Below are 139316 nucleotides of genomic sequence, written 5' to 3' on the forward strand. Positions count from 1 at the left end.
TTGCAAGTTTCCCCGTTCCCCTTTTCATCTCCAACATACTCTTCTTTTCTTCTTCAGAAATTCCTTGAAAAGGTTTAGAAGTCTTCCCTTTAATCTCTCACCTTTATTATATATAGCTTTTTTTTCTTATTATTTTTTTCCACAATATTCTATGAAGTTCTCGCATTCCTGTGTGGAGACTTAATGCATCAAGGTCCTAGTGAAAAGTTTTCCCTTTTGAACTAGCACATTAAGGTCAAGTACACACCTATTTGTTTAAAGAATTATTTAAATCACAGAAACAGTGACATATGTGTTGAGATGTGGAAATGTATGATGGTTTGCCAGTATGTCTAGATGTGTCTATGTCTTTGGCGATGTAGCTGAGGGTTCATATTGTTGTCGTTGTTTTCAAGGTGCAGCTGTTCCTGCATAATTTGTGTGTTAAATGTCATTTCTTTTTATGTGTATGTATATTGGCTGATTAAAATTTACAGATGTACAGATCTATTCTTGTCACAGCTGCTCAGGTTTCTCAGTGAATGTAACATCATGTTGTCATCTGAGCATAATGCAGGTTCACTCCCGTTCTAGATCATTAAATTTTGACACCATCGATTGATATGATTTTGTATCATTTTCTGCATATCATTCATTGCTACTTATGACATTGGTTTATGTGAAGAAAAATCTGATGAATACATTATATGACTCCCCAACTTCCCAGTAGATATGATGGTGATGATAATAAAAATGCAGTGGTGAATTCAGTCACGTCATAAATCATTTATGTAATTCAAAATTTGAGGCAAAACTCCACCTCACATTATGTCTAGCACCACAGGTAGAGTGAATTAAGAAAAAAGGAAGAAAAAGTAGTAAATCGGAGCTTGGGGGAAGTAGTAGATCAGGGGGAAAAATATTGTGGCAAACATATGGTCTTGTGATTTTGATATTTCATATATTTGCATTTTTCATAAGTTTATGCCTCTGCCTCAAAAGGGCGATAGACTGTAACATCATTATTAACCCATTGTGAGGTTTGAGTATCTGGAAAATGCGTGTTAAAGCAAAATCAGCCCATCCTCAATGGGTTAAAGGTGAGCCATTTTACCAACATCTAAAAAACACACTAATCGCCTGATGAAAATTAATAATTATGTGTTCCTGCCAGTGACTTTGGAAACTGTGGACAGTGTGTCCAACACTGGGCTTTTCTGTGCCAACTGGTACTCAAAGCACACAAACAAAGGGATGGGTATCACACTCAGAACATTGTGTAGTCTTGCTGGTATAGTACTCGACACCATGGCGTCCACTTTGAGCAACTCAAAGTGCAATTTCACACCGATTTTGTGTTGATTGTACTCAATATTCCAAGCCAGTTCAGAGTGAGCTCATGGGCACATTGGTGCGAATATTGAACCTTTCCTTTTCTCTCACTTGGGTAGGCCTGGGGTACTTCACTCGTTTTCAGAGCGATATAAGTGTAAGCTTTGTGTAACAATTTATGGGATTTATCAATTCTGTTCAAATAAAAAATGAACTTGCTCAGACCAGATGACCAGAATGATCTGTCAATTGACACTTGGGGAAAGCATCCATTTCATTATTTTGCATTGAATGTATGAACAATCTTTTTCTATTGATATTGCCACATACCACTTTTGCTGTCAGGTGGATGTGCTGACAATCATATTAAGGATGATATGAATAATCATTACATTACAGATGCCTATCATGTCAAATTTAAAAACCAACATGCCTGTTGGTACGAATGACCTTTTTTTTTCTGCTCATGTGCAGAGTGGAACTGCGAACTGGTTTTATAGAGTGAAATGGAAGTGTCAGACTGGTAGGAATTCCTTTAATATTGGACCTACAGCATGAGAGAGTTATGAACGGCTTCATGTTTTGTATCAGTCAGGAGTCCCTGAAGGGGTGTAGTAATGCGTCTGACTGTGTAGTTGGACTATTTGTAATTCGTATCAATTATATGGATGTGTATTTTTTTTTCTCAACCTAAATTTGTTCCTTCTTTGTCTTTTTTGTTGTTGTTTTACTGCCATGGATCAGTTTTAAAGTGCAGAAATTGTGGGGAAAAGCTGTTTTTTGTTTGTTTGTTTGTTTGTTTGTTTCCTCATTGTTACAGAGAATTTATTGTAACATTCTCACTGTCAATGGAAAGTGAATTGTATATGTTTTAAATTAGAAGGATATATTGATAGATAATTATGTACTCACATGGCACAAAGAGATTTTTGTATGGACTGAATGTATGTTGTATTTATTTATCTGTATGTAACTTGCTAATCTAGGAAGGTAAGGCTTTGCACAGTGTACGAAGTATTATGACAAAGTGTTATGGTCATCTTTTCACTGAGTTAGAGCTTGAATATTTTTCTCATTTATATCCTCTCTTTTTCTTCTGATCTTCCTTTTGTCTCTGTCGTCTTTTTCTCTTTCTTCACCTTTTCATCTTTTCTTTCTACTTTGTCTCATATTCAGCCTGCAGTTGGTGCTAAGAAAGTTTCTTCTTCTTTTTTTAAACTTGAACAGACTTTTCCTCAAAAATTACATCATGCAGGAGGGAGATATTTTTTTTTTTTTTTTTCTGATCTGACCAACTTACTTTGATTCGTTGTTTGTTCAGGATATTGGAGTAGAACTGCACACATCTTGTTTAACTGATATATTCTATGTACTATAGAATGTAAGATGACAATTGGTCAAACTAGAAATTCATGACTGGTTTTAGAAATTACATTTCATCATTACATATTTGTATCTAAATTATAGCTACCACCACATGGGGGGGGGGGGGGATGAGGCTTCATTTAGCATTTCACGAGGGAATCTTCAGAGGGAAATAAATATTGATGATCTCCAATGTGCTTATACTGTGTCAACATCATTTCATATACCTGTGCAGTTTTACTATTAAATTGAATCTGAATTATATCAGGGATTGCTAATTTCAGTAGTTTTCTGTCAGTGATTAAGGGGACCTCTGGATGATTTTCAGACTTTTACATTCGAACAACTATATATAAATCAAACTGAGTACAGAGTTGCAGAATTTATAGTGATTGGGATAAGGAATGACAATGTTTTCAAAATTATAACAAATTGCAACGAACAAGGATGATGACATGACAGCCTCACCATAAGAATGCATGAGTTGGGGCTCAAGGAAGCAGAACAAAAGAAGAAGGCATGCATAGATTTTTCACAGGTGAACTTGTCGAGCAAGCGGTATTGTAATGCAATTACACTGTTACATTTCTGAAATATATGAGGCTCTGATGTCATCAGCACTGTTCAGTGTAATTTGTTCAAGATTTTCAATTTATTGGTTTCTCTTTTCAAGGACCACAATAAATTCCACGAATCTGTACATGGACCTGTTGATTTATGTACTACATGATGTGAAATTATGAAAATCATCCGGAATGCCCCTTTAAGCATGCATGTCAGTGTAACTTTGTGAGTAACCATACATTTTTATTTACATTATATGACTTCCTCTTAGTTTCAAGGTTTCAAATCGTAAGATTCAAATACTAAGATGATGTGGTACATCTTGTCTGGCATTTTTGGCCTTTTATAATAATTTTTTTTCTCTCTCTCTCTTTGTGTTTCCTATATAATAATTAATGCAAGGTCAAATATCAAATGATTTGGCATTAGCAGAATATTGCTCTGGTATAATCAATACGCTGCTCCCTGCAATTATTCATGAATCGAAATTCAAATTTGTATTTATTACAATGTGTCGGGCTATTCGTATTTTGTTTTGTTTTGTTTTCAAGTCGTATACAGGCTTGACATGAGCCTATAGATTCTTATAATATGTGACGTGTGCAGATGAAAGTGTGATCCTGAAGAGAGAATAATGAGTGTGATCCTAAAGAGAGAATATTGAGTGTTACATAATTATCCCTTACTGGGGCTGCCGACCGAGATTGGTCGCTCAAGGTCACACACACACGCGCGCGGCGCACATACACACACACATCGGTCAAATATCTTAATTTGTAAGGTCTATCGTGATATTATGGTGCTTGAAAGCAGAAAAAAAAAATCTAAGAAGTAGATCAGTGACAGTGGGGGGGGGGGTTAGATGCACTTAAAAAAAAAAGTTATGAACTGTGTAAAGTTACTAGAGTAAGAAAAATTGGCCACTCAATGTGAGATTGATGTGACATTTATGTTGAGTTGCTCTCCATTCTGTTTAAACACAAAAAGTCACAATTTCCATTTTTGTCACGTGAAAGAAAAAATAAGATCTGTTCTTGGAATACAGTATAATAAGAGTAATCCATTTCTGCATGTCCTAAGCAGATAAGATCTGTCTATGACAATATTTTGAGGAAAAAATGTGAAATTTTGTGTGCAGAACAAAATGGAGACTCGCTGCTCAACACCCACCTCACGCAGAGTTGCCAATTTGCCTCACTCTTTAAACTTCAACAGATCATAACTCTGTGTGTGTGTGTGTTGTGTGTGTGTGTGTGTGTGTGTGTGTGTCTAACTTTTCCCCAAGATTTTCACTGATGTAGTTCTTTGATTTGTCCGTTTTCAAACAAAACAACACAAATCAAAGTATACCTTCCTTCTCATACATGTACTGTGACGGGACCGGCGTGCTGCAAACCATTAATAGCCTTCCTTGCCAGTAATGCTTGCTTTAACGTTTTTTCCACGATAAAAGAAAAATAAATATTTGCACTCACTTGGCTCCCCATGATATGAACTGTAAAAGTAATGGCATGTGCAGCTCTCTTCGTGGAAAAAGAAAATGAGTACATATCAGGGGCCGCGGAAGCGGGGGGGGGGGGGGCTGGGGGGCTGCAGCCCCCCCCCCCCCCCCCACACACACACACACACACACACTTTTGGTTCGTCAAAAAAACAAAAACACAAAAAAAAATCGAAAAAAAAAAATCGAAAAAAAATCACAACACTCATGAATTTCAATCCCAAAGATTCAGCCCTTAGATTCTTCCGTCTAACGGGGGGGGGGGGGGGGGGGGGGTCTTGACCTTGCCCCTCCCCCGGTCCCGCAGCCCCCCCCCCCCCCCCCACACACACACACACTGAAAAACGTTCCGCGGCCCCTGCATATCGCATCTGTGTATAGGATTACAGGTTTAAGGGAAAATGCTATTAGTGACTGCTGATGTGAATTTCCTCAGAATGTTAATATTTCACTGTGCGATGTTAATAAATCTACTCTGGGTGCATCCTGCCACATTTTACCTGGAAGTGGGAGAGGGTATTGATACAGACAAATATCATGCAATGTCAACTTGCTCTTAATTTTCATGTGTTATGCTGTTATCATTAGTTTTTCTTTAATACTTATTCACATGTGGTCCGTTGCACACTATAAGAAAAAGAAAACTGTAACTAACTACATTGCAAAATACGCATTAACGCGTTTGCAGTCAATAATATTATTAATTAGAGATCACATAACTATCGTTATGAACGGATATCTGGAATAAATGATGTTGTTACCGATTCTGAGAATCGAAAAGACTTGAGGAGTTTGTTTGCTTGTTTGTTTGAATGTGTGTGAGTGTGTTTTAGCGTCTTTTTTTTTTTTTAGCTAATTCCAATATCGTGCTTTCAGTTAAAATGTGAACTATCACGAAAAAACCACTCACTATTGTAATTTTCAAACAAGTTGTCAAACCTCTTGATTTATGAATGCAGTTTGTTTGTTTGTTTGTCTTTCATCATTTGCGTTTTTCTCTATGCCTCTACCTGCTTTAAACTCAGTGTGTGACGAACAAGTAAGAGTCTGTTTTCTGCAAGAAAGAATGACGTCCAACGTGTTGCTTACCTTTTGTGAACGTGTGCAGGGCTACCCACATTTTGCTGAGGAATGTCGGGGAAATACCAAAGAAAATTGAGGAAGATTACTTGAATGTTACATATATGTAAATGACCAATATGACACCCACAGCAGAAAGACTTTTATATTCTTTTGTCAAGAGACAAGATATTCAGGTTTCATATTCAGGGAGGTATCCTGCATATCAACTGTCCGTATACGTCCTCACAACTATAAACGCTTTCATACATTCCTCCCCTATCAAGACAGTGATTATTACTTTACTGAAAGTAAAGTGATATCCTATCAGTAAATGAATGTGTATGATTGTGATGTGAATGGTTTGTTGTGTATGGGTTTGCTTAACTGTGCATTAATTGCTGCATGAGCCATAATTATGTGATGATGCACTGCTGCCTCAACCTTTGATCATCATGGATAGTGCATATAGGGCCTACACACGACTTTGTATTTACGAGGACAGGAAGTAGGCCTAGCAGTTGGCTGTTTTACGTCGTGATTTTATCAAAGGCTGTGGGAACGTCGAAAAGTTTCGTGCCAGGGCGGACTCTCTACCCTGGCTTTGGGTCAAATTGTCCGGTCACTAGCATCCTTCTCACACAAGCACAGACTTCGTCTGCATTTACTGTCATTTATTATTTGACAGCGTTCCAACATCTTTTTCTGTAGTTACGTTGCTACAGCTATACATTTTCTAAAGCAACTGTGCAACACTCTGCATAAGCTTTAATAATCAAGGCGAGTTCATACAGCTGTAAAATACCTCCTCCCCAACGGGGTACCCTATTTCAACGGTTGCCTGGACAGGTGACAGGAAAAACATCTCATCTCTATTCTGTGCTCCTCTTGCTGAACATTATCTATAACTGTAATAGTGATGTCTATGTAATAGTGCTATCTATGTAATATCTGCTTCTTGACCCATCATTGCCTGATTGACGAAAACAATGGCTGCCTTGTATAGCCTACGCTTTTGGAAAGGTAAGCACTATTTGGGCACCCGTCCCGCTTCATCATGAATATTCATCATCTACATGTATCCGTAATACGGTCGAAATACATGATTTTTACATTTCCCCGGCAGTGTTTTTACATTTCCCGGCAAAACTGAACATTTTTCCATCTCCCGGCGAGACGTTTTAACATTCTCCGTTGATGCAATTTTTTGGAGATTTTATATTTCCGGCAATACGTTTTTACATTGTATGGCACGTATCCAGCGTTCTGCCATTTACTAGTACAGTATCTTACTGCCTGATGAATATTCATGATGAAGCGGGACGGGTGCCCAAATAGTGCTTACCTTTTGGAAACTGCAGTTCATTATTTGTCATCTCTTGGTCACGCATGAGTCGATAGAGGTCGCTCTGCATCATCACCGTATTATCGTCATTGTGGTGCTGCCCATTCAGTTCCAGACCATTCATGTAACGTTCAGTATTCTAAAATTCACCTAATGACGCGTTAAAACCATACACTAAAAAAAAACAAAAAACAAAAAACAGACATTTGATTGTTTGAACTTTTCAAAAGCCAATGACCTGCGACGAGAGGTTTGACAGTTCTCTTATTTTCCTTTTAGAACAAACTTATCTCTCATATTTGAGAATCCATGGAGCTCTGTTGTGTTTTTATAAAGTAATTTCTTTGAGTAGAATTCGATTCAATAGGACTATCCAATCCTTCTTATGTATATACAGTATCAATTGCACCGTTTCATAAAATACATGCGGATTTAGAATTCCATCACTTTCTAATTTAATGTCATATCTTATTGATTTGATGATTGGATTTTAAAACCACTGTTTAACATGGAGCTGCAGTGATTAAAAAAAGAAAAGAAAAGATGTTCGAATTTTACACTTGATGCATATAGTTCAGTTGTATCATAAAGCACCCTATTGTACCGTGCAAACATTTAGCAAAAGCCGCAGATATAAGGACATATCACTAATTTCAATAAACCGTCACGGTGACGGTTTATTCAAGGCACGGTTTTCAATAAAAGTATTGTTCACATTTCGTATATTATTTAACAATGCATAACATTCATTCATATTGATTATTTTTATCCCTAACTCACATATCACACTTATTTTGAAGCACTAAAGTTGTTTGTTTTGTTTTTTCATCTGTAAAATATGTTAGCAGGGACTTTTAGACTATTTTGTATAAAACTCACAGTGTACATACAAGAAAAAGAGAATGGCCACTTCAAAAATAGCACAATTTGACCATGTAGCACCCACAGTTGTATAAGACTCACCCATAGCACCTTTGAGAGCAATTTTTTGTTGTTGCTTTTTTTTTCTGTTTGGAAATATTCTACATTACTTTTCCTCGTGAGTTAACCAAGCACTTTCAACATTGTGTCCATGTATGCGCTTAGGTGACTATGGTAACGTAACTGCTAAGAGAACGAATTATCTATTTTTCTTTATACCCTATCATTACCCTTGATATTGATGGCCTCAGTTTATATCCTATATAAATCTTGAATAAAATTAATCAAGGCATGTTTGATAATCATTACCCCTCCAGTGTCTTTATTTTATGGGCAGGGATTATTATTACCACTGTTACTTCAAGAAATCTGGCAAAAACTTACATCCTATCAACAACAATATAATCATCATTATCATCATCATCATCAACATCATTATCATCATCATCATCATCATCATCGCCATCACCATCAACATCATCATCATCATCATCATCATCATCATCATCATCATCATCATCAACATCATTATCATCATCATCATCATCATCATCGCCACCACCATCAACATCATCATCATCATCATCATCATCATCATCATCATCATCATCATCATCTCCATCAACATCAACATCAACATCTCCATCACCGCTACCACCACCAACATCATCATCATCTCATTTCAACCACTGTCATCATCATCCTATCATCATCTTAATCGTCATCACCACCATCAGCAGTAGCATCATCATCATCGCAGCAGCAGTAGCAGAAGCAGCAGCAGGAGAATCTCCTCATGGATCATCAGCAGCATCACTACAATCATCATTATAATCATTTCATCCTCATAATCATCATCATCATCATCATCATCATCATCATCATCATCATCATTTTCATTGTATTCATTGTCTTCATCGCTGTTATCGTCATAATTGTAATAATAATTCAACTGTATACTTCAACGCTTTTCATCATACTGAGATTGTTATAACAGAATATTGAATTGATGTTAAAATGATAAATCTTTTTTCTTGTATACATTTTAATTTGTGTATTTAGGTGATAACCTCAGTTGCATCAGTGTGCAGTCGCAACTAACATTACCACTGAAATCGTATTTAAACATTCTATCAATTTCTTACTCAAGATCCGAGTCCGACGAAACATGATAATTATACTATTCTGTATATTTTGAATCTTGTGTCTTGTTGGTTGACTCTTAAAAGTGAAGGTAAAGTACTATACTACGATGTTGATGTCTTTTCTTGAGATGTGAAAGTTGAATTCAGCAACAACAGTACAGCACGTGAAATAACGACACGGACATACTGTTATCGTTTACTTTGAAAGTTCTGTAAGTTATATTGAATTATCGGAAATAATATAGACAATGCACAACATGACAGAAACAACAACAAAAGATCGAAATAAATTCGGTTGTAATGCATCTTTCTGTTCAACCATGAAACTAGACTCATGATTAACCTCTGACCTCTACGAGTTTATCTACTCTGATGTCTAACTACTATGAAAAGGTGGGATTGGTTATATCATACAAATGGAACATTCAGACAGTGATCAATAAAAACTCCCCGAGTCGAAGCAAAGTCCCCTATGTACACACATACATGTACTTGGATTCATAGTTATTTTCATAAATACGTCAATGTCATTATCGTCAGTCGTCACTCCAGCCATTGATAAACTACATGAATAGGCTTGTAACATGGTGTTCGCGTTTTGCTCAGTTCGCGACGAGAGGACGCCACCAACGCTGAGAGATTGAAGGGATTAAGAAGTCGCATCTGAGGGACCATGCGACACAAAATCTACGAACATTAAAATAATTCACTTTTGATCAATCATTGCTATAGACATACCGTGGCAGTTGTTGAGACAAGATAGTGTGAAACTATAGCCTTACTGACATCACGTTCTAGGAGAAAAGTTTGAGTGAAGGCAAGGTGTGAAATTTCAATGACTGTAGCCACACAGATATATCAACATTACACATCTGTTTTCCTGCTAAGACTATGAAATTCCATATGGTAATACGGCAATTTTGGTTCTCCAATATGCAGCACTCATGCATTTAAATAGAACATGACATACAAACGAGGACAATACAACAACTGTATGGATTTCATTCATCACAATTGTTCAAGATATAGCATGTTGAAATTCTTATTTTCCTTAATCTTCTTTCTTTGAGAGGTTACAACCAAATTATTAAAAAAAAAAAAGAGTCACTAAAAGTAAGGTTAAAATGGTTAGGAATGTATGCAAGAACTACAGTTTTAAGCAGAACACCATGTGTTTTTTTTTCACACAAAAACAAATCATTCCGTTATATTTTCAAATATTAGTCAAATTGGGTTAATAAATGGAGTGCAATGCCGACTAGTGATAGGTAAGTCACTTGGTATGCAATGGTTATCAGTTAATGGGATTTCCCCCTACTTTGCCAAAACAAATTTATTGCGACAACCTGAAGTGCTACTTCTTCTGAATGAACAGAACTTATCATTATTCTTTGATTTTAGCTTCACATTGAAAATGGTGTATTGTTACGTCGATTACTTGAGTTAGACATCTCATGCTATAATATTATGTTCCTGTATAAAATGTGCCACCAAGCATGGAATGTAATCATCTCAACAGCATCTAATAGCGTTGATTGAGAGATCTTTGTCTTGTGTCTTGTGTCTTTTGTCTTTTTTTAATTTTTGTTTTGTTTTTATTTTGTTGATAAAGTGGAGAAACACAGTTCTTTCTGTGAAAGTTGCGTTGTATACATCCTTTGCAATACTATATTGATGTGTATCGCAAGAGTCCAAGCCAATGAAAACTTGCCTTGAGAAGGACGGATAAAAGTGGCTGATTTTATGACGTAACACAATGACGTTTGTTACGTATAATAGTGAGCCCAATGTGCCGTATTGCTATAAAATTAAACAAGCCATGCGTGTGCGTGAGTGTTATATAAGGATGCTCAAATAGTTTAAGACCACCTCACACGTTGTTATGTGTGATTGGTGATACTGAACGGATCGATATCTATTGTATCAGTCCGATTTATTTGTTGTTGTTGTTTTTCATGAGCTTTTCCCACTTACCAACAGTATAGCCACGAAGGCGTAATTTATCATATGAGCATAGTACAAAACAGCAAGCAAGGGGAAATCTATATACCACGTATGTAAATAAAAAAAGATTTATGCTTATAGAGGTTTAAAGAAGTTCCAATGAATATTAGTAGAAATAGGCAAGAATGATGAAACATACTCGTGTTTGTGAGCAAATCCACTTCATCATTGGTTTCTCGATTTCCAAGAACAGACTGAGGAAGAATCGATATCACAATAAAGACATTTCACTCCCTCCATGTAAGACATTGACAACTTCAAATCGTCATTATTAGTAGTATGTGATTGAATATCAAATGTCTTTTTTTTTCTATACACACTCGTCTCTTAAGAAGCATCATACATTACATAGTACACTACGATAGCACGGTACACTAATACATCGTACACACAAGCAATACAACATTCAGTACAAAAAGAAAATCGTCAGTATCCGTCTAAATTCTCACCCTCTAATTGTTGAAATAGGTTGAAAAACACAAGAACTGTTAACGTGTCCTTCCAATAGGTTATTTTCGTCCTATTGTGCGGCAAGTTTGCAAATGGCTGTTATTTCATAGCCCAATATCATTTCGCTCTCCCTCCCCACCCCGCGCCTTCCCCCAGTGCAAGACTTTACAGTTTGTTTCACTCAGATATTCATTTCATTCTTTTTTTCACTATACAGTGAATAGTGAAAATAGATCGCCCTTGTTTATTGCTGCGATATACGGAAAATAAGAGAAAGAAAAGAGTACACACTTTTACTGAAGACCATGACGCGCATGCGCGATTTTCCATCGTTACAAAATTTACCTTTCGAGTTCCTGACAGTTCTACATCAAAAGGTGTACCACGGTGACTACGAAGAAGAATCTGAACAGATTCGCAGTTCATCCGTCTCCCCTGACTGGATCCTCCTATCAGTGTTACCAGTAACATCTAAAGCGGCATTGGTTTGCTTCTGTTAATTTTCAGTGCTTGTTTATCTGACGCGTAAAAAAAAAGAAAAAAAAAAAGATATGCATGTTTCTTGTTGGTTTGTTTGTTTGCTCTCATAGTTGTCGTCTCGAGACACTTTATTGAAGTCCACCATTTGCAGGAAACAAAGTCCAGTGGCATACACCAGCTACCTAAATCGTAAGTCATATTCTCAATATAGGTGAAAGAAACAAATTGGCGCTCCGCATGATGGAACTTATTAACGATGTTGTTCTTGAAATTCATCGTTAAAAAAACAACAGTTCAATACTTTGCATGTCTCCGCCTCTTTGTCGTTGGTTTTAGTCGGTGTTTCAGGTTTTATAGTTCTAGCATTGGCCCCAAAGATGTACTAATGCGAGGATATGAATGATTTCTTCCTTTCTTAAAGAACTACATATGGAACATTTTAGTGTTTCTTACTTGAAAAAAAAAAAGAATGCAGACAGGAAAAATGGAATAGGTTTGATAGTTCTAACATTTCATCAGATGTTGGAAATGGTATAATAGGAACCTACAGGAGAAAACAAACAGATATAAATATACATTTACTGCAGAGTGATGTAAGAGGTCAGAGAGATTTATAATTATTTCAGCAATAACTTCCTAATTGAAAATTTGTGCGCTGAGACAAGGCAAGACTGGTTTTTCGACTTTGCGTAGAATGTCACCGCTCGTTCTCTTTGCTTTCTCTGGACACCGTCTGTAAATATTACATGTAAGTCTAAACATACATACACACGCACATACACACTCACAACGCAGTAAAACCCGGTATCTGGCATAGAGCGAACAAAGGATAAACTTAATGATTTCGACCGGTATTTGGCATGGAGCGAACAACATATAAATTAATGATTTCATGTCGAAAATGCCATGACCGATGCTGCCTAAATTCAGAAAGACGGCATGTTGCCACACTAAAATATGCTAATTTGCTCGATGGTCATTCATGTGTGTGTGTATCTTGGGACATAATTGGGTGTGTGAATTTTCCGTGTCGCTTTAGCTCTTTTTGCACCAGTGCCATTTGTAGAGCATTATACCAATGAAATGTTAACAGTTTCGAACACGACAAGGTGCTTTACGGTCGCAGAACATCCTGAGCAATTGAATATCCAATATCCTATATTGAATATTTTATCCTATAGATGACACCTACATAAAAATCATTGTGATTTATGGTCTACAACGCTCTGTAACCAGCATTCTATACGGCTGTCCACTTTGCGAAGCATTCAAGATATCATGCCGAACCCTTTACATTGATGATGTAAACAAAGGGAACGCCCACATTTCACATTCAGCAGAATTCTCTGAGAGTTTGACACTCTCAACGTCAATGTAATCATTAGTCATGATATTTCATTTGTTTTCCAATGAAATAGACGACACGATAGTATCGACCTGATTTCTCTTACCCCCCCCCCACACGCACACACACACACACTAACACCACAAAGATAATTATCAGAAGAACTTTCCTTGGACTATCTTACAGTCAATGTTAAGACCGTATGAGGTATAAAACAAACATGCCGACAGTCACATTTGTTGGTTTTCAGGGAAAGCAAATACGATTACATAAAGCTGCCATAAAAGAGGGCAATAATCTGATTCACAGTAAATGGCATATTTCTTGGCGACTTACATTATGGTCAATTCACAACAATGTAGCCTTGTGGTGACAAATAGGAAACATGGTGACACAGTACAGAGTAACAGCTTAATTATATACAAAATAGGCATGATAGGCGGGCTCAGTTTATAGTGCATGATTAAACATCTCATGTCAGTAAAAAAAAAATAGCAAAGACAAAATAATTTTAAAAAGTAATGATAGGGTGAGGGCCTATAAAACTTTATTTAATCTGTTTAAATGAGACTTGGTTACAATAGTGTGTGAATTTAACAGACAATACTCATACACCTGGTTGCTGAATCATGCAGCTCCGGTTTATCATTACCTATAATTTCTCGATTTGAAGAATGATTTCGTCTTTTGGTGGCATCACACGGCTACAGGAGTGTTTAGGTACCAATGTTTCATGAAGAAAAAGCAGACTACATTAAAACATAATATGCGTGAGTGGAAATAGTCTGTGATTTCGATAATTCAATCTTTGTCAAGCATTTTCTAACCACCCTATACCACATTGTCCATAGAGGTAAAGAGCACGGATGTACCATTCTAATTAAATGTTACACGTATAGATGCTGCCACCAACGGCACGCCGAACGCGGGTTGGTCTATGCACCTCTTCTAAATCGCTGGCGATGATTGATAATATATGCGACGGATCTCATCAAATCTCCACCTTAACCTCGAAAAGAATGAAGAGCGACAGAGGACGAGAACGCTATGGAAACACAAATGTCCCGCGCAACAGTTTGAATGCCACGAAGAAAGGACTGACGAGCCGCCTTTAGACGGACCATGTCAATCAGCTTCCCCCTGTCGCTGCCGAGGCTTTCGGTGTCGCTGGCAGAGACAGCTGCTGCGTTTAGTCGTCGTCACGGCCAGGAACTTTAAAGCTCTGGCAGACCTGCGGCTCAGAACAGGCTCCCGGTCCTCGAGGCCTAGATACAAGTTGCAGCTCAGTACTGTGGATACGCTATGTACAATAAGAAAGAAAAAAAAATGATCCTAAATGATTGGTTGGTACCCTGTACTTTCCTATTGCAGGAACCCATTGATTGCCGTTACGGACCGACTGGAGGTCCCTACGCTTTAAGTGTCGGTTTTTCTGGGGACTACTGGATGCGTGGCCAGTACTGGTGAGAAGGATGAGTGTCAGCGGGGGAGGAGCCCGGCACTTGCACGGGAACGGACATTCCGGGAGAGATCAGGCCTGTCGAGAAGATATGTGTGTAGCGAGGAGGAGGAGGAAGAGGAGGAGGAGGAGGAGGTGGTGGTGGAGGAGGTGGAGGAGGAAGAGGTGGAGGTGAAGGAGGAGGGGAGGAGGGCGAGGGCGAGGGGGATGAGGAGATGGAGGTGGCGGAGGAGGAGGAGGTGGTGGTGAAGGAGGAGGGGAGGAGGGCGAGGGGGAGGAGGAGGAGGAGGAAGAAGAAGAGGAAGAGGTGGAGGAAGAGGAGGAGGAAGAGGAAGAGGTGGCGGTGGAGGAGGAGGGAAGAACAACAAAAATCAGTCTAAGAAAATCTAATGGATGCATATTTTCATTTGAATATTTCTGAACATTACACAACACGAGAAACTGATTTTCCGAAAAAGACGCACAAGCGTATGAATTTCACCAATGCTGTTATACGCTGTTAATGTCAGTCGGGAATAAAGGTTAAGGTCTTGAAAAAGGAAAAGGAATCAAAATGATGCTAATCCAATCTTGAATTCGTGCAGAGGAATAAAAAAAAATGCAGCGCGTCTCTCATTAACACAATACAACCATAAACCTTCAGCCCCTCACAGAACTGATCAAACACTACAGACGTACACACTAATCATTTTTGTTACATTGCTTTACAATGGTAGTTTCTTTCAATCACTACATGTAAAGGCAAAACATTTCCATGGAAAAACATCAACTTTTATCGCCTAATTGGATGAGAAATCGGCAGAGAATGACATCAAGATAATACGTAAACATCATTACTGTAAACAATGAGCTTAACATGTAATATCCCCATGATTGGACAAGAGGAAAATTGAACTGAATTTTTGCGAAGTAGTCGACATTTCGACATTTCGATATTTCCCAGTTGAGTTTTCATGTAGGGCCTACTGTGGTCTAATCCTTACAAGAGATATTACATAATTAATGATATTGGTAGATAATATTAATATAAGACAGATGAAGAGACGTGATTTTTACCATTATTGCAAGCGCTGTTCATATGGGGTTGATGCATGCCGGGATGGCCGGTGTGTCCGTGCGAAGACAGCGAGTGGTGGTGATTCGGTGGAGCCGAGTAGAGCGAGTCGTAGCCGTGGGACGGCTGGTGCAGCAGCCGGGTGTACGAGCTGGTGTCGCGCGACACCGCCTGCATACCGAGGTTGGGCGCCGAGGCCATGGAGAAGCTCGGCATGGGCGGTATGGCGCTGTACGAGTCGGCGGCGGTGCGCGGGACCATGGTCGCCGCGGACGGTTGCGGGATGGGCTGGTACACGCTGACGTTGTTGCTGCTGAAGCCGCCGCTGATCGAGAGGTGGTTGGAAGACTGCGAGTGCACGCTGCCCACCTCCGCCTGCTGTCGCCGCTGGTTTCGCAGTTTCTCTTCCCGTCTCCACTTGGCACGGCGATTCGAAAACCACACCTACAACGAGAATGTCATCGGCAACAATGTCTTGTACATGAATTTTGTTTGTTTGCTTGTCTATTTTTGCTGATCAGATTTCATTGACCAATAAATGAAGGAGCTTGCTTCCAAAAGGCGCTACTTCTACCCTTGTTTAATGGATTTAGCGCCTTTCGGTTGCAAGCTCTTCAAATATAGCGATTGGGATTTATTTCATTGGGAGTAATGCTTGGGGTAGTTTATAGATAATTAGAAGAAGAAGGAGGAGGAGGATGAGGAGGAGGAGGAGGAGGAGGAGGAGAAGATATAATAGACCGAATGCGTGCGCTACACATAAGACAGTTTTGATTGATTGGTTGATTGACTAGTTTTATTTCTGCATTTCTTTTCCAAACGTAAACGTAACACAACGTCAATTGAAATAAAAAGAAAATGAGCGAGTAAAATATTGTTTGATTAAAACAGTTCAAACAGGTAAGCAATTCTTTAAAATTCACAATAATTACTATTATTCCGTGAAAATACAAAATGAAGACGAGTAAGTGTTATTTCATCATGCATATGCAAAACGTAAGAGTCAAATGTATACATGCTGTTCAAAAGACATACTTCAAAAGCAACTCTGAATACAAGTGTAGGCCTATATCGTCGGTCTTATGCCAAAAGGGCCCTAAACCTCTTCCACTTAACACTATAGACTTTGTACACTATTAGTGCCCTTTTGGCATAACAGGGGAAGTTCTTTAAGGCCATTTTGGCATAAGGCCGACGAATATTAGAAATACGGAAGGCCACCATCGTAAGCAAACGTTACAATACTAGAACAAAAAAAAAATGTTTATGCTTTTTTTTTTTTTTCGATTAGAAAGAATTATTGCGATTCGAAAGGGAGAGAAAAACTATCAAGAATTTCCCCATTGTCCACTTGCTGGTTTTCAGCGATCAATGTGACAAGTAGAACATACCTGTATCCTTGCTTCCGGTAGATCGATCTTTTGTGCAAGTCGCTCTCTCGCAAAGACGTCTGGGTAATGTGTTCGCTCGAATTCTGCGGGAGCAATACAGGGGGAAAATTTGATCGATTGAACCCCATCGCATTCCATACATATTAAGATCGAGAGATCGAATCTGGCAGATTCTTACATTCTCACCTTTTTTTTTCTCACTTTACAAAGGGTTAGACGAAGTTTGGTCGTTATGGCAGAAACGTGAACTCTTGTTAGTGAAACGAATATTATTTCGAAGATGATTGATGTAATTATTCATTCCTTTTTTTTTTCATTCAATTCTATTATCATTTCCAAACAATATACATGTGATAACGAACGACATGAAAATAGTATATTCAATGTGTAACATACACATTAAAGAAGCACATCTTGTTTCATAAAAAAAAACACGAAAAATGAAAATCGAGGGGCTGTTCAATGAACGAAGTTGTATGATTCTGCCCCCCCCCCCCCCCCACTTACGGAACATTATTACGATGCATTGTACAAAACAAACAAAATAAAAAAAGAAGTTAAGCAAATCAACCAATGCAAAGATACATTAATTATCATATCACTATGCATTTGTCATTACATTAATTTTATTAACAACATAAAATGGTCGTCATCCCGATGGTCATGAGCATAACAAACTTGACAGTATTAGAGTAGAAGCTCATCTGTATTGGAAATTCAACTGAAATTGGTGTTGAACTTTTGACCCGCTTATCGACCGTCACGTGATCAAGGTGAAGACGGGTCATTCCGCTGATGAAGGCTGTAGCGTTAAGAGCTAAAAATTCCGGAGGTAAATATTGTGTATCGAGATCAAAAGTTTAACACCAATTTCAGAAATTGACATTAATTATGATACATGTAATTTGTACGGAATCCTGAGAGAATCACGGTCTTTCCAAAGCAACTTGTTAGAGACAGTTGCCGCGCAATTGAATATGTATTATGAAACGCCACGTATGCACTAATTTGAAAAGCAGCACTTCATTCGTCAAAGTAAGATTAATTGTGGACTTGGAAGAGAATGTGATTAGTACGATGTTGAGACGGTGATCCTTTGGATCGTATCCACGGATCGCTATATAAGGTTAACACACAATGATATGTAAACAAATATCGATCCACGGATCGCTATATAAGGTTAACACACATTAAGGTGTAAACCTATCTCAATAGCATTCTTTTACTTTGATTGAAACTGATACATCGACCGTTATGTACTATGTTAGTATTTTTTTGTATAAATCCAAGCTGGACATTACGTATTTTCATATTTCGTTATATTCTATGTATTTTCCATCGAGAAATACGAAAATAGAATTGAAATTGAAATTGAAATATCGATGTTGAGTATGACGAGAGAGGAACAGCATACTCGATTCAATACAATTTATCATTCAATTCAAGCTCATTTTCACAAATTCAGTTAAAAACATACAAAGAGACAATCAATTAAAATAATTACAGACCAAAATTATTTCAGGTAAGTACATAATCATAATTGAAAAAGTGCGTGATGGAGATTGGCATAACAATTTGAGTAATAGTAGTGGAAATCAGCAGTAGGCAATCGGCCTTTCGAAGCTGATCCCATTAATAAGTTTACTATGTTTGAAGCTATACTTCATTGTAATAACTATCATAGGTCGCAAATCACATTAAAATCAGATTTGCAGTGAATATGAACAAGGAAAAGAACATCCAAAAGAAAGGAACCCAGACATACCAAAAACAGATATAAAGGAGTGGGACAAATATTATCGTATAACTTACACGGAACCAAGAACAAAAATCTTCTTTACCTCGTTGTAACATTTTTTTTTTTCTCTATGGTCAATACGAATATTTCGTTTGGCGTAAGCGAGAAAAAGACTTTAAATTCATCAAAAAGGGTTAATACTCTGAAGAAGTTGAAGATTGATATTTGACGGTGCGCCTAAGGACAATCGAAAATCAGACCGCTTTATTTTGTAAAAGCATAAACAAACAACTATGAATGTGGTCACTCATTTGGAACAAGTCGATTTTGCTCAAAATGGCATTCAGCTGTTTCGGGTTCTTGTGGTATTATCCATTACTTTTTCAATTTTAAAAAAAAAGTGGAAAAGAAAAAGAAATGCTTTTTCAAAGAGTCCATGAGAGAAAAAAAAAAGTCATTATGAATTGAATTTGACAGATCTGTATAAAAACAAAGTTTTGACCAGTAATAACTTCAGAATTATTTTTGTATGGGAACCTGGGTATATATCACTCTCTCTCTCCTTTTTTTTTTTCTCTCCTTCTCCCTCTCTCCCTATCCCTCCCTCCCCCTCTCTCTCTTTTCTACGTCTTCCTATGTACAGACATTGTATTAATATACAATACAAAATTATACGAATACTCTGTTTTGTGCTCTACAATGGACGTCACAATTATGGACTGAGATTCAAATGGAATTAATCAGTAAATGAATTGAGATGAGTCATATAAGACCCTCTGCCGCTAAAACCCGTTTGTCGTTCCTTACCCCCCCCCCCCCTCCCCTTTTTTTTTCTTTCTTTCTTCACTGCCTCTAAATTACGGGGACCATCCACCAGGGCTAAGTTACAGGGCTGGCTGGCAACTATTATCATGCGAGCGAGTGAGGTAAATCTAATCCTAGGGTTAGCCATTGATCAGCGTTCGATTTACCCACAATGTATCCGTGGTATTCGTTTAAAGTTGATCAGATACAACAAACAATACAATAATGATATCAATAATGATGACGATGATGATGGTGATGATGATGATGATGATGATGATGATGATGATGATGATGATGGCGATAATAATAATGATGCTAATGATGATTTTGATAATGATATCGTCATTATCATCATCGTCAACATCCTCACCATCATTACCACAATCATCATCATCATCATCATCATCATCATCATCATCATCATCACCGGTGCACCATTATCATCATATACTCAGACAACAAAACCACAAAGCGGGCAAACAATGTCGACCCCGTGTGGCTCGCCCCAAGGTGACAGGCAATAAACAGCAAAGGTTTCAACCAGGCACATTGTGACATTAGAAGCAGAAGAAGAAGTTGAAGAAGAAGAAGAGAAAAGAAGAAGAGGAGGAAGACGAAGGACATCACCATCAGCATCATCACCATCGTTTGCACTATAGATTAGAATTATCCCACTCTTCCTATTACGTTTTCTATTAGATTATTACGTGCAATACATTGAGACACACTATTCAGTTTCGCGTATACCCATTGTCATGATTGTACCATAGCTTCACTACTGGAGCTATGTCGATCTGACTGTTACGATGAATAGATTCACCTACAGTCATTCCTTCGCTTAGAAGATAATAACTGTATGTCTCTAATACTGCATTATTTTAGCGGTTTCTTGGTTTAGTATCACCTTACGGACAGTATAAGCTTTGCATGGTGTTACACTGGCCTTCCAGTAAATGAGTAGAAGATCTCCAACATCAGCCCCAATGTCAAACTTCCTTCTCGTCACGTACGTACACATTCATGTCAACGCACGGGTAGTAAGTATGGATGCCAACAAATTTGCATTTGCCGTCCGTCTTTCGCGCCGCGCTCCCTGATTTTACTCAAGAACAGCGAGGCTCGCTGGGGGGACTCGGTGTACCGAGCTATCACCGGCCAATATATCACCCGCGAAGTCAGGCGTAATGAAGGTGTGAGACTACCTCAACAACGAAAAGAGGTGGAGGAGGAGGAGAAGAAGAAGAACAGGAGGATTGACGAGATGGGGAAAGATGTGGGGGGGGGGGGAGGGGTAAGCAAGGAGTGAAGATGTACTGGTCGCACTCTCATATTCCGAAGAGCTGTGGAGGGACCTTGGGTCTTAATTGGATGAGAGTGCGCGCGAAATGCTAACCGCAAGAAGCCGCGGTACCGGACTTGCCTCGTCGCCATGGCAACATGGCCTCCTTACCATCTAAATGTCACACCAAATACCAATGATCTTGACTTTTAAAGACAGAAAAATACTCTCTACTATACAGATAACAATTCCAAAGAAAAAAAGCAGATATAAATACTATTCGTGTTTTCCTGTTTGTTTGTTCTTTAAGAGTCCACACGAATGAAATAACATTCTTTATCTATTATTAACTTAGTCACCACTATGCGCATTATATTTTCTCGTATAAATTCGCGTCATACACTGTGCAAAGTATCCAGCTCAATACAAAAGTACTAGTCAATCATAGGAGCAAAATATCCAACTTGCATGAACACATGTTTTCTCACTGAAAACCAACGCAAAAATATTGCTGCATTTTTGTTATTGGATCATTTAACAACTCGTTAGTGCTGCTCTGACACTTCGCGGATTATTGTGCAGCTTGTAAGCTGTGAAGAGATTAATTTACCAAAAGGATGAATTGGCCAAACTGTGGAGCTAACCTCTTAGCTCAATGGTCAAACTGTTCGAAGCTCGACATTATGCGTATCTGTCATCTCTATTGACAGACAAAGATAGTAGGATTCGTTTTTGGATATCAAACTTCGGCTGTGTATTTTGTTTTGGATTTTCTAACAATTACCTACCTCGACATTGAACCCTGACATTTATTTTGTTCTAATCAGGGAGATTGGTGGGACTCGCGAATTGTACGCAACATCAGGCCTGATGCTTTTCAATATAATTATGAACTTCTATATACGAACTTTGCTCTTTTTGATGCTGTGTTGCCGTGGGAAATGCACAGGCACGGTTGATAAAGAACAGGACTTGACAGCACAAAGAGAAATGATATTTGGTATGACATCCATTATGCAATCCTGTTTTCAAACAATCAAAACACAACATGTCGCATCATCTGCGGAAATCGATCCGGTGCCATTCACCTCAAGATTCCATGACAGTCTACGCATTGAAAGAAACCCTGAGTCGAGGACTGGTAAACAAAACAGTTTTATGCCTTGATGTATTTGGCACACTGGTAAGCTTTGTTGTTGTTGTTGTTGTTGTTTGTTTTTTTTTTTTTTTTCGCTAACATGGCATTGATTAGACGTTGGTTAGACCGCGAGAATCAGAATAATCTGAGGATCACGTGATCGCTGGAAGGGTTTGAAAGAGAGATGCAAGTATGGCGATTGATAGCGACAGAGGCACGAGGGAGCAGGTAATGTCATAGAATCGAAAAGAAGAAGAAGAAGAAGAAGAAGAAGAAGAAGAAGAAGAAGAAGAAGAAGAAGAAGAAGAAGAAAAATCATATATATGATAAAAACAAAGGACAAGAGATGCCTTCCTCGTAATGGTCATACCTAACTAACGCTGACATGACCAATGGATTCACACTTGTGTCTGGTTCACTTGGTGTGTCCATAACCGCCACTGTTTAGGCGTCCACAGCTTTTTCGATTGATTGAATTCATCAATATTCATGAACTTCTTCCGCTGACGCGCATCATGGAAACCTGGAAGTATCCAACAAATTAAGCGCGGGCAAAAAAAAAAAAAAAAAAAAAAAAAAGAATCAACTGGTAGCACAAAACAAAAAGAAAATGAATTTTGTAATAAAGAAAGAGGAAGAAAGGAGCAACGGAAGAGGCGATAGACTGCATTCGACTGATCTGACTGATTAAATTGACGGTGGGGTGTGGGTACAGGAGACTGTCGTGGTGAGCTAGAGGCCAGGACCTTTCGGTGACGGTCGGGGAAAGACTCCCCGCCGAGCGCCCCCGTGGAGTGTACGTTCGTGATCTCTCACGCTGTTTGTCATCCTTATCATGACGTTTGTCTCTGTACGAATAGAATATATTCGTACAGCTTAGAGACAAGCATTATGATAACGATAAAAATTATATTATAATACATATTCGTATAGAGACACACATAATAATCTAACAATATAACAATATTAGTATCGTAATGATTACATATTCAATTATTATAATACTTCATAGAGTAACTTAGAATAAAAACAAAACAAAAAAACAAGAAATCGCAAGTTCACGATGGCGACATAGTCAGATAGCTTCGATCAAAGATTCGTTGATAGTATGTATTATGTCATTTTGGCGGGAAGAGCACCGTAGTGCCCCCTCCCCCCCCCCCCCCGATTGTCTAGATAATAACACTGACAATTATAATTCAGCTATTCTGCTGCTACAATTTCGACTGTCTTATACTTGTATTGTTGGAAGATGAAAAGAAGTGTAAGCATTAACAATTAGCAATAACGATTATTAGGATAAATATCTTACAGGTATACAACTCGACTTCATTTAAAACTGCTTTTTAATTCACTTCTTAAGCTATAAACATTGGTGAAAATTCGAAAAATAGAAAATTATATCACTATCATCATTATCATGAGCAGCTGTATAGGAAGCAAGGATATTTGAGGACAATAAAGATAATGATGATGATGGTGATGATGTTGATGGTGATAATGATGATAATGATGATGATAATAATAACAGCAATGATAATAATAAAACAATAATAATAATAATGATAATGATAATAACAATAATAATAATAATAATAATAATAATAATATGATAAGGAGAAGGAGGAAGAGGAGGAGGAAAAAAAATTGAGATGATGAACTAAGAATAAAAACAGAAGAAAGCGGAAAACAAGTACGTTGGTGCCACGGACACTTTCAGAATATTTCACTAGGAGAACATGCCAATGAGAGAGAAAGAACAAGACGACCAAAACCAAGCAAGAGAAAACAGAAAGAAAGAAAGAAAGAAAGAAAGAAAGAAAGAAAGAAAGAAAGAAAGAAAAAATAACTGAGGTGTCATCCCAAGCCTTCGCCAATAATTGAGCCAATATGATGAGCTTATATGACACGTATTATACAGCGACCTTGGCTTGACCGTGCGTTATATCACGCGTGTACGTGTGCCGATTAGTTTGCGCACGGATGATCCCCACCACGGTATATTTCCTGCGATGATATAGCAGCACCTATGACTAAGTTGTCGCAGCAAATTGTGCCCACTCCGCTGCAAAAGAAGTCCCCCCCCCCCCCCCGCCATCATCCTTACATACCTATAATGAACAGTGTAAATATACATACGCAAGGGCTTATTTATTTCTAAAGGATAACTTACTTTCAACGGTTGAAAAAGCGTAAACTGAGGAATTTAATATTCATATCTATATTACTAAGAGGGGGCAGTTTATGATGGTTTAATTGTCCTCGAATTAGCAATAGTAGTAGATTGAAGCAGTAGAAGTAGAAGTAGAATTAAAAGTAGCAAACTTTATCGTCAGGATAAAATTGATAATGTCTTTATCAATGTGAGTTTTTCACACTGTTTGATAATCAATCAAAAGAACACACAGACTTTGCTGAATATCCGGTATAGTTAATGATTGTGTTAACATCCTAAACGCTGTACATGCAACAGCCATGCACTGTCAGCAGCAAAGGTTTTTTTTAAAGGTTTCGAAAAAGGGGAACGAGTGGGGTTTGTCAATGCAAATAATTACATTCGTTAATCACATTACTATTGGCATACATAGCTGCCTTGCACTTTGTATGGATCCGCCACTCCGTTTGTCCTTCAAGCAGATGTGACTTTAATGTTGTTTCTAGACGTATATTTTTTACAGGACATGTCAATGGTAAGCAGGACATAATGGACAGGTTTCTTCACACATTACTAGCCGCTATCACTATCTTCTAAATTATCAGCATCCTTTCATGTATTTCACATTCCCTGATGAGAGAAAAAGAGCATTTCTACTTTTTTCTCGAAGATTTATGTGGGACTATACTGGGTACTAATTGGGAAGGTTTTGTTTTGCTATATGCGATGATGGACTTATAGGCCCTTCATTAAAATGGTTAGAAATGACGTTTACCCCGTTTTTGCGAGAAAACTCTTTATATATTACCATTACTATTCACATGAATTGTGTGTGTGTTTATGTATATGTGTGTATTTAATTTTGCGTTATGTGTATGCGTGGTGTATGAGTGTACATATTTTAGAACATATTTTGTCTGTACAAAGTAGGTACAAAATAGGTCTATTTATAGGTGTATGCATGTATGTATGTGTATGTATGAATGGATGGATGTTTATAATGTATGTAAGGTTGTGTGTGTATGTATTTGTTAATGTGTGTGTAAGAATCGTATAAATGTATGTACTGTATGCACAGATCTATGATATATAGAAAGAATGATAGACTATTTTTTCACGTCGGACAGAATTCGATCTAACGATTGGTCTCCCGACCCAGCGCCGTCTCGTCGCCGCCTCGGCTTCGGTCGCCTCCCGCCTAGAATCCGCCAGACCCAGCGGCCCGCGGGGTCGGCGTTAATCGCGTTACGCGGGCAAATGCACACCGTTGTCACCTTCGCCTAGCATTGGCCATGGACTTCAACAGGAACATGGCCAAACTATTGGACGCTACAGCTAGAGTGCGGGGCGCTTGCTCCTAAAAAAAAGGACATCTTTTCCAACTCGATTAAGTAATGGGATTGAACTTAATCATGATCTATTAATAAGTAATGATTGAGGCATCCAATGGACCTGAGTACAGCGTGGCTATTTGTTTATGTTCTTATGAATTCTTCCCCGATATGCCATAAAGTTATTGATGTTTAATGTAAGGATTACTTGATCAAGAAATCGACATTTGAATCTAAATACTCCCTCTCTCCTCAATCTTACCCAAATATTGTGTATATCTTCTGGCTTTACCCGTATTGTTTTTGTGCCCCGTTCTTTATGAATATAACTTCACGTCAAAACGCTTTCTTAGTAAGATAACAAACACTATCAGAATGAATTTTATCGTCATTTAAGTAAAAAAACGAAAAAGCAAATCACAATTATTGATCACACGTCTGCTAACAAGATAATCGTCATGCATACAAGTTCGAGACAGGGAGGTAATGGTATTCACTGTGGAGGAAATTGTGTTTTTGGATGTGTTTGGGTAAAGATTTATTTGAATGGTGAAGAACGGAGCACATGTCATTATTAAAAATAAAGACCACGGTAAAAAATAATGATAGGCTTCATTGGGATAGTCTTATGGGAACACTGTGAGCGGGTTTGTAACTTGTAATTAGATGAAAATATGTTTCATCTCAATCTTGAGATCCTCTGCATGAGGATGATGAATGACAAACACAAACAGACAGACACACACAGACACACACACACACACACACAAATGACAATTGTGTCCTTTTTCCTTTGATTGCGATATAATTTATATGTTACAAAATAATCATAAGCCATTCCATTAGGGGGAATGGTAGCATCTACGTAAAGACAGAGAGAAGAGAAGAGAAGAGAAGCGAAGGGGGGATAAGGAGAAGAACATTTGCCTAAGTGAACATACATACATGCATGTACCAACTTTCATATCAAATATTTCATATCTCTGGCAGTAGCACTCAAAATATTAACGCAAGCGCGATTTTGCTCTAGCCTTTTAAGTGACCATCAGGTGTAATGCATTATGAAACGTCTCCGTGACTCTAATACAGTGCGCCCTCAGCCGCCAGAAAATACACAACAGGCGCCATTAAGTGCGACATTGTACAAAACAGCGCTACATGACACATTATTTATGAAACCATGGCAACAGTGTTGACAAGATAATGGAGATGACATGCGGACAATTAATAGCAGTGATGATAATTACAATACTGAAGATGAGGTCTACCACGGGGAAACTCAGAACTTCCATGTTACAATGGGGTGACGTGTATCCCAAACTCGAGATATGCGTTTTGTCAACCACGTGAATTGCAACAATGATAATAATATTTACAGAGCTGTGTATAAAGCGTGAAAACCAAATTTCATCGTTTCGGGATTAAGTGTGAAGTTGTGATATGCGATTGCATCAACTTTTCTGTTTGTTAACACATATACATGAACAAACACATCACACTGGAATAATTTCAATTTGCTATGTGTTTGTTGAATAATAGGAGCTACAACACATTTCGTGGTTCTAAGTGCATGATACATTGTGAAGGAGTGACTATCTGTTGCGTTTGTTCTATTGGAGGATGCGTGTGCGATTTAGTTAATGCTGACATGATTAACGGGAAAAAAAAAATCCTAAATCACCTTTGTTGTTGTTATCGTTACCAGTTATCGACTAAAACATATACGACAAGATATAAGTGTCATTTAATGTTGCGTCAAATATCATACAACATAATTACGTTGCTTTTAGCCATTACATTTTGACGGAATTTGTTGATTATCGTCTGCTGTGAACGCATGCCAAAGTCGTTAGCTTCGCGAAAGTTGTATGATGCGCACATTATACAATACAGCGCGCAGGAGGAAGAACTTCGAAATACAACGATTACATTAACTACAGCTTTAAAAAGGGAACCGCTTTTATTCACGCTTCAAAGCCAGTCGTAGTACTTCTTTTGTCCGTGACAACACACGCAGATCGGCGGAGCAGCATGTAGTTCCGATTAAGAGTGACAGACGGCTAGCGGACGGTTCGATAGAAAAATGTGACGAGTTAGGTCGTCAACGCAGTGTCTCATGATCATGAATCAATTTCCGAAGAATTAAACACAAACATCCCTGCAGAACGGCATTAAAATCGCGTCAAAATACCCTCTTCCCCCTCCGTCTATTCCCTATGCGCGTACACGGACTATACCCGATCGCCGCGGCATATTCCCTGGACTACGTCAATTATTCACAATATTCTCCCGACTGGGCATAAAGGCCAAGGCGTGCGCGGTTGGCACACCGCTTGCGGTAGGATCGTATACCTAGTTGTAGTACGCCAGCAAATGGTGCGGCGCCTCACTCTCTTGCCGAAGCCGCTCGCCTTCATATTAGACTCGCTCCCAGGTGATCAATTATCAAATATTAACAGACCTCATTTAGCTCCCGGTACCGACTGATTTTAGTGTTGAGCCTAATAAGCTTATAATTACTTCTTAAGCCGCACAGCAACCTGTAATGCAGCGCCTCTCCTTTTTCTTTTTTTTTTTTTACTTTTTTTTCTCTCTCTCTTTATAGATTTTCTATACAAGTGAAGCAAATAAAGGGAAATTTCAGCATCTGCATCCTGCAAATTGCGATAAATATTTCAATGAGTTAATGAATTTTAATCCAATACTAAATAACTGCCATGCCAAGAACATAATATAGTTATCACGGAAATATAATATTGTATCTAAACACATTTTATTTTTCTTAACATACTTATTGCTATATTCACTTTCAATTTTGCTTCCAAGCATGACACTAAAAATGTCCAACTGAAGTTTGGAACATAATTGATAATGATTAACTTACAATGATACAGCTGCCGACAAGACAATATTTCAAGGAGAATAATTACAATAAAGTCTCTTCCATTTCCAACAACTTTTCTTTCACATAGTAAAGTCGCATTATGATTGTTTATCATCAGACTATATATTTCCCTTGTAATAAGAAATGCGCCGAAATTCATTATTATGTATATGGAAATGTTTTAACAAAAAAAAAATAAAATGATATGTGAAATGGAATGGAATGAAATGAAATAAAATGAAATGAAATGGAATGAAATGAAATAAAATGAAATGAAATGGAATGAAATGAAATAAAATGAAATGAAATGAAATGAAGGAGGTTATTAGTTTTGGAGAAAGCAAAAACAACCAAATAGATTTAAAAAAATAGTAAGGTATATGACGTTGTCTGTAATGTCATAATAACTCGTGGAGCAAAACAGATTTTTAAAATGTCTATGCAATTAACTTGATATTTCTTATTTCAGTGGGAGAAAGTTAATAATATTTCAAAGAATATGTCCCTTAGATACAAATAGACAGACAGACAGACAAATAGACAGACAGACAGAGGGAGAGAGAGGATTATGATTATAGGTAGACTGAGTGAATCATCAATGTGGAAAACAGAAACATACAATCCCAGGAACATACATGAGTACGTGCTTGATCATAAAATACATACTATCATACATATATCAACAGTACAAAACATGTAATTCACCTGGTGTTTGATGTGTGGAAAAAGACTTAAAAATCTTAATGGAAAACTGAAAAACAACGACACACGCTAAAACTCCCACTTCCCCGCATGTGTGCATGATATGCACATCGGTTCACATACTAGTAATTTTCATTTTGTTCGCATATCTCTGACGGGGTTGTAAAGAATGAAAACGAAACAGAACCAAATATAAAACTAGGAGCTGGTGGCAATCTACGATATCTCACGCTGATGATATTTCTCATACCCCTTCCCCTCCCATATAAAATCAGAATTCCATCAACTGCCAACGATCCGTTACAGATTACGACTATGATTCAGATGCGTGAGCGAACGGCTTTCGGCAAATCAAACGCTCAAACGCTGTCGCGGTTGTAGGTAAAGTGAGCGTGACGATATGAAAAAGCTATTTTCTCGAAACAACGAACTTGCCTTCTCAGAAGAGGGATGTACCCACAAAGCGTGAAATTATCTATTTTGTCGAGTGAGAGGAGCAACAGATCAACGAACAATAGTTATCTGTGCCTGTTCTTCGTCTTTTATATTAATTCATCTCAATATGGTAGGTGGGGACGACAATATTTCAGTTTTGTGCACGATTGCCTGTGAATAGGATCCCACGGCATAGATAAAATCGCAGCACAGTCATCAATGACTAAAATTCCTTGCTTGATAACAGACATTTCTTGTTTGTTTAAATTGGTCATCGTGTCGGTTGAAGAATCCGATTTGTCATCCACTGAGTAACTGATACCACCCCCCCCCCCCCTCGTACCCTCTGCCAATCTACTACTATGCAGTCAGCGAACCTTCACACTTTAGTCTTTGGGCTGGGGGGGGGGGAGTGAAAAAGGACAACACATTCTGGCCAGATTGATTCTTAGCTTCAGTGTATTTGTAATTCACGATTAGCTGTGTCAGCGTATGAATAATTGGCGTGACTCAGACAACTTTTAGCTCAAAAAAAAGAGAAAAAAAAAAGACGAACGTGATTTTGATAAAGAGATAGTCTACAAGAAGAAACAGAAAGAAAAAAAAAAACAAGAATCAGTATCTAACTTATGTAGATACGTCAGCTACTTTTCTCTGAATTGAGCAACGAATGACTGCGCCACGACGTACTCACTAAAAGCCCAATCACCCCCCCCCCCCTCTTAAAGTAAACCCTCTCTACGTGGTCAAGTTCACTCGAGACGTTTAAACGATGGAATCCAACCAGGAGAACACAAGTGATAGGACAGTATTAAAAAAGCCAAATCAAATCCGAATACAATAAGAACTACAATAGCATTGTAATTCCACAAGCTTTCATTCCACAATGGAATCGATCGAGAGAATGCACGCAAACTGGATGAGCCACTGTGATGTCACCGATGACGTCAACGTCTAAAAAAAAAAAAAATCATTTAAAAGTCTGCGCCGCGGCAGAATAAAACAAAAATGTACGCATTGCTGCATAAGCTGTCAGCATGTGCGATATGATGAGATTTGAAGTTATTAACAATAGTAAATGAGTGTTTAGAAGTTCAAAAATGTGTTAACCCCCTCCCCCCCCAAAAAAAAAAAAAACACACACACAAACAAACAAACAAACAAACAAAGAAACCACGAATTGAGTCTTTGGTCCACTGGCTGACCGTTTCGCCTGTTTGTTTGTTGTGAAAGTAAAATCGTAAGAGTGACATATACCTATATCGCTTTGTGCCACCTTGATTCCATTTCAACTTGCATATCAAATTCTGCAAATTACCATTCTTTTGACGTTCCATCCTAAAACATAACAATGACGCTGCCACTAAAAGGGCAATTACCACTGGGCGCAAATCATTGTGATACCCACATATTTTGGTTTGTTCACTTTGACTGACATAGAATGCACAAGTAAACTTTTATCCGAATTATAATTAAAGGTATGCAATTTGAATACACAGAAATAACATTATGGATATTAATCAAAATGACTGGCTGAGAGTTATCATGTGACCAGCCTTTTATTTTGTGTTGAGGCCAAAATTTACTTTTCACCAGACGTTTATAGTATGCCTATGACCCGAGTGTTCAAACCACCTTTCGTCTGCAGTCAGCCGCACTGTTTGTGTATCACAAAGGCGTTGCAATAATTGTTTCTGTGTGCGGTTTAGTCAGCTCAGAGGTGATGTGAATCATGGTTACTGAAGGGTGTAAATCATGCCATCAACTTATAAAACAAATAATGCATGTTACTTGGACAAATTTATACTGTCCAAAATACATCCACTTCCGTCTCGTCTGTTTCCGATTGTTCCATTGTTATTGTCGATGTAACCAATACAAACGCCTTTTCTAATGTACAATAATCATTTCCTTAGTTCTCAGAAGTTAATGGTTTCTGCCTATGTAAAATGCGTATCTTGCACATGCGCGTGTCAGCTTCCATTCAGCCTACGTGATGTGTCACACGTAGTTACGCAAACAGAATTTGCAAAAAAAAAAAAATAAAAGAGAGCAAAACAAAACAAAACAGAAAACAAAAACAAAGAATGGACTAGATTTACAGTACCGTTGTCAATTCGAGAAACTTTGTATCGAAATGCCTAATCCCCCGTACGTTTGCCTACATCTGGATTTCGAGGAGGAATAATACCTTTAAGACAGAGCTGCTCCAACATCTTGTCGTGTGCTCAGTGAGGAAAACCAACAACTTTCTATCCCTACTTTGCAAAGCGCCTTAAAAGGTCTTTGATAAAGGACCTCAATTCAGTCTAGCTTGTAGTGACGTCATTCTCTAGTGCGCGCCTCGAGCCATTCGAGTCATGATTAGGAAAAGTCGCACCTATATTCAAAGACTTACACGACTCAAACTCATCAAAAACATTCACGGAAAGGAATAAGATGAACCCAAAACGTCCTTTTCCTCCTAACTCCTTACAAACAAGAGTACGATTCAATCACATTCAAAACATTTTATGGAAAGGAAAAAAAACATGAACTCGGGACGAACTTTTTCTTATCTCTTTTTGCTTTGCAAGAAGCATTACTACTTCCCAAGGTGTTTAGCCTTGAATACGATCATTCTAAAGGCAAAGAAGGACTAAATTGCAAACCAGGCTTTAGTTTCTTTAAAACTGTATTTTCTCCTTAAAAGATACTGTGTAGCTCTTCATCTCCTAAGCAGACGGTGATTGATAAGGCAGTATCTCCATTTCGTGTGAATCGGATTGAATTTGTTGCTTTGTCTCTCATGATTATGGTACAGACATACTTGTTTTTGCTTTTTGAAAACTTGAAGAGTTTGATGGCAAAACGACTCAACTCCATTCATGTTACTTTGCGATATTTCCCGATTAAAGCTGCTGAAAAACACCGAAGGTAATAAAAAGACACGGGTCATTTTGATCACAATTTCTAGAAAACATCTCGTTTTGTAACCAGCGAGGTTTGTCTGAAAAGGTTTCATGTTACTCTATGTGATGATGGAGTTACTGTAAAATGTTTTGAAATGGCTCTTCACCCATTTTGCCATCAAGCTCTTACTACACTTTGAGCGAGTTGTTACCTTTTTCTAGTTCCTCGATCTGCTGAGCAGTGAATGACGTTCTGTTCCTCTGCAGCTTCCTTTTCAGTCGAAGCCTTGCTTGGGCGTCTTCATCGTCGTCGGGTTTTGCATCATGTTCGCCTGCATCAGCAACAAAGGCAAAAAAAAAAAAAAGGAGGAAGAAGTCGATTGAGTTAATTACGAATAAAAGCGGTACCAGTCCGCGCAATGGAGAAACGGACAAAACTCGAATGGCCCATGTTTTGCTGTACCATAACACAAGATAGTCACAGTTACCATAAGTTCTGTTTTTCTTTTTTTTTTCCCCCGAAGAGAAGAAAGGCGATATAGTCGCCAGTCACTAATACAATCGTCTAAAGGTCAGGGAGAGGAAATAGTGAACTAAAGAGTCACTTGGCTTTAGCAGGGATGGACGAGTATACAGTAAATATTTCTTTCTTTCTTCCTCAAATGGATCCCTCTCCATCTTCTCCTTATTTTCTTACTGAGAGATAGCGCAATGGATACAAAAGTCGGAGCAGCGATGAATACCTCTGCAAAATTGCAGAGAAATAATGACACATAAAGTGTACCTCGGAACAAGCATGGCTTAGACTGTAGGGATAGCAAAATTACAATACTGTTGATCAAGTGCATATTGGCGATAGGATAGAAGGTTAGCCAGACCGCTATTAAAGATCATCCAAAAGTGAAAAAGGCTTTCCTATCGTATTGACAGAGACTGAGAAAACAAGGGTCAACAACATCAGACATGACACGAAGTGTGGCACCCTTCGCGGGAGAAATGGTCAGAGTAAGGATCTTCTCAGAACGATCTAAACAAAATAATGAAGTACCAACATGTCAATCATCCGTAACTCATACTCTCCTCTCTATCTGTCTTTCTGTCTGTCTCTATTTCTCTCACTGTCCATTAATCTATCTATCTATCTATCTATCTACCTATCTATCTATCTATCTATCTATCTATCTATCTATCTATCTATCTATCTTCCTATCTGTATCTCAGATACTGAGACAAAACTCCGACAAAACATGTGTTACTAGGGAACTGCCCATCTTAACATACTCCCTTATTCACTTCATCAAGACTGAGTGCAGGGAACATGGATGCATATCTTAAAGATAATACAATACTGGAGATAGCGTACAGTATTCTCTCGACATGTCAAACCAAGGCATCGGGGCGTCTGCGCAGCAACCGCTGTAGCGTGGCATGCAGAAAGTTTTCCAAGTGCAGTCGCGGCTAATCCAAATAACGTCAGTTTAAGCAAAGCTTGCTCTCAGAATAGCACAGCTTATTCTTCCCTCTTACTCCAAAGTGTCCTCCTCTTGTCTCTTGATGTTTTCTTGCTCATCGATTTTGTTTTTCCTTCCTTTCTGTCTCCGTGAAAGTCCGCCTGAAACAAGAGGACTTAAAGTCGAAAGCATTCGACAGTTACGACGAATACGCGAGCCTCTCTTTAATAGTATCATCAGAGTCAACTCTAAGATCCTTTAGAATTCAGACACCGGAAACAAACACACCAGCTGAAAAGTTTATCCAACTTTGTCCACGTGCATGATTCTCTAGAAGGTTGCTGCCAACATACACGTAAGAACACAGACGGATCTGCCGATTGCTGTAGAGTGCAAACGGCAAAGATAGTGACAGAAAGCCGGTGCACTAAAGTTGACTCCTTTCCGAAACTGCGACCAGTTACAAACGTTTGTAATTTTCCCTTCTCAGCAGACTTTTGGAAAGGGCAGTAGAACTTTTTTTTTTCCACGCTGGCAAACTCACAAGTATTCCTTATTCTAATGAGTGAAGAACAACGTAAAGTTTTGGAGTTATGGCAATTTCTTTTCCACTCTTTGCTAGAATAGCCAGCGTCGGGACCGTAGACGCCAGTGCTGTTATTCCCCAAACCCAAGTTGCAGATTGCCAAAGAGGCGTGATGAAAAATCACCACTCCTCGCCGGAGATTTTCGACAACTGATGAAAAGAAACACTCCATTTCAAGTGCGTTCATTGACATCGCTTCACCAAAGTGCAATTTTCGCAATAAACAACGGAGAAATGGTGTCTTTTATTCCGCCAATAGTACATTCAATTGCAGCTTTTTATTTGTATGAAAAGACACAAAATGGTTCCAGAATTGGCGATCGTTTTCCCCCTTCTAAAGTGTGACAATACACTGTTATAACAAAAGTGCGCGATTGCCTATTGGGCGCAGAGCGACAGAAAATTTAGTTTCTCGTTCCTTTCGCAAACTCTTGTAGAAATAATTACTTTTCTCAAGAGTCAAGGGAAATATATCATGCTGGATGACTGATTGCATTGTTCAAGTATAATAAATCCGTCAGCTCATTTCTGTCTCAAAAAAGCACAACACCATCAAACTGCCGCGTATCGGACAGAAAGACGACAACTGAAAAAAAAAAATGCATTGCATCTTAATTCCAAGGCTTCAAAATCTTACGTCGTCGGATCGGCACCTTCCAAAGAAAGAAACAACGTAAGTAGAAAGCTGAAACAGGATGAAAGGGAAAAGAGGACGGGCAATAAACAATATAAGTATATACATTGTATAAGTTTAGTCATCCTAATTTTGACAATCTGCATACGAAATAATAGCGGACCAGAAAACATGGATGTAGGGAAACACACATTCACAGACACACAGACAAACACATACACACACATTGTTCGTCATATGAAATGAAAGAGAATAAAAACAACGGCCGGCACGACTAACAGCCAATCAATCGCATACCTCCTTAATAACTATTCCACTCCGGGAAACACAATGGCAAATCTGTTATGCCAAAGCACTCTTACACCAGTTCTCCACACCGGGAAAAGAATGCGAAGTGTTTTGATATGATGATTGTAGTAAATTGAAAGAAATCAGAAGCACAAAGGTACTCTAATTTTCATACTTCCATCCAGCACGAGATATTTCCCCCTCTACATTTTGCCGTATCGTTATTTACAAAGCTGAAGTGATTCGTAATTCTGATTTCTTCTTAATTCTCTCTCCTTCTCCTTCTCTCCCTCTCTCCTTCTCTCTCTCTCTTTCTCTCTCTCTCTCTCTTTCTCACTCTTTTAAAGAGATCAAGATCAATCGTGGCGACGCTATACACCCAATTAATTTCACATTGATACCGTTTTATTGGGACATTTTGAAGAAAATCTTATAACCCTGCATCCAGTCTTTCGAGTGTCCAATTATTGTTTAACCGCATCACTACCAACAAATGAAGCGCAAGTCATACATCTTTTATCAGTTTGTTGACAATTAATGTGTATACATGTCGGTCATTGAACTCTGTATATATCGTCATATTTGTAGAAATGCACGAAAGTAAAGTATGCACTTCTATGAAAGGCGTCATTCCAGAAATTTCATCTTAAAAGTAAGGGGGTCGTGGAAAAAAAATAAAGTCACAACTCGACAACACAAACCCAAAATAGCCAATGACAGAGTACAAGATATTGATAAATTTCGCAGGCTAAGGACCTCCTACAGTATGTAGTAACCTGCCATTACACACACCTGCACATACACACACAGAAAAGTGATCTATATTTCTAATGCTGCACTTGGCATACATTAGCTGGTGCTATGTCGGGCAAATTTAGGCAGCAGAGTTTATGGCTGTCTGGTTAAATTACCTTTTGGAAAGAAATGTACCTAATTTGTATACGTTAGTAGATATCTTGTACAAACATATTACATTGTGTTTGTGTTATGCGAGATTTCGTTTTGTTTCGTCGATTTCATCGCGTCAAGTTCCACTTGTGATTATAATAGAGTATACACCGAGCTAATGATGTCACAGTCTTTTGTTAAATTGCTCGGGTTAGGACCATGTCCACGCATCTTTATGTCTTTTAGCATCTGTTCTCAGGTTCCAACTTTCATAGATTGACCACTATGTTCTATAATGAATAATAATTATGTTTGCAATATTCTATAACGCTTCCTAACTGAATATCATGTATTATTTCATCTTGTTATGTTAATTGATGTATTTTTTCACCGAAATATTGTATGAGAATGAATTGAAATTGAAACTTTAAACTGAAATTTTAAAACACTCAGGCCAGCTGAGAATATTTAGAACCAGTCTCCATGGCGATGAATAAGTTACTGTGACATCACACTTTGGTATTCTACACGTGACCATCGGAGGACCAAAAGAAGGTCCACAAAATGAGCGGGGCAATCCATTCGTTTCTCTTCAGCTCATTATTCCAATGTTGTTTTGTATCATTAATCGTGATTTTACTGCGAATAAATAAATAAATAAATAAATAGATAAATACATACATAAATAAATAAATACACAAAGAAATAAATGAATAAATAAATAAATAAATACATGCATACATGCATACATACATACATACATACATGCATACATACATACATACATACATACATACATACATAAATACATAAATAGATAAATAAACTGCTCAATTTACAAGCATGACGTGGTGGAGTTATCAAACCTCAGCGAGAGCATTCTAAGAACATAATATTTAGGACACAGGACAACGTCAGGTTCAAAATTTATTGTTGTTATTATTATTATTATTAGTAGTAGTAGTAGTAGTAGTAGCAGCAGTAGTAGTAGTAGTAGTAGTAGTAGTAGTAGTAGTAGAAGCAGCAGTAGTAGTAGTAGTAGTAGTAGTAGTAGTAGTAGTAGTATTAATAGTAGTAGTAGTAGTAATAGTAGTAGTAGTAGTAGTAGTAGTAGTAGTAGTAGTAGAAGTAGTAGTAGTAGTAGTAGTAGTAGAAGTAGTAGTAGTAGTAGTAGTAGTAGTAGTAGTAGTAGTAGTAGTAGTAGTAGTAGTAGTAGTAGTAGTAGTAGTAGTAGTAGTAGTAGTAGTAGTAGTAGTAGTAGTAGTAGTAGCAGTAGTATTTACATACAAAGGGGTGGGCTAGAGAGACGGAGGCGGATCAGGAAGAGGAAAAAGAGGTGGAGGAGGAGGAGGAGGAATAGAGAAACATTAACCCATTGTCTGAGGAAACCCAGTGAACCACGTATCAATCTAAGATCATTTTTATCGCTAGTCTTTCATCAATGAAACAAGATGTATTTCTTTCAATATGATAATATGTTATATCGAATATACTATCATATTTAAGTTTGCAGGCCTAATATACATGAATTTTGGGGTTTTGAAATGAAAGTAAAAAGGTATGATTAACCGTCACATCTCAGAGTCATTTATAATGGTCCCTGTCTGTCGCTTACTGCAAAGAAAGATTTTGAAATCACTGCGCCTGTATAGTCACTTTCATCCATCGTCTCTCATTTACGCAATTATTTATTTCATTCTCTATCGTCATTATTCTATTCATTTACTTATTTGCTTGTTTATTTATGTATATATCACTTCGTTGATTTATCCATTCAATCACTCACGTCTTCATCCATCCATTTATACTCCTAATTCACATATTGATTAAACATCATAGATTCATTTGCCCTTTTATTATGGCTGGAAATGGGTGACGCGCAGACATTATCGCTGTTAAGGTTTGATGTTGTTACATAGAGTCAGAAACGTGATTTTGCGTAGTTCCTAAACTGGCAGGAGCCAAGTGATTGGTTACTGCTTGTTGTCATTTGTGGCTCACTTTGTCTGTTTTTGTTTGTTTGTGTGTTTTTGTTTCGATATGGTTTTCTTTCTTTAGAAAAAACTAGTAACTGAAGCCGCAATCATGGAGCTACTGCTACGTTCTTACAGTGCCCACGCGCCAACGCCAGAGTACAAGTTGTTCGTGTCTGCTTTGTACAGCAAGAGAGTAGCGAAGCTATGCAGAGCATGTGTCATACCATGATCGTTTGCACTATTTGCTCACAACACGGTGCTTCTAAGACACAAATATTCAGAGTTCTTTTTTATAGGTTACTTCGACTTTAGATTTCTGTAGACTTCCGAGGCCTGGGAGAGCGTAGAGCGCGGCGCATCGCTTTAGAGCGCCATCTTTTGACGCATTTTGTGTACAGGTATTGTACAAAATAATTATGAAGAGTTCTTCGTAGCATTTAGCTGGGTCTATGCATGCATGTGTGAGTCCGAGTTTGAGCATGGATTTATTTCACGTGCCCTCAAGGGTAGAAATCAGATGCTCAGAGGTAAACGCTCACGAAGCCGACAGTTTGAAAGTAACGGCACCCCCTCCCATCTTTTCCCCCTGTTGAACAGACAACGTCAGATTAGGGTGTGAAAGTGGTCCTACAAAGAATTTGAACTACTGCTGCTTAACAGCTCCTAGGCAAGAGTCGCGAGGTCGGTTGAACTGTACACACATGATATCAAGTCATCTCCCCTCACATGTACTAAATATCATGCGTTATTTGTGTTAATACATACAGAATCTCATGCACTCTCATATTATTATCTCAAACGCATCCTCCTTGCATGGTGGTAGGATTCCACCCCCACCCCCACCCCCCCCCCCCAAAAAAAGAAGAAAATACACAAAATGAAATATACAAACAAACGCAACAAAGAAAAGCAATCGGGGGAAAAGCGGGAAATATCAAGCAAAGGCAGAAACGCAAAAAGAAATAATTATACCCTGATAGACAAGTCGAATGAAAGATAAAATGAACGAACAAGCATAATAACGAAAGGAAATCGATAGAAAAAAAAAATCAAGCAAAGACAAGAATATAAAAGATGAAGACATTCTGATAGGCAAGTCGAATTAATTATGTGTTGAAGTCTTTTTAGGGCCATTTTAATGCCCTTTTATATTTCCTTATGGTTGTTTTAATCGTCAACAATCAATGTTTGTTCCATCAAAATAACTCTAGCTTTATGTCATGGATGCAGTTCATGCCATCTGTAGGCCCTATTGTTCATAAAGTAATAAAAGAAACATTTACAAATGCTGATATAAGAGAGAAGCAAACTTCACGCATCGCTGACAACTGGAGAAAAAAGGATCTTGGCCATTTCCAGATGTGATTCTTGTCGATGAATAGCGCCAACTGTAGTCTGATGTTAGCTTATGAACTAAAAGAATTTCATTCACTGACCTCTATAGAAAATATCTGGATATCTCATATAGACCAGTCGTATTGAAGCCACCGCGTCGCCATTTTACCATGCATATTGCCCTTACATTTGTGTACAGAGCTCACGATATCATGTTATCTTCGTGACGGTCTCTTGTTTGAAAATGTGTGCAATTACCCAGAGTGCGTCGGTGGTAAGATGGCGGCAGGGCGGCTTCACATGTTTGTACAGCGTACAAATGGGCCAATGCGATATCTAGATACCTCCCAAAGAGATCAGTGGTTTCACTGTTCTGAAAAGAAATAATAGGTTACAACCTTTAAAAAGGGGAAGGCAATCGCCAGTTCACCTCTGCATCATGTGTCTTCCACTCGGAATGAATATATCAATACAAAATAAACTGAACGTTGAAACATTATCAAACTCAAACATGAAAAGTTGTGGGATTTTAGAGTTTCACATCTTCACACGATACAGTAACATCAGTTGCCACCCTCAGTGCAATAGAAACGTGAGGTTATGACGTCATATCGAAGAGAGGGGGGGAGGGGGGGCACCGGTGGCATAGGCGGGGGGTACGGTTTTTGACTTTCGATCTGTTTCCACGCGTTCGAATCACACCATTTGAATGTCATGTTGCCAATATGTTGCCGTCAGTAAGTTAAGGACCAAAACCATGACTTCTATTCCATATTCCTATATGCGTGTGTTTAGTGCGTGTGTGTGCATGTGTGCGTGCGTATGTATTTTAAACCAGTGGGATTCTTTGAGATGTTGACATATTTATCATATTCCATATATCATGTCATATATCATTATATTCGCATACTCGGTTGCCAGAAAGCGTGTGCAATGTTAGGATTCTACGATTTTCCAAAAAACAACAACAACAACAACAACACTTTCTTGTTCTATTATTGCCATTTTAATGAAACATCTACTCTTCCATTTACTCAACTTTGTCAAGTTAAGTGGTTATGTACATGCAGTGTGTACTTTAATTTCATTTGGTTATGTCTGTTTTCACAGTTTTAATGATTCGGGGATGCAGAGGTACAATGCGGCATGAAAAGGCACGGATTTGAAATTTTCTAGCCGTTTCGATTGTATAGCATGAATGTAATCATGTTCACTGTTACATTGATAAGGATATCACATTAAATATTTTCTCTCATGGAGTAGGAGTAAGCACAGTCGATAATTATATTATGCGTCCGAGCAAACGTTAACACGAACACATACACACATATACCCGTATACACACCAGCGTAAAGGGAGAACATTTAGTTGATGTTTACACATAGTTTCTCTTTCTTTTTTTATTTACACAGAGCAATATTACAAATGTACTAGTATCATACTGCCCAACCATGAACAGTAGCATTGTGTGAAAGATCTACACTGAAACGGCAAAGCAATGCAATGATCTTATGTGGGATATTTACTCGAAAATGAGGAACGGGTTCGGATTGATGCAATAACAGCAAGATATGAAGTACTTGTATTACATAATTATGATTCTTAACCCGTTGAGGACGAGTCCCGGGGTGTCTTTTGGGAAATTTAGCCCGTCCGCCCTCAACGCGTTAACGTCATTCTCACGAACAAAACAATCGTTATAGGTTAACATTCCTATAGTATGAGTATTTCAGTCAATATTATAATTTAGGAGACATTAAAACAATGTGAAACTAAAAAGGAGTTCCATTCTTTCAAGTAACATGTAACATGATGCTCACAGCATCAAATCCTTTTGCAATCACGTTGTCATTGTCATAGCATAAGACTAGTGAACTATTGAACTCAGATCTGCCCCTAGCGGAGATATCATCTGAGTAGTTCGCCTTTGCTCTACTCACAGCATCGTTTGCCAAGATGTGCGGTTATTGTTTCCAGCGATTATGTCAAACGTTTTATAGAATGTATACTCCGACGCTTGAGTCAAATACCAATACTGCGGGTTGAGCGATATCTTTTAATACAATAACGTCATCCAGATAAAAAGAAAAGTGCAGCTATTCGTAGAATGTCGCTGCCAAACGCATTGCGTACATGGGGAATCCAGGTACTATTGTGGCAACAAAAATAACCGCGTGCCCTGCCAGACCATTTTACAGGTATTTTCCATATGCATTCATTACAAAATTACGTCGAAGCTGCTGCCATTCGCTCTTTGTGATTCTAATTGTGGCTGTAAGGTGACTGGAATAATAGCTAGAAAACGCTAGCGAAGAGAGAGAGAGAGAGAGACAGACAGAGAGAGGGAGAGAGAAACGTAAAAATTTCCCCATTGCGTGGTAACTAGGAGGAGAGAAAGAGAAGAAAAACGAGAGAAAAAAATATCTTACTGTCAAAGTCATACGGAGTAAAAAAAAAAATCGCGAATTCATGGGGGATTCGCCAAAGGCAATTTTTCAGCAATGAAAGGGGCACATTGAGCTTGGGGAAGGAATTAAAAGAAAAAAAAAATAGATGAAAAAGAAAGAGAAAAAAAAATGAGGTGGTAGGCTCGTACATTCATTGGGTATCTTAAACATAAAAACAGTCCTTAACAGGTCACGATGAAAGTACAGCAACCCTGAACACAAAACGCACGTTATGTCAAGACAAAATGAGAGACAGGACAGCGAAGAAACAACAAACAGTCATGTGAGAGAGAAAGAGAAAGAGAAGGAGAGAAAGAGAGAGAGAGAGGGAGATGGATGGAGATTAAAACAGTCAAACGTCATAAAAGCAAAAGGCATCGTGAACAATTGCCTCTCAAGAGCATAAGATTATTATACGATGTGTTTTATCGGAAGAAGCAACGTAACAGCGTGCTTCGTCACCTTAGCAGCTGATTACATCGGGTAATGATCAACTATTAACTCTTGTTTTCATCCCAATCGTCTAAAAATATCATGCTTTATGACTGCCATTCTTTCTTCTTCTTTTTTAAACACACAATAATCATTCAACATGTAGCGCGAATTCTCTGCATCGCTAGCAGATTGCACTCCTCACATTCAACTGGACCCCATGGAAGACCAGCTTATTACAGCTGAATATGGGCTATCCAGCCATCTTCTCAGATGGAAATGAACAAACAAACAAACAAACAAACTTACTATTTAAATTTGGAATTTCATCCCCTGCTACGGGGACTATACAATACATTTCTCTGTTTGAAAAAAAAAAATCAGATCGTACATTACCAGAAGATACATTGCGTTCTCTCAATATTACACTCATAGACAAGATATCATGACAGTCAGCAATTTCAATATCTGTCATCAGTCTATTCTCGGCTGGAAATTCCCATGAATTTTCATCGTTTTGGTTGTTTGCATTTTTCTTTCGTTTGACATCATTTCTTCACCTATCCGTAAAAAGCATTTGATTCAAAACTGATGTGTGTACAAGAGCAGACACGCAAACAAACGGGAAAAAAAATTGAACCATGGGTAATATTTGGCGGAGAACCTGTGTTGAGCGCCATTTTGATTGGGGTAACCTGTCTCTTTCCTCCCCTCTAACATGGAGCTTTTCTTTTCTATGTCGTTTTCTTTTCCTTTGTTTTCCATTTACCTTTCTTTTTGGTCATTCTCTCATTCAGTGTAAAGTGAAAGTTACCAGCCGAAATCCCGAGATTTTTATCTCGTCCGAGCTTTCACAGCGTCGGGATGCGCCGGCTGATAGCAGCAGACACTGCCCGGCTCATGCGGTACGCTAAGCCCTTACTCCCGGCTGTTCGTTGTCTGCGGAAAGCGGTGAGGGACCATCGTGCACGTATTACATGGAATTAAAAAGCCCACATCGGCGGGAAGCACTCAGTGATCGCCATCATCTCTAATAATGACACAAAAATACAGGAAAAAAAACACACAGAAAAAAAAAACAACAACAGGCGCCAATGACGATTGTGTTCTGCTTCGGAGGGGAAAAAAAGAAGGAAAAAGAGCAACAATACATCAACATTAGATAATGAATTCTAAAAGAGAAAAAAAGTTCGTAAGTTCCGCGGACACAGAGAGTCAAAGAAAGAGTATGGTTACACCAGTTTGTATGGCAAGGTCTCCAACGCATGCTTCAGCTTTTTACTGGATGTCGATCACTTCTTTTGCCGGGTTAAATTGAAATAGATGAAAAAAAAAAAAAAAAGCTTACATAGGAAACGTGGAATAATCTATACTGTCGACATAAAGGCCGTCTTCTGGGAAAACTGTTTTCGTATTCAGAGAAGTAAGCGGATTACACGAAAGTGATTCCTGAAATAAAAACCTTCACTGAGCAGGATTTATACAAAGACGGACGTATTTCGAGTTGATTTGTGGGCACCAATACTTTCACCTCGAGTAGCATTGTGAAGGCAGAGTGAGAAGGCATTACGAACACAAACAGACATGATACGCGCTTTGTGTAACGAGAACGCGCGCGTTGATAGCGTGATTTCTTTTTCTGGCACAGGTGGGGAATGAACGACGATGCAGATAGTCTCCGTACGTGCATGAGTTTTCCATTACGAAGTCGTATTGTCGACACGATGGGTTCCTTTCGTGTGTGTGTGTGTGTGTGTTTGTGTGTGTTCAATTCATAAACATTGAAACAAAACAAAAAACAAGTAAGTAGTTGTGGAAAATTTGGAGTAAAAGTAAACTACTTTGCAACATCAGAGAGAGAGAGAGAGAGAGAACTAACCGACATGACAACTATATACAAAATTAATACTACTACTTCTTACAATGATAAAAACACTAATAACGAGGATAATGATAAAAATAATGACACTATTATAACGACGATAATTGTTGAAGATTATAGTAATAATGTTAATAGTAATGATAATGACAGTAATGATGACACAACCATATAGTAATCTATTTCTTTTCCGTTCTGTTAAAATCAAAATACTATATGAAAGGCTGAAGTCTCTGGGATGTTACTTTCTCCTGGTAAAAGGAAATATCCCCCGAACTTCGTCAGTGGCCTCACACTCAAAGCAGCCTTCAATTGATAGTACTCGTTACGACAGGTATCCTGCTAGAATATCAATATCTCTATAAATGTATTGCCATGTCGTGACAAATTCGTTTGGAAAAAAAAAAAAAAAGTTGTGAATGCTATTCTAAATGTTTTGGATATTTGTTGCAGTTAAAAAAAGAAATACTCCTTTTTTTGTGAATGTGATCGGAAAAACTTAACGACGAGGATAGAATGTTAGTCACGTACTTTTTTTTTTGTATATGATTTCATATAATATATGAAGTTATACATATTATGTATTATTAATTGATGTTCTATGCTGCGTATGAAAAAGTACATTACATGGCATACTAACACCCTTTTACTTGTCATGGACAAGTTCATTGATTCGTTATCTCTTTGATAGCGCTCCTTACGGGCATTCGTGGTTTCATATCTACGGAAGAAATGGACCTACTGACAGGCCATAGCTATACGTCAAGAGGACTCAACCAGCGTTGCCATGGTAGTTGATAATAATCCTCATTTTATTTGATGTATAACAACAAATGTGATTATTTTCAACCTATATACACGTAGTTATCAACATCAGTCTTATTGATATCAACAAAACAATGTGGCAATAATGTCATAACTTTGTAACATTTCCCAAATGTGGGATATTGTTCTGCTATCAACTGCTGACGAATTCTGAAGTAGTCGCCGTGGCTATGCTTATGGGGTATGTACGTTTTCATGAACTTTTCATTGTTGTAGTTGTTGTTACGTACCGCATCATGCCTTTATGATATATCATCTTGCTAGAAAGTTATTCTCACAAGGCCAAGATATAAGAGTACATGTATATATACACAAAGTGATGGCATAAACTCTAGCTGGTGTAAGTACGGATAATTGCCAAACATTGATATCGAACATGGCGGTGATGGCTTCGGCTTTTGAAACGTGTTAACATGTTACCTTGGATATTGAAACACCTTGTTTTGTGCTATTTTCAGCAATTCTTTCTTTATCTTTATATATTTTTTTCCACCGTCCATTGTGAATTACGACTATGTAATATAGCAAATAGTCGATATTTCTGTCTCCAACCTTACCCGTCGTATCGTTCGGTGATTTGAAAAAAAAAAAAAAAAAATCCATGCCACATGGCACAATAATTGCCTGATATAAATACATTACTTCCAAGCCATCGCTCCTTAAAATTTTTGCCATTTTCATTCTCATATTTCCCCGAATCTTTGCTGTGCGCCTAGCCCCGCTACACCTCTCAACTATATAAACCCGAGGGGAGCGCGTTATGAGTTGAACTACGTAATTTTTGCAATTACGCCACGCTTCGCCGACGAAAATGCCCTATCCGCACTTCTCGCCACGAAGGGGTAATTTTATGGACGGGCATCAACGGTAACAGACCGACGAAGGATTTTTTTTCCCCTCTTTCTCTCAATCTACATTCCCCTCGTCGCAGCCGGCGATTTCTGCTTCCACAACTATTGGCAGTTTTCCCATCGTGTACCCTTTGCACCTTTTTTTTTTTCCTCCCTATACATCCCATGTGTTTGGCGATCTCGCAAAAGCCAAGTTTCGAATGTACACACATAATCGTAAGCATTTATTCTTACTTCGATCAGTCCATCCATCAATCCAACTATCCACACATACATACATGCATACATACATACAGCATACATAACATACATACGTACATACTACATGCATCCATCGATGCATATACATACATACATACATACATACATACATACATACATACAAACATACATAAAGTCAACACAACATACCCACACTCACACGTGCGGATACATGTTCCCAATTCCCAGCATAATTACAATATGCTCCCAAGTTGGTTTTTATGCTAGCTAGTATACAAGCTCACTAACAAAATATCGTTATTTCTGAGGCCTCCAATGAATACCATTGTTGCCATCAAAAAGAGTAGATCCTTTTGTTTTCATCGATTTTGCTGGCCCTTGCATGGACATCCTACTAGATTTATTATCACCCGTGATCATGATTATTCCCCTACAAAGGAATTCCTGCCAAGACATCCACGTATCAAAACCTACCATGCCATGAATGTCGTTCATTCCTGGTCCCTTGCCTGCCCCCCCCCCCCCCCCCATTTCCCCCTCCTCCGCCCCTCCCGTTTTCCCTATCTCAACCTCACCCCTCAATCCCAATTCGAAGTTGTTCCGTTATTGTCCATATGCCTCTTCTCTATTCTACGCCTTATTCCCACACGTATTCTCCCCATTCCTGTTTTTTCCCCTTCCTTCATCTTCGTCTTCTTCTTCTTCCTCCTCCTCCTCCTCATTTTCTTCTTCTTCTTCATTCGTGGCACATTACACCCCAGGAGTATATCCGTCCTTCCACTTGACTTGGGAGCGAGTCTGGCTGTGCCTCAAGGTAATATCGAAGACAAGGTGTACGTAAACACGGCTGGCGAGTGAAAGTAGCTGCCACGCCGAAAACGGGTAGTTATCTTTTGCTATATAGTCGTTCGTGCTGGGATCAAACTCTCTTCTCTTCTGATCTCTTCTCTTCTCGGCTTTTCTTCTTTGCTTCTATTTTTCAAGGCACCTGTTAATAAACTAATGTAGAAATGTAGAGGGGTTTTCACGCAAGGGCTAAAAAAAAAAGAGTGCTCGTTTGTATTCACGTTTATTCGTCGGCTTATTGATCCATTTTGGAGTGGCGGAGTGTCCTAGATGACCACAAACTCCATCAGACATTTTACAACACTGCTGTACCACAAACTTCGAAGTCTTGTCAGACACGCACATTCCTCAATGACAAAAAAAAAAGGGAAAATGAATGCCTACAATGTACTTAATGCTTATGCATGCGCCATGGCAGAAGTGAATGTAAGGTCAAACTAAACCCCACCTCGTGTTTCAGAGGTCAAACCGAATAGACCCCAGCAGGAATCAAGCACTATGAATCGCACTGAAAAGGAACAGTGTGAATATTATACAGTAAACGAACTCCAGACCATGACCAGTCAAACAGTGTTTTGCGTGAAGTATGTTGGATGAAAGCATTTGAATCTTACTTTATGAATACCAAAGAAAAATCCGTTGTTTATAATTAAAAGAAGGTATAACATTAAGATTGATTGTTAACCATCATTTATCATTCACGTAGTGGAATGTATGCCAAGGTTAATTCTTGATCTATTCTGTGTTATGTTTTGTTAGAAAAAAAAAGAGTGAAAATGAAATAAACGAATTGACCCCCCCCAAAAAAAAAAAAATGAACTTAGTTGATCATAATATTATTGACCAATGCCATAGAAACAGACGCAAAAACATACAAACACATACCACACACATGCAGGCACTATGAAACAAAACAAACAAACAAGTAAACAAACAAACAGGAGACGTCAGGAGTATAATCTAAATCTATAAATCGATCCTATTGACTATTGTCACAGAAACAGCAGGAAACCACACAGACAGACCCACACCAGAAATATACACGCAGTAAAAAGCAAGTAAACGTTGTCAAATAGAAAAACACCAGGAGTATGATTTGTTACCAACATTGCGGCTAAAATCTGGTGTATTTGTCGCCAAGAAAAAAAAAGGGGGGGGGGTCCTTTCAAAATAATGATAATGCCGTCATAACCACAATAAATGTGCCACATTATCTAACTCGAATCAGTTCTAACAATAATAATAAAAGATTAAAAAACATACAGAAAAATGGGGCGCACGTCCTAGTGATACGTACTTCTTTCATTGTATAAAATGCCTCATGTGAGGGCTCCATCGAGCACTTTTATGAAGGATTTGTCGTTACTATGGAGATTGGAGAGCTCTCCTGGGAAGACAGAAATTGAAATGACAGCGTGGTAAAGACGGAAGGAAAAATACCGGAAGATAACAATGACAGCAATAACAATGCGTCGTGCTCGGTAGTTAGATAAACAATGTTTTCTTTCCCCCCCCCCCTCTTTCTTTATTCTCTCTCTCTTTTTTTTCTTTCTTTCTTTTCATAAACAAGTCTAACGAGTATACGGTTAACAAGAAAATAAATGAATAAAAAAAGACCCGATAATGCGATTCAAAAGTCCTCCCTCCATGTGGAGGGAACGCACATCATATCACATCAAAAACACCTCGGCAATTCCTGTCGACCATGACCCAAACGTGAACTTTTTTTCCGCTATAAATTACCAGTGGGGATCAAGTCGAGCGGAAAGGTGTATAGCGTACGCGCATTTGGACCCCAGGTATTCAGGTAGCTCCACTGAGGCGGACGTTACCGCACAAGAGTAGCTTACTTTAATATACGTAACCCCCTCGCGCACTGAAAAAGACTGATTGGGGGAACAAGTTTGCGACTTGCGTTGTATTATCTCAACTCCATCATGTTGCAGTGAAAAAAAGAAGGATGATATAAAACGCGACGAAAAGAGTTTGCAAAAACAAAGCAAAACAAAGTAGAACAAAGCAACGACATATAGAATAAGTATCTTATAAAGTAAATATACCACTGAATTTCGAGCTGACTTCTAACACAGAGGAACCGTCCCCACCTCACGCAAATGCAATCAAACAATATGTCAGCGCCTTACAATTTCCACATCAGTCTGTGGGCCTATATGATGACATTTTTACGAGTAATAATTTGGTCGATTAGTTACGTTTTACGAGACACTTTCTACCAAGATATAATAGGACCTATAGCTCTATTAATTTTGGGGGATGTTTCTATTAGTTTCTGTAAATTGATTGAAAAATAAAGATAAAAATAGTGACGACTTCAGTCCTGTTCATAGAGGGACTAGTGAAGTGAAGGCGTCTTCTAATCTGACAATTGCAACATTTATGTTATTAGGTAACTATTGTATTGTTACATATGTTTCTTGCCTTCAAATAAGCAATAACACCAACATCGAAAATAATTACGATAATAATAGTGATGGTAATAATAATAATAATAACAATGATAATAATAGTAATTATTATTATTATTATTATTATTATTATTATTGTTATTATTATTATTATTATTATTGTTATTATTATTATCATCATTATCATTATTACTATTATCATTATTATGATAAGTATACTGACATTGATGTTACGTTTTATGTCAGAATAAATCCAAATACAGATGACATTCTATTCGAATAATGACAATGATAGTAATAATAATGATAACAATGATAAGTGGTTGTGACTAAAACACTGTTTCACGCTTTCAAAGGTTTCTCAGAAACCGTTCAGAACTTACACAAATATTTCATCCTATTTTATATGCACCGAATACTAACAAATCGTAAAAGCTTATAATTCATCATAGTTTAGAAAAAAATAAAAACAAAGAGAGTTCTACCGTACTTCATGGTACTCCATTATTCAATATTATTGAGCATGGAAATGCAAAATTAATTCACATTATATGATGACAAAGTCTTTGCTGATATATTTAGCTGAAATTTGAAATTGATTAAATTAATCTTCTGAAGATCTAACCTGAGAAATCTTGGCAAAGGGTTCAACTCTATTTTCTTTTTTACCCATTTTTGGTTTATTTTCTAGGTATAAAAGGAAAATTGAGTATTATCTCACCTTTACACTTTCTATTCCGTATAGAAGTCGCAACATAACTTTAACAAGTCGCGCGAAGTGTGCGAGTTATAGTGCGTGAACTCGACGGCTAAAAATATTATCATTATTCGTTTCCTTCCTACGATCTACAATGCAAAGTTATTTTAATGCTAACAGAAATGTAATGAGGCGAATTGAATCGGAAGAATCAGCCCCGAGGTCAGGTACGGCAAGACATCGCACAACATTTGCTTTTGTTGTCAGCAGGCAGCAGCGCGGAGAGGGAAGAAAAACCCACATCGGTCCCTATATATTCGTTACGCACACATGGCATGCAGGGCGTACGCGGAGACTGTGTCACGATCTTGTGGGAGCATGCATGCAGGCTGGAGCCCTCGTGTATGCGTAATTTGAAACATAAACACATTCATACTTACACAAAGAGTGGGGGGGGGGGGGGACACAAAAGTAGGAAAATGCTTCGAAAAACTTGCAGGAGTGGCCATATAATAATCTATTCTTCAAGCTTTCTTCTTCGTGTCTTCATAGATGTAGACTTTTGTAAGTAAAAGCGTCAGCTTGGCAACAAAAGGATATGATTTTAGAAGAAAACAGATATTGCTCAGAAGCATGATAATTACCTAATCGTATTCCATTTCGCTTAGGACAGTGTAATTATAAGACATAGAGACTAATAGAATATATGTTTGCTAATTAAAAACGGGAACAGCAAAAATAACAAAAACACTTATAAAAACAAGAAAAAAAAAAACATCTGCAAGTTTATGTATGAAAAGTTCTAACAAATCTTATTCTTGTTAGTACTAAAACGTATCCTAAAGGCATCTTTTACAAATTTACCTCTATCAAAAAAAGCTTTGAAATATGAATATACATATATTAATTCCAAAAAGTGAGCAGAAACTGTCTGGGGTGATGGGATTAAACATTAGTTTTCTCTGACAAACGTTAAAACAAAATAATAATAATATGATAATCAAGATTATAAACAGTTTACAGAGATCACGTATTTTTGTCTCCGACAGTAAAATTTCGCTTTATTCTAGATTCCGTCACCAATTATTCGATAGTTGCCAACAAAGGCTTAATGATGCACAGAAATCTGCCTTTGCATCTTGTCAATATTGTGAATAAGTTGCTGATTAAAGACAAAATTGGTCAAACGGCTTTGAAGAAATACGAAGGCAAGATATAACCATGACTCCTTTATGACGACATATAGCCGTACCTATATATGTGAGAAATCTTTGTGTTGAAAGAGAGATAGACACTCTGTCTCATGGATGTCCTTGAAAACGACAGCTCAACCTATAATATTCCCTCGGGGCATTCTTACAGAAAAGATGATTTTTTTTTTTCAACTTGAAAACATGACTACATTTTATAACAGGATTTTACTCTCTCTTCGTTCCCTCTTCATATGTTTATACCTGTATCTACTCTACTTTCCCTCTCTTTCTCTCTCCCAGTCTCCTTATCGTCCTTTCTTCAGAGCAGTACATATATTCCTCTCTCATTCTCAGAAGGAAAATATATTTCTTCTATAACTTCTTTTTCTATTCCATCGCCTTCCGAACGTTCCTCATTATTTCATGATCAAATCCTGACCCGAATACTCTGCAATCTCTTGTAAACACTCTATCATTTTTTGCCTAACTTTTTTCCCCAGTCTACTGATTCAACGCCGGTGATTGAAGGAAAGGGGGGGGGGCAGAAAAAAAAAAACGTGAGAGAGGAAGATAGAGAGAGAAATATATAGAGGAGAATCATATAAAAAGGTAGATAAAGAGAGAAGGGAAAAAAAGAAGAAGCGTGCCTCTCCTTCCACATGCAATGGCAGAGAAAGGGTAATTTCCTGCGCTGCATCCACCTCCTTCAATATTTTCTCCGTCATTGCTTCTGCTCGGCTGCGCGCAAAAGTACGCTTACCCGTCGCGCCTTGGCGAGAAGTCCAACTTCCACCCAGCCGACGCGCTGGGGGAACAGTCCGGCGACATTGACTGTGGGATTTTCACGTCTTTAGATCGCCCCGCTCCCCTCATTCACGCTGCTGCCGCTCCGCCCGCGAACCCTCGGCGGAATTGCCGGGGCCTCGCGCCGTCAGCTGCGGAGATTTGAGTTGATTCGGGCGGAAGGAATATGGATAAAACTATCGAATAGGTAGAGGAAATAGAGGGATGCGATGAGTGAAGAAAAAGAAGAAAAAAAATACACACGGGCGAGATGAAGAAAAACAGGATGTTCAAGACATTGCCAGAAAATGATGGGGTGCTATGCTCTATGTATTTGCTTCGTAGAAGCTTTTGTTTAGGCAGTCATCTTACAAAAACTCTTCTCTATTCTTTTATCTAATTATCAGTTCCTTATTGCCTATCAAGAATATTATCTATTCACAATCGGGAAACACACAAAATCATGTCGGTTTTCCCCTCTTCAGAAAATTATTCATTCTTTTGCCATCTATTGGTGAACTTATGAGTGAAAGGTTCCAGTCTACTTCATAAAAGCTATCAGAGAACGCAATGACTGTTAGAGAGAGACATCATTCCATCGTTGTGACTACTGTGTGCGTGTGTGTGTGCGTGTGTATATGTGCGCGCGCGAGCAATTGGTTTTACCAATAACTTCATAGTGAAGGTGATAACAAGGTGATAAGGTAACAAGGTATCTACTAGTAAACGCATTTAGTACTTTATTTTAATGGCTACAGACGGTCACAAATCATTAAAGCGTTAATGTTCTTATTGGACAACGACAATAGAAACAATACGACACTGATATACAATGGTCATCGTCATATCATGTCTCGAGCGAGCATTTTCACTGCAAAAAGTCCGGTGTTAAATATGAAACACCGAGCTGGTGTTAAATTTCCGGTGCTCATTCATGGTGTTAGATTAACACCTCCGGGTGTCATTTCAAAATATAAAATTGTTTTTTTGATTGTTTCTTAGTTACTGAATTTCTTGTTAATTCTGAATTTCAACAAGACGATGGAGAATTTTCCGATAAAGTACTTGATTTTTGAAAAAAAAAATGTGTAAACACATTTACACCACAGTAACACCAGTTGGTGTGGTCTCCTATTGAAGCTGGACGGGTGTTATACCATTGAAATTAACACCACCAATATCAAATCAACACCATGCGGTGTCATTAATGAATTAACTCTACGCAGTGTCAAAAATATCACCAGCTATAGTGTCAAATTAACACCACGAAGTGCCAGGTGAACACTTTTGAACACCGTCACAATACATTTTCTACACCTGTGGGTGTGGTCCTCTATTGAAGATTTATAGGTGTTAGATTTAACACCCATGGTGTTAAATCTAACGCCGATGTTTTTACAGTGTTGGCATCGCTGACACGAAGAGTCAAACCCCTTAGGGTTCATGTTTTTCCTTTTCCGTCTTTCTTAATATCACTCAGTTTGTTTCCACAAATTGTCCACCAGGGATAATCATGTTGAGGGTGGAGCGTTATATTTTCTTTCTTCTTTTTTTTTTCGAAAAAAAAAAACCCGACAAAACTATCGTCACCATATAAAAGGAGGGTATAGTTTTGGTTGAGGGTAAGCAATGCAGATTTTAACTTAAACATAGGACAATAAGTCATCTACATCATTGAAAATTATAAGCATTGGAAGGACGCAAAGGTGTTCTTGGTGCACCGTTCACTTTATCTAAAAAAAATAAATAACGGTCACGTGACAAGGATACATTTTGCTTGTTAGTATAGTCTTGTTGCTGTCCCAGTCTCTTTTCATATTTGTTTGTTTGTTTGTTTGTTTGTTTTTGGTGTGTGTGTCTGTTTGTTCCTCTGTCTTTTAGTAGGCTTCCAAACTTTTCTGTTGTCGTTGTTTCACCAATGTTTCATTATTTTTTTTTTTCCACGAGGGGCCCATATTCTACACCCATTGTCTTTTCAATGTGTCCCTTCAATGCAAATTGATATTCCACTTTGATTATTTCAGTTCTTCTTACCATGCATCGTTACCGTACGGTTTCACATATTCTTGTTTACTCCGTTCAATTCACATTGTCTTCTTTAGATTATTTCGGTCACTATTAGGGAAGTGAGGTGTACATTATGCTCTTGTTGAAAATGGAAGGAAACTTGAGACATCCCCACCTCCCCTTCCTTGATGTTCAGGAGCTGTTTATATATATATATTATAACTTGTGTTCTTTGTATATCGAGATAGTGTGAACTGCCCTGTTGAGAATACGCCTTGATATCCTGATACGTCCATCGCTGGAATCTTGAAGTCCAGCAAAAACCCTTTCTCAACCACCCAAGGTCATCGGTAAATATAGGAGTGACTGAAAATAATACCACTGCGTTTCAATGAGTTGGCTTGAATATCAGCAGCATCTATAAGGACTGTGTAACTGATTATCACCTGTCTGGGCAGAGGCATGGAAATGAAACTGATTCCTTGTAATGATATCAAGTAACGTCCTGCTTTATAGCTGGGAAATCTATGAATGTCACAATAAAACCTGCCGCACACTGTACGACTCACGACTATTACATACGACTGACAGACTTTGGATCTGAAATAAACAAGCGGTGTTTATTCTGAGGATACTGTGATTTATTGCAGATCCAAATTCTGTCAGTCGTATAGTCGTATAGTGTGCTGCGGGCTTTAGATGCATTATTCTTTTAAATGATATTTGTTAAAAACCGACATTTGAATACGATTCAATCGAAATGCCGCGGTATTGCAATCAACAACACCAATTCTACACATTACCATTTCATTTTATTTTTCTCTTTTTAATTTCTGTTCTAAGTCTCTCATAAGGCATTATCGCTAACAGTAATTCGATGTCTTTATATGCTGGAATTTCTTTGATTGTAGAAACCAGTTTCATTAAGCATGATCAGAAAGTTTGTAAACGAGATTGCTCAATGGAGTATTGAGTTTGCACAAGTCATATGCGGAAGTACTAACACGATGTGCACTGTCAGTGTATTTGGCGTACTTAAGTGAGGCGTTTGAGAGAGGTATATAGCGCGGTGAACGTAGGTCCCTTGTGTGTGTAAATGTGAGTATGTGTGTGTATTGTGTGTATCAGCAATTCGTGTATTAGGGTAGGAGTGTGCGGACTAGCGTGCACGGGCGTGTTTGTTTAATAGAGAATCGAAATTGCGGCGGCGGAGAATGAATTGGAAGCGACGCCACAACGGCCGGCCTCGCTTGCCGGGGCACTTTGCATAGATGCATTCGCGAGGTGGGTCCGAGACCCCTGCTGCGCGACTAATAACGTGTACTTCGCATTGTGTTTCCGCATTGAAAAGTATAAACGCCATGCTTAATAATTTCCATGGATTGCTCTTTTTTCCTCCCCCTTTCCCTCATTCGTATTTGCTCTCCTCATACAGGCGAGAAATGGCCCAGGCCACATTTAACGCAATGATTGCGATCTTGTGTGTTTGAATTTACAATTTAAAGCGGAGATGAGTCTTGCAGGCTGCAAACATAGAACAATAGAAAATTCTGATAACGACGAATTTCTATCATATAAAAAAAGCACTTGGGAATGCCGATGAGTTTGGCGACAATCACATTAAACGTTTTAACGGGCCGCGTATACAGCTTTTCGATAATGGATTGGCGTTGATGTGTGTATACACAGAAACGTACGCATGTGTGTGTTTGTGTGCGTGCGTGCGTGCGGGTGTGTATTAGGTAAGTATACAGTGAATGTGTCAAACCCGTGGTTTGAACTCTATCCCACTGGACAATATGATAGATTTGAAGTTTATAGGGCGAGTAACTGCTGAGACAATTAACGATAGGCTTTATCACCTATAACTGAAGAATTAGAAGTCTTCTTTGAATTCTCCCCTTCGTTGCTGGTAAAAGACATCATCACAGGTGCGCACAATGTTTACCTTCACCTCAGTTTCTTCCCACGCGCGTATTGATAGTGTCACAACCAACATTCCATCTTTACTGAAAAAAAAAAGGAATCAATTAACCGTGTTTTTTTTTTTTTTTTTTTGGGGGGGGGGGTTTGACAGTGTATACAAATACTATGGGGTTTTCCCTGCCAAAATCAGCACTCAAAAGACACAAAGGGTTAGACAGTCTCCACGTCATGTTTTAATATCTACACGACATCTTTACCGTAAGTAAAAATTTAAGAAACTGCGAGCGAAAAACAAACACAAACAGAAAACCGAAACACCTGCAGGACAATCAATCAATTAGTGGATAGGACTTACTTTTGTCTCAACACTTGCGTGACCACTTATAGTTGTTTTACTTATAATAGTATATACTATTAGCAGCATAGCAGTTAAGAGAAGAGTGGTTTTAACTAGCATGGTCATTATGACACTGATATTCCAAATCACACTTTATCATAATCCAGCTTACGATAATGATGGTATTAATAATCACGGAATAGTACACAGCAGTACATATCTAGGGTTGAATACCAGTTAACAATGATGATCTTTATGATTTTGGGAACAATCATGCTTTTATTACGTCGAAGTATTTTTATACCTATCTGGCTGATTAAAAATAAATAACAAGTAAATAACAACAACAAGAAACTGAAAATATTATGCTTGTCATTATAACGGTAAAAAAAAATATACATAATATATATATATATATATATATATATATATATATATATATATATCGTCGCTATGGTACATATTTTGAGGCTCCACCATAAGATAGGCCTCTGAATTCTCAATTCCATTTTTTTTTTTTGGAGGGGGGACATTTACCAAATTTAATGAGATAAATTATCAAATATGAAACGTTATGTCGTAATGTTTCTAGGCTGTGAATGTCATAATATTATTATTCCAAGCATTCGATACATTATCTGTTACATTATCTGTTACATTTCTTCATTTTTTAAAAACATTCAAAGGATAAAATGTCACTCTTTGCAGCGATCATGTAAAGTTGGGTTAATATCACTTGCCCTGCATATTGCAGTGAAAAAAGAAAATGCACAAAATGTAAGGCAAGTAATGCCCCATGAGTATCAATTGTCAACCATACTTCAAGGTTACGTATCAGGGCGGAAATGATCAGTCTGTTCGCTGCATATTTTAGATTTAATTAAAGAAAACAAGATGAGAGAATAATTCGAAACTAGAAGCGCAAAATTTGAGAAATGCAATCTCATTCGTGACACCATATCTTTCTCTTTTTGTTTTAATATTATTACTTTTTAAGTACGCCATTATATTCACCGGGCCGGTCCGTCATTTGCATCGTTGTTGTTTCTGAAAGATGATGCGTGGCTGATCGCTTGTTCCGGTTCTACTGATGCCATTAGTTTGACACTATTATATCGCTGGCAGTAATGCCCCCGTTATGTCCTTCTTCTCTTCCTTAATGGTGTAAGTATGCGTATCATATTACTCCCTAGAAAAGAATGTCTAAAAACCATCGTTCCGCAGACTTCTCGCAACTCTTGGTCGCGCCACTTTGCGGGAGGAAAACGACGAGGGTTAAAAAAAAGAGTAAACACGGGGCCTGTAGCTGCCACCACTCGTTAGCCCACACGCGCGTGGGGAGCAATCGGGCACCCGGCTCGGGTGTCTGCCCGACGATGCTGTGTCACCTCGCCGAAACCCGATATCTGTTTGAATTTCAATGGAATCTATCACGATGCTTTGCCGCCTATACTTAAGGGTGAAGAACGCAGGAGACACGCTCTTCCGAGGCTTCAAGTCCCACGTCCTTTTCTAGCTGTAGGGTTTAAACGGATTATGATAAACCAGGAATAAGGAGATTGTAGACAGAAGGGAGTTGATATATCGCGGAGCGTCCTTTAATCCTACGAGCTACAAGAAGACTGTGCGTAATATTGCCAAAGAACATCTCAAACAGAATCCAACTACAGACATTAACATATTCGATATTTTTAGAAGGTAAAGCTTTCCTTCTTTTTTTTTATGATAATCGTCATTCTGACTCCCTCCATCATTTCCTCTAAGTCTAATAAATTTTCCAAACTGGACAGAAAAAAAAAACACACACAATGAATACACTCCAATAATGATCACAAAACACACATAAACATCCACGCGCACTAAACGCATCGCGACTTGACAAGTTTAATGAGATTCCGCCCTCTGGTGTTAATTAACAAGCAGGCGTTACTAATTGCTGCAACTATAGTCGATTAGACTCAAGAGTGCACTGGGATTTAGCTGCTCCCCCGATGCCTCGGTGTGGAAACAAAGGATCCCCTACTGTGACACCTCCTTAAAGAATAAAGCATCGCACTAATTCCAGAGTCATCTCAAAAAGAGTTGTGCCTGCGGACCTAGGAAACCGTCTTGTCATTTATAGTTGCTCACGTTGTTTACGCTGCTCCTTTGACGTGGTCTAACCGTCTCAAAACGCGATCTGGTGACGACGAATGTCGAGGGAAAAGATTGCGCCAGGCACCACCAAAAGACAACAAAAGGAGCAGCGAAATCTTAATGATATCATCTAGGATCTGGTGTCAACGGTACATCACATAATAATAACTGATTTATCTATTTATATTTGAATTAATGCATGTAACATCATAATTCATGTCGACTTGAAAATGATATGGAGAGTGGTTGCATAACAGTGTGAAAAGAGAATCAAGCGAGTACCGCAAGAAAACGGGCGAATGATGCCAACCTCTCGTGGTTTACCCAAGGTGACTAGCAATAGTCAGCAAACGGTATCAACCAGGCACACTGTACCATATATATACGCTTGAATGATTGCTCGTTTGTGGTTGAGAATTTGAAATATCCATCCAACCAGCAGTTCCATAAGTAGTGCGTTCTCAACCTGACGAAAGCAACTCAGTAGTGGTGATAACATCTGACGAAGAAGGTTCTATAGAATCCTGGTGGCAATGAGATTGAGCACTGCACTCCAATTCCTTTTGATCCCATGTTTGATGCCGCCGCTCAAAAATAATTATTTACAGTAATGTCCCAAACTGGATTTGCCACATAAATAAGCAGACAATTGATTCACTTCTCATTGCATAATGACCAGACACTCTCTTAGGGTATGTTTTTGATTTTTGGTTTTTGGTTTTAATGATTGTAATCACTTTTTTGCCATCCCTAAATAATGAGCGAAGATTGATGGAATAAGGATCAAAATTACTTGACTGTTCATGCATGGGCACTAACCAGACATATCTATTTGTAAATATTACTTGAGGATTATGCAATTACACTGTTTTATTTCTCGAAACTCATCCGAAAAAGGTTAAAATCAGCTTTTCAGTTCGGCAATGTTTCAAACATTTTCACAACGTAACGCTCTAATCTACTGTATACTTTCGAAATAATTATTTCTTGACGGGTTGGACTACTATTTTTAGTATGTCTAGTCATTTGATATAAATTTCATTTCATTCAATCATTTAAAAAAGCAAAATATACCCGACGTCATGACAGTTTAGAGTTGAAAATGAATCTTCATATTGCTCAGAAAGGTGGCGGCATCAAACCTCGATGATCTATTGCACAAACGCGCCTGAGGAGTAAACTGTTCTTTTGTGCATCCACAAATTATAATCTTACAGAAAATAAGGCAGTTGGAACTCCAGCTCTTGAACGTCCTTCCTGTGACCGACAATGACAAAAAGACTACTACAGCAAAAGAAGATGAAATTCAGCAATCATCTATAAAATTCCATGCACCCTTTGCAGCAAAGACTTTTCCTAACAACCCGAAAGGTTGCCCCAGGCTTTCCCGGTATAGCAACAACTTAAGCATGAAAATGAGCCAAATCCGATTTGTTTTGAACAGGTTTGTATAGCTTTTCTTATTTTACATTCTTTTTCAGATTTATTTTCGTATCTCTGCCACGTAAAGTGATGGATCACGGGCTCGTCCACTTTATTGACAAGTGTGAGACCGGAAGGCCTGCGATAGGACTCGGCCTCTATCATACGTTTGTCCTTTTTCTCTACTGTACAACTATCTGTTTTTAAAAGAACACTGTCTTTTTTTTAACTGATCGAAATTAAAGAGGGCGAAATTTTTATATTCCTAATTTGAATGCTTGCACTTCCTTTTCTTATGTTTTGATAGCACAAATGTGTAGGAAACGGGTTAGATAAGGTGTTATGTTCTTGTTGGTTAATTTGAGGACAATTCGTTTGCTTTTTTTCTTGAACCGCAGCTGTCAGTGGGAGATGCGTGATACAATACTTAAGTGCTTTGTCGCTTTCCGATTCCCAGGCGCGCTCGTCGTCAAAACTTATTGGAACGGTTTCAGACATTTGTTACGCGTTTTTAATGCATAAGAATCAATCAGCTTCTTCGAAAGAAAATAAATTCTATGGGCAGAAATCAGGTGGGTGTCAAACAGACAAAAGCCAGTTGTTGTTGTTGTTGTCCTTTTATACAGTTAGGGCTGAAACTGAAAAATTGAATGATGATTCTCACTATCAGCGTGATGTGAATGCCTCGAAAAGAACGGGTAAAACGCGTAGCACACCGGCGCTTCCGAAAAGAAAACAAATCTGGCGACACAAATGAGTGACCTTGACACAAAGCTCCTATATGATGATGATAGCTGTAGTTTAAGAAGAATAGAATGCTCCGTGTTTGGTGTATCCATGGCGTTCAGATTCTCTTGATCGATGGTGAACGATCGAGGCACATTGGAGAAGTGAATATGAGTAAAACGTAGCGAGGTAATATTTGCATTACTTTTTAATGACTATTCCCCCCCCCCCCCCTCCTCTCTTTCACCCTCTTGTTCTCTCCAATCTCAGTCTTTTGTCTTTGGACTGCAGTATTTAAGACAATGTTTTCGCCACAGCTATTATGATAACACACGGAAGACCGCCGGTTCCTTGTCCGTGTGCGACATATTGCGCAAATTGTTGAAGATCTGCGTGCCATCGAGTTGACGAAACTCATCACACATCAGGATCACGGCTCACAGTGAAGGAAGCGAAGGTGACCGATTGTGGCGCTCACACTGCAGTAACGAATAATATCATCACGTCTACGTCCATATAAAAAGTGTAGTTCTTCCCATCGCAGATTAACGACAGAAAATGCTGGTGATTGTACAATTGTACCTGACAGTCATAAGGAAAAAAGAAAAAGAAAAAGAGGAGTTCTCTTCAATAATCTCATTTGATTATTTTCAGTGTCCACGTTGTTGTGGTAATCTCGCCTTTCTTTTCCCCCTCATGCATCTTGGTTTCATTCATCTTTTCAAGGTCAGGAGCTGCCGATGCGGAGCGAAAAATTCGATTCCATTTTCCCCGTCCGCGTATAGATGGGCGATAGAAAGCTAGAAGGAATTGGAAGATGGTGGGGGGAGAGGAGGGGGGGGGGGGGGGCACACGATGCCCCCATCCTTTGATTTCGCCCTTCTAGCATCCACATTTGCACGTAATTGTATGAAATAATTAAATGAGACAATCTTTGCACGCATTCTTGCGTAACAGAGCCCTACGTTTCGGTCTCATCGCTCGTTCTAACTGTCACCTGGACCAGGGGCATGTTTCGCCTGCAGGTGTCGATCCGGCACGTTCGTGTGTTCTCTTTTTGAAGGCAAAAAGGGAAAGCGACAGGCAGACATAAAAACAGACACACAGACACACAGACAGACAAACACACAGACAGACAGACAGAGAGGGTTTTCTCGATTTTTTTTTTTTTCGTATTAATCTCGATTTCATGAGCAGGGAGGATTATCTAGGATGCGTTTATTGGAAGACACAACGTGTCAGCTCGACGGAATGACATGATCCACGCTATACTGGTTTGCGTTATTCTATAAGCGGGAGGTTCGGCCTAATGAAGAATGAAAGGTCGCCTCGTGACAAAGTCGCTTGCTATGGCCTCTACTTTTGTGATACTTAACTCTCTCTCTCTCTCTCTCTCTCTCTCTCTCTCTCTCCCTCTGTCTCTCCCTCACTCGGTCTGTCTATCTGTCTGTCATTCTGTCCGTCTGTCTGTCTCTCTCTCTCTCTCTCTGTATTATTTTGACAAGCAAAACCAATGTCATGAACTGCGACAGCGTTATGACTGCATGCACTATAGCTTTCATTTTTTTTTTTTTTTTTTTTGGGGGGGGGGAACACAATGGACAACAGAACTATGTCTCTGATAGTGACTGTCGCACAAACTCTTGATGTGACGAACGAGGTCTCGGCATATATGACGTCGAACATGTATAAATACTCCCTCCTGATGATAGATTACAGCATGCTTCTCTGCACAGGATTCTGGCATTGGAAACTAACACATACAATATCAAAAAAAAAAAAAAGAAAGAAGAAGAAGAAGTGGAGGAGAAAGCGAATGAAAGAAGATGCCAAGGCATGCGTGTAACGAATTTGCCTCAAATCATCCGTTGTCTAGGCAACGCGAAGTCAGGTAAAAGTTCAGGTGACCTCTGGTGTATAAAGTGCAGTCGGTTTTCTCGGAGCTCTGCAATCTCTACGATCGCGGCAGCGATGGATGTGCTGCAGCGATCAACTGTGAGTTGGGTCTATTCTTCGACTTCAAGTCTACACTATGTTTCTTTTCCCCGGCTATCGCTTGTAACATGACAAAGTCGTTTTGTTAGACAATAAACTTACCATGAATTGCATTTTGGAAGAAACAAACAACACTCACATAAACGCCATGAAAATCCTGCTGGCGACAGAGGAATTCGTTTACATTGAATAAAGGAGTGATTTGGAGTGTATTTGGAATAGCCTACATAATGCAGCCGCAGCGTGTATTCCTGTTCTCCGCGATGTTTAATGTTCCATGTGTACGTTATAAGTAGACAATAAACACCGCAACAATGCAAACCTCCACGACTCCGTATTATTATGTACAACTATCGTGTGTTATTCCTTCACTTACCTTCTTTTTTAAAGGCATCCATGGTATGACCAAGAGGTTGGCCCGTCATCGCTGGGTTAACGTTGGGGGCGTACCACGGGCCGGATCGGGCCCACTGGCCATTGAGCATGCGCAGTTTATCGAACATATCGCCATGTCCCATGGTCTTCTCAGCTGCAAGATTGCGTAATACCCTGTTAATAGACGATACCTGGAAGGAAGCAGCGAAAAGAGGTCATAGGTCATACGTAATAATCGACATTATCCAATATCTAGTACTGATCATTTGCTTGAAAACAACCTATAGGGTAGAATTTGTTTGTTTGTTTGTTTGCAGATATTTTTCCGCAGCTATTTCAAAACAAACGTTCATAATAACGATGATATTCACAAATAGCGAACTGATCAGAATAATCATAAATATAAAAATCATACAGTTAGAATAAAAACATTCGATACAATCACTTGTTTGGTAAAATGGATTCAGTTGCGATTAATACGGAAGGCGATTCAACCATGAGTCAATGTTTAAAGCGATAAAAGTCCAATAATACTGCGATTTTTTTTTCTTTTGTGTGTGTGTGTGTGGGGGGGGGGGGGTCTATTCATCGTTATGGGCTACCCGCACTTCAATATTGATACTTTGTCAGGAATTAGATAGCACCATGACGTCTTTGTATGTTTTCTCGCTCAGCGTAGCGGTTTTGCTCATTAATTTTATGGTACTGACAGATAAATATCAAAACGTGGTTTGGATGTTTCGATTCGTGAGATATTAGTTGATTGATTGTTTGTCTCATTTCTTTGATAGATTTATGTGATGCCTTGCGATTACGTGTAGCAAAGAAGCTTTTGGATGCTGAATTGTACTGACTTAAAATCGTCTTAAACACTTATACCCACACTGAAGTGATACTATCAACCAAGAAATTCCGGTCTCATGTTTTGTATATTATTCATTTTTCTCTCCCCCCCCCCCCCCTGCCGCTCTCTCCTTCTGCAACTTTCAATTCAGTTCAGTTTCATTTCTTTTCCATCCGACATCCAACGAAGAGTACAATAAAATACAAAGTATGCATCACAGCATTACATTGTTTGGTCAGTTTCAAAAAGAAAATGGGCAATTCCGCATTTAGGTGGACATGACATGCATAAAAGAAATGTGCCTCTTTATCTTACTCTTTAATTTAGGTATTAACTAATGCCATGGATATTCACCAATCATTAAGGTCTTTCAAATGCAATAGATTTTATTTTGTCGTATCTATTGGTTTTGCAAGATCTAAAACCATCATTTGAAATGTACATGTGGGACTGGGGACACTGAAATTCACTTAAATGCAAATTACAGTGGGTTCCTTTGAAAAATTTTCCTCGAAGTTTTGCTGAAGGGTGAAAGATGAATACATTTGAATACTCAAGAAGTCATGTGACATTTTGTCAATTACAAAAGGGTGAAATGACCTGCGAAATTACTCCGGAAAAAATGTAATGTTACTAACTGTAACGTTACTAACCATGGTTTTGGGGGTCTAGCTAATAAATTATTGGTCGAACTGCTAAAAATATTTGCGTGAACATTTGTCATGATGTAATAATTGAATTTAATGCAACACTTTGTCTGAAGTAACTTGAATTTTTGCACACTTTTTGTTACAAGACATTGATTTTTTTGTCATGTCCTTTTTTCGTAACGTTACTAACCAGCCCCAGCCATAGCAATTCTAATATTTATTGGATTGTATCCATTCTTTTCCATATCATAAAGCTGGGAAGGATGAACATGTTTTCAACATGATTTTGACTTGAAATTAATAAATGGTGATTAAGTAGTAAAAATAGATATCTAAATTTGTTTAAATATAACGTTACTAACCGCGGAATTGCCCAAATACATAACGCAATATGAATCGTAAAATATATGATAAGATGTATGCCTAATATGTACAAAGAAGTAGAATAACTAAGAAGATCAATGCATACTTTAAAAGGTTGACCGAAAAGGATGGAAAAGAGTGATCCCCAAAAAAATCAAGGCTTGTAATACCTGTATCACTCAAAACGTAATTTTATGTCACTAAACATGACTCAAACAGAAAAGTCCCAAATATGCGTGTTGATTATATTGGTCGATTTCGTTCGAACTACTTCTTACGTCTTTGTCCCTCTGTCATTAGGTTTGAATTATCTTGCAAGTGGCGCGTGCTCAGTGTGCATGTACATGTTGTATCGATAAATGCAGTAAATATGTTTCAATCACAACTGCTGACTCCCACCAAAACACAAACAAACTAACAAACAAACAGCAACAAACACCCACAACATTATACACCTTACTGCGCGTTTTCGTTTTGTGGTCTTAACTATAAACACTTGGAAAGCAACTCGACAGACTGAGTAGGCCTACATAGACTAGAAAATGAATGTTTGGAAATCAACCACACAATAACTGGATATACGAAAGCATGCTGCCATGGCTGTGACGAGAAATACGCCAATAATTCTCATTGGAAGACTATAGAAGAGAGAGGGCGCTATAAGCGCATGGTGAGAAGAAAGAGAGCATAAACCGTTTGCTTTTGCATGCTAAATGAACTTGAAAATAATCAATGAAATGACTTATTATAAAAAGGGAGGATCGATCTTTTTTGTGGTAGTACGTAGTGGTCAGACAGTGCAAAATGTTTTCAACGCAGAGAAAAATCGATACGCCACAGACAATCGAAAACTAACGAGACAAAAGGAGGTTCTTTACGCGTGATATGAGGCATATTTTCCGCTTATTAATTTAGATTTTGTTTTATTGGTCTTCTAATTACATGATGGCGTTCGTTTCTTCTGGGCGGGCGGGCGATGGCATAGTCTCGCAAGGCAGGAGAAATATTGTGACAAAGAGTTCGCTTTATTCATCTATAACTGCTGCTAATGCCATTGATTTTCCTTTTCAGACATCATTTATACATCATCACAATGTTAGTATCTTCATTTTCCATTACGGTCATGGCATTGTTAGCACAAAAAGCGTATTGCTGTAAAATGTATTTTTCCTTTCGATTTTCGGAGGTCCAGCCAAACTCATTTTCCGTAATCGTCTACATGTATAAGTATGATAAGAAAGATATGATTTCTAGTCTACCCCCTCCCCCCGAAAAACTATCGTGCTATTCCTAGCAACAGGACATTTCCTATCATTCTGAAGGAAACAGACGGGGAACGTCAAGGTATCGTGTAGTGGAACCGCACAAACAAAAATACTGGATTTCTATTCACCGCGTAAAAAGGGGGCTTCTGAGATATCGTTAACGCGTTTGTTTATTCAATGCATAATAAGCGTAGACGGGAAGGCGCGGCGTTCCATACTATAAGAACCGCCATTTAGACTCATTATCCCAGGCTGTTTATCGATTTCTATGTTATTCTAATGCGTCATATGAGGTTGATGTTTTTGGAACGGTAGTCTGGATTTCTATGGCAGAGCAGATGGTAACTGAACTCGCCTTCGCGATCCAATCTTCTTTCCCTACCATTTCGTGTTCCCGCAGTCTCTTTCTGACACAGCATGCACGCAGAGGAAAAAAAAAGAATATGGGAGAAAAATAGGGGGAAAAGGCAACCAAAAGGCTTCAGAGATTGTTTTGGTTATGTTGGCGAGAGCCGAACCACCGAGGATGATGTTTTTACTACTATCTAGCTCGCGCGGTCTAGACGACGGGAGACGGAGTGGCAGCTCGGTGTCTCGCCGAAAAGTCTGGCGGGGAGTATTCCCCCGTGTACGGACGGAGTCAGGCTGGAGGGACTGCGAAAAAACAGCATTTTTGTCATGATAGAATAGATGCCTTTTACTCCTCCTATAAAGAGAAAAAAATCAAATTTAAAAAAAAAAAATCCATTTCCGAGTTCTTTCCTTGTATATGGCAGAGCAGTCCGGATTTCCATCTTTTGTCATAATCACATGTTCTCTTCGATCAATACTTTCTTCTAACATGTTCAGGTTCTGCGAACAGATCACAACCGTGGCAACACATGAATACACCAACACTTGCACTGGAGCTGACAAGTGCAATAGACGTAATAATGCATGTACATGCACGCATATTATACATACTGATATCTATATAGCATATAGTATATATTTATTATCAGCAACTTTGGATGTAATCATGTTTAAATCTGTTTGTGTCGGTGATGTGAAACTCTGTGCTTGATTCATGAAAATAATACAAAACGCGCTCATATTAAAGGCATAATTTACCATTTGCAAATGAAACAAAACCCCGGCATTAGTGCTTCAAAATAGCTCTAAAATGTGAATTACAACCGATGTAAATATTTGAACCAGTATAATCGATGTTAACTATTGCTGAATATACAAAATGTGAACAATAGTAATAACAAAAATAATGTTTCAACAAAAACTCTGAATTCCTCTTAAAATTGTATGCTCTTACCATTTTATAACTGATTTCTAAGCATGACGCAAAAAGTTGAAATCTCAGTCCTTATCTTAAATAATACTATTCCATCTCTTTTATTATGTTTTGAACAATGACATGGTTTCTCTTTTTACTAGCATTACCAGAGAGTAATTTATTCGAAGTGCTAAGTTTTCGTATAACTAGCTTGAAAAATACGACAAGCAGAATGTTTTAACGCGCACCATTTCACTCGCTTGAACTCTGAGTATTTTTAGTTCACAGTCTGTACGAAAGCGTGTAAATGAGGTGCCTAGGTAATTGATCGCTCAACAAGTTCCTACAATGGCCGAATATTTTACAGATGACATGATCCATGTTGGTTTATTGGTGTGTGGCAAAACGTCCGAGTGGAAATTACCATATAAGCTGTTATTCAGCCAAATATGCTCGTCGCATTTATAGGCCCAGTCTATAAAAAGAGTCGATATATATCAGGAAATGCCTGTCGGAAAATTGAAAACCACTTATATTTTGTGAAAATGCAGGTCTGTTTACAACAGTATCGATATGTACACAATACTCTATGGTCTGTAAGGTAGATAACGTCTTAACAGAAGAAAATAATGATATAAACCCGAATTATGACTGTAATGATAATAAGGATAGTTAAAATATTAAAGGACGTAATGGTTATTTTAATAGTGGTAGTAGTATTAGCAGGAATAATGATGGTATTAATGATGGTGTTGACGAAAATAACAATAATAAACCGACAGGTGAGCCAAAAGTAACAGAACAAAGAGATTCCAAAAATAATAGAATTGGAAAAAAAAAATAATGAAGACAATGTTTAGAACTGGAAGTAAGCTGCCTTTGTGGATTTATCATCAGGACACTGCAGTATATCAGAATTCCCAATTAATTATGTTAACATCAACATACTTTTTGTATTATGATCAAGGATGTCTAACCACGACTCTGTCTATATGATTAACCAATGTGTAAAGTACAGTATAACAATACACAGAAGTGCGGATATATGAATTATGTGTAATAAACTTATTGAACTAATTCATAAATCGAAGATAATATATTATTCAAAAGAATTGCAAGAGGCAACGTGATATGAAGTCAACCTGGAAAGTAATAGGTAAAATGATAGAGAAATTGATTATGTAACAAAACTTATCATATAACTAATGCAAATGAATGATAAAGAATTCAAGAAAAAGATCCTTCTGATATTTCGAAATAAGTGAAATTGTTGGGTTTTTTTTTCCTCTACATTGGAGTGGATTTAGTTTCAAAGATACGTAGTGATAATTAAGTTTTATTAAATCTTTATCATGTTCATCAACCAAAACAATATCTTTTGATACAACACAAATTTATCAACTTTTAAATCATCCAATCTACATTATAAGACTTCTACTGGATATTATAGATTCAGTATGAAATTATTCACACATATAATAGTTAATTTGATTGCATCTCTTTCAAAATATACATGTATATTCAATATGTCGTTGTCGTATGGAAAAAAAAAATGCCTGAATTTATTAAAGACTCCAAAAGTGCTATCAATATATAAAAAAGAGTAAAAATGGTAGCAAATTATTGCCCTTTCTCATAACTTCTCGTTATTTCAAAAGTTTTAGAAAGGAGGGCTCGACACTAACGATGGCCGGGTGTCCCGGGGCCACCAAAAATGAAAGTCGGGCCACCAAATTTCAAAAAAAGGCAAATTTGGTGGCCCACCTTGGGCCACCAATATTTTTTGAAAAGCATGTCAATAAATTCGTAACTTTTTGCGCCGGAAATTAGCAGTTAAATTTCTTTAAAGGATGGATGGAAAGGACTGAATGAGTGCCTGAGAGTGAGTGTTGCGAGTTTGTTGAGGTTTATTTATGAGAAGATATGTCTAACTTCGAATTCTTACTATAAAACTTACATATTTGACACGTTAAAAAAAGGAAAGCTTTTAATGTGTTTTAATGTTGTTGTTTTTTCGGGTCACCAAATTTTTCTCGCGGGCCACCACAAATTTGAAATTGACGATTTTGGTGGCCCCATTGGGGCCACCAAACAGAAAAGTTATTGTGGAGCCCTGCATGTATACTAGGATATTATGCTCGTTTTTGACAGTAACATCTTTAATCAATCTCAGTTTGGATTGATGGAAAATTGTTTAACCATTTTGCCATTGTGCAGGTTTAATATACAGATTATGTTACAAAACAACTTTCACAGAAAAAAGATCATGTGATTGCCATTTAGATGGATTTACGTAAGGCCTTAAAACAGTTCTTTATAAACTTAGATACTGATGTTATACGAAGCTTTACTGACTCTTGTAAAACTTATATATTTGATAGGCAACATTTTTGTGCGTACAAGTTTACGAGTTAAATATCCAATGTGGAGTCTCCCAAGGCACGATATTTGGCCCCATATTTTATATGTAAATGATATAATAAATTCGTCTTCGATTTTTAGTTTGCTTTTTGTTTGCAGATGGCAATACTCTTAACTTCCAATACGAATAATCACAACCTGATTCGAATATCAAAATTCAAATTTGCAAAAAAGATAATCTTGGTTTAAATGTAATAAATTATTGCTGAGTATTGGTCAAACAAATTCCATGCATTTTCAGACTACATGCTATTCTGCAAATTGTTCATGACATACATATTGACTGATTAGAAAAAATAAATAATAATGCATTTTTATGATTTAGGTTTGGCATTCATTTATTGTGAATTTATCATAAAACTAGTTTAATCATACCTTCACAATTAGCTTAACGAATTGGCATACTGTGCAACGTAAACATCTTTTGCGTTAAAAAAAAAAATCTTTTAATGATTTATAACACTTCCCTGCTATCTTACCTAAAACACTGCAATCTCATGTGGAAATTGTGGTATATCCAAATTGAAAAGAAATGTTCAAAAGCTGTGAGAATTTGTATAAATCTAACTTATATAATACGTAATGATCGTTTATTCTATTGATCAAAAAGTCTTCAAATCAGATTTATTAATGATTTTCAAACAGTAACATTTATTTCAAAGTATACTAAAAATATGTTACCTAAAGTTTTTGATGATTATATTTCATTAAACAAGAAACATTTACCCATCTTACCCGTATATGCAATGATATTTACCAACAGAATCCATGAATCCGGTTGGCTCATAAACCTCTATAAGACATTGTGGATCTGATGTATAGAATGCTCTCCTTAAACATCTCAAGCAGTTTACATTTAAAAGAAAAAAAAAACCTTTCAAAAGAACAATAAAGTTATTAATCACAGATACATGTAGATAGATAATTTATTGTCTTTGAATGAATATGAATTAACAGTTAAGAATATGTATGACAATGTAGAATATAAATTGTTAACTACATCAATAGTACGGTTATTTCATGTCCCTGTGACTATACTCATATTTTTAAGTAAATTGATATCGAGTCTGGCTATTCGTGACTTCCTCCCCCTCCGTCTGTTTTGTTGAGTTTTGTTTTGTTTTAGCAAGTAAATCCTTGAGAATAGTTTTCTAGTCACTTTGTTAGGAAAGGGCCGCTGTCATCTCGTCGAACATTTTTACGTATAAACGGTAAATTATGACGACACTGATTGATTTTGCCTTAACACTTGATATTCCTTATGAATGCTCTTTAATCAAAATCGATGTTAAAATCTCGCTTGAACGATAGCAATGAGTATAGGCGGAGAAACAGATTTGTGATTAACACGTCAACAACATATTCTAATGATCAAACATAATTATATCAAATTAGCACCGTATGTTTAAGCTTTTTTTTTTTTCAAAATTGATTTACATAATCTAAGGGTGCATAATATTGATAAGGTTGTATTAACATTCAAATAGGAATCGTCGGGGAACCACACACGGATGCACAATTCTTACTAATATCCATGGGTTAAAATAATACCACTTCTTCTCCGTCTTTTACAATCTGTGGGGATGTAAACAGCAAAGAGTTCACATCATTTGACAATATCAAATGAACATCAAATTAACCTCAAAGCTACGTCCGCACATGTATGATGTCAGTGTATGGGTATTCGGTCTACCATGGACCTACAACTTTCAAATTGCACAATATTGACCTAAGTTTGCGTTCGAAAAAAAATAGAACATTCTATTAGGGAACGTGTTAGACTTCACCATGAGACTTCCAAAGTGATCTCCACTGGTATGGGTGAAGGTCTCAAGGGTATTTACAAATATTTACACCTGCCAGTGTACAGATCTATGATTTGCTTTTATTTGCTTCCGCATGTGGTTTGACAATTCTACTTGGTCACTTCTCACCCGACTGCATTTGCATCATTTTTTTTTTTTTTTAGTTAAAGTAGTAGAAGGTTTTTTGTTTTTTGTTTTTTTGACTTCTGTGTTTGTTTGTTTTTTTCGACCTCACTGTCTTTGAATACAGTCTTTTGTCGACCGACCAAATTCAAACACCGTGCCACTCAACCTAACAGACTTGGGGTAGTTTGTGCTGCGAAAATAACGACCCTGTTATCGTTAAACCGACAACAGTGAAGTTTACTCCGTATCCTATATTCGGAAAAGAGTACATTGACTTGTCACTTACACTATATTACAAGAAAGAAAGCAGTAACAAGATTTGCCGATTTAAATGCATAAAAACGTGTTGCTTTTTTAAGCATCATTGAATGAAAATATATGTTTGTTTGTGTGTTGTTGTTTTTTTATTTAGAGCTGAAATAGGCAATACTGGGCCTAAAATACCAAAACAGGAGTCAATTAGAATAACTTGTTTTGGTCTACCTTTTGGGGTACTGACATTGAACGATCAGCTATTTGAACGACAAAGCATCAACCTTATGCATAAATGTGGTTTCTAGCACACCATGGGTACATTCGGAGACGCCAACCAAAGATGTCATCATCTGATGTTATTTCTATAATGCTGCTCCCTGAAAGAAAAACCTCACCGATGGCAACAGCAAGTCCATGTCGTTTACATAACGGCACGAGACTGGCAACTGAATACGTCCAGTCCAGCAGCTATACGGTAACATCTATGAGATTTTTAATTGATCTGGAGCGGCGTCGGGGCTTCGCCGTACTAGGGTGGACGTGACCATGGAATGTGTCAACTTGTACACCTCAGTATTTAGCGGTCTGTTCATTCGACGAATATGCATTGTATCTTCAAAGCATGTGCTTGTGTATGGTATGTGTGTGTGTGTGTGTGTGTATGTATGTGTGTGTGTGTTCACTTCATACTTCGTGTCTGTGTGTGTGCGTGTGTTTGTGTGGACGGAGTTATACGTGTGTGGATGTGTGTGGATGTGTGTGCGTGTACATGTGTCTTGTGTAGCATACGGATGTGTATGTCTCTGTGCAAGCGTTTTGTTTGTGTACGACAGTAATTGTGCTATAGGCTTACCATTTTGTATGTATGTTGGCATCATACCTTTATGCCCATTGACAATTGTACTGAGAGAGTAACCACACCAACAGCAATTCAATCAAAAACATAGGCAACAGTTGAAACATGCACCAGTTGACTCGAAACAACCCATTCGTTGTGAAAGACTCCCTTTTTGTCCAACTAACTTTTTGGGATAGCGAATGTAGATAAATGGATGTCCTATAGGACATCCTATATGACATCCGGGCATTAGCATTGATACTTTATTATATTTTCCCCGACCTGCGTATCTTAAAATAACTATAAGTGTATTTCTACAAATGATTTAAATAATCTATATTAGATATAATAGTTATAAAGAATATTGAATAATACATTGTTTATTTATTAATTATCTAGCGATCCACGTCCCACAAGCTTTGCTTTTTAGTGGATCACTATTTTCCATAATCAAATTAATTTTCCGCATGCCCACGAAGTATACATGCACTGTTTTTCCTAATTATTGTTGTTGTTATATAACTTATCTTGCATATTACATAGATCTTTTGCAAATGTTTGAACAATATTATTTCATGACATGTATACTTTGTACTATGTTTTGATTTTCGTTGATTGGAAATAAACTATGATTGAATTGAATTGAATTGAATTGAATCCGCTTGAACATCAATTTATCTACATTCGTTATCTCCCTCAAAACCCGAAAATTTTCTGTTGTAAATCTCCCCATTTTAAAGAAATCGTTTTCCATTGGGAGGAGTGATTTTAAATAAAAAAAAAAATCAAGTTATCACATTTGATGTGTATAATGTGTAGGTCAGTTGTATCACAAAACATCCTATCATGTAACTGATTATTATCAAAATTCCGCAATAAAGGAGATATCACTATTTCTCTCCATGATCCATAATTGAAGACGGTTTGTTCTCTAAACAATATTTTTTATAACTATTGTCCAGATTTCGTATGTTTAACAATTAGGCCTGCTAGTACTTAACATTTATCCCTAACTCACATTTTAGGACTGTTTTGAAGCACTGGAGCTGTGTTTTTTGTTTCATGAGCAAATGGTAGAGAATGCCTTTGGTGACGTCATGACGCAGTATTCGGTGTTCTCTGAAACTGAAAGTTTCCCAGGTGAAGAATATTACACTGCGGCCCCTTCTTCAACAAACTTGATGAGTTTCGGAAGGGCGATAGATCTTCACCGAAAAAGCTATCACCTTTGTTTGCTTTTGACATGTCTAATTACCATATTAATAAAAAGACCAAAAAAAAAAGAACCCCCTCCAAACAGACATAATTTATTATCATTATGTTCCAACGGTTACATTTGAGGGAAGAAAATGTCTTTGAAAATTGCACGTGCCCTGACATTTACCATAATAGAAAAGTAATAGAAATGCTGTCACGTTTTCATGTTACTTCATGATGCTTTCTGATTTATACCTTTGAATTCATGTTGAATGGTGTGATGCCTGATTTAATTCTACTGCAGCTCATTCGAGCATTTACAATAACAAATCTAAACCAACATTTTAACAGAAAAATTATCTTTGATTCATAAAAAATGAGATAAGATTCAAGGTATTTTATCGCGAATTTGTCATGAGGGCTGGTGGGAAGATTGCCAACAGTTTATACAGAAAGCTGCTTGGACGGGAAAATAGAATGTCAAAAAGGAAAACTCATTTCCAAGGCAAGCGACTATCAAAAGATGTCGCATTACCTGATTTACTGTATTTTAATTGGTTTTACCTTTTTTCAGGTCTGGATGATCAAACTTGACCGTTTTTTAATGCATTACCTTACCTGTACATTGCATCCATGCGCTATAATTCCCTTCTTAGGGCTCAATCTTCATATATTTCTCCATTCAGAATAAACGGTATTAACAAATATCCACATCCCCGCGCGTTAGAATTTAAATAAGAAAAGGTAATATTTCCAAATAAGTGTCTGAATAATTCTCATAAAGGTTGGAAACTCCATTTCCAACTGTCTACTGAATTACACATTACTTAATTAATAAAACGTTGAATAACTCTTTTCATTATAACTTTTGTTTAAAGTTTTTTACCTTATTATGCACGGCAATTCAAAGCTTTGGTGTGAATATTTGAAATAATCATGTTCGTAAAATTACGTTGTGTTTAAGATTGTTTGAAATTGTTTCTTGGGAATGAAAACAGATGGAACGAAATGAAATGAAGGTTCCCTCTTACTGTATGTTTGTCTATATAGTGAGCCATGATGATCAGATTGTACAACACATGCCACTTTATTGCTTTACGAATATTCGATGATAACGATGACGGAGCCAACGGAAGCGATGATGATGACGACGACCGTGATGATGACGAAGATGATAAAGTGGTGATTACTATAACGAAAATGAACTAGAGAAAACCTCTTTTATCGAGTAAACTGGAAGGCGTGAATTCCAATAAGCACTAGGATCTGCATACTTCACATGTGAGCTATGAAAGCGAGGCGGTGACAATGGAAATCTAGCGCTCTACCCACGTTTTCTGATTGTCAAAAACGAATAAAGTGACCGTGTAGCGTGCACAGTTTTCTCTAAAACCATATGGGAAAAAATCGAAAAGAAATGTGTGTATGGGAAGCCTTTAAAACGTTATGAAATAAACTTCAAGTTCAATTGAAACGTGCTAATAAAAAGCCGGCTTGTACGTGTTTCCTTTTCTCTTTTCTTTCTAGCCGCGTAGTGAATGATTTCGCATAAGATATTTCACAGTCCACCACTCGCTATTATTATGTTTTCTTTCTTTCTCTTTGTATCACTCTACTTCGGTTTCTCTCTCTCTCTCTCTCTCTCTTTCTCTCTTTCTCTCTTCTTCTTCGTCTTCTTCTTCTGTCTTGCTCTCCTTCCTTTCTCTTGCTATCTCTATGTTTATCTCTCTCCCCCCTCTCTCTCTCTCTCTCTCTCTCTCTCTCTATATATATATATATATAAGTATATAGAAGTATATATAAATATATATATATATATATATATATACTAGCTAATAAGAAACATGCACTTTTAAATACCCTGCTTTTATTAAATCGCTATATATACAACCTGTAATATTATGTATATTGCAATATTCATTCATTCATTCATTCATTCATTCTTCATTTCCAACAGAAACATAAATATATTATATATTTTTATATATAATATAAAAGCTATTACTACAGTTGATTATGCATACATAACACATAGGTCCCTACATCAATGTACATCTGAATATTATTTTTCATACAGTGCATCTATCTCTCCATTCTAGACTCCTCTTCTGTCTGTCTGTCTGTCTCTCTCTCTCTCTCTCTGTATGTATGTCTTTTTCTCTCACACCATCACAGAATACAACAATTTCAATCTCTGTGCTCAGCTTTAATAAAGTTCACGTAAACAGGAGAACTTTTCTGAATACTGTTGTTCGAAAAGAGTTCAGCATATCTAAGTTGGAAAATGAGAGGAGTAAGAAAAAAAATGGGGAAGTGGTGTGTGTGGCATTGTTCAGCAATGTATAGAGACGGAGAGGAAGCATGCTACAATGGGGTTAGCCCCTTTTCACCCCCCTCTTTCTATTCCAGCCCAAACACGGGTAGGATACGGGCAGCGTGCACCGTCGGAGGGGCTGGATGGAGCACTCCCCGCGGGGCCGAGAGCGGCACGACAAGAGAGCAATTATGCGGGTGACTAGCCCGTGAGAATGGAGCCGACGGCCCGGTGGTGATCGGCGTGTTGGATTTGACAAACGCTCCTGACCTTGAAGGTTGTAAAGAAAGAAAACACCCAGACCTTGCCCAGGTTAGCTTGCACTTTTTTGACGAGTCCCACACCCATGACCCAGCAAAGCCGCTCGTTGTATCTATCTCCCTTCCTTCTTTCCTATTGAAATCTTAAGTCCCACACGATGAAAAGAGAAAATAAAAAGATGAAGGAAATTCTAGTAAGCATAGCTAAAGAACGCGCAGTTTTAGTGTGCAGAACTATTGCTGACAACATCGAGGGGAACCCCAAAAGTCTGATGCATGTACTGAAGAGATGTGTTTGAATCTCTGCGGAAGTTATGAGCAAAAGTGCTTGGACGTTCACTCTTAAACAACAAACTGATGTACATAGTGTAAATTGTGACAGGAATTATTTAATCATTTGATCTGATCATCCTTTTACGAAACTCCCTCTAGAGTTTTAGTGGGTTTAATCATGTTTACATTTATATTCTTCCCGCTATTTTCAGTTTGAAAGAAAAGGAAGGAAAAGCGCGATAAAAACCACAGACCACTGATGAGAAAGGGAAACGAATTTTGGCCGAGCGACGCTTTCGTGGAATCCAAAAACCGCCAGCGGCAAAAACGGCCTCGCAATCTGACGACGTATTTTTTTTTTTTTTTTATATCGAAACGACACCACGACAACACAGCCATCGATGACCTTTTCACCTTTCACGTGTATAATATGACACACAAATAAGGTGTAGTTCAGAGGTGCAAGAGATTTGGGCAATTGATAATCCATTGTTTCATTCAAAGTTTGGTCAGAACAATGAAGCAGGGTTCCGGTGTCCGGACAAATATCTTCGCCGGGTAAACTTTTTTTTTTCTTTTTTTTTTAATACGCAGACTATGCAATCGACGGATTTGAAAACACTTCTTAACGAAGTTGTCGTTACGTTCTGCACAGAATTCTCTCCTCTTCCAAGCTCGCCCCCTTTTTGTTTCGTCTACTGCTGATAGCATGTATGCATAATTATGATTTCGTTATACTTTGATATGAAAAAAAATGACACTTCACCACGAAACTTTTATAAAAGTGAAGCGTCGAAGCCGAGAAAATGCAAACTAAGGTATTTGGCTAAAATGCAGGATTTTATAAAGGTATGTTTTGAAACGTTGAACCCTTAAATGCGCTGATTCTGTTGCTGTCAGTAATGCTTATCTCGTGCATTTGGTACGACATGGTAAACGAAATACAGCACTCTTAGAATCTGAGATTTTCAAAACTGTGTCTGTATAGTGAACGTTTATACATTTTCTACTTCAGATAAATAGATAGATAGATAGATAGATAGATAGATAGATAGATAGATAGATAGATAGATAAATAGATAGATAGATAGATAGATAAATAAATAAATGAATAAATAAATAAATAAATAAATAAATAAATAAATAAATAAATAAATAAATAAGTAAATAAATAAATAAATAAATATACACATAATGAAATTGTAATCGCTTAGATAAGGATTTAGACATCAAGTTTGAGCAAATCACATTCCTGGAATCTTAAGACTAAGTAAAAAAAAAAACAACAACAACAACAACAACAAAAAGGCAGGATAGGCGACTTATCACGACAACGACTCAAATAACCGTCACGCACCTGAATGGTAGCTGCAGAAGCAACATGATGCTGGCAAACATATCTCTGACGGAGGAGATACACAGCGACATTAATATCCTCATTGGTCAAAATAAGCCATTACCGTTAGACTTATACGACTGTCCTGTTTTGGAAAGCTAATACCGTGGTCTGGACGTAGGCATATAATAAAAAACGCCCATGCAAACACCCACACACAATGTACATAACAAAATAACATGTGCACGTTTGTGTGTCTTTGTAGGTGCCTTGAGTGTGTGCTTCACAATACGATCTTTATCGGATATTTCCCAATATCCCATATACAGCAATGTTGTACATTAGAAGTTTGCAATTGAGATTATTATTAACAATAATAATGTCATCATTATAAGTAGTAGTATACTAATCATAATAATGGTGACACCAGGGCAGGTCATAATAGCCTTATTCAGCGTAAGCACCAATCCATGAGTGAGCCTATTACCCTTGTAGTACTAATAGTACTGCAAGGGTAATATGGGTACCCAGATGGTTATAAACCTTGCGCAAGAGGGAAGGGTGGGCAACATCGTGTCCGATGAAGTACGCATTGGGACTCGAACCCGGGATACCATGCATGCTTTACAGTCTAGATCGTTGTCCACTGTACCACAGCAGTGTATGTTTCCCTTGTAAAATGCGGCACTTTCCGAGCACAGACAGAACCACGCTCAGAGTACTTTAGGAGGTCATTTTTTTCGATTCACATACGAATTCGAATGAATACAGCTCATGTATGTAATCTCACACAGATTGCTTGGTGTCAGTTGACTCGTCTTCTTTTATTGCTCGCCCATCTTTGTTGCTTCGGATTTTTTCCTCTCTCTCTCGCTTCCGAAAGGGTGGCCAAAGAAACATTTTCCGGTGCCCTAATAATCATACTCATGAAGAAATTGCCGAGAATATTCCTCCTCCTCCGCCATCCTTTTATTTTGTTTTGTTTCCCTCTCTATTCCGTAGTTCCTCCATTCTTTTCAGCGCAGGAAGAAGGGAAGAAAAGACCGGCGTGGTGACGAATTAGGGGAATAAGCAAAACTGGGGCTGTTGGGATCGCGACAAATTCGACTGCGATGCCTGTAATCACGCGTTTTTCCGTGCCTCACTTTTTGGCGGGAAAAAAAAAAGGCAAAGAGCAGACGAGAGATGGTGTCCGCAGTGACATTTCCTACTGTGAGACTCGTGCTCGCACTGTAGACCTGAGTGATCGTTTGCATCCAACCTTGCATTGTTAACTTTCATTATTTCATTCTCTTTGATGTCGACGAGTTGAATCATTCTTTTTCTTTATCTTTCCCAGACATTGCTACTTCTCTATATCACAGGATTGCTTTTTATGCCTTTTGACTCATTAAATATTACGACAAAAATGTGTAACGTAAGAGGAAAAAAAAGTGTACCTGCAATTTTGTCGCCTCTTTAATGGCTTTGTTAAGTACCACCAAATATCGTAAGGTCCTTATTGATTGAGACATATTACGTGAGCAGACAGACCACGAAGGCACAACACACACATACACACAAAATGCATTTCATACACACGCACATGGATGCGTACATCATTATGCTTGCAATAATGTAATCTGTACTTAAAGCTGTATACAGTGACATAACATCACAGCAGCTGTAATGATTTATCATGAACGCTTTCTTTATTAAGTGCATCGAAATATGAAATGCAGGGCTTGTATGGGATAGCAAAGACATGGGCAAAGCTAAAAGTACTGTTCAGGTAAATCAGTAAACCTTTGTTCAACCTAATAGTGGAATCAATTAGATGAATGATAGATTACTTCATGAATAGATCAAAGATACAAGAAGAAGAGGGTTTATATTTTTTAACTTGTATATGACTTCGTGTAGATATGTCTACAGGCATTGTTTACCATTGGGAGCAGTGATTTAAAAATGTTCGAGTTATCACATTTGATGCATATGTTTAGATCAGTTGTATCCCAAAACATCCTACCATATTGATATTGAAGCCTAATGGAGATATCACTATTTTTCTCAATAAACCATAACTGTAGACCGCTTATTCTAAAAACGATTTCATCATAACCATGGCTCATACTTTGTATTTTTAATAATACTTAACATTGATTACAGTGATTAATTTATATAATAATTTATCCCTAACTCACATTTTAGAACTATTTTGAAGCGCTAAAGATGGGTTTTGTTTTCTCTGCAAATGGTAAGTGATGCCCTTAATTTGTATTTAGGGTGTCATCGTCATGAGGATCATCTCGATATCATTATTTTCATCACTTGCATAGATAATATTAACATCATAATTGTTTTCATCAACATTATTACTGTATTATGTAACATATCCATAATATCCGTAATAACAATCTACACAGGGCAATCAAAAAATGAAGAGTTTGTTTGCAAAAACCGATAAGTCCATATTTGCCAAATGGAGGTATTTGCGATTAAAGGTCAAGAAAAATTAAGAGAATAATAAGAAAATTTTTGCTTCTTTTGACCATAACTTTAAAAATGTACCTTTATATGTAGTGACCGATGTATCATTTCAAAGGTATCATTTTGTACTTCGTGACAGAGACATTACTTCAAAATCTTCAAAAATGGACTTATCGGTTTTTGCGAACAGACTCTTCAAATGGAAGCAATAATTGTGGCACTTGAGATTGTCGTCAATCTTCAAGTGAAGAAAGAAGAAATCGAGGTGAGGGAACGAAGGGGGATATGTTATGATCCATCTCAAAAATATAACCAATACACGATGCAGCTGCCTTAAGAAATATCAAACCCACAATTCTTTGCCTTGCTGAAGCCTTAATCTACACTACTTTAAGAATAGTATAATACACATATTTTTAAAATGTTGTATACACCGTACGTACTTGTATACCACTTCATTAAGTGGTTGGACAGAACGCCGCGGCTGTTGTTCTCGTCGGTTTTCGGCCGGAAACAACACTTATTGTCACCCCTCTATCACAACAAACTTTAGGTAAACACGATCTAGCTGCTTTCTTTGAAAAAAAAAAATACTGCCTCCCCTCTTTCCTCGAGGTAAATCAAAGACGAAGCATTAAAAAAAAAAGATTGGGGGGGGGGAGGGTGGGTTCCTCTAGTTGATAGAGATTTGATAATTACGCTCAACTCTCGTGTTGTCACGAGGATAGGCTGTGTATACAGAGGACACGTTTTTATTTCGCGTTGAATTGCGTGGTGATTCGTGATGTACACGCACTATTGTAAATGCGTGTTCGTGTTGGGGATCAAGTTTTTAGTAAGATTCATTGGGATAGCAGTTATTGGTATTTGGTAAGCAATCCAGTGCGATGTGCATGTATCAAAACTGATACTTTTTATTGATAAGATCGTTCAAGAAAGGTTATTAATGACTTTGTATCTGTTATTCAAAGAAATCGTAGTGGGGAAATAATTTCTTGAGTTATTAATACCTGTTGGACTTTAGTCTTGCAGAAGCGTCTTATGTTGATCAGGTGATAGGGTTGTTTTCGTTTGATAGCTTGCATTTCGAATTTTATCAAGAATTTTAGATAGTCTACGGAATCAAAGTTAAAACAAATAAGACTACTTTGCGCGATAGGCTATCGTGTTTTCAAACGAATCCATGGTAATCCAAAAATTCTTCCATGAATTATGTGATATTACGTCTTTTTTTATTGCATAGTATACACAAAAATCTTGATCATTTCAATTCGGGCCCAATCTCCTTACCAAATCAACCCTACCTCACATCAATTTCCCATGTCTACTTGATTACATGTCATGTTTATATGCTTTTTACCCCTTCCCTATGTCATCTCTTCTTTCTCAATCTCTACTTCATCTTTCTCTCTCACTATACTTTGATGGGTTTTTTTCATCTGCTTGTGTCCACCTCCCTCACTGCTCCCTGCTCTTCTTTTCGCCCCCCTTTCTCCCCCTCTCTCTGTCTCCCCAAGCCTCTCCCTATGCAATCCTCATGGTGTCCCCCCCCCCCTTCCTCCTCCTTTCTCCCCTTCGTCCCTATTTTTTATGTAATGCTGTTGTGGTTTGCCAACCACGTATTGATTTGTTCTCGGGGCAATATTGGAAAGGTTCCGCCCGTTCTTGCACGCACATGCCCATGCACTTTTTTTGATACTCGCCTCACCCATCTCTCTTTCTCTCTCTCTCTCTCCATCTATCTATATCAGAAATGTGTATTTGAAATGCGCAAATAGAGAAATAGATCATAATGTACATTTATATATTCGTCTCTTGTACCATTTCTCCTTTGCTCTCTCTTTGAATTATTATTTATTGTTTGAATTATATACGGGTTTCTTTTGTATTTTGGTATTATTATTTTGGAGTAAATATTAATTTTCCGGTAAAAATAATGTGCGCTTAGAAATATCTGTATTAAGCGCCTAATAAATGTATTGTATTATTATTATTGTGGTTTGTTTGCTTGCTTTGAGAGTGGTTTTTGTTTTTGTTTTTGTTTGTTGGTTTGTTTGTTTGTTTATTTTTTTGTTTGTTGGTTTGTTTGTTTGTTTGTTTTTTGCTTGTTGGTTTGTTTGTTTGTTCATTTTTTGTTTGTCGGTTTGTTGTTGTTTTTTTTAGACTGAAAGGTCACCTCCTTTCCTGAAGTCAAACTTAATAAATCAATTCGGTAATTGTCTCAAGTGCGTTTTCGGGCACTTCCTCGTATACACATCTTCTGAAAGTTCCACTAACACCCATCATGATCTGTACAAATTTAATGGGAGTTTCGCAAACGAAGATCGGCTTAATACAAATTGTTGTTACATAACTTCAGATGGGAACACCTGGTTTTAAAGCCAACCGATAGCCCTTCGAGTGGTCAAAAGCACATCATTATAATTGATTGACAAATTTACACAAATAATTTTTTTTAATTTAATCAAGTTGTCACAATTAAAGTATAAATGACAGCTTTACGCTTCTGTTAGTTCAGCTAACATGGCTAAGGGCACATGTAACAATGTTGATCTTACGTAACGTAATAGCCCTTCCTTGGAGTCTTGATGAAGGTATGATTATATCATAATTATATATAGACATTCAACGGAGAAAGTAGTCAGAAAGAAATGAACATAAATACAGACATTATTTCATATTATGTTCAGTCGGATCTGGTCACGATGCTTTCCCGTTTCAATTTCAGGCGACCTTAAATGTAAGTGTTTGCTTACCTCATAAACCCTGACAACAATTTTCCGTACGTCGAAGAATGTCGCAAACAATTTTTGTTGTTTTTTGCTAATGATGGGGGAGTTCTCTTCATTTTTCAAGTAGTAATTTGATATGCTGTTCTTATGATTTCTGTTTGTAAGATGAGAGTAAGCGCATTGCAATAGTACCGGAAGGACGACTGAAAGAATAGCTCACTCGCATGTATACGGATTCCAACAACTTCTGATTGAAACATTTTCAAAGAGACATGCATTTAAATGGAATACTCTCTTGAATAGAATTACGGTGATTGCAGTTCGTTCATTTCATTTTCTTTGGGAGAAATGCGATATGAAAAGTACTCGGATTTCATGGCAAATCAAGCGCTGAATGATGAAAGCAACCTTGAAATGTGCGGTATCTTTACAGAGCAAGAGATGCAATGAATTTTGAAAAACTGTTTAGATGTATTGAGTGAAAGCACTTTTCGTCCCTTTTTGCCATACTGAATAACATATGAGTGAATACATCGTGTCTGGACGAGTATTGTAGGTCTTCACAGGCGGGTGTATACAAAATATCAGTGCACTTCTAACATAATGTATATAACGATTATGTCTAAGTATTGTATGTTTGCTGCTTGGGTTAAATCTCTTCATCTGAGAAGTTGGTCTTTACTTACACTTGGAATGTTTTCCTGAGAACAGATCTTTTCAGCGAGGAGTCGATCTCGAATCTCCCACGCAAAAATGGAAGGGCACTCGCGCTTGTACTGTGCTATCCTCGCTACAACGTGGGGAGTAGCGACCCGCGGCTTGCTCCCGCCGATGGCTCGGGGTCGTATGCTGCCGGTCTCGTAGTACCGGCCGAGTATTTTCGATACGCAGCCATTGGACACTTGCAGGATCCGCGAGATGTCGCAAGGGCGTGCACCGCTGTGGGCCAGCTCGACGATTTTCTGCCGGGTCGAGTCCGGGAGCGGGCGCCCGTTGACGAACACTCCGCCCAGCTGGTTTACCCCACTATGCCCTGCGAATAAACGCAGAGACAGAAAGAAATGAAAGAACATGGGCTTAAATGCGTTAGATACAAATACAAGAAATGCTCAGATACCATGAAAGGAATATCAACCATAAACATGCCGCAAAATGTTTGGGGATGGTGGCATCAACCCCCAAATGGAAACATATAGACCTACTAAGAGTACAATTCAGTAGGGCCTACATGTTTGTCTGTGTTTGTGCACAGATGAGCACCTTGTATGCAGTTTTTGTTATTTTGTTTTTTTCTGGCTTACTCCTTTCTGGTAAAATCGCACTTCTTTAAAAATAGAGAATAACAAAAACGTGGTATAGAATTAATTCTGACCATGTTATTCTATTTCACTTATGACTTTCAAGGCAACTTTAAACGCATGACAATAAAACATTTCAAACATTGTATGATATTATGCTTACTTGCGCCGACATCACAATCTTTTCCATGAAATATTAATCTATTTGTCATTGATTTGTTTGTTCTATTGAGGAGTTTTCTCTTTTAAATGAATTTACAATCTTGAGCTATATAACGGACAAAGTAGTCAAGCATTTTGTCAGTCTTTTCAACATAACATCAAAACATGAATTCATTGCAAAATAGGAATGATCGAAATGTATATCGCAAGCATGATTATCATACACATGATTTGTCCCCATGCGACATACACAAGTGGGCATTTATAATCTGACGTATAGAATACAGGCTCTATGCTCGTCATTTTCTGGGTAGTGCTGCTGTATGTTAGTGAACCCCTCAAAAGAGACCCCGTTGTTTTTAGTCTTCACCTTGTACAAGGTCACGTTCACGCACTGATATTCTTCAGATGGGATGCAGCCATTCTGCAAGATAACTTTTTTTTTTTTACCGTCTCGTTCTTTCTCTATGATTTTATCGCTCAAAACACAACATGCTTTCATTATTTGGACACGACGAAAGCTGCGGAGATAGGTCGTGTGTGTGGAATAACAAGTCAGAAGAATTTAGCAGTTCTTAAGGTCACGCACACATACACATAATATTTATGCAGACATATATCCATACACACACACATGCACACAGAAATACACAATAAAAAAAAAATGAAGAAGACTGGTAAATAAAAAAAAAAAATGGCACGAAAGCAGCAGGCGTAATTCCACTCATAATCACGGCGTTCTGAATGATGTCATATTGTCGATAATAATCGGAAACTTGCTTGCGCGTATTTCTATGGATTATTATTGTGCGGGAGTCGAGGAATAGCGTGCAGCCCGTTCAAAAGGCGAGCGAAAGACGACTCGCACCTGCTCCCCAGTTCTTGCCTATTTAGGAGCGAGGCGCCGCATACCGCCCAAGCCGCGTGGAAGGGTTCTGTCGCGGGGGCAAGTACCTTTTTATCACTGGGGACACAGGAAACTGAATAAAGATCAAACTAGATGAAAATTCAAGCACAGATCTTTTCATATCTTTCAACCCCCACCCCCTTCTTTGGTCGGTAGATTTGCTGTGATAGATATTTGAGAATTGGTTTCACAGTATCTATCAGACATAGAGATATTTTGCCATATAGATATGCACTTATTTCCTCATATCAAAGCCTCAATCCAAGGCCTTACCGAAAAATCCTATCAGACATAGGCAATGAACCAGACTATACCTGGATGAAACTGTCATCATTGCTCGTAAATCGATTTTATTTTGTCTTTCTTGAATTACATGATAGACGATCGCAATACAAGTGAAATCTGAGCTTTACATGACCAAGAAAAAAAAAAGAATTGCAAGAATTGGGCAAATAATCCCCCAAGAGAGGGGGGGGGGGGCAACAGTAATGTTAAAAACTAATAAAAACATTTGTCATGGGGGATTGTGTTAGGCTATTATGCATGCAGCCAGACTATGCGATATACATAACGCATTGGACAAGCATGGACATACAGACTTCAGTATACTTGCAACCGTGTATAGGCCCTACTCCGTTTCGAACTACATTTTCAATTCATTCAGTGTTCACGGTCTTCACATTCAACGTTGGCTGAATACCACACAATGACAGACTAAGCTTAAATCAAGGCATTGGGAATTGAAAATATGTCCTTTTTTACGTAACGCTTTTTGTTTTCAATTTGATGTTATTCCGGAGTTACGCTTTGCTTGTTATTGCTGCTTTCATAATTTTCGTCCTCTATGGTCATTATTGAAATATCTTGTCCAAAAGTGCGATTCTCTTTCCATCAGAGTAATATGCCTTTCCACTGTTTTGCGATATCAATGGCGATACAATTAATAAAGAAGTCAAATGAAATATTGTCAAATGATATTTAAATGCTGGTTAGAATAAACGTATTTATTATTTTGTATGTAAAAAGTAATCTAATTTTACATTGTTTTGACATCATATTCAAGTTTAAACTTCGATTACTGTCTTAACCTACTGTATTTTGTACTGAACTGTGTGTATATTATATTGTTACGCACTGTAACATTGCAATGTGCAAGAAAATTGTTGAAAATTGTAATCTGTATTCTATTTCTTGGTTTGTGTTTTTTTATGTAATACATGGCTCTCTTGTAAAGGAGTTTCATACACTGAAGAGACTAACATATAAAGAGCACAGAATAAGCAAAAAATAATGATAATAAATACATGCATAACCTGCTGGTAACATAATTCAGGGATATCAAAAATTTGTCTTCATTTTCAAGAACACCATCACAATTTGCAAAGGAATTTGTTTAAACTTTTTAGATTGGAATGATGAAATAAGATAAAAGTAGTGATGTTGTCTATGAATAATAATATTAAGATAGGGTAATGATGGGGACTTGATGCACTTCATGTATTTTTCTTTAATGTCTCATCATGGATGCAAATCTAATTTGGAAGACAGTTGCAGCTGATCACTGTAATTTCATTCACATTGCGGTTGTTCTTTTCTTGAAGCTTTTGAAATTTATGATTTCTATACATTAATATTCTATTCACATCAAAAGAGGTTAGAGCTTTAAGACATTGCGTCTTGTTATGTCATGTGTCACACACTGTCTTGTCTACGATGAGAAATCATTTTATTACTCTTCAAATCTTATTTCAAGTATGTCAGACGCACGTCAATATCGATAGACGTTCTTGATTCTTCGATTTTCTTTCTTCAAATATTCATATACGTGTGAAAACACTTGTATTGGTTCTGTCAGTGTCAGGATTTTTTTTTTTTTTTTTTTTTTTTTTTTTTTTTACGATAAGACTTACTATACCTTCTTGCAGAGACCAGTGGCTAACTTTGCTCAACTCCTGTCAGCACTCTTGTTATACATACTATTGACTTGATCCGGTAAAGATTATAATTGTATATAAATTATATGAATATCATGCTACGCAAGATATTGTCTGTACAAACGGGGCGTTGCTCCCTTTCTCTTTATTTACATCCTCGACCTTCCCGCCACTGCTTCCCACCACAGTCATACAAAATACATAACAGCAAATAGCATACAATCTTAAATGAAATAAAATGCGTCTTTACATATTATATGTTGCATGATGTACAAATTATAAGACATAACATTTTGACCTTTGTAACATATAAATGTAAATTGTTTGGAAATAAATTGAACCAATAATGAATGAATGAATGAATAGCCGACATACTTCATCATAAATCTCTCTTAACTGCGACGTGTAAGACACAAACATAATCTCCAAATCCAAGCATATAAAATTATTCAATCAAATATGACGAGACAGAAAGAAAGAACAAAAACAGAAGTGCCTCAATCTTTCACAATGCATGCTGTTATGTTTACAATAACATTAACTAGCTGCGTCGCATGTCGCAATGTTCTATCGCAAATCTTAGCACTCAAATATTATGATAATTATATAATCTTCGTGAACATCTTGTTTTAGACAGCTGTTAGTAGTTTCATATGAACATTGTTTATTTTAGTCTATAGTATGGCTATGTAAATCTTTAAAGTAACTATTGTAAGGTAAAATGTTGTAGTGATTATTATTATGTTCATTTCCGTACCTTTGGCCATTCCTTCATTTTCGTGGGCAATATTTACAAGCTATGCTTTCTTGAGTTTTCCTCAGTAATGTTATGGATGACACCGGGTTTCAGATAATACACACTTTTCTATATTTGTGTTCATATTTTGCAACGACCCGTCCTTGTTTGCATGTCATTTACGATTAAAGGTCATACCTAGTGCATAAATAAATCACAGCAAATTCAAATCAAACTTAAATAGGAAACTGAAAGGTACTTTGGCATCGTGGCAAACAAGGGAGGAGTATTTTAGAAGGCAATGATAGGAATATTAAGATGAACACCGTTGGTTGACTAAAAAATTAAAGTAGGACGGGTCCTTCCAGAAATAAGTAATCGAAAAGAATTGTGCAAGTTCTTAAAGTTTTGATTATACATTTAGCATTATACAAGCTTATATTGTTTTCCATCAGAACAGGTGCAAATACAAAACTGATACACTTCCCTTTTAATTTCAAAACAATATGGTTTAAACATTTGTTAAATATTATGTTAGTCAATTTTATTTCATAAAATTTTCCATTTCATTCTAATGAAATCAACATGGTATGGGAAACGAACGGAGAGGTGAACAATTGGGTATTCTTGTTAAAAAGTGCCCCTCCCCCAACAAAAATGGTTATGAAACTATTACGTTCATAATCAGGAAATAAACACACACAACGTAGCACAGACGATTACAGCACAAACTCAGGAATACAATTATTAACAAATTCAAAAACAGCTATTATTAATCAGTTAACATACAAACACGTTACAAAAATGCTCAGCAAAGAGGTGTGGTAATTATGGGTTAAGGACTGCCTAGATAAATAAACGACTTAACATATTTTGAAGATTTGTGCTAAAAAAAAAAAGTTTAAAGAAAAGCTATCGTTTTAAAGGACTTTAGAGCACAAGAAATTTGAAGGTTGAGGATTTGAAATTTTAAGATAAAAGAATTACTGTCACCTGACATTATATGGCAGCCTTAGAGTCCCGTTTCTTTTTTGTATGCCGAAAGAAAGAGGCAGTTTATTACAGCAAGAAGCATTTGTTGAATATCAAGCAGTAGAAACTCGCTCAATGCTTAATTGTTCGTCGCTGAGATACTCAAGGACGCGCTATTATACAGGCAATATGTAAACGATAACTCGTTTATGGCCGTTTGCTACGCATCGTGCTTCCCACAGTTCACAGAGCAAATCCATGGCTGCATTTCCCCCGAAGGCATCGCGAAAAAAAAAAAAAGAAAAGCCAACGAGCCTGAACGCACAAAACAACAACACACACACACACACATACGCGTAAAGTCGCACGCACCCGCACTGTAATTTCCCATAATGCTCAGTGACACCGCGACAATGGTTGACGGATTGCATTTCGCGCGTAATTGGTTCCGCTGATTGGTCGGCTCGTTGTGAGTGGTTTCTTTAAAAGCGCCAAATTTGTCTATCTGTGAATGATGGACCATAATCTGCCAGACACAAAGGCTGACGGTGATAAATGGCTTCGCTCTGTAGACACATTGCATTCTGCTAATACGTGTACCTATATGTATTAGAAGGACTAATGCTAGCAGCATCCTCCCTGCGTTAACATTTTTAACGAATTGATTACGCATCGTGAAGTACTTAAATGATCATCAGTACACACGTTGGTACAGACAACAAGATATCACAATTTCTCAACATTAATAACGACAAAACAAACGATATAATATGTATGTATGCAGCTACAGGTTTCTTACAAACTCAGAGCTAAAATTCACTGTTAACATTCATGATACAGGTCGTCTGTTCATTTTCAAAATTACAGTATGTCAACTCTAACAAAAAAAAAAAAAATCACAGATGCAAAAATGTATATGCGCATAAAACACACACACACCCACGCAAGTGCATATATATATATATGAAGAGTTTGTTTGCAAAAACAGATAAGTCCATTTTTGAAGATTTTGAAGTACGGTCTCTGTCATAAAGTACAAAATAATACCTTTTAAATGATATATTGGTCACTACATATAAAGGTACATTTTTGAAGTGATGGTCAAAAGAAGCAAAAATTTTCTTATTATTCTCTTTATATTTCTTAACCTTTAATCGCAAATATCTCCGTTTGGCAAATATGGACTAATCAGTTTTTGCAAACAAACTCTTCATATATATATATATATATATATATATATATATATATATATATATATATATATGGGTGTGTGTGTGTGTGTGTGTGTGTGTGTGTGTAAATTTATGTAATTATAAAGATATATAGGCATACATTATTTGAGTTGGAAATCATTGGATGCATCAAAATCAATGACATCAAAGAAAACGGCTTTTCAATTATGATAATTCAGTTTTCCTCAACAACATTCTACTTCTATTGGGATCAAAATACATAGCTTTATCATTTCACAGAGAAAATAATCATTCTTTTTTTTTCTTATGATTAAACCTGACTGCCAATATAAAGCGCCTTTTTGTTCGATCGCGTTCGTTTTCTTTTGCTTCAATAATGACAAATAGTCAAAGGAAAAAAGAAGAAGACCAAAAAGAAAATACACATGCACGTAATGAATCTGATGAGAAAATTCCTGAAATTCATTGTATTGATCTTGCTAGCTTCCCTGCTACTGTATAAGGGATCTCTTAAGACTGTGACTCATCAAGATAAAAAACTATAAAAATCCAAACTGAATGAAATTTGGACAGGTGTTAAATAGCCTCTCTTATCTCTACGTATAAAGGAATGATAATTTAAGTTTAGGAGATCATGTAAGAAAAAAACAAACAAACAAACAAACAAACAGCCTTGAAAACGAACATATTGTATGTTTCCTGTTACAAGGGGTATAATCCTGTACATTGAATATTGCATATTTCAATATTATCATAGTATACATTATGGGCAGACGATTAATCAGCAATATTTCATCTCATCGTTGATCTCATCGATATGATGAGTGCCCCCCCCCCCAAAAAAAAAGTAATAATAATAGATAAATAAATAAATAAACATTTATAGCAGCATGATGATATCAAATGCAGATTGAAGTTTCAATTAATTATAGAAAAAAAAAGGATGGGGAAAACAGGCCTGACTGATCCCAACTGTATTCCACGACATCGATCTTCAAATGGCGGCCACGTGAGAGATTTGACGCGCGTATGGTCGCAAGCTGCCGCGCCCTTGCTGCTTTTGACACATCTCTGCGGAACAGGCCTGTCCTGTCTTCCCGCCACTTTCCCGTTGCCCGGCGCGTTTGCTCCGCCTCATATCAACAACAGCAGCTTGAAGATAATGCACGTGTGGACAGCTAGCGTTCGTCAACCTCATACTTTGGAGCATTATCATACAAAATTGAGAGGCAGCGATGTTGCAATGTCCTTCAACCATCTTGAATGAGATTGTTGTATCCACCAGAAAACACACTTCTTGTTCATCCCATGGAAATCCATAGAAATTGACTTCTATTACTGTGTAATGAACTGTACATGGCAATGAATCAAGCTATCTGCAGCACGAGGTATTTCCTTCATGACCGGCGCTGAAGAAGACACACATACACACAAAGGTAAAGATATTGTGCTGAATGGCATTCTTTGGAGACATTCGCACGCAAAAAAAAAAAGACGAAGAAGAAGAAGAAAGAAATACATGACAAGCTTCAATACAATGCTCGTCCATATGTTTCAACACAAAATTAAACAGTCATGCATGTCAGAACACTTGTGCTGCCACCTAAGGGGGGAAATGAAAGTGGCGCCAAGATATCACCAAGAAAAAAAAATACACATTTTCATTTCAAAAGGTTTCTAAATACCAAGTTTGGTAAGGGACTATGAAAGTGTTTCGTGAGGGGTATTACTAATTTTGGATTGGAGAGAATTGTGCATTGTAAGAAAGTTATGTTACAAATAATTGTGTGGAAATCCCTTTGAAATGCTTACACCAACAGGATGATTTTTTAGATGGCTTGAGTGAAACTGAGAGACGTGCATCGGAAAAAATGCGTGCACTATCAAAAAGGTGCAGAAACAAAGATTTTTTTGACGCATGAAACACTCCTGTCTATATGAGGTATATCGTCTGTACCTATATCTTATGAGATAAGATTATATTACCAGATCTCCTTTGTCAGGTTTCTGTTAACAACCCTTATAGATCTTTCCCAAACCCCTACACCCCCTCTCTTCTCTCTCTCTCTCTCTCTCTCTCTCTCACGCTGTATGCCAATCAATCTATCTATCTTCCTATTTATGTATCTTTCTAGTTTGGGCATATATAACTACTATTAAGCATATAATTATATATAGTATATTCACTTACTTGCAGTTACATCTATCCCACGAACTAGGAAGACGGATCGATATGTATATGATTTACATATATATATATATATATATATATATATATATATATATATATATATATATATAACATACTAGTATATAACATATATATATATATCATATTTTATGTTATATATTATATTATATTATGTACTCATTATTCTCATGAAAGACTACAAAAAATGAAATGTGTTATGTCCTTATCCGTCTTTCCGATTTCCATTCAACATTGCTGACATTTTGAAATTGATATAATTTATGCACATGTATCATGGACACAGATTGTAAATTATGTAACATTCGTTAGGTATGAAAGTACATATCCAATCAACACCCCCCCCCCCCCCTCCCCCCAACTCCCGGCAATGTGACTGTTCTTGCTCTTATAACTTCGTTCATTCATTCATTCATTCATTACAGTATTTTCCTTTCTCTCTTTTCCGCGTGCGGATTGTCATGATTGTTGCCTCGCCTGTCCCGGCCGGAGAGCTATTACTCGAATTACATCAGCTGAGATTGTGACAGGACGTACAATGAGGAAGGGATTATACTGAGTAATAAGTCATCATCCAACCTGCCATCATCACTCTGGATGAATCCACGTGAGAGATGGATATATATTTCCATACATTTCCTTCTTCTGTAATCGAGATGATATTTCTAACCATAACCTGACTTGCCTATAAACGACGTACTATCTCTATAACTTTATAGTCCTCTTCCTCATCTTTCTATATATCTATATTTTTTTCTTTATCCCCCACTCTATCCATCTATATATGATTCTATCTGTCTGTTTCTATATCTCTCTCTCTCTTTGTACACGTGATTAGAATTCTTTTAAATACGATGACATTCATTTGCCCGAATCTTGAATTATCATCTCCATTTTACATTATTTGCTGATTACTCTAAAATGTCAAGGGGCAGCGCACAATAACATCATCCGCGATGACATGTCGGATGGAGATATTTCACTTTGGATTTCCATTTTCCCGACCTCTCGGGACGTTATTATCATGAAATGCTGTAAATGAGCAATATTGCAATGAAACTATCATTAGACGGGCTGGAAATGGCACATTTGTGAAATACAGGTGCATTTTGGAAATTCATAAGTGCAAGGGATGCCTGATGAAACTTGATAATAACGTCAATAATACTCGCGTTGTTTTGGCAGTCTTCTCTCTCTCTCTCTCTCTCTCTCTCTCTCTCTCTCTCTGTCTGATATATATAATATATATATATATATATATTTATATATAATTCGTTTGGTATCGTGTGGTGTTTTTGTTTTATTTTTCTTAACACTGACTTAAATGTTACCCATTATTTTGATATTGGAACATCCACGCAAAATTTGATATCACCAAACAACCAGTTCTGGATTTTGCTTCTGTATATCCAAAGAGAACGTTGTTACCTTTGTATTTCATGCGTCATGCCCTCCCCCCCCCCCCCCCCCATCCAAACACACACGCTCCAGTCCATTGAATGTATCCCCAATATAGACATTATGTTTTACTGAGTTATATATATATATATATATATATATATATATATATATATATATATATGTATATATATATATATATATATTCTTAAATAATACTTGGTAAAATTTTAAGCGATACTTTCAATGGGTACTATGAAGGGATATCAATACACATCTGCAATAAATAACTCATAGTCTAGCTCTAACAATAACTGAGATATTTCGAGAATCTGTAACATTTTGTCACCACTAACATTCCATATAGGGGCTGCCGGGTTGTGTCTCGGCAGTGAATGAAGATATGGATATTCCTGTGTAACGATTTATTAACTAATAGGTCACCTGTTTACTGACGTAAAGTGTTTGTTGTTGTTGTTGTTTTCTTGTACGTCACGCTATCTATACCGTTGTTACATATAAAGAAGCGGTAAAAAAAAAAAAAAATGTCTCAGTGTAAATGCCAAGATTTGCGCCAGTGTTGGTGGCAAAACAACCGCTGATATTCTGGGGACTATACGGCTAAGAGTTCAAAGTCAATCGTCATTTTCAACATCCAATACAGAAGATATGTAATCATATTTAGCACCACCGCATACCTATGCTATTTTCATCTGGATGACAGCAGCTATACCATGCCATCATCTTCCAAGCACATGTAGGAGGGGAACATAATATGAACGGAATCGACAAAAGGGCAGAGTTGGAAAATAGAAGGGAGCACCTTTATCTCCCTCAGCTCTCCTCCGCTTTTAGTAAAAACCTTTCCTTGAACTGTGAAGGTCAGGAACACAAGAAAATATCACAAGGATTTTGTGTGGATATACAGTCGAAGCAGAACGCTTCTTGCTGGTGACTTTACGTAGACGTAAGATACGCAAGTCACCCAAGTCAAAATTAGTATTTGAAAAGGAGGAGGCTGAATTATATAAAATCACAATCATAATAATTACACTTGTACAGCGCTATTAGAAACCATTTAGTTGTTTTACAGTGCTTTGCATCACAGCGTCGTCTATAACGCAACTGCTATACATATATCTACATGATTTCTTTTTAATTGCATTATATACCCAACACAATTTCAAATCTAAAACCAACCATAAACGACTTATCAAAATTGACATTTATCACCATTGGTCTGTTTTGTTACATAATGAGAGTGCATGCAAAAGTGTTTAGTGAAAGATAATACGGAACTCCAAACGTCAACTGATATACAACCTCTGTGTTAGTTAATGTGCTGCTCATGAAAAGTTTTCTTCAGTACACTATGAAAATACAAATTCCTTCCACGCCAAAAACACTCCGTGGTTGTCACGGTGATGCTATGTCACGATGTAACTAGTCACAGAGAACGAAATTGATATCATTTCTCTACTATCATTATTACGACAAATTGTATATACCTCCATAGGGAATTTCAAATGAAAACACAAAAACCTACCACATTATGATTATACTAACGGCAAGTTGCTTTCAGAGAAGAACATGTTAGGCAACATCACGATGATAGTTTGCACAAACTGGACACTCAATATGTATGAATTATCTAATCCCGCACATAGCACTAGTTTCCGTGTTATTTGAAGGCGGTATACTTATCTGTCGAAAAGTCTCAGTCGGAAAGAATTATACCGTGCGATTGTCTCAATGTTAATTAATTCCAAAGACACCAACATCCAACATTAACATAACCACATACTGGATCATATAATGTATTCAATAAAAAAAAAGGAACAGTTGAAATACTTCTTTCGAACTGAACTGTAGATTATTTGTAAAGGACAAAAGATGAAATTCGATAAAATCAAATACATACACTCTCCATCTTAAGCTTACAACATCACCGAGCTTACAATTATGTTTTTTATACGTACAATTCTATAATCGTCACTATTAATTCTACATTATTGTCATTAACATAACTTATTATCCACATCACATAATCAAGACTACCTTGCGCTGGTAGCCCTTTTGATGACTGAAAAAAACAAATCATAATCATGTGATTATTATCATGTGACCATCGGCAATGAAAATGATTTCAGCGTTTTACCAAACACTGAAGTGCAAGAGCAGATGCTTTTTTCTTATCACCAAAGAGTATCCCCCACCCGCACACGTACATACACAAACACGTGTACATATTATTATAATACCTAAAGTCACTAAACTTATTTACATAATATGGTATTGAAATCATGCCAATGGTTTTACAGGGGAACGAGATTCAGATAAACTCTTTCGTCTACTGTGCATGACAGGGAAGGTGAAATGTAAAACCCTTTTTTATCATTCGTATACGCCCACGTTGAAAGAAAAGAAAAACAAAATGAAGAAAACAGCAAAGCAAACCAAAACAAAAGACTCGCAAATGAAACTGTCACGCTATAAGAATAGGCTACAGGCAACCGTGGTTGGAGGAGATGCATTATCGTATTCATGAAATCCCCAATAGAGCAGACAAGGAGAACAACAACGACAACAACAAATTTGCCGAGATAAATTCTGACCATCGATGTAAACACATGGAGTAAACAGGCTAGATTTTTTGGAGCGATAGCGAATGCACTTTTGTGCAAGCGCTGAGATTCGGGGGAAGATGGTTTGAGGCCCAAGGCTTAATGAGATTTTATCGAGGAGCGCGCAAGGTCAGGGGCGCCACAATAGATTAAAGTTACAAGACACGTTGCGCCATGGTGCGCCAGTACAAATCCTATCTACTCCCCACACCTTAACCCGTAAAGTGCCAGCCATTAGCAGAATGTGTGTTAAGATATAGTCGATTGTTTCCGAAGGGTTATACTTTCTGCAGCACTATATCCAACATTTGGAAATGCTGAAGAAGGCATCGCATAACTGTGAATAAGAATACATGTACTACATACAGTATGGAAGTAGAAAAGGGCGGGGTGTTGCCTGTATAAAATTCTTGAGTGATATTCTAGGCATGAAAAAATGTAGCCTTTGATAGTGCACTGGAATTATGAACGCCATCTTTAAAGGGTAAACATGAACGAAATGCAAAGACAATTTTGAATAAAGTACATCACGCTAACAAGCAAAATGATAGCATAATTATGTTATTTCAAGAACTGTCACTGATACATAGCTTTTCTTTTTTTTTCAAGAGAGGAGTAAAGTTTTTAATCAATGCTCACATTTATCATGATATATATGATATATCGATTATATCATCGCATAGCATCATTAACCGGCTTTGAAGAAACTGACCACAGAATTTGTCGCACTAATAAGCTTTTCACGGGCAGCTCTTTTGTTGCATGCATCCGCTGCGTGCATTAACCTGCATTCACATAATAATATACGCGGTGATTCTGAATAAGCAATAATTCCTGCGTTAAATCCACAACGGTGCAATCCTTTTCTATATCTTGCGGACTGCAATGGCGGAATCTGGTTTTTGTGCATTTCTTCCTCGCGTCTCAGAATGGCCACACTTTAACAAAGAAAAGCCACAATCGTTTGCTAAGCATGCGTTGCCGCGGCTAATGTTCATTATAATAAAATTTGCTCCATTCTCCTCTGCGATATTGATGTGGAAAACACAATGTTTGTCAAAACGAACCGTATCCATAAAGTGATATGTTATAAATACGCTAGAATGCCTGATCAAAACTGCAGACACATTGAAATATGAAAAATGAAACTAATTCAAAAAAAAAAAAACCTACACACACTCACAAAGTATAATCATGAGACGAAAGCCAGAGCATACGCTTTCTTATGAGCGTTCGCATTCTTATAGTTAGTATTAAATATCCATTAGATATGAATAAAGGCCTAAGTATGTACTAGGCATATGTGTGTATGTGTATGTGTGTTTGAAGTTGAATAGTCTTTCGATATGTTCCTCTGTCTTCTTTTTTCTTTTCGATATCATCACTTAAACCAGTATAAATGTGTACGTTCATATAAACAATAATACCATAATCATTTACATAATTATATATTTGAGACGGATACAGACACCTGTATAACAGGGAGATACCAACGTGTTCGTCCCTATAATAATCTTCTTCGTATTTTGAATCATTGGGCTTAGAAATGCAAAAGTAAACAAAAGAACAATGTCATAATGTCATTGTGTGTTGTAGTCTGGTATGAATTGTGATTTCGACGGCTTTATATCCCATCCGACAACTGTAAAAAAAAAAAAAAAAAAAAAAAAAAAAAAAAAAGAAGAAGAAGAAAAAAAAAAGAGCCCAATTCTCTTCGCTCATAATTCCATCTTTCCCTTATTTTTTTCCCCCTTCCTTTTCTCTTCACATCCCCGCCGGCGCAGTGAGGTAGGATTTCGGTGACGGTGTGTTTTAGTATATAAAATCATGTTTTGCTGGGAGACGGATTACAGCAATCGTGAACACCTTGACAGCACCAATAGCATTAAATCCTGCCCTCCAGGTCCGGGCGAAAGCTTCTCCCTCGGACGCGGCGGCGTGCTCCGATAACGCCAGAGCCCCGGCCGCCGAACGCCCAGCCTTTCCACGTGCGTTTCCTTCCCTATGTGTAAATGGCGTCTCTTCCTACATGGACTGGTGGCGGTGCGACGGACGGGTGTCCGGAAAGCGGGAAGCGGCCCTGGCAGTTCGGGGTAAACTTAGGTGGAGGCAGCGCTGCAATTTTACCTCTCATAATATTGGTAAATCAGTGGCTTGCTCTGCGAAATTCTACTATTTCTGCGCTGTTCTATGTACGTATAATTATCTACTAAAAACAACAACAACACGAACAGCTAAATAATCATGTTGCCAAGTTAAGAAGGTTTTTGAAGAAAAGCCAATATGATGTTCACGGCAATTGTACGCATAATCTGCCCGTATCATTTCTACGTCTGCACTGAATCAGTGAAAACAGACAAAGAATTACTCTACGGATTGTTTCGTCAGTGTGCCAGTTGAATTTTTCAGCAGATTGCTATTAGAAAAGGGGAGCTAACACAAATCGCTTCACTTATGAGTTCACAAAACCTTTATTGTGTCATTACAATATCTATCTATCTATCTATCTATCTATCTATCTATCTATCTATTTCATAATCATAAAAACATCTTGCATTGTTTAGCATATTACTTAACGAAAATTACCTCTACTCCTCTTCAGAATATTTCAACAAAGATATACCCTGACAAACTCTACTCATTCTTAGAAAATACTGACATGGTTTCTCCCGACAGTCGATTCTCATTTAAATGTAAATGACCCAATAATATCAACAAGCAGAGTTACAAACCACAAAATGATTGCATTTGTGTCGTATTACATCACAGTGCATGTTCACTAGGGGATCCTCTCTTCATCGCATTAACTTTCATGATAAAACTCACATCAAATATTGTTGTCATGAAGGAGAAGTAGTAAACTACATCTCCAACAAAAAGGCTTAAACAGTTCCTCCAGGGTCTGAGAACAGTAAACACCTTTTACAAACTGGCCAAGTCATTAAAAAAATTGTAAGCTTGGTGTAATTATAAGACGACAAGCCCTGAAGAGCATATCCATTAACGAAGCCTGAAGCAAGTCATATCATCAACTTGTGACTTACTGCTTGAAACATGTCATATTTCATGTGAAGCGTTAAAAGAGTGAATGGTTGCAGAAAACAAACAGCAATATTGTGAATTTTACATTAAAGAATAAAGAAATCGAAAAATAGAGAAAGGAAATAGAAATGATCCGAGTATAGGAGTGATGTGGAGTCATTCAGTCATCTCAAGAGCGCGGTACACCCACCTCGTATAAGGTGACCTTGCCATGTCATGTGTGGGGGAAAACCTCGGCGATGCGAGGGACTTCCTTTCACTCCAGGTTCCCGCTGAGCAATGTTCGCTTGACATTCACCCTTACTCAGCCTTCCGGAAGATTTTTTTTTTTCCAAAGATATCTAATCTGGGTGCATTTATTCCTCACGACCATTTCTTCACGTTCCATCGAATACTCAAGAAAATGCGTTTGTAAATTAGTGGAAGCCGGAAGAAGTAAAAAAAAAAATATTAAAAAAAAAAGAGAGAGAAAATAATCATAACAAAATCCAGCATGTGTTGATCCCCCTTCATTGAACAGCTCAGGTTACACCTCCTCCTTGGAAGATATTATGAGGGCAAGGCGTAAAACGAGGGAACAATGATTAAATGTGCATTAATAATTGCTAATGAAGCACAAATTTCTAATCACTCTAGCAGTTTGTTATTGCTTACCTCTCGACCTGCTGCTCTTCTTCGGTTTGTTTCCCCCATTCTGATCCATTTGTTGCTGATTATTACCACCTGGTATGTTTGACGCTTGTGTTGGGTCGGCTAAACCGTGCTGCGACATTTTTTTTTTCCGGACTTATTTTGTTGACGTTATTATAGCTTTATGCTCGTTGAAGTTGTAGTGCTTTCAAAAAGGAAAGAGCGGTCGTATATAGTGTCCAGCCAAACTGGATTTGTTTTATCCACACTGCCAGCTATCTATTTCTTTCATGTGGACACACACAATTGAGAGTCACTATCATGCCCCACAATGGCAAAATATGACCGGCTTAAGCGGAAACTACCAGGCATAAAAGACACCTTAGCAGTGGCCCTCGCGCCGGGATGAGAACGAGCCAAATTGCAGTGGGGCTGTTGAGACTATGTCTAGCCCCGGGCTTCTCTGGCGTTGGAAACGCGTGAAGAGAACGAGGAACCTCACCAGAAATGAAACACGACAGATGAAAGGAGTGCGATTAGTACACGCCGTGTGGACTGGTTCGCTTCGCTGGACGATCTCACACTTTTATGCCAGCGACCATTGAGGGAACTCGCCCAACCTCGCTGGTAAGTGGCCCATCCAACCTAAGTCTCCTATGCAGGGTACGCCACTCCCTGCCTTAACTCGACACACACAAACACACACACTCACTCACACGCACACACAAACGTTCTCATCTGCCATTGAAGTGAACACACTATCTCTCGTAGCTCAGTCGTACGAAAGGAAAAAGTGCATTGCCGACAATATCACTGACATAATGGCATTTTATACACCATGCAGAGTTATGACGGAGGAGAAAAAAAAATCAAAAGCGCTTGTGAGAAGCAATGTTAAGTTCCCACGACGCATGCGTGTTGACGCCAACCTGTGTCAAATAGTAGGTGGTTTGGTCATTATCCCACCTTCAAATGTTTATTTGCAGGGCAAATACAAATATATATATATATATATATATGTATATATATATACATATAATACTAAGTATGTAATTATATATATACATATATATATATATATATATATATATATATGTATATATATATGTATATATAAACATATATTCTAGTTATGCACTTGAGATGGGAGTCCATTTAAAAAAAAAAGTGTTACACTACTATTACATTTGCGAGGTAGTACATTGTATGTAAAACATTAACGTTATTAACATGTTTGTAGACATGTAACCAGTATACATTATTATCTAATCACAAAGAAGACTGTACACCACCTTACATTATCATGTAACTACATATATTAAGCAAATTATAGTGGGCATTATGTTATAAGGAGAGAAAAAAAAAATCATTTAGATTTGGTAAAAAACAAGAAAGTTGAATGTTTGACCATCAACACATTTTGCTCTTGCTGAATTTAATGATTACGTCATTGCCCCACAAAACGTCACTTTTATAGTTACATGTTTCAGAGATACATATGAAACATTCCTCTATTTTCTGTCACATATTTGACCAATATGTTTGTTATAATTCCTGTTTTGTATGTTCTTGGGTAGAAGCTTTAATGTTCTTTATGGAAACACTTACGCAAAACTTAATTAATGTCAACTTATGCACAGACTAGAGTTCCCCTATTGACAACATCATAGATAATTTTTGTATACGTATCTATTATCTGCGCTTCTCACAAGTATGTACTACGTAATACAATGTCAATGTTTTGACACACACACACACACACACACAAAATCTTCACCAATAAATGACGCTGCTTTTAAAGGTATTGTTTACCTTTGGGAGCAGTGATTTAAAAAAAAATGTTCGAGATATTACATTTGACGCATATGTGTAAGTCAGTTGTATCACATTTGTCATGTAAAAAAAAAAAGAAAAATGCAATAATATCTATACATAAATAAGCCAAGATGTATTAAGGAGATGTCATTCATTTTCTCAATAAACCATAACTCTAGGCGGTTCAGTCTAGAAACATTTTTATTAGAACTATTGTTCACATTTTGCATATTTAATAATACTTAACATTAATTATGCTGAATCAAATTCTTACATTCCTTGTTTCTATCCCTAAACTCACATTTTAGAACTACTTTGAAGCAGTAAAGCTGGGTTTTTGTTTCATCTGCAAATGGTAAAGATTGCCTTTAATAATTAATGATATGTGTTATTTAAAGAAATAATAACAATAATAACATTTTAACCTCTCAACGTTTGTAGCTGAAATATCTTGTAAACTTGTTTATGTTACAAGCTTATTATATTATTATATTATCGACTCAGTATAGCGAGGGTGACAGATATTACACGTTTTGTATGTGAAACACTTTTGTGTATTTTGTCAGATAGTTGACCGACTTAATTTTGTTAGTGTTGTTGTTTTGCTTGGAAGCTTTTAATGTTTTTCATGCAAACACTTACATAACACTTTATTAATGTCAACTTCTGCACGGACCAAATGCGTCTCCCCATATCTGACTACACCTTTTACGTCACCTTGTTGACGTATTTACTATCTACGGGTTTTTCTTTCACAAACAACACTAGTATTATGCATTATGTATTATAATGTCAATATTTTGGGTCCAAATATGTTATGTCTTGCCAATAATGACGCTGCTTTTAAAGTGTTGTTCTTTAACAAAAATAAAATTGCATAATGATGTTATAACCTTTTAACAGTTGGTGCTAACCCAGAAAAAAAAAAAACACACACACACACACTGTAGAATGTAAAAGTGTTAGGTTGTTGAACTTTCTGGAACACTCATTGAGGACTTTAATAAATGTGAAACATTTTGAACTTACCTTTATATCATAAGCTTATTATATTCTCGTCTTCACTATTCGAATCAGTATAAAAGTGAGTGTGAGTGATATGACTCGTTTGACATGTGAAACCCTTTTCTAGTTTGTCAGATTTTTTGACAGACTTACATTTGTTAGTGTTGCTGTTTTGGTGGGAAGCTTATAATGTTCTTAATGCAAACACTTTACGTAACATTTTATCAATGTAAACTTGTGCACAGACTAAAGCTGCCACATATCTGACTGCATCATTTGCGTCACTATATTTACGTATTTTAGTATCTGCGCTCGATCCTGACAAGTTTCTATTACAATGTCAATGTTCGATATAAAAATATACCCAGCCATAAATGACGCCGCTTTTTAAAGTGCTCCTCTTTTCAAGCAATATTTTGCATGATAATGTTATAACCTTTCAACGTTTGGTGCTGACACAGAAAAACTCTATTGAACTTAGGGGCGCGCAGACTATCTAAGCTGTTGAACTTTCTGGAACATTCGCTGACGATTTTGATAAACACAAAACAATTTTCAGGCTGCTTTTGAAAAGATCGATCGTATAATGCTAATAATAAATGCTCAAGATTCTGTTCGTGAGTTCATCTTTGCCACGTGACTGCTGCTGATGTTGCGTGTAGATTATGAGTTTATCATTTTGTCTTTTTTAAATAATTCTTATATACTATATCGTAAGATTACTCTATCACTTCTTTGTTTTCTACCCTACCAATATTATCAAATTGTGATTAATTGGTTTCTTACTAAATAAAAATTGAATTGCGTTTCAACATTGAAAACTGAATTACTTTTATCAGGGCTTGAGAATCATGTTGTGAGATACATAGTGATATAAATTCATGAAAAATAATACATTGTATAGGCCCTATATATATATATACACCTATACACCTATATCAATAAATGTGCATACATGTAGGCCTATATAAGTATATAGCTAAGTGCATAAATTAAAAAAAAAAATATATATATAATGGTCAAGTGCCTTACCTCGAGTTTATCAACGAAGTACAAATTCTTTATGTTAATTATGATTATACATTTTGTAAATACACAGGACAATGTTTTAATAAGCTGTTGAAATTACAAGTATATGAGTTCGTAATATACGTATATCGCGATGTTGTGAACGTTTATATCCCCAATCTCCAAATATATCTTCAATCTCCAAAAATTCCATAAAACATTATTTCTTTTCTTCTTTTGGTTAACACATAACCTTCAACTTTGTCATCAGGCGTACAAATTTCGTTAGTACTTTAGTTTAGCTTCCACCACGTCCAATGTTACATTAGTGGTTGTACATTGTAATACTAATCCGCTCGCCCTACTTTATCCCGTGTTCTGAAGAAGGATATTTAGACTTATGAGAGCAAAACTAGTTGTTATCCCTGAAACAAACATCGCGACATGATAAAACACACAGGGAAAGCAACATTAATTACCTGTCCATATGTATGTGTGTAAAATTCGTGTACTGTTGAATCATTGGCATAGAAATGGTTGACACGCATCGTTGACCTACCATGACCACCTTCAACTCAAGAACCAGCAACAGAAAAATACAGAGGACAACTTTTATTCACTTCATCAGAATTAATACATACTCATTTTTTTTTTCTAGCAGCACATCATTTTACTTGCAGGCAAAGTTACGCCGAAACACAAAGATTACCAACGAATAAGAAATTCGGAATATATCGGTCTTACCGGTATTAAATGTGTCCAGTGTAGCTGCCATTTTGTTACAACAGAAAGAAATACATCCAGCCCCTTTGGAGATGCCGTTGCGTATGATCGAAAATCACCCGCGATAGCTGCGATGGAATTCGACAAACCGAGCGCAGGTATAACGGTTTGGAACACTCGGGGAAGAGCGAAATAAGCGGGTAAGTAATTGACAAAGTATTAAACCCTCCACACGACTTTGACGGCAAGTACGCGACGTAAAATAGTAAGGCTGCTATTCACATGGTATGTTACATAACAGTTTGATGTCTTTACGACGGAATACGACACCACTATTAGATATGAAGATACGATAATGCTTCTTCTGACCCGCTTGCACTTTTTGGAGGGAGTAAGCAGCCTATACCGTCTGCCCATGGATCTGGGATATACCCTTAAAGTTCACATGATTTAAACAACGACAACGACAATATTCAGACAGGAACTATTAACCGCGATTGTGTATCGATGTGACAAGGAAAAAGTCATAAACTATGTTTGAAGTGAAACAAAAGATGCAACCTGCTATATTGACATGTATATAAATGTAAGACATTAAAACCCACATATAACCCTACTATTCATTTTAATCAAGGTCCTGGCTGGCGGGCATTGATGAATTAAATAAAATGGTTTACTTTTTATTTTCTACCTAACTTTTGGTGGCAGGTGTTTTTTTTTTTCATTATCATCATAATCATTATAATCATTCGCAGTATAATTGGCTTTTAAAAAGAGACCTCCGGATGATTTTCAAACTTCTACAAATCAACAAGCATAAATTAGTTATTCTGGGTACAGAGTTTTAGAATTTATAATGATTGAGATGAGGAATAAAGATGTTTTCAAAATTTACAACAAATCACAATGAACAAGGGTGGTGGCACTAGAACCTCACTATAAGAATGCATGAGTAGGGGCTCAAGGAGGCAGAACAAAAGAAGAAATCATGCATAAATTCTATACAAATGAACTTGTTAAGCATTATTATAATGTTGTATTGGTATCGTAAGGTATTGTAATGTTATTACATTGCTACATTTTTTGAAATATGTGAGGCTCCTATAGGTCATCATCCTGTTTTGACTGATTTCTCTACTTTTGACTGATTTCTCTGCTTGAGGACCACAATAAATGCCACAAATCTATACATGGAGCTGTTGATTTATGTACTCCATGATGTGAAATTATGAAAATTGTCTGGAATGTCCCTATAAAGATATTTGAGGAACAGAATCTTCACAGAAGAGCAAAAATCAGTTGCGTATATTTCCCTTCTCAGCATTGTCCTATGTTCAGCATAATAAAAAAGATGAAAGAATGAATAAATAAATGTGTAAATGTTTATATATTAGTTGTTTTTCATATACAGAATAAGGGAGTATCGCCAATAAAATACCAATTTCCTATTTAAGATTCTTACAATAGTTTATGTATAAGATGGTATGAATTTCAACAGGGTAATTTCAAGAGAAGAAAAAATGAACAAGATAACTTTCAAAACTAAATGTATATCCTCATTTATTTCAAATAGGGTTTCAAGCAGAGAAATATATCGCACTGTGATATTTTGGTTTACTCTTGATATCGTTTTGACATATTTTCAGTGTAAGATTGTATAAATATGATTGAACAAGGAACTGTTGAAGAAAATTGTCAGTAATGATGAATGTTCATTTCGTAAAAGTAAAGACAAATTAGAAGACATTGTACATTGTTTTTAATGAATATGAGATTGGTAATCAATCTGGAATGGTCCAGACGAATGTAATGAGGTTGACGCAGTGTATATATAGGGTACGGATAAAATTTAGATATTAAGAGTTTAGAGTTAACAAAATATTGTTTTTTATTCAAAGAAAAGAGAAATGATACTATATTGAATTATAATTCTGATTAAGCAACAACTTTTTGTATGAAAGTTAAATAACAAACCTCAAATTTTGAATTTGGAACATTATGAAAACTTTGAATATCATAAAGATGATAATGCATTTATTCTGCATACGTGTAACAAATTTTTAACAAAGTGGCAGTCACTCCAACATTTTTTTTTTTTTTTTTGTACAGGTGAAAAGGAGAGAAAACGAGAGAAATGTAAATCATTGAGCCTAGAGGTCTTGGTTGAAGATATCAGTTTACTGGGTTGTGAAATGCTGGAATTGAGTCATTAAAGGAGCCCATGGAAGGCTAACAGTTTGGAGGAAACAAAGCCATGGTACGTCAAGAAAAAAAAAAAGCAAAATACCTCGTCTTTCATTCCTTCTGCACTTGCACTTGGAATGAGTCTTTCACACGATGAGAATTTGTATTTATAAAACAAATATCACTGAATATCTTCACTTTGATAGCGGTATCTTTTAATTCTTTGTTGGTTTTCTTTTTTTCTTGTTACCTCCATGAGAGACTGCTTTGTTTGCTTTTACTATCGCATTAATTCTTTAAGAAGGTAGACACAGTTTTCAAGAATTGTACTCCTGTCAACCCGTACGCAAATCATGAAATATTCAGGAGCTTGGCGCATTTTGCCTGCATACGGGTTGAAAACTAATGCGAGTTGAATGACTCGCTAGTCTTTTGACCTATTAAGTAATAATGCAAAGCCATGATATTATGCAGTCACTTGGGACGAAAACATGCATCGCAAGAAAAAAAAAAGAAGGGGAAACACAAAATGTTTAAGTTTCGTACGTACAGTACCGCGGGAGTAGCTTCGAATCCTTTTTAGCTCTCATGCAAAGTTCAACTCGAAATGTTCTCCTCCTCTCCTTCGCTTATTTGTTTCTATCTTCTTTTTTTCTTCTTTCTTGAAGGCGTCGCTGTTTATTTCCTGAGCCTCACAGAAGATAATTCGCGGAGAAAGAAAGAGAGGAAATCGCCTTTCAGTGCGACCTGTCTGTTTGAGGTAAAACAACCGTAAGGCCTTTCGTACTGTTTCCGCCTCAGAACACCGACAGTTCGGCCAGTGTCGTGACACTGTATAAAGAAGTTCTCTACCTTCCTTTCCCAATCCCCACCCCCATTGTAATGTCATGCATTCCTACATCTTAACACCAAAAGAGGGCGCCTTGGATTCTGTTTTTCCCTTTGGAAACAATTTACATTTGGCGGCATAATGTATAATTCAGTATTATATCATAATGTGATCCCGATGACATAAGTCATTAACATTATTCGTATTCATTACATTGTTATACACTTGCGCACATGGAAATCATGAACAAAACAGTATTTTATAAATAACTTGACATGTTTTAATTTGTATCCGTCCTTCCCTCCTGTTGTCATACAAACACAGCTGCACACAGGAAAAGAAGACAATTATAATCTTTTAATGTTGGTTTTTGTGAATGTTTGAAATAACTGCTAATGACACACTCATTGAGGATGTGAAATGGCTATGCTAGCATTTGCTCTATGAGTCTCTAAAGAGCTTTACTACTTTGGATCCAAAGTTTGGGATTTCTCTTCTCAGTGTCAGAGAGCACGCAAGGGTTTTTTTTTTTTCTTTCTTTCTTTCTTTACGTCATAAGCGCAAGACAATGCCCAATAAGCCCATCGTCTAACCATTAAAAAAATGGATAGATTATACATTACCAGTGTAGAAAGTCCCCAAAATTCCTGAACAATCATTCTACACTTTCAACAATAAAAAAGAAACAACAACAACAAAATAAAAAGCACATCTATATATATTTCTTTGCTCCCCCTCTCTCTTAATGTATATGAAATTCAAGTCAAAAGGATTGTTTCCAGATCTTATCACAGTTGTTTAAAAATGAATATTGAATTTGACGTTAAACACATGTATATTATTAATGACATCAAGCTGATAACATCGCTAGCAGAAAAGAGGTGGAAGCTAAACCACATTTTACTAGTTGAACATAATAATCATTTAATTCAGATCGTAAAGGAATATTCTTGAATCGGCGTCTGTTCTTTTTCTTTATTTTTCTTAAACTGACTTGTTGCTTTGTTTCTGTTTGTTTGTTCGTTTGTGGTTTGTGGTTGTTTGTTTTTTGTGTGTACGTGTTTGTGTGTGTGGTTTCTTTTTTGGAAATTTTGGTAATGGCAACCCTCGAACGCATTTTATTGTGGTAGTTTTCATGAATGAACTGAGACAGGGGAGAATATCCTTGCAAAGCTCATAGGATGGAAATGTTTCGGTTACAATGAGGAAATTTTACTCCTCTATTACCAGCTAGTGAGGAAATCCTGATAGAGATTCAACAACAACAACGACAACGACAACAACAAAAACAACAACAACAACAACAACAACAAATTGATAACGATTGCGCAAATTTTATCACGACAAAAGTATTCCAAATTGAGCAGCATCATTACCACAAAGAGGAAATGTAAACCTCTCTTCTGGGATAAATGTAAGAACGAACTTAAGATCGAACACGGCACTGTTAAAAGAAAAAAAAAAGAAGAAAGAAAATGAAACACTTAGCCCTCTATATATCGCATTAATGTAGTTTGGAAGTGGTTTCAAGACCGCTCACCACGCTTTCTCCTACAGTAAACCATCTTAACCTGTTGACAACGGCAACATGTTTGAATGTGTGGAGTCTGCGAAGCCTTCAGAAAATCACGGAAAACCCGCGGTTAATTCTCAACCTGTGGATACATACGCACATCTATAGCATTATCATATTACACGTAATATCTGCATCTTGATTTGTGTGTGTGTATGTGCAAGTGTGTGTGTGTGTGTGTGTTCACTTCATACTTCGTGTCGTTTTGCAATGCGATATGCAAAATTAGTATCTGAAAATTCAAGAAGAAGATTTGTTTTTAAGCCATCAATGTATGCAGTGTATCATTATTTCTTGAACAAACTTCTACTAACCAATAGCAGTTACTGATTCTGTAGGTTATGTTCGATACCAACCTTTGATTTTCCTTTGGAAGAGAGGTGAACGAACGGACTATAACATAATTCTGTTTATCAATATAATGTACACATGAGAGTTATCAGAAACGTTATATTATATCTTTCTTCAGATGTAATGTAATATGAATAAATGAACACACGTTCCGCATATCCAACAGTCTATGGTTTAATTCAGCGTAAAACGGACCTGATAGGAGGATTTTGCAAACAGAGAAATATGGGATTGAAACTAATGTAAGCGATTAACATCTAGCAAAGAAAGGCAACACAGGGCCGAAAACGTCGTGTGTGCGCACCATCTGGAAAATAATTTCATTTCTTATCTTATCCTTTGTGTGGTTTGAGTGTCGATCGGCACAGAAAACCCATAGCATTGTACACACTGCCAAAAGTCTCAGGAGCAGAAAGGGTTAAGTTATTGGCTTTTTAAAAGTGCATGACTTTACCCGTTTTGCGTTGTTTGTTTGTTTGTTTTTGCTGTTATAATTGTTGTTATTGTTGTTGTTTTAGATGTGTGGTTGTTGTGTTTGTGTTTGTTGTTGTTTTATGGGTGTTTGTTGTGTTTGTGTTTGTTTGTTCCTTTGTTTTTTTGTTCCCCCACCAGATTGAAAGAGAATCCAAAACAAGCAGAGGAGGTAAAGCAGTCAAGGGAAGAGAGAGAGAGGGAAAAAAGAAGAAGAAAAAGATGATGATGAAGAAGAAAAAGAAGAAGAAAGAAAGAAAGAAAAAAAGACAGAAATAGACACAATAAATAAAAACGACAGGGGCTCTAATAGACATGCAGGTTGCTGAAATTTACAGAACTTTACAGTTCTGATTAGTCAGTGTAAAATCCTGAATGATGATCGATTCAATCAAAACAAAACTACATCATTGGCCATTAAGGGTGCCCCAGATTCTTTGTTGAGTAGTTTCTTTGGACAGTGCATTGCGATTTTTTGTTTGGGCTTGGAATATTCTAATTTTTTTCCTTTCACAGAGAACCCATGATAAGCGTAAACCTGGGTAAGCTAGTATAGAGCTTTAAAAATTTGCCAACACTTAGGCATGAAAGTTCAATTAAAGAGGCTTCCACAATACCAGTAGATAAGAAATACACTTTTTTATTTCCTACAGCTCCTCACTGTTTAAATCACACGCATAATAACCTTGACCTGGCCAGAAGTGCGCCGAAGTACAGTCCCTGTGACCTTGAGTGTGAAGCGATGCGCGCGCAGTTGCGCAAGCGCGATGGGGGCGAGGGAGGTGACGCGTGCACAATCGGTGCCGTTGGGGACGTGTGCAACAAGACGGTGATAACAACAGTGTCGTGTACGACTAGCTAGAGCGAAAGGGAAGGAATTGGGAAATAACGCACAAGACAAGAGGGGGACAGATTTTCCTCCATCTTAAAATGACTGACAACCTCTTGTCTTTCAACAGATTCAAGAGAGTGCAGCGCACAGAGAAATCGATTTTGATAACGAACTAATTCGAGAGCATATATGCTATGAGCATTTCCACCTTATTTTTCTTCCTCTTTTTCTTCGGGACGCTGGTTCTAAATGAGACCCATTGTTGCTCCAGGCGTATAGTGTGCAAGTCCATTGTCAGTTTAGATTTATCCTGGTAACATTCATGACTTCCATATGGTTCTTGCCCCCTCCTCCATCTTCCTCCCCCCCCCCCCGACACACACACAAACACATCTCTCCCTCCCTCTCTTTCCCTCTGTTGTTGTTTTTTTCTGTTTAGTCTTTTCTTGAAGGTTGATTTTCTTGTGTTGTTTAGAAATTTCGGACAGATGTCCATTATCACGCTTTCACCTTCTTTCAAGGATTACCAAAATATTTTGCCAACTCTGCCAGAATTTCCATGCTAATGTCAAGTGCGCGTGAAAGCGGAATGAAATCAGTAAATATATAGCAGTAATCCTAAGTAGGCCTACAATGAAAAACGGGTTGACTCTGAAAGGCAACACACTATAAGCGTTTTTTGAAGAATGGAAGGTCTTTCCCCGAAGAGTAATGACAATTTCAGAAATATTTCACGCACATCTCAAAAAATTTACAATTCGTTTGCTTTCAACTTAAAGAAGAGGTACCACTGAATGTTACTTTTCAGACAGTCTAGGCAATGGACATCATGTTGACATTATGATTATTCATGAACGCGCAGTCTGTGCTGAAAAGCTTTAAGTGAACTAATATTTTCCCACTTTGTGGACCAAGGTTGGGAGGGGAGGCTTCTAGTAGCATTTCTACAGTAAAGTGGCAAGAAGAATTGGAGGGAAAAGGTCATTGCCCTCGGTACCAAGTGAAGTAAGTTTTACGAAGGCTATACACTTAATTTTGAATTTTATTACATATGATATTTGTATCACATTAAATTATGTTGCATTATACGATCATATCATAGTATGCTTTTACGTAATATATGAGAGCATTTATGAATATATGCCAAACATATTTAAGATGATCAAAGTTCGTGAAAATACCAAAAAAAAAAAAGTTGACTTGATATATTTTGAATGTTCAATGACATAAAAAAAGATGGGAGAAATAGACAAATATTCGACGGTACGAGGTCTTTGGAAGTATTTGCTGAATAATAACAATAATAGTCGTCATTTAATAGCGCACAGGTTCACCTTTCGGAACACACACACACACACACACACACACACACACACACCCTCTCACAAACATACACACAAATCTATCTATCTATAAATTCATCGTTTATTTTGAGAAACTGTGTGTGAATTCTCAAATATGATCATATTCTTTTAATTGTTTCTCCTTTCAGCACTTGCATGTCCAATGTTGATCTTGATGAAAGTTTTCTTTTACGACATCAAACAAAAAAAAAAGAAGATAAGGGTATAAGTGCTAGAAAAATACTCGGTGTGTGTGTATGTTTGTGTGTATTTGGTAAGGTGTGTTAGAGAGAGAGAGAGAGAGAGAGAAAGAGCGAGAGAGAATAAGACAGGGGGGAGAGAGGAGAAAAATCTATGAGCTGATGCCGCCGTCAAAAGAGAAATAAAACAAGCACAACGATGAGATCATGATAACTTTAGTTTTGTCTCCCAACATGTATAGCCGGGGAACCAGGGAAAAAAAATATAGGAAAAATTCACCGGTTTCATTTATATCATCATCTAACGGGTGCTTTCTTCTTTTTTTTTTTTAATTGGGTCAATTTTAGCCGATGTCAACGGCAACGCCCAAAGCCGCCCGTGAGTCTTACATGATTTCTGTGTCACTCGCTTTATTATTAATTCGAATTACATTTCATTAGGTAATTGATTTCACCTATAGTCTCTTCACCAAGCTTCTATATTATGTCCTTCCTCCATTTCACCTTATCTCTTACATTATATTTCTCTTTCTCGCCTTCTGTCTCTCTTTCTCTCTCTCCGCCTTTCTCTTTCAGTGTCTCTCCTCGACTTTAGAGAATTATATGTGCGTATATATATATACATATATATATATATATATATATATATATATATATATATATATATACACACACACACACACACACACACACACACACACACATATTGGCCATCTTCTCTCTCTACTCTCGCTTTGCCGCCCGAATCAGCTGACAAAGTACTCGCCAATTTTTCGGCAAATTCATTTGTTTTCCAGAATTAGTGCAATATTAATCGAGATAATGGTCGGCAACGAAAGCAAGAAAACATCCCCCAGTTATGAGTGCGCCCGCCTCCCCGATACAATCTTGAACTGCCCGAGTATAGGAGAACCTGTTGGAGAAAAGCAAGATCAAACCTTTTTCTCGTTCTTTCAGTCATCTGCCAAGTTCATGCTAAAATCGCAGGATAGAATATAGAAATAGGTTGATGTCATGTTCGCAATACAACTGTTTGTTTGAATATATCACGTTTGTTTGCTCGCTTGTATTCTCTTTCTAGCAAAGCCGTTCAAATCTGGAGGTTTTCTTCAGGTTCCATGTAATTCCTATCGCCAACACGTTAGACTGGTGGTTGGAGAATTCTGTTGTGACTTCGGGTTTTGTTTTGTTTTGTTTTTTTCTTTTTCATTCTGTCACGCATCTTTCTCTCCCTCTCTCTCCTCTTTCACGCTAAGCATCTATTTGTCTCGTTTCTTTGTTATGACGTCGAATTTGTGTTTTTATAAAAACAAAGCTCAACATGACCACGAAATATCGGCCATACTACCAATATTTTCATTTGCCCAAGGCGCTCCATGTTCAGGCTGTTGCAGAAGCCTAATGATTGACGTATCATCTGCGCGCTGCGCTTGGCGTGGATCGCAAATGCCCTCGGCCAGCGCGCAAGAGCGTTCGGGGATGCCCTAGACTCGTGTCGAGTCGTCTGGTAAGAGTTCGCCCAGAGCTCAATGGTGACTTCAGGCGTATTATGATATGACATAATTTCGTATACGGTCAATGTTCTGGGAGACAACTGCCGGCATTTCTCTGTGGGCTCGATCCAGCGACATGGCAATCTTCCGTGTTTGATATTGAGTCGACAGAACTCAAACAGGAAAGCGAGGGAGAATGGGGAGGGGGTGGGGGTACGGAAGAATATTTTCAAACGTGGTCAGTTTTTCCCCCACGGTATGCTCCTTCAAATACCCGGTCGGTGAAAGGTGTGTGTATGAACATCACAATGTGTGTGGGTTTCTATGTGTTCGCTGTATGCTTCTGTGTGTATGGAGGATAGAAAGAGAGAAAGAGGGAAAAAAAGAACGCAGAATATTTCTAATTTTGTTTGATAAATTAGATTATCATCCCCAGGGTGATTGGGTATTGCAGAAATCTCGCCGAACATTTTTAGTGAAAATAAACCCTTCATGTATGAACGTGTTCAGACACGTCCTTCTTCTTTCTTGTGTTTTTTTTTTCTTTCATTTGATTTCTTTTTATTCTTCCTTTAAGCCCTGGGTAACCTATTCGGTCACTTTTCTGTTTATACTTTAGCCTATTTTCCAAAATCTAATACACGCACTTTCGATTCAAACATGTTTTGTGATAAGGTCGAAAAAGGCTGTCTCGTTTTCAACAAATATGGGAGAGCCACCGACAAGACAACGAACCATAATGACCCTCCTAAAAGGTAATAATAATGATAATATTATGAATCTCTATTGCACCAAATCTACTCTGTGAGAGTGATCGAAGGTGACAAACATTAAAGAAAGAACAAATTAAGGCCAGTTGGCTGAAAAACAAGAAACCTCAATATTTCAAAAGCTTTAAAGCAAGCTAACAAACAGGTTCTTCAATAAAGCAATACAAGTTTTGGGTGATGGCGAGTATGTTCGTTTTCTACTTTAAGACAATGTGAAAAAAAAAATGTGGGGACCGTGGCGCAAAGAAGAGAGTAGAATGATAATATTATGTAAACACATAAAGAATGAAATGGAATGACTTTGGTTACCTATAGATGAAATAAAAAAGCGTTGCACACACAGAGACACGTAATACACACATACCCCCCCCTACACACACACACATACACACACACACATACACACGAACTTACGGTGGTAGCTCCAAGACAATAAAATCAAAAGGAACCAGGTGTATAACAATGATAAATCCCCCGATCATACTGGCAAGCATTCTGGGATGTTCCGCATTAAGACGTTTTGTGAATGCTCGACTGAGATAATTTCGGCAACAAAATTTGATTTGTGAGTGGTGTAATTAAAAAAACTCTAATCTTCTTATAAATTCCATTGCGTGTGCACGTGTGTTTTCTTAAGCGAAGATCAAAGAACATTCGGTCATGTTTATACTTAAGATGTAATGGAACTTCAAAGATACTAAAGAGGGAAAGTGATAATTAGAAATACTCTGCTGGATCCACAGACAAATGTTATTTCAATTTCAATTTTAATTACAATTTCAATTTCAATTTCAATTTGGCTGAAGTGTAAAAAACGAGGGCTCGGTTTGCTCGTTTGTCGCTATTACAAATCATCTTTGTTTTACAACGCAAGGGAAGGCGGAGGTGTGTGTGTGTGTGTGTGTGTTTGTTTGTTTGTTTGTTTGTTTGTTTTTTAAGGGGGTTCGTTTTGTTTTTGGTTTGCTTACTTCATGCATGTACCAGAGGTAACAACAAAAGGCGTTGAACAAATTTGCACCTAGTTTCTAAAATTTAGGAAAGGTAAACATATTGAGAATAGAGGGATTCTGGGGGGCTTAACGGTTGCCAAAATCATCTCTTTTTCATTTTGTTCCTTTTAATTTTGGGAATGGGGGTGGTAAGGTGACGATGATGAAAAGAGGGGGTACGGGCAAGAGGAAGAAACACGCGCAGTCCAGTTGTGCTTCTCTTAAACCGCACAAGCCACATGCCTCCTGTTCGTGTGCTCGTCGTTCCCCAGCACTACCCGCCTCCTTCTTTCCCCACGTTGTCAATTTGAACGCGACCCCCGCTGTGCGAGGATTCGATTTTAATTCCGTCTTCTGACATCGCGCATTGATTATACGCGCAGGCCCTTGCCAGGGTACGACACATAATTTTGTTGTAACCTCACATTTCTTTCTTCTTTCTTTCTCTCTTTCTTTTTTTTTCTTTTTTAATTCCCCCTGCTTTCCAACTGTCCATTCAAGCCGTCATTCTGTTCTCTTGTTATCCCCTCGCATTTCTTACAGAAATTGTTGATCCGGAAACGAGCCTTTTTTCACTGGTCTTTTACAACGAAGGTAACAGTCCAAAGCAAAACAAAAGGAGAAGGGCGTTGGAGGCGTCAGATAACCTATTTCTGGGGTGACGTGCACTATTGGGAGGAGGGGGTTGAATCAGCTTCAAAACACATCTCATGAACTACAAAGAGAGATTTATATATTTTTATAACTTTTTTTCTGTACAACGTTCTGAAGACATTGAATGTTATATTCTTTTATTCACAGTATCTTAGGGAATAAATGTACACATCCACACACACACACACACACACACACACATACACACACACGTAATATCGCTGAATGAACATTTTGCACTCTACAAAAGTTTGCACATATGACTTGTAAAAATGAAAACAATATTCTCAGGATTCTTTCATTACATCGTACTAAATCGCATTTCTTTATACATCGTGTTCAAATTGACTTTCATTTTATTTCATTTGATTTGATTTATTTTCTGTATGACACATCACTTGCAATTCCTTTTTTTTTTCCAGCAATATCCTCAGACGTAATATACAAATGTGATTACTCACAATGTGGCTATAGGTTTTTTTTCTAACAATTTGAACAATTCAGTAATTTCAACAATATCAAGTCTTCGCGGGATTTCGGAATTAAGTATGGAACGGGTCAATCACATTTTACATCCACACAATGGAGTATATTGGAATCTAATCCAATGAACTAATATTCACAGGACTGACACGACTTCAATATCATTTCATGATGATGCTGTGATCATTACACATTACATACAACATTGTCAGAAGTAATTGAAATTCGACGGGATGACGAATTATTATAGATACAAGAAAATCTGTGTAATCATGTAATAAAACTGCTACATAAAGAGAGCTTTTTTATCTCTTTCAGCACTATCATTCATGTTATAATCATTGTCACTTTGACAGACAAAAGCAGTAATGACAATGAGAATGATACGATATGCATTGCAATAACCATTACTATAGAAAGATAAACATTATACAAACTTGTAGTCATTATCATAGTGTCATTATCATTACTATTACTATCATATTATCCATCATTGATTATAATAACCGTTATCATCATTATCATCACTAGCATTGTGACTATTATTATTATCATTCTTGATACGTTTGAAGGCAAAGATGGTTGTCTTTCACATACTTTAATTGGTTTAAACGAACACCAAGGAGGTCCTAGAGCGGACCGATCTTTGCGTGAGTTGCCATTCAATTCCTTCAAGCCTCAGCAAATTGTTCGACTCTTCACAACAATGCCAATACTATGCTAAAAATCAATTCTTTTGCGCCGAAGGATGCCATGAAATATTCAACGGTTTCTTTTCAGTGCAACCGTATTCCTATAATAATGAGATACGGTTCGTCTGCGCATCCTGAAGAAATGCCATGATGATGATATTTGCTGTTTTCATTGACACTTCGCACATTATATTCGTATATGTAGCTAGATATAATCCATATCTTCCCTTTGATCTATCTATGTATTTTCATAATTATATACCCTTCCCCTATCTATCTCTCCCTCTCCATCTCATTTCACCCTTTAATCATAGACTATAGGGGGTTTATACATGAATGGATATTTGACTAATTATCTGGGGCATGGCTCTGCGGTGCAAGAGGATTAATAATGCAGATATGGTGATGTTAACGAATTTTATCGACTGGTCGATGCTCTAGTGGGAGCAAAGACCTTGTAAAGTGCAACTAGCCCAAGTTTCATACCCCCAACTTTTCTTTGTATGTATATACATCGGTCGGAAGCTCGTTGGTTTAAATTTGACCTGAAACACAATAACATTATTTATTATTAGCAGTATCTGAAAAACAAACAAACTAATAGTCATAACGGCTGTGATATCAACACACACACACAAAAAAAAAAAAAGATGTATGATTGAAAAATAATGATCATGAAAGCAATAGTAAACATGAATATTATGAAGCATAGCAACGGTGTTTTTTTTTTTTAATCATAATTATATCTATAATGCAGTAGTAATATACATGTAAGCGTGTTTTATTACAGAAAAAAAAATGAAATTTTCTGCGAAGTACAATGACCTTTAACCTTGACAGTTGACCTTCTCTCACTCTGAGTTCTGCAACAAAGAATGATATGGATTCATAGGTTTTGCGCTTTACAGGTTGATATTGTAAATATCGTTATTATTACCTCACGTTCCTAGTAGTCACAGCTGAAAGAAAGGTCATTTTCACCAAAAGTTCAGTGACCTTTGGAAATTGCCCCTCAGGAATTTTACCGAAGATCTAATCAGCGATCTATTCACCTCATGTATAGCATGTCTGAGGCCAGGTAAAATAGAAATCATTGAACAGTCTTTTCTAAAAGGGATTATATAGTTTTGGTTGAGATGAGGCTTCAGGTTTTCAATTCTTTAATGATAATTTTATGAAATCATGAGAAACCTCTTATGACATAAGTAAAAGCATATAATTCTAAAAGGAATTCAAAGTTTATTCAATGAAATTTGGTTTAGAAATGGCTGAAATATCAAAAACAAAGCTATTGCAATAAAAAGTGGGATCCACCTTTTATTAGGATCATTTTGTTTTACCTTGTTTTTGGATATGTCAGCCATTTCAAAACCGCTTTTCATCAAATAAACTTTGAATTCCTCTAAGAATTGTACGCTCTTGACATTTCATAAAGTAGGTTTGAAGTATCTTGCAGAGAGTTAAAAGCTGAATCGCCATCTCAACCAATACGATACCATCCCTTTAAATCGCAATGACGTCGAATTGCTATAGCATTCAGTGCTCGACCAGGGGCACGTATACACGAGCTAAATATTGCATAACAACATTGCGCATAATACACAAACAGCAACATCAGGCAACATCACCAATTCATTCTTCAATCTCAATTTTAATTTCAATCTAATTTTCAATTTCAATTTCAACTTCAATTCATTTCTACCATAATTCTGCAAATTCAATGAATAATCTTGATACAAAATACAGTAAATTGTTGCATTTTTCTCTTCCAGGACTTGTTCCACGTGGCAGGGGACGTCACAATAAACATAACATTATGAAAAGGTGCTTGATGAGATGACAGCTATTCAAAACGACTAGAAAGGTATTCCAAAGGATTTTCTCAAGGGGGGGGGGGGGTTGAAAGGTGCAAGCGCAGGGGGCAGGGAGAGAGGAATCGCGAATGGCCTGATTTATCAAAGATTTAAAAAAAAAGTTGAAATGAACCATAATTTGTCATAACTATACGTTTCTGTTTCAGTTGTCAATATACTACACTAAATATTCAGATATGTTTTATAAAAACAACTTCATTTGAAAAACGATAATATTCCTCCACCATCATCATAGCATGAAATTTCTATTGAAAGGTTCTAAAAAGGATATGAATTGCTTCAGATGCTGCTCTGATGTGTCAACGTGAATAGGAAAAGCTGCTCTTCGAAACCATATACAGACATTATCCAGCATGTCCAGTAGGTCTTTTAAAAGGCAGCAACAACAATAATATAAGTATATACAGAAGTGCAATTTGATGACAAGGAAAGTAGTTTGCGCATACCGATTCAAACGTCACTGCCAGGTCCGTGCTAAGCTGATCTTTTATTTATTCTTGATATGTTTTACGCAATGTTTTTTTCTCTCCATTTTATTGCAAACTGCGGAAATAAAACTTCTATATCAAAAACCGATAGAAAGATAATCTACTTTTAAGCGTTGCCGTTCTCCGCAGCTGCTTAACAACGGATCGTGTTTAAGGAGCCATATTAATAACCACGAGTATTAACACTTCTTGAATTCCATTCCTGTCGTGGCACGGCTATGTGTTTCTTTCAACGAAGAAAGTGGTACCATCACTTTGTGAAAAAGAAAAAGAAAAAGGAAAAGGAGCTATCGAAAGGGATTTTACGAATGAAACCAAGCACACTAAATCAATAAGGATTTTACCCCTCTAGGCTATGAAGCTCGATGTATCAGTTGAAAACATACGTAACATTAAATCAAACCACAAATCTTATAATCTGCCAATAAATTTCGCATACCAGATGGTTACACTGCACTTTCCGTGCTACCGCAAAACCCCGGCGAAATTTCATCCCCGACTACCCTTTGCTTAAACGCCTCTCCACAGCGCTCTATTTTACCACTGTACCTATAGGAACCCATTTTGGCGGGCACGTAAATCTCCACAGTTGTTATTGGTAACAAAACGTTCGGATAATTGCGTTAAACTCGGGGAAAAACTGTGTGAATATTGTTCTAAAATTACACCATACAAACGCAAACATTTCTAAAGAAAAACCCAGGAAAGAAAAAAAAAAGAAAGACATAAACAAAATCTTATATGCGATGTTGATTGAATCAAGTTACTTTATTGTATTTCATTGCACTTGTGAACGCCAACACAACTCTCTCACTTTTCACTGCGGCGTGTGGATGTTACAATCAAATAGACTGTCACATACATAAGAGGTAAAAATTAAAGGGATTATATAGTTTGGTTGACATGGGGCTTCAGATCTTCTATTTATTTCTTTTGTATGATAATAAGACACTACTTATGAAACATGTAAGAGCACACAATTCTAAAAGAAAATCAAAGATTATTTGATGAAAATTGGTTTTGAAATAGCTGAGATATCCAAAAACAAAGTGGTCCTTAAAAGTTAGGACTTGCCAAAAGAGTAGTAATAAAAAATAAAAACCTAAAGTCTCATCTCAACAAAAACTATATCATCCCTTTAAAGGGACACTACATTCACGTGATAAAGTTGTCTTCGATAAACAACCATAATTGAAAAAAAAAATGGAAAATGTAAACACTTCTTTTGAAGAGTTAAAAAATTGAATTTTTTACTTTTACTCTTTGTTATTTGGCAGTGACATCGAGTAGGCCTACAATGAGCATTACTATAGAAGGGGTGAAGGTGCCATAAAATTATCGTCACAGGTCTCCCATTGTGACGTATGCAATCACTTCACTAAAATTCATCTTCTTTCAATTACATTAATCCAAACCCCGGGGAGAATGTTTTTAAGTGTATGAAACACTCACAGAATTTCGAGTGTAAATTTGAACAACGCTATTTGTCTTTGGGATAATTGCTATTTTCATACAAACCTTTTTTTTTTTTTAATCAATGCACAAAGCAAACAGCGGAGATTTTTAAAATGGAATCATACTTTATTAACATTGCTGTGTGACTCTGGCCGTTATAACTGATTCGTGGAACCACTTGAAGGTCTGAAATTGTGCAATTTTCTTAGTCTGCCTCGGAGTTTTAATGGAACATCACTGTCGTGCTTGTTCGATTGTATATACTCTTTCATGAAGATCTCATGTAAGAAAAAAAAATCTGTCGGACTTACGAAACATGATAAACATGATAGACTTATGATTTTGGTTTTTTTTTTCGGTATGTTTGCTCTTTTACGAGGGTCTTTTGAATAATAAATGAGCTGATGTTTCATCAATTTGTATTGTTTTATTCAGAAATGCAACAGCAGTCAATTATTGTACAACTGCCAAAATGACGCGCAGTTCTGTACTTGATATCTTTTTTATTTTTATTATTTGAATATTACGCCCTTAATTACTATATCTGCTTTGATAAAGAATTGTGATAAGTGTTAAGAAGGTGGCAATTTTATTCCGCTTCGCACTTGTGGGTAATCGTATATATACCAGAATTTTCACGCGGGTTAAGTCAATCAGCTGCTGTTGGATGAAACCATATAATTGTTTTCTTTTTATTTACATCCATGAGGCGGTTTTTACGTGTTAGACATTGCATTTGCGCTTTCAACATCAAAATGCAAACCATTACATCAGACGCAACATGAAATTTTGTCAAAAAGTATGTTTCATAACAAAAAAGGATAAACATTGAACCGGATTCGCCGAGACCTACTTTGATTAAGATATAACTTTAACCACAGATACGCGCGAATTCTTTGTTGTTGGTGTTGTTTGTTAGTTTGTTTGCTTTGTGGGTTTTCCCTCTTTCACTTTGTCCTAATCACAACATTTATTTACATTTTATGTTGTTGCTGTTGTTGTTGTTGTCGCTTTTCCTCATGAGCTCAGCAATATAGGGTTCTATAATGGGAACATTTCTTTCTTCTTTTTTATTGTCGTATAAAACAGACGTTTTTCTCGCGTTTCTTGTCTTGTTTTGAATTTTCTTTGTATTGTGTCACATCTTTTTTCCTTTCATCTGTGTGCGTTTCTTTCCTTCCTCGTCACTGCTTCAGATGGTCATGCCAGAGGGAAAAAATCTATACAAATCTCGTTTCACAAAAAGTCGACAGTCTGAACGTCTTGTGCCTCCTATGAAAGATGTGGTCGCTGGTAAGGAGGGGGGTGATGGGAATTGGTAAAGCAGTTCCCTTCCTCGTCTTCATTTTATCAATTTACACTCTGCATGGATAGACTTTAAAAGTAATTTGCGAACTAGTCTATCATAGTGGTTGTAATCCTGGACGGGGAAAACAGGGGTCACTCTACTTTCCGGTTCTTCGGGAACCACTGGCCGAGCGACTATGTGTCTGTTACCGATCGTCCACACAACTGGCATCACTACAATGCTCATTTAGCAGTCGACGACTCTTATCTTACCTTTTGTTTGCGTGTGGTTGAGAGTGCTGTGATGGTATGTGGATAATACGACAGATAGATAGATAGATAGATAGAAAGATAGATATATAGATAGATAGATAGATAGATAGATAGATAGATAGATAGATAGATAGATAGATAAATAGATGTATAGATTATAGACAGATAGACGGCCAGATAGATAGATAGATAGATGAATAAATAGAAAGTTACATGTAGGTACGTCGACTGGTTCGGGGGCTCATCATTGCGTTACCCTGTTGGATTGTTTTAATGCATTTTTCACGCATTGCAGTTTCATGCGATGTGCAATAATGTCATTAATTATTTTAGATTAAACTATTTGAGATCTGATGAATGTAACCTCAGCAACAGCTGCAAAGCTTTAAAGGGTTGGTACAGTGTTGGTGGAGATGAGAATTGGGCATTTAACTTTTTGCGAGATACCAAGAAAACACTTATAATATAGTACAAGGTATACCATTTTAAGAGGAATTCATAGTTTATTTGATGAAAATTGGGTTTGGAATGACTGAAACATCCAAAAACAAAGAAAAATAAAGCGATCGTAATAAAGTGTGGGTCCCACACTTTATTAGAATCGCTCTTTTTTGGATATCTCAGCCATTTCAAAGCCAATTTTCATCAAATAAACGTTGAATTCCTCATAGAATTACATGCTCTTTCATATTTCATAAGAGGTTTCTCATTATCTCACCAAAAAAAAAAAAAAAATGTTAGAAACCTGAAATTAGGTCTCAACCAAAACTATACCATCCCTTTAAAGTGTCTATCTTCATCATTCTGAAATATTCTGCGATTCCAAATTCATTTATCCGCTTTGCTCCTTTTGTGGATTTTGTTTTTCTAAAGCCTTAACCTATCATGAGAAATTTGTGTCATATTTTTCAAATGGAGAGGATGAGCAAAAGATATGCAGAACCAGGCTCTCCACTGAACACACATGTAACAACGAGAGAATATTGGCTGAGAAGACGAAATACCAAACACCACAACAAGAGCAATACGGTGGATGGATAGTTTGCCATGAGCGTTGTGATACGCTGCTCATTGAATACAAACAAAGGCAAAAACAAAACAACAGCAGCAGCAACAACAACAACAACATACAGTCTGAAAAGGGCGTAACAGCTCCCGACCTCCTCCTCCTTATAGCGCCATGGAGCAAGTATACCGATGTCGACTACTTCACGCCCGGACCAATTTGAAATTCTACATATCCACACAACAAAACAAATGCATTTATTGAATTACACGGTTGCGATTAGGCAATAAGGACACATCTCACTACACGCGGTTGGGTCTGACTAGACGTTTTCTCGGGTGGTAAACCAGAACAGAATACAGACTTGTAACCACCGGTACAGATTTATTTGCCGTGCACAGCGGTTTGTGTTACTGGTTCTCGTTGTTGTTGTTGTTGTCGTTGCTGCTGCTGTTGCTGTTGTTGTTGCTGATGCTACCGTTGTTGACGTCTCTCCCTGTCTCTTTCTTTATCTCTCTGTCTTTCTCTCCCTCTCTATCTCTCTTCCTCTCTCTTTCTTGACACTCTCATGTTGTTACGGATGATGTTCATGGCTTTTCTCATGCCAATTTTTAGGTTCATGGTCAAGTTTGACTAGACGTGTATGTCATAAAACGCGCCATAATTTCAATTGAGCAAAAGAATAAATAAATGAATAAATGCATATACATACATAAATAGAGAAAGAAAGAGAAAAGGAAAGAAAATAAGAAAAAATGAATGAATGAATAAATAAACAAATAAATGAATAAATAAATGAATAAATAAATAAATAAATAAATAAATAAATAAATAAATAAATAAATAAATGAATAAATAAATAGATAATAACGAAATAAATAGATAAAACGTGTCCGCCGCCAAACGAATAAACAGCTTGATTGGATGTACTGCAGCTGACTATGAAAACTGACAATAGCAACACGGTATTTCAAGGCTGCCAAAATTCACTCACCAAATTCGGAGAATCGCAAAGAGCAATTGGGGAGATGCTCGTGTATTGGTGGTTATCTCATTGGGTAATTTAATAATAATAATAATGGTAAGAGTAAGAGTTATAATAATGATAACAATAATAATGATATTTATCATAATAATAGTATTAATAATAATAATGACAAAAATAATGATAATAATAATAATAATAATAATAATAATAATAATAATGATAGTAATTATAGTTATTATTATTATTATTATTATTATTATTATTATTATTATTATTATTATTATTATTATCATCATCATCATTATCATTATCATTATGATAATTCCCACTTAAAGGGGAAAATCCAGTCCAAATATAAGTTAGTCTGATATAAAAGAGTAAAGTCTCACAAGTTAAACGGTAAAAACTTGACTGAAATTGGATGAAAAATAAGGATGTTATGACATTGAAGTTTTGCTAATTTCTGCAAATAGTTCTTGTACAGTGGATATTAATATTATGCAAATGAGTGAGATAGCCATGTAATAACCTCACAATTTTCCATAGATCGTGTACTGAAAAATGACGAAAATTGACTGTTTCTGTCATTGAAGTCTGAAAAATGATGTTATTCCTAGTTGAATAACTTCAGAATAGTGATCAGTTACATTGTACATGTAGATATACCAGGATTTGAGCCTCCGGCGTAACTGCTTTTGAATGAAAAAAAAATGGACATTTCAAAATTTTGTGTACAAACTATATGGCAAGTTGGGAGGGGGATGGCAAGCGGTCGGGTGGGCATAGATAGTACTTTACGGCATTAGCAAGCATGAAAACAATTCTTTATTAGCGATGCAACTATAGGTAAATGTGACTTTTTTGTGGCTGCATTTACCGCCCGTCACAAGGACTTGGGAAGAATATACGAGATAGAAAAGATCACTCATGATAATGTTCATTAAATTATCAAAGCACTAGAGCAAACCTCTTACAAGAATGATACCTTTCTTATTATAATCATTAACTCTATCACAAGCCCAGTAAAATGAGCGCAGTTCTATACATGGCTCAGTCAATTTATGAGGTCTTGTGTTTATAGTCATGAGAGTTGGCGTACTATCATGACTATCTAAAATGATCACAAGTATTGAAATCGTTAGTGTACACATGCACACATCGTCAGCTCGCATGTTTTCAAAGTTATTCGACATTCACCTTCCTCAAGCCGCCCTCCTCAATTTAAAGGGACGGTGTAGTTTTGGTTGAGACCTAATTTCAGGTTTCTAACATTTTTTGGTGAGATAATGAGAAACCTCTTATGAAATATAAAAGAGCATGTTATTCTATAAGGAATTCAAAGTTTATTTGATGAAAATTGGTTTTGAAATGGGTGAGATATCCAAAAAAGAGCGATTCTTTCATTTTCACTTTCATTTCATTTCATTTATTTTATTCCTTCTTTCTTTTTCGTCAAACATAACACGAAATGAATCAGAAGATATAACATAGGCATGTATTCGACTTTACATGGTAGATAATGGTTAACAAATAGGAAATTACACATGCATACCTGCAGAATACAAAGTTATGTATGGAGGGAAAAAAAAGTGTGGGACCCACACTTTATTACGATAGCTTTGTTTTACTTTGTTTTTGGATGTTTCAGTCATTCCAAGCCCGATTTTCATCAAATAAATTTTGAATTCCTCTCAAAATGGTATTTTCTGTACTATATCATAAGTGTTTTCTTGGTATCTCGCAAGAAGTTAAAAGCCCAATTTTCATCTCCACCAATACTGTACTATCCCTTTAACCCGTTGAAGACTAGTTCTGAGTATATGTGTCTATTGGAAATGCGTGTTAAAATAGCAAAAATCAGCTTGTCCTCAATGGGTTAAGCAAGAGAAAATGACTTTTATTATTTCATGAGATATCAGAAAACACATCATATATTATTTTAGATTTTACCCTCTATTCATCCTTCTCTCTCTCTCTCTCTCTCTTCCTCCCATTTGTCGTCTCTGTCCCTTTCTCGTCTTTCAAAAACTCCCTCTTCATAATCATCCCACCATCATTTCCATGACCTTCAAATATCCCACGTTGATGAAGGGGATCTCTCGCTGTCAACTACTTTGCCTCATTCACCTCCCTATCAAATATATTCCCTTTCTCTTCTCGCTTTTTCTCCCTCTCTTTCTCTCTCCCCTTCTCATTGGACTAACACTCGAAGTTGAGGTAGTGTGTAAAGCGCCGATATTCTCTTTTGTTTTCATTTGATTGCTTTGCACATGAAAGCAGATCCCGATATCCTAAATGATTTTGCCTCGTCAACTGGAAGATCAATCGGTATTCGGTGTGAAAAATTAATCTCGTGAATTCCCCATATAGGAGATGAAGGTCTGTCCGAATTGGGCTGGTGGACGGTGGAGAAAGAAAACCAAGAGAGAAGAGGCGGGGGGGGGGGGGGAGAGAGAAGAGAAAGAGAGTCGAAAGAGGGCGCTATATAATCATGCAAGTGATAAAAGGCATAAAGACACTGGCTCTGCAGCCAGCTCTGTAAAGAAGATGAATTTGTCTCCTGTATTATTGGGCGAGAGTTGTGTGCTACTGCTCTGAGAAGCAGCTCCAACACGCAGCCCCATGCATGGGATGGGAGTGACCGCGGAGGAAGGCCGAGTGGGTATCGGGAGAGTGACGGCGGAAGGGTGATGGAGTGTGGCGCCGTGTGAATGCTGCAGCTCCTTCCATTAGTGTTTCACATTCTCTTTGTTATTTCTCTTCAACTTTTGTTAATTAATTTTCCCTTCATGAATTGCTTAACCTATATCCTCACAAAAAAAGAGGAATGAAATCAATGGTAGGCAAGTTAAAATAGGAACAGGAGATGAAATAAAATAAAACAATACATCGTTTATTTCAATGATGCGATTATCAAAATCAAATGAAAGTGAAGCAGTTTTAAAAGCTGCGAGCAATTGACGGAGATGACTCCACTTTCTCACGAAACCACATTTATACCTGTATCTATCGTAAAAGCGACTATAGTTCTTCATTCCCATTTGATGAAATCGATGGATCTTCACCACTGACACTACGATTGGACTTTAAACCTCTTAACACAAGAGAAACGTTTCCAAAATCTATTTCTAACATTATTTCATATAGATTATCCATTTCTGGATACACCTATAGAATTAAATCATCAGCGGACGTTGCTGCAAGTCCCGAAGAAATGACTGCATATGCCATTCCGGTAAAAATGGATTAAACCTTTTGATCTTCACCAATATCATCGTAGCATATCAAACAACTACTTCCCGAGTTTCTTTCTTGCCAGAAAACATCACTATGTTATGTGAAAAATAAAATGCATTTAAAGCAGAATCAATACTTTTGACATTGGCCTTTAATCTATCACTATGCACCAGTTTGCATATGTATTCAAAATATAACTGTGCATTCATCTTTATCGACATTCATACTGACACCAGTACTGGCTATTCCAAGCTTAAGAAATAACTGCAAATGAGATTTGAGGGCAAATTACCTTTGACCTTGACCTCGTTTCACCAGTATCACCATAGGCAGAGATTTTCTGATTTCTTTATTCCTAATCAAGTTATTCATACAATGGACATTCTAAATTTGCAGCTGGTGAAACAAAAGAGATATCAGGTAAAGTTGACCTTGAAAATTTTTACTCAAAATCACATCGCAGCGCATCACCTCACGTACCGTATCTGGGCCAGATATCAAGAAAAACCCGAATCTTTTTTTTTCCCCTTAAATTGACAAGAATGGACGGCCAACCAGAAAGTATGGTATCTGTTGCAACAGCCTTCCGGACGAGACACAAAATGAACACTATGACAAAGATAATATAGGGCTAAACTTCCGCTATAGATTTGTGATGTCTATCAGACATAATGTCATATCCATAATACAATAAATTGATCGCTTTCTGTTAATTTCTGACTTAATAACTCTTTAAAAGTCACCTAGACATGGTTAGTTCAGTCAAAAAATAAATGACCAAGTGTACTAACATCTAAAAGGCGTAGTATGATTCATTTTCATAGGCGAAAAGCTTATTCTGTAAGGTGGTATTATTCGGTTTATCCATACAACAAATGGCAATATCAACAACAACAACAACAACAACAACAACAACAACAACAACAACAACAACAGCAACAACAACAATAATAATAATAATGATGATAATAATAATAATAATAATAATAATAATAATAATAATAATAATAATAATAATAACAATACATCAGGATATGGTACACTCTGCACATACCCCAACAAGGATTAACTAGATATTACACGCATCTCGAGGCATAGGTCTTAGCACACAGAACAGAATTGCAGGTGACGCACACAAAACACACACACACATACATACGAGCATACACATAAAGACATAAACCTACACACAAATACATTAGTCATACACTGCATTATACCAACTGCGATTATGATCAAAGTTTTTTCATGGTCATATAATAGTACGTCCCTTTATTAGTACTGCTGACGTCACGCTGGTTCTAGAATGTTTTCATCATAAACAGGCGAGAAAGCGCCACAGAGACGGAAAAGACACAGCCAGTCCTCCGCTCATGATCACTGCGGTAGATGCGATGGTCATCTGACGCAGGCCAGCCAGCATTCAGCGAGCTGCTTGGCCACATTGGCGATGGGAGCTCCCGAACCGATGGGCACGGGCGTTCCGTTTGCGACGGTGAATATTGTGAAAATAAATTATTCACCACAATTTGGCTAAAATTGCGTGCGAGCGACCACATTACTTGCGGGCGAGCTGTCCAACTCTAATCATTTCTTGTCGCTTTTCCCCCAATACCCGTTGTCTCTCAAGTTGATGACTCTTTCCATCATTCTTTTTTCCCCTGTTTTTCTCTTCCTCCTTTCTCCCCTATCTATCTATTTATCTCTCTCTCTCTCTCTATCCCACTCTCTCTGTTTTGCTGTTTTTCTATTTTTCTTACGTTCCTCTTCCCACTCTCTTTCTCTTTAAATGTCATAAATCTTTCTCTTTTAATCTGACCTTCTGTAGTTCCCCTCTGTCTTCCTCGTCAGACACTCTTTCTTTCTATCTCTCTGTTTTCCTGTTTTACTATGTACCTTTCTCCCTCTCCCCCTCACTCTCCCTTTAAATGTTATTCTCTTCTTTTAATCTGACCTCTCTTGTTCTCCTCTGTCTTGTTTTCAGACACCCTTTATTTCTATTTCTGTTCTGTTCGTCTTTCGATTTTCTCCATTTTTCCTTCTCCCTGGCATAATAGTCTCCCACAGGCACGTGTTTCTGCAGTCTCTTTATATCGTATTCGGGTTACATTTGAACTCATTTTGAATGGTACCCGGGTCTTGTATGTTTGTTTGTTTGTTTGTTTGTTTGTTTGTTTGCTTGTTTGTTTGTTTTCCGTCTGACAAGATGGCTGGATAGCCCGTATTCCGCTGCAATAGCTGGTCTTCCATGGTCCGGGCGGTGCACGCATTCTGTGCGGACCCAAGGAGGTTATACCTCCTTGGCGGACCCAGATTCGGACGCAACGGGTTAAGAACATGCCGAATGTTCCTTCGCGATGTTATACAGCGTGAAGATAATCACATGGAGCGTATTGATACCCTCACTTTCATTCTTGTCTTTATTCATCTATACAACAGCCTTAAATATATATATCTCCCCCTGCTGAACAGTTGTCATCTCTCTACTGTACTCGTCATATTTGTTATCTAATATGTAATCATTTGCTTACTAACGACCGGGTTATAGTTCATGGCAAGGTGTATGGAGGTTTAAAAATCTCGTTTTGAAACGTATCATTGTTTTTGCTTCTTTCTCTTTACACTCTCTGCATGTGCTTTCATGTCAGGACTCTCTGGGTTTTGCATTCATTTCTTCCTCTTATCTGATAAGAGAGAAGGATGATTATAACGAGAAAAAAAAATGAATAGCTAGAGTGGAGATGGCAATCTGTAATATAAAATTCCCTTTTGATCGCTTTTTGTCTCTCCGTTACACAAGCATACAAAAAACACACGCACACACTTAGCACATCATACCATCAGTCGCTCTATCTCTCTTGTGTATCGCATACGCACATTCTCAGTTTGTATTAAACACAGACAAAAAAAAAAAAAAAAAACATACAGCACTCGCATACATGTTCGTTCCTTTCCTTATTTTTTCTTCCTTCACTCCATCCCCCTCTCTACCACACCACACATACACTCTCTTCCAACCTCTCCTTCCCCCAACTCTCGCCCTCTCCCGTGGAAAAAATGACGCATTTGTGGAAGTTTTCAATCACCAATTTCAGCCTGGCTATTGACTCGACCATAGACGGGCTCAGCGGGACTCCACAAATGTCTGCCCCCGGAGTAGGCCGATCGCCTGTCTCGCTCTAAAGCCTCAATCTACCTCATCATCAAAAGGGGTGGAATACGAAATCATTTTTAATTTCCGCCGATTGCAAAAACATCGTACGAGAGGGTAAAGATAAAAACGGCGCGTGTCGTTATGCGAAATTTGCAGCTTACATCGGGGTTTTTTTACGTCCATTTTTTTTTTTTCTTTGGTTGTGTGTTGTTTTCTTTCTTTTCCATTTTCATCGTAGGATCAGTTTGTTAAAGTTACCTCTCGTTTATGCTTTGGAAAAAAAAAAACCCGGAATATCTTTAATAATGATGCTCGATTGTAGCGATGTTCATTACGACATCAGAGTTTTATATAGCAAAGCTGCTCTACCTAAGTCACCGCTTAACAAGCACTCCATATCATAAAGGTAATTCTGTAGAGACTCAGTCCAGTTTGTTAAAGTCTCCATTTTCACTCCATTTATTAAAATCATTATATAGAGGTAGTGTACATGGTAGGTATAAGCTTGAGATGTCAAATTCATATCCTATATATATATCATATAGTGTTGCTAAGCTGCTATCTCCGTAATTATCCAACCTCCGAGATTTAATTGAAGACGTGGATACAGTTATAGGATAGTTTTGATATTCTTATAATGACATACTGGGATGATCACTGGCAAACCATTTGACCTTTACTGTCTTTGCTTATTTCCTTTCCGTAAACATTGTTTTTGTTGAAATTTTGTAATATCTATGCATTGTCAATGTTTTGAATGTATACATGTTGTGAGGATATCTCTGTTTTCATTCTGTTGGAATTTGAAATAAAATCAGTCGATCGATCGATCAATCAATCAATCAATCGACCAATCAATCAATTCATCCATTCATCAATCAATCAATCAATCAAGCAAGCAATCGATTGTTAAACATCAATTGATTAATTAATCAATCGACCATGCAATCAATCAATTAATTGATTAATTTAGTCAATCAATCAATCGATCATTAGATATCAATTCATTAATTAATTAATCAATCAACAATGCAATCAATCAATTATTTAATTCAATCAATCAATCGATCATTAAACATCAATTAATTAATTAATCAATCGACTATGCAATCAATCATTCATTCATTCATTTAATCATTTTAATCATCTCCTTCAACGACCTGCAACTGTCTATAACAATGATGTCGTGCATTTTAAACCTACCATGGAACTACAACCAGCTTCATGAACCTACGTATCATAAGTTGCTCATCAGACCAAGGAGGTACCAGATCTCGCCTGTATAGTATACCTCCTTGATAAGACCAAACGGTTAGGGTTTCTGCGCAGCTGGACAGAGGGGTGAAAAAAGGAGTTACAATCAAGACCTTGAATCTCTGATCAGAATCTCGTCCAGGTACTTTCAACTTGCCACTCAGTGAGTGGCAAGATTTTCTTTATGTATCTCTTTACCTGGGGCCATCTTCCTCGTCAAGCTTAGCTTATGATGATGGTCCCCTGCATTTCATTTTTTATCATTTCCTGTTGCCTCCTTTCATATATGATATTCGTTCTTGAAAAAAAAAAGAAAATGTATGTAAGATCCAAACGTTACGAATATTAGCTGTGTAAATGACTATATAAGTATTTTGTTGATTTGTTGATTTGTACTGATTTTGAAATGCAGAAATAAAAACTGAACTGAACTGAACTGAACTGAACTTACACCAAAGGAATCACAATATTTGGGAGGACAGTATTACTTGTGTATTATTTGTACTACCTCCAGAAAGACACCTCCTTGATTGAACATTCCTGCCCAGAAGAACACACAGTTCAAAGGTGTGTTCAAATAGGTGTTTGCACAGTCGATCACAAGTCGATGAGACACTGCATGATGTGTTCACACTTGTTTGCTAAAACGTTCGAATTACAGGGATGGTATAATTTTGGTTGAGATTGGGATTCAGACTTGAACATTTTGCAAGATAACAAGAAACCACTTATGAAATATGAAAAAGCATACGATTTTAAGAGTATAATTAAAAAGTTTACTTGATGAAAATTGGTTTTGAAACGGCTGGGACATTAAAAAACAAAGCAAAACAAAGTGTAAGTATCCCCAGCCATTTCAGTACCAATTTTCATCAAACAAATTTTGAATTCTTCTTAGAATCCTACTCGGGTATACGTTGGACAGGTGTACTTAAAATCTCCTGATTACTGAGGATTCCTGAGGACAGTGTACTTAAAGAGTTCAATCTCGTGCCGAGCTGGACCAGGTTAAATCAAACGTACCACTCTTTCATACAATCGACCACTATAAATACACAAGGAGGATCTAACACATTATTATCTCTAATTTTGGAGTGGGCCTGCACACATAACCGCGTTTTTTATTGTCAGTAACGTGTAATGGTGCTTCATAATTATGGTCATAAAAGCCATGGCGTTGCATCATTCACACATGACTCGCTCATTCAATCTTTGCTCTTGTCTGGTTAGGTGCTTGACATAAAGCCACCAGCTTCGTATTTCATTGAAAACGATAACATGTGGTTGACTTTGATGCGTTCAAATTATTTAGCTTTTCAATAGAATTTTCTTTCTCGAGCGAACTTTATTGATTATCTGGTATTGGTTTCTTCTGCAGTGTCTTGATTCATTATATTTTTGTTTTGTTTTGTTTTGTTTATCTATCTTTCACAGACCACAGCCACTTGCCCGAAGAGTTATTAAACTGTCTTTAGATGAACGACTTTTACCACAACCAAAATTCAATCGATCCAAGGAGGCAACACCCAGCTGCGGCGATTTGATGAAGAGGGCGCTATATCAGTGGCGTTGCTGGTGTATACCACAACCAAGGGGAATGTGTTTGTAGACAGGATTAGTGAGCGCACGCATTAAATTAGTCGATTTCGCTACCTGCAGTAAGTTTTTGCGTGATCGTAAGAATTTGGCTGGTAGTGGAATAAGTTTCCAGTTCAAATTTCAACTAATTGGAAAGCCGGTACTGTGTAGCTGTTGGTGTTTGTTGGTTTGTTTTTGATTTGTTTTGGTTGTTGTTGTTTTTTGCCCAGCAAGAAAATTCTAAAAGAAAACAACGTAAAACAGGCTGCAGCTACACTACTCTCGTCATATTTACTCTTAGCTCTAAAATAGCCAGGGACTTTATCTGCTGTGTTATCTAATGTTTTGCCTTTCTAATATTATTGCACGAAGTAATTATCTATCATTCCCTGTGATTCCTTATAAAGTGTTACTTCGTTTTCCCCTTTAATTGGCTGGCCCCTGAATTCAGTCACTATTTGGTTTTTAATTGTGTCATTTTGATTTTGTCAAGGTTTCGTTGTTTGGCTGCAGTCAGATAGCTTGGTTTCGTCAATAGTACTGCCTTGCCAAACGCAACTTACATTAGACACAATATATGCTACAAACCGATAGATGGCGCCATTCCCAAAATCAAACAGGGAAAACTGCGACTCTCCCCATCACTCCGACCCCTCAACACCTCAGGTCAACCACTGGACAGGATTCGCGCAGGGCCCCTGGTTCTTTTGCCGCCGCAAAATCTATCAAATCTGGATTCTTGATGTCGTAAGATGGCGCAATTCAGCAACTGCAAGTGCTGTCTCTTTCTCCAGAACAACCCCCCCCCCCCCCCATCCTTCTTCATAAAACTTGTCCTAGTTATTTTCCATTATTCTTCTAGTGTAACCAGGGGAGTTTCACCACAATGAATCCTGTGAATTTGTCTGTTTTTGTTGTAGTAGTAGTTGTTGTTGTTGTTGTTGTTGTTGTTGTTGTTGTTGTTGTTGTTGTTGTTGTTGTTGTTTTATGAATAAGAACAGCTCGTGGATTTTTTTTCTTTCGTGTTTGTTGGGGTATTTTTTTTTTTTTTTTTTTTGTTGTTGTTGGGATGGGACATTGTATTTATTTTCATCTTTTGCTTTCTTGTATTTTGGTGTATGGTGCCATGGTCAACCGAGAGGATAGAAAAATAGACAGAAAACCACATCAACTGCCACTACTAGCATGCACACGCTCGGACAAACGAAGGTCACACCGATCATCCATGAAAACATTAATCATAACTGATCAAAATTAGATATTCGGTTGTTTGTTTGGTTTTTTGTTGGTTGTTTAAAACAATAATAAAGAAAATTGACTTCAACATGAGAGGCAAACCAAGTGACGACGATTTTCATTTCGTGTGATGTTGTCTTAGAGCACGAGCATCCCAATGGCAATATACGTCCAAATAACATACTAAGAAGTACTTCAGACTGCTTTATAGTGCGAGTTCGTTTGATATGATTGTTCTCTCCCTGGGAATATACGTCTGATTTACGTAATCATTGTCAGAATGTGAAATCATCGTAAACTTCTGATGTCCGAAGAAGCAGGTTGTGAAAAGAGCGAAACTCATGGAGACCTTTTTGTTTGTTTGTATCTTTGTTTCCTTCAACTTCTCTATCTTCACACAGTTCTATTCAAATCTATTCCTGTTTCTATAAAGATACGCTGACAACATTTTGATGATGAGCTAGATAGACATTAATTAGTGATGAACAGAAGTCTAAACCCATCACAATAATAGGTGTACGTATAGGCAAACCCTGCCTAAATTTTCACCCTGCCATTTTGTGCAAATGCACTGATTTATTTCATTAATCGATGATGATATCTGGAATGTTGTGATTCATTTCATGAATATATCCGTATTAAAAAGTTAGTACATGGCGTCTGCCTTGGGGGTTTGCAACGGCCTTTTAGGACGAAAGATATACCATTGAGCTACTAAAAGCTCCATGGATGTACCGTCAACAGCATCGACGCTAAACAGGGAAGTTTCCTATCGTGTAGACCATATACCGAGGAATGAGAGTGAAGAGAGGCGTGTTTTCTTTGGGCCTCAGGCCGAACACGGGATGAACGAAATTTCCACATAAAGTGGCCTTTATATGCATGTGGGTTGGGATTATCCTATTGAACCATTCAACCACTCATGTGATTTTTTGGCAGTTCGCGGCCACATAATAATGCATTACGAGGAAAGTGCAATGGTGTTTATTTAGACAAAAAAGGGAAAACCTGCGAAGTCGCCAGCCAACGTGCTAATGTGAATGTCCTTCAAAAGTCAAGGGGTGGAGATTGAAGGAATTGCCACTTATGTTAGGACACGAGAGTCGAATCTGAGATATATTCAACGCTCAATTAGCATGATTAGATCAAAATCATCGGAGTCCATAGCATCCACAAACTCCTTTCTTCACAGCTATTTATCTCAAGCGGACAAAAATGATATGCGTGGACAGAAAACTGTTGCAACACTCGCTTTCTTTGATATGTATATTTTTTCAGAGTTTCAAGCCGACATCTTTGTGAGCACAAACAAATAAAGAAAGAGAAATATACACACAAGTCGGAAATGTGTAACGACTGCTTTCCGCAGATGGTAAGAAATCCATTGACCTCTCGAGTACAAATCGAAAGCTATGAAATCGCGCAGATATAAACTGTCACTTCAACTAAAACAGAATTAAAGAATGATAATACCTGACGCACCTATTCACTCAAGAAGAATGCTTACCACTCTTGTCAATTTTTCCTGTTGTTTATTTGTTTTTTGTTTTGCATGTTCACCAAGATAACTATAATGTGTCATTATACTTACTAGCTTTGCTAGCTCATGGACCAAGACGGAACTTGCCATGAAGAGTAGCATGAATATATTAATTAATTCATTCATATATAAGTAAACAAATCAATAAACTAAAATAAGCCAAATAAAGTAAACATATAACAATAATATCAATGCTTATGTATACAGTTTCTTCATGGACACGCTGGGGTGACTGAACCGAGGGTCTCTTGTTGAAAAGTACAGATACTAAACCACTCTCCCACAACACTTTCACTATCGTCAAGTTTTAGAGAGCACTGGCACATGTTGAATATCACGTTTGTTTGTTTGTTTGTTTTTTTCCGGGGGGGGGGGGGTAATGATATAGAATGCGTATAAAGGTCTACGTACCTTTATGGGCCATCTTCAGGTTGAGCGGCGAATCCAGCTTCAACATTGGTGGTGACTGACTGGTGAACATGAGGAGATGTTACGGCAGTGACACATGGGTTATATGGGCGGTTCCCTCTTGTAATTCCAACATCAGCTGTAGATGGAGTGGGAGAGACAAAGGGGTGTTAAGAGAACTGGGATTACAATACATCAATCATGCAGTGTGGGACTAAGGAGGTGGTAGGACTATGCCAAGACTGGGTAGTCACAAGACATTTCACCCTCCCTCCCTTTTTTTTTTTTATTATTTATATGGCATCCCAGAACCGACTACACACATAACCACACAAACAATGTACACTCGAGTATGTCATAATTACATATAGTAGTCAAATAATTTACTTTACTTGTCAAGTATTCATTTGAATAAAGAATCTAATATATACAGCAAAATTGTTAACAACTCCAAGGTCAAGCAAGACACAACATATTGATAACCTCCAATATATTGTAATCATCTATCTAAAGGTGTAAAGGCCTACATCTAATACAAAGATCTTCGTTGTCTTTTACTTTCCACAGTGTCATTCGAGTCAATATTCCTTTGATGACGGCAGTGATATTTCTACCACAGATTGTATCATCATCATCATCATCATCATCATCATCATCATCATCATCATCATCGTCATCGTCATCAATGTGAGATGACAAAATTTTACTGATTAATTATGCTATATTTGTACAACATTATATCACGCCTTATGTTTGCACACTTTGTCATAGCGCCACTGCTCTTTGGGAAATAAAAACAGAAATTCATTATTTCATTTATTTCGCCCCCTATAATTCACCCAGAGCTGAGCATAGGCCATCGACGACAATAATCCACCTAGCCTTTTGTCAAGGCCCTCTCGCTGACATGTATGGGGAAGAGAGCCCAGCCGAGAGGGTTTGCGCGAGGCTCGCACGTTAATAGCCATCTTCCAGAGAAAGGGCCTTGACAAAAGGCTATCCTCCACCGGACGACGATTCTGGGCCACCCTTTCTGCCTATTTCCATTCTGTATTCTGGGAATAATACAGAAGTTAGCATGAAATAAATGATAGGCAGAGATATGTAGATAGAATGGAGGAAGCCACGCCCACACTTTACGTCACGACTGGCATGTCATTTCAGAC

The 139316-nt window shown here is 37.3% G+C and overlaps 1 protein-coding gene across 1 annotated transcript; it reads right to left on the reverse strand.

Moving 5' to 3' along the window:
* Positions 1–14929: 14929 nt before the first annotated feature.
* On the reverse strand, positions 14930–101099 carry LOC140235651 (paired box protein Pax-6-like). Its single transcript, XM_072315659.1, has 7 exons — positions 100982–101099; positions 84539–84885; positions 63439–63628; positions 32967–33086; positions 17395–17477; positions 16006–16447; positions 14930–15027 (listed from the first exon to the last, which is right to left on the reverse strand). The coding sequence occupies exons 1-7, from the start codon at positions 101097–101099 to the stop codon at positions 14930–14932; spliced, it is 1398 nt and encodes a 465-aa protein (XP_072171760.1).
* Positions 101100–139316: the final 38217 nt, after the last annotated feature.

Source organism: Diadema setosum, chromosome 12 (assembly GCF_964275005.1).
Source record: "Diadema setosum chromosome 12, eeDiaSeto1, whole genome shotgun sequence".
NCBI classification, from domain to species: domain Eukaryota; kingdom Metazoa; phylum Echinodermata; class Echinoidea; order Diadematoida; family Diadematidae; genus Diadema; species Diadema setosum.

Excerpts from the sequence above, each read along its gene's own strand:
- LOC140235651 (XM_072315659.1), bottom strand. The coding sequence starts at position 101,099 with ATGTCGCAGCACGGTTTAGCCGACCCAACACAAGCGTCAAACATACCA. Across the intron at positions 63,629-84,538 it reads CTCAGGAAAACATTCCAAGT|GTATCGTCTATTAACAGGGT; the intron begins GTAAGTAAAGAC and ends GCTTCCTTCCAG. Across the intron at positions 33,087-63,438 it reads GGATGCCTTTAAAAAAGAAG|GCGAACATGATGCAAAACCC; the intron begins GTAAGTGAAGGA and ends TTGCTGATGCAG.